At 48.2% G+C, this 142539-nt stretch overlaps 2 protein-coding genes and 1 pseudogene across 8 annotated transcripts in view; 1 reads left to right on the top strand and 2 right to left on the bottom strand.

Annotated features, from left to right (window-relative positions):
- Nucleotides 1-41503, top strand: part of ADNP (activity dependent neuroprotector homeobox) — a 41972-nt gene extending 469 nt beyond the window's left edge. Inside the window, exons 1-6 of one of the 3 annotated variants that reach the window (XM_074406655.1) lie at nt 1-173; nt 2201-2375; nt 12463-12505; nt 27623-27735; nt 29502-29594; nt 36088-41503. The exon at nt 1-173 is cut by the window's left edge and continues 469 nt beyond it. In XM_074406655.1, the coding sequence (XP_074262756.1) occupies nt 2208-2375; nt 12463-12505; nt 27623-27735; nt 29502-29594; nt 36088-39198 (3528 nt within the window). In that variant the 5' untranslated portion in view covers nt 1-173; nt 2201-2207 and the 3' untranslated portion in view covers nt 39199-41503. Of the gene's footprint in view, nt 174-2200; nt 2376-12462; nt 12506-27622; nt 27736-29501; nt 29595-36087 lie in introns of those variants that run through there. The other 2 variants (XM_039479265.2, XM_074406653.1) reach the window with 2 other exon arrangements.
- On the bottom strand, nt 16404-20386 carry LOC101035803 (tyrosine-protein kinase HTK16-like; annotated as a pseudogene).
- Nucleotides 41504-49525: 8022 nt separating the features above from the next.
- On the bottom strand, nt 49526-138077 carry BCAS4 (breast carcinoma amplified sequence 4). Of its 5 annotated transcripts, none has more exons than XM_003932574.3 (5): nt 137798-138077; nt 113402-113473; nt 101823-101924; nt 89999-90133; nt 49526-53805 (listed from the first exon to the last, which is right to left on the bottom strand). In XM_003932574.3, the coding sequence occupies exons 1-5, from the start codon at nt 137975-137977 to the stop codon at nt 53683-53685; spliced, it is 612 nt and encodes a 203-aa protein (XP_003932623.1). In that variant the 5' UTR covers nt 137978-138077; the 3' UTR covers nt 49526-53682. The 5 variants fall into 5 exon arrangements, with proteins under 5 accessions (XP_003932623.1, XP_010341423.1, XP_074262759.1 ...); XM_074406658.1 differs by lacking the exon at nt 49526-53805 and adding an exon at nt 83983-85233 and having other exon boundaries at nt 89988-90133; XM_010343121.3 differs by lacking the exon at nt 89999-90133.
- Nucleotides 138078-142539: the final 4462 nt, after the last annotated feature.

Raw genomic sequence — 142539 nt, 5'->3', positions numbered from 1 at the left:
CCCGGCAGCACCCGCGGCCGCGGCGCGAGCCGGAGCCCGCCGAGCCGGAGCGCGACGAGGCCCCGGGCGCGCCCTCCCCGCTGCCGCCACCGCCGTGCCGCCGCCATCCGCCCGCCGCCGCCGTCCGGCCCCCGAGCACGCCGGCCCCGCGCGCGCCTTGAGGCCGAGTCAAGGTAAGCCTGGCGCCGCCGCGCGCGGACCCGCGGCCCTGCCCTGCCTCCCGACCCCGGCCCGCGCGGCCGTCCGCCCAGCCCGGCCCCGGGCGCGGGCGCATTGTTGTTCGCATCGCCGCCCTCCAGCCGCACACACACTTCTTTGCACACCCCGGCGCCGACGGGCCGCCGGTCCCGGCACGGACCGCTACCCGGCTCTGCTCTGGAGGTCCAGGCGCCTCCTCCTGCAGCCCGACCCCCTTCTCCGCCCCGTGAGCCCACCGAGGCCAGCAGCCAGCCTGGCTGCCGGGAGCTTTTGCAGCTAATGGCATCTCCCCCACCCCGCCCCCAGCCAGAACCCAGCTTCTCCCATCCCTAGAACTAATCCCGTCCGCCCCCCACCCCCAAAAGGAGCCCCCCCCACGCACACTCCCATGCCTGGAACGAGCCTTCTGCCAGGTCTACCCACCCTTAGCTGGGGGAGGGAGGACGGGGTTGGGGGGCCGGGGAGCGTGCATGGCACGGAGTGAAAGTCTTTGCCTCCCCTGTGCAATCCTTCCTTCCCAACCTGCCAGCTTCCCTCCTATCCTGACCACAGTCTACCAACCATCCCTTTTCCCAATCTCAGCTGCCTGGTCAGCACCTCTTTCGAACATTCTGAGTCCTAACTTTGCAGTAAGATGGTAGAAAATGGAAATCCAGAAAGCTGCAAAAAGATTTTCTCGTAATGAATGGGGAGTAGTTTGGGGAGCACCCTCTTATTCACCTCTTCTTTCCTCTGGGCTGCTTGCCTGCCTTCCCCTCCCCCCCAACCTTGATCCCTGTCTGCTGGAAAAGGCGCGATTGCTTCTCTTCCTCTTCTGCCCAAGGCAAGACTCTAGGTCTGATATCATTTTAGCCACACACCCCCCCACACACGCACACGCGAAGACTTCTTAATGTTTTTGCATTCACCAGTTTCTCTGGACACTTCTTGCCATAACCCCATTTTACAGACAAAGGCTTAGGAGGGAAAAAGAACCAAACTGTTTCCTGTGTTTGCCATGTTAATACTGTCCATCCCACACACCCAGTTTCCATCCCTGATGCTTCTTGTGCCTGTGTCTTGAACCTTCAGAATGGAAAGAAAAAAAAAGAATCTCTTGGATAGCTTGATACAGTTTCTTTAGAAATCTGCATTGTTGCTTCTGGTTTATGGCCATGGAGAAAATACCAGCCCCCACCCAAAATGCACCGCAGCCAAGTCGGCTAAAGGCGATGAGTGTTGGAGTCAGTAGGGGGCGCATTCTCTGCACTGGGTAAGGCTGCAGAGGGGGGAAGGGCCCCCGAGCTAGAACAGGATGTGCTTCACAGCGCCTTCTACAGACCATGGGAAAATGGGCCCAGCAAGTCACACTCGCACTTAGTTGGTGAGCTGACAGCAACATGGCGAAGGATTAAGTGAGTCAAGAGCAGTGATTTTACTTCTTTTAAAGAGCCCACCCTGCATTTTAGAAGTTTGCTCCTTTTACTTTTTCAAAACTGTTGGCCCTCAGACAGTCCACACATGTTCTTGACGAATCACCTTGGCACATCCTTGGTTCGGATTCCCTTTCTCTAGAATAACATTTTGAATGTGTCACCATAGCATTCCTAAGTCTGGTGGTAAAGGAGAAGGCTTGAAACCTGAAAGTAACAGGTTTGGGGGCATTGCTGATTAACTCCCTTCATCGTAGCCCAAATCTTTCCAGTTCTTTGAGAGGTAAAAATCATTCTTGAAAGATGATGGATTTTTGTGGGGTAGTAATTTTTATAAGAGAGAAGATGGGTGTCATGATTTGCAAAGCCTTGTTGGTAAACATCAAGTCCATGTTGGATTCTTCATTGTCAAACTCAACAGTGTTGATTGTAAAAATGGTGTTGCCCTCCAAAATTGGACTTGTAATTGCCATTCATTATCTCAGCAGCCAACCGCCTTTACCAAAATGTTGAACCAGTCTTCTTTGAGCACGCACCGTCTTAGGGTGTGTTGATTTCTATAGATTTTACTCCTCTTGTTATTTCCATAGGTGTGAGATGCACAATGCGAAACCTAGGCCCCAGCTTTTACACCATGATGCGCAGGGTTGTACTTTTTGTACTGAACTGATAGGTGGCCTAGTGGTTATGCCCTGTACTACCATTTTGAGGATCTGGACTCCGTTTCCTGCCTTGCTCTTTGGACCACATTGTCAATTCACACCGGTGGGTATATTCATTTTGGAGGGTGGGAACTTCAGCAACAGGGAAGCCAGAGACTTCTTCCTCCTTGGTCACCACCAAAGCCAACACTTCCAAAATTTCAGCCTAGCCACATTCTTCAAGGAACCGGTTAGAGCTGTTTCAGTAGTGGGTTCTGAACACTTAAGAGAAATTTTTACAGATGCTGATATTGTTGTAATCATGTGCATTCTACACCCTTGTGTATAAAGTATGTTAAGTATTCAGTTACTATTACTTTGATGACCCAATTTCTAAGCTTCTAAAAGCCTTAAATATCTGATGAAAACATGCTTTTCCATGAACTTGTTCTTACTACCAACGGTTGACAGTGGTTGATGTTTGTGGGTACCTTTAAGACTTTGTTACAAGTATCTTAGGTAAATACACTAAGATAAGTTTATGGGGAACCGAATGGGTGTATTCTTTGATACCTAGTTAACCAGTTGGTGCCTAACAGGAGAATTTTTCATTGGAGAATTGCTACCAATTAACGTTTTGGTGAGTGAAAAGGAGGCCCTTTGGTACAGGTATTTGACTAGAGACTACATTGCTTTTACAATTTTTTAGTAATTGTAAAAATCAGATATTTATATGGGATTATTTTAATTTTTAAATAACATAGTATATGTAGACAGTTTTTATCTTTATTTGGTGTTTTATATACATTTACTTAAGTTTTAATAATGAGCATATAATTTGAACACAGCTTATTTGGGGGAATATTGGAGATGAATTTTGTGGAGGGGCTTTTGTTTTGTTTTGTAAATGAGATACAGTGTTGAATGATGTCCTAAGTGGTAACAGCCATTTTCCCTTAAAGAAAGAGTTGCTGTGAGCTCTTAGAAAGCACGTATTCTATGGTTTCAAAGGTTTCTTGGTTTTAACACTCAAAACATAAGGTGAGGTCAGGCGAGGTGGCTCATGCCTATAATCCCAAAACTTTGGGAGGCTGAGGCAGGAGGATCACTCGAGGCCAGGAGTTCAAGACTAGCTTGGGCAACATAATGAGCCCCCCATCTCTACCCAAAAAAAAAAGTGAAACAATTGGACTTGAAGACTGGAATTTATAGTAGGTAAACTTACTAAAGTATAGTAAAAGGCTCAACTAGAGTGTGGGAATGGGTAGTCTGTGCAACTGAACTTTAGGTAGAAATTGCTTTATCTTGTCCTTTGTTGAAAAATTTCCTGAGACTACCTTACCAGGAGCTGCTATATATTGAAATTAACCTCTTTGATTTTGGTTCTTTTTTTTTGGTGGGGGGGGGGGACTTTTCCCTCCCCCCGATTTTGGTTCTTATAGTTCCTGTATAGAAAATAACAAGAGATTGGGCTGAAACTCTTAATTCCCCTGGCACTGCCAACCTTGGAAGTCATTGATTTTAGACATTCCCACTGTTAATTTGCTTTGCTTTGCTTAAGTTTATCTTTTTCTCCTTATACCAGAGTGCAGGAAGAGTTTTAATACTATTTATATTAAAATAAGAACTTTACAATACTGAACAGGTTGTTTTGGTACCACTTGCAAGTAAGCAACAGGTAGGCTTTTATCAGGCTACAGTGGCTTATTATTTATATTTGAATATTGAAAACATAAGGCATACTATGTGTGAAGTTGTTGTTTTCCTTCTAACTACTTAAAAGTTTTTTGTTTTTTTAATTTTAAAGACGGGGTTTCACCATGTTGGTCAGGCTGGTCTTGAACTCCCTACCTCAGGTGATCCGCCCACCTTGGCCTCCAGAGTGCTTGGATTACAGGCGTGAGCCACCACGCCCGGCCCTAAAAGTTTGCCAAGGATTAAAAACGTTAGTATTTTGAGAGCTGGAATACTCAGCAGTATATTAGTTGAATGAGATGATGTTGGCTACAAGTTTTATTGTGAAATTTGCAACTTAAGGAAGATAGAGCCGTTTTGTTATACAGGAGAAAGTAGGGATTGATACTTCACAGGGTAGAAAAGAGAAAAAGAAAACTTCAGAAATTGTCTTTTTTGAGATTCGTGTATAAGTAACAAAACTGCAATAATTGTAATAGACCTCAGCCAATTGATTTCATAATTGGGGCGCGTGTGTGTGTGTACACACATACACGTAGAATACAGTTGGGTTTTCTAGAGCTGGAAATGGTTATATTATTAAATACAAATGAAAAGTTCAAGTATCAGAGGTGTAGTTTGGGGAAAATATATTTAGTTCGAGATGTCATTTGGGGACAATACATCTAAGTGTAGTAAAAAACATACCAGAGTTAAACTTTATATACTTTTTTCCAAGTAACCTATTTAAATCATAGTGAAATAAAGATTTTTTAAATGATATGAAAGATAAATAATTGAAATTTTTATTTTGTAAGGTTAGAAGCATTATTGTGGTTTACACCAAAATACCCATGACTGTTGTGTAAATAAGCTACTTGTTCAACCTGGACTCCAAAGGATTTTTACTTTAAAAGAGTATCATAAAGTCTGTTGTGTCTTACATAAGGTAAAATACTTTCAGTGGGAGTTTAACCTTCATTCTCTTGCCTGAGACACATGTCCATTAAGAGAAACATTGCTCCCCTATGTGTAAATAATTTAATTATAGTTAGATTCACAGAGCTTGACTTGTTACTAGCATTGCATAAACTTAAAAGTTTTTCTTCTCCTAGTTTATTGTTTTGTTTGTTTTTGAGACTGTCTTGCTCTGTCTCCCAGGCTGGAGTGCAATGGCACAATCTCAGCTCACTACAACCTCTGCTTTCTGGGTTCAAGTGATTCTCCTGCCTTAGCCTCCTGAGTAGCTGGAATTACAGGTGCTTGCCACAATGCTTGACTAGTTTTTGTATTTTTAGTAGAGACAGGGTTTCGCCGTGTTGGCCAGGCTGGTCTTGAATTCCTTATCTCAAGTAATCCGCCTGCCTTGGCCTCCCCAAGTGCTGGAATTGCAGACATGAGCCACCGTGCCTGGCCCCTCTCCTAGTTTTGTAAGAGCTTGTGATATTAACTGTGGAGCAAATGCCATGTTTTGCTGATGTACATCAGTGTCAGTTAACATCTTTTATATTGTTAGTTTGGAAACTTGATCTTCGAAACTGGTATAAACCAAAGCCCCATGCTAATTAATTGATATTTTGAATGTAAAAGCTGTTTCTTGTGTTTACATTGGCACTTTCCACCTTGATTGAGATACTTTATTAGGTAAACCATCCATGCTTTGTCCATCATGGGTGGCCATTGTGACTTCTTGTTTTTTTTGTTTGTCTGATCCTGTTAATTAGAAAGTGAGGAGAGGATGATATGTTCCTTCATTCTCTCTGTGTCTTAGTGCTCCTTACACTTGCGTTACGTTGTGACCTACCTTTGCCATCTGCCAGTTTTGGGGTCAGCTTAAGTGAGAATTCATATTCTGCTTCGCTGGAATGAGAAGGCTCTCCTCTCATATTATCCTGCTTCTCAAGCCAACTTGATTATGTAGAGTGTATGTGTGTAGGAAGTCACAGATAACATTTCAGCCAGCTATGGAAGGTGACAGTTTTGATTGCAGGGCACATTTTTTTTGTTTGTTTGTTTGTTTTTGAGACGCAGTTTTGCTCTTGTTACCCAGGCTGGAGTGCAATGGCACGATCTCGGCTCACCGCAACCTCCGCCTCCTGGGCTCAGGCAATTCTCCTGCCTCAGCCTCCTGAGTAGCTGGGATTACAGGCACACGCCACCATGCCCAGCTAATTTTTTGTATTTTTTTTAGGAGACGGGGTTTCACCACGTTGACCAGGATGGTCTCGATCTCTTGACCTCATGATCCACCCGCCTCGGCCTCCCAAAGTGCTGGGATTACAGGCTTGAGCCACCGCGCCCGGCCACATATTTTTATTCTAATCAATGAAAAATGCAAAATTCATATCACTGTTTTAGTCCTGGGTCCTCTCATCTCTGTGTATTAATTCAGTCCACTGCCTTTGGTGTTCCCGGAGCTTCACTCACAGACTTTGGCATTTTGCTCCTTACCTTGCTTCCAAGACAGCTACTAGAGAAATCCTGGAACCCCTCAAGAATTTCAGCAGTGTTCTAGAAATAAAGATGAAGAAAATAAGAGGAAAGCATGGACAACGTTGGATAGAGTTTACAAAGGGAAGGCTGCTCTAAATATATGCCCTAGTTTTAGATTTAAGTTAAAGATGATTTAAAAGCATACACATAATCTAAAAGAGTCATGCATTATTTGACCAGCTGTTAGAATTAAAGATGAATCTACATATCCTAATACCCTCTCCAGTAAGGGTATAGATTTGTAATTGAGTCACTTAGCTGTGGGTTGTGTTTATGTGTCACTTCTCTTGTGACTGGTAGCTTGAATGAGGATGCACTGTAAAGTGTAAAGGCCCCTCTCTGGCCTTTATGCTTTATAATTAATCGATGGCTTGCCCATTTCATTTTCCAAGCGCTTTATAAAATATTCTTGATTCTCTCAGGATTGTCCTTGTTTCACAAGTAGGGAAATCAAGGCACTATCACATACAATGATGAAGTGAGCCACCGAATATGTCTGTTCTGGTTCCTGGGCCTGTGCTTGGGACACAGGCCTTTATGGTGCTCCTGTAAGCTGTTTGGCTAATGGGGGCTCACATAAATGCTTTATCATTTCATAGTAAGGTTTTGTGCTTCCATGTGAGCTTACACCCAAGGATCCCAATGAGCCCTACATTTAAAGAAGCTGGCCACAGCCCCAGCAGGGAGAGTATGGGTGTAAATTGTGCAGGTGGCAGTTAATTGAAGTATATTTCTACCTTGAAGTTAACTGTGTAAGAATCTAAAAAGAAACTTTGTTTATGGTCCTTTTTCTTTTCCCAGTTTTTTAGTTTAAGGCAGTCTTGTTCATTCTCTCCTGAGCAGTTGTTTTTGTCTTTGATAATTGCTGGCTTTTACTCTTTCTTTTCTGAAGCCTTCATGCTCCATTTAAGAGCTTGTGGAAACCTGTGGTTCAGTCGGCAGTCTGTAAAGCTCTGCTCTTCTTGTAGAAGCTGGTGACTTCAGAACCTTTTGAGTGGTCTCTTTTGAAGAAACTCCTGTCTAGTGGAAATATGGTGGAATGTATTGAAATTTTAAATTGGAATTACAAATTTAGGTTGACAGAATCCTTGCTCTTGGGAGCTGAGACTGGGAGTATCTAAATGCAAAAAGTGCTCAGAATCCTGCTTCAAAATTAGTTACATTTAAAAACAGCAACAAGAGGCCAGTCTCAATGGCTCCCACCTGTAATCCCAGCACTTTCTTTGGGAGGCCAAGGTGGGCAGGTCAGGAGTTTGAGACCAGCCTGGCCAACATGGTGAAGCCCCAGCTCTACGAAAAATACAAAAATTATCCTGGTGTGGTGGCGCACAGCTGTACTCCCAGCTACCTGGGAGGCTGAGGCAGGAGAATCACTTCAACCCAGGAGGCAGAGGTTGCGTTGAGCCATGCCACTGCCCTCCAGCCTGGGTGACAGAGTGAGAGTTTGTCTCAAAAAAAAAAAACCAGCCACAAGAAAAATGCAAATAAAAACTGGGAAAAGGTATAAAAAATGGAACTATCAAGTGGCAAAACCTGGTACAAGAATGCTTTTGAAAAGATACCTTTGGTGAATCCTTGATCCTGGGAGATGGCTTAAAAACTGAGAACATGGTTTAAATAAATTATTCAGTTACTCAAGAATAGTGAAAGAAATATATTTCCTATTGTGGGAAATTATTTCTGAGTAGTTTTGATAAAGCATGAAGAATTTTACATCATTTAAATACACTTGGCATGCTTCTGAAATAATTTATAAATGGACGTATCTGCTTGTCCTTTTGTGGTGGTATGATACATACTGGTTTTCGTCCACAATGGTTCCTGGCTCATAACACCCATAACCCCTATTACCATGTTTTGTTAGAATATTGGGTGTGTTAGGCCTCAGAAAATAATCCCTCTGATCTTCTCTTGCTCTCCTTTCACCTGTCCCAAGGCAAGACTCTAATCTTTAGCTGGCTTTCTGATTGTGGGTCTTGAGACCCTCCCTAGAGAGGGCCCTACTCTATACCTGGGGGAAGGGAGGTAGGAAAGGATGCCAGCAGGATGAAGCTTTCATAAAAACCCAGGAGCACTGGGGTCAGAGAGCTTTTGGATAGCTGAAAACATGGAAGGTTCCTGGAGGGTGGTGCACCCAGGGTGAGCATGGAACCTCTGAGCCCCTATGCATCTCTTTATCTGTATTTTTTATAATAAACTGGCAAATGTAAGTGTTTCCCTGAGTTTTGTGAGATGTTCCAGCAAATTAATAGAACTGGAGTGGGGTGGTCTTGGGAACCCCAGCTTAAAGCATCAGAAGTTCTGGAGGCTCAGACTTCTAGTTGGTGTTTGAAGAAGGGGAGAGCAGTCTTGGGGACTGAGCCCCCCAACTTGTGGAATATGACACTATAACCAAGTTAGAGGATACCCAACTGGTGTCTGCTGCTTGGGAAAAAAAACCCACGTTTGGTCACAGAAGGTGACGTCACAGCTTCTGTGTGGTGTGATGGCAGAGGAAAAGCACAATTTTTGAGAGTCCTCCCCTAAAACACCCCTTAAGAGGGCTACTTGTGAGTTATTTCCCTTTTTACATTGCTCTTAGGCCAGGTTGTCCACTTACAGTGACAGCAAGTGGCTGTATGCCTGTGGAGTTCTTACGTAGGCAGCGGAGTGCTAGGATCACTCTTATGCTGTGCCCCTGCCTTGCTGCAGTACCTATTTAAAGTGATGTAAACTGGGAAGTGCTCCTCACCTTACACTCTTCCTTATCTAGATTGGTACATTGTAAAGTATCCTCAGTCTGTTTTTCTTGTTTAAGCACTGAGGCATGTTCCCCTACTTCCAAAATACAATTTTAGGTGAACTCTTAAATTGAAGAAGGGTCGGGGGCCAGACCCCTGGCTTCCTAGCTTTCACCTTGTCCCTCAGGCGTCATCTTTCCTCTATGTGTGTACAGATCGTAAACTCTTAGAGGAGTTCATCCTGAAAACAACTGGTTCTGCTGGTGTACTGGAAATTCCGGCGGTCACTGCTAGAATTCTTACCTGAAATATGAATACTCAAAGTGTCAGGATAAGCAGCAACACAATCACGGTTTTCCAGTTGTGGGCACCAATCTTCTAGTCTGAAAATCTTCCTAAAAGACCAGTGACTCCATGTGTTTTTTAGAACATAAGACAGGTGTCCCCAAACTACGGCCCGCGGGCCGCATGCGGCCCCTTGAGGCCATTTATCTGGCCCCCTGCCGCACTTCAGGAAGGGGCACCTCTTTCATTGGTGGTCAGTAAGAGGAGCACAGTATGTGGCGGCCCTCCAACGGTCTTGAGGGACAGTGAACCCCTGTGCAAAAAGTTTGGGGACGCCTGACATAAGATATGCAAAATCTAGATGACAGCTTTGTTTCTACATAACAGTTAAGTCACCTAGGTTTATTTAAGATAGTTGCAGATGTTCTGTTGCATAAAATTTTGAAGTGTCACTGAGCTTGTAAAGTTAAGAATGTGCTAACCTGAGTATGCATGGCTCACACAGATGTAAAATACTGTGTAAAAACACTGCTGTGCATGTAGCACATTGTAATGTGTACAAGGACAGATGTTGTTATGGCAACCACATCTGATTCTCAGGCATAATAATTTGAGCTTTTTGGAGAGGTTATGCCCTAGTGTGAACTCAGAATTTTCAAAGTGATTATTTTAGTATCTCATCTGGTTTAAGGTAATAATGATAACTGTCTTAAGCATTAACTTGCATCATGTCATTTAATCCTTCTGACATTAAAACAATGAGGTAGTGTCCTTCTGGTTACACTATAAGAAAATAGACCTCTAGAGGGTAAATAACATGTAGGATCACAAAGCTAGTCAGTGGCAGAGCAAGGATTTCAATACAGATCTCTCCAGCTGTAGGGTGGATCACTGTATCTTATCTTTATTTTCTAGCAAAGAAAAACTTCACTGTGCTAAGTCACCGTATCTCTTGGTCAGGAAGTTTGAAGTTACAAGATACAAATTTCTTACATATGGCTGATACGTAAATTTTTGTCCATGAAAACAGTATTATTAGCACAAATTTTTACTTAGGCTATAATCTTCACCTGTTAACCTTTTCTTCTCCCCTCCTTTTACAATCACCCCAGTATCTTCTTATCTCCTAAGGCAGTGATGGTTTCCCAGACCTCTCAGATTGAGAAGATGTGGCATGGGTGTAAACTCCCTCAGGTGATTCTGAGGGTTGGGTAGGTGTGGTATCTTTTACTTAGTTGACGTCCTCCAGGCCTTTCTTTTCTTATCTTTTTTTTCTTTTTTTCTTTGAGAGTTTCGCTCTTGTTACCCAGGCTGGAGTGCAATGGCGCGATCTCGGCTCACCGCAACCTCCGCCTCCTGGGTTCAGGCAGTTCTCCTGCCTCAGCCTCCCGAGTAGCTGGGATTACAGGCACGCACCACCATGCCCAGCTAATTTTTTTGTATTTTTAGTAGAGACGGGGTTTCACCATGTTGACCAGGATGGTCTCGATCTCTTGACCTCGTGATCCACCCACCTCGGCCTCCCAAAGTGCTGAGATTACAGGCATGAGCCACCGCACCCGACCTCTTTTCTTTTTTTAGCCAGAGTCTGTCTCTGTTGCCCAGGCTAGAGTTCAGTGGAGCAATCTTGGCTTACTGCAACCTCCACCTCCTCCTGGGTTCCAGTGATTCTCTGCTTCAGCCTCCTGAGTAGCTGGAATTACAGGTGCCTGCCATCATGCCTGGTTAATTTTTTGTATTTTTAGTAGGGCCAGGTTTTACTGTGTTGGTCAGGCTGCTCTCAAACTCCTGACCTCAAGTGATCCACTGCACCTGGCCCTCTGGACCTTTCTTAATGGGACCTGCTGAACACAACTAGATTAATCCTCTTAAAGTGGCATTAGAATCATATCCCTTCTCTACTTCAATATCTGCTGCATCTCCTTAGTGCCTACCAGTCATGGCAGCAGACTCCAGCTTCACATTCAAGGTTCCCCATCCTATCCTGACCCTGTCTTTCCAGTCGTTCATTCCTTGTTACTCAGAAGCTTGACATAGCAGCTCTTCTGACCCAGTGGAGTTGAGCAAGGCTTTCTAGAACGCCTTGCTTTCTGGCCTTTGGAACCGCACCAGTAGTTTTTTGCAGTAAATGCAAATTTTCCGCCTAAGTTAGTGGCCCCAACTCAGTAGCTGTTGCCACCGTCCTTGCTGAAAATGAACTAAATATCTTATGAAGCCTCGTAGGATTTAGTTTGTGACACATCTGATAACATTGCCACTTTTACTGCAAATATTTATTTGATGTCATATCTGTAAGTCTCTTCTAAGCACGGATTCATTCATTCAGTCTGCATTTATTGAGTGCCTACTTTGTTCTCACCTCTGACATAGATGTTAGAGAGCAGGGGAAAAAAACAAGCAAATTCCCAAAGTCTCCCTTTGTAACCCAGCCTAGAGCACCGTCATTGCTCACTGCAACTCAGGTCAGCGTCCCGAGTAGCTGGCATGCACCACCACACTTGGCTTTTTCTTTTCTTTTTCTTTTCTTTTTTAAGTAGAGGCTTCACTATGTTTACCCAAGCTAGTCTTGAACTGCTGAGCTCAAGGATCCTTCCACCTCAGCCTTCCAAAGTGCTGGGATTACAGCTGTGAGCCACACCTGTGAGATGGCACCCTGGTCCTGGTGCATATTTTAGGGTTCTGTTTTGTCCATGAGTTGAGATCAGGAAAATGAATGTGCTAAAAGATAATATGTAATGATTGTAATTTATAGACATAAATGCCATCTGTATCTGTTACAATTTTACTAAATCTCTGAGATCACCTGTGATGAGCTTTTAAAATAAAACTTAGAATTTTCTGTCCCAGTGTGATTATGATTTTTTTGTGTGTAATTGATAGGTAATGTGACGAACCAGGATGTTTATTTACCATTAGATTGTTGGTTTGCTATTAATGAACTACACCAGCATGAGAGAAGACAAATTTCCTTAAAGTGCTGAAATTAAATTTTTCGTCATTCTGTTACCTTTCAAAAGCTTCCCACTTTATTTTTCCCAGGACCTCTCCTCTGGCTCTTCTACTTTTGTAGTGGAAACTGAAGGTGATTTGAAAATTTAACATATGGAAATTCTCTGAAGATTTTTTTTCTCTACTGCCACATGCTCAAGTTTGCAAAACAAAGTAGTTGAATCCCTCACTGAAGAAACCCCAGCTGTATTAAATCTATTAGTTAAGGCGGAGTGAATCAGGGCCTTCATTGCCAAAAGTAGTACACTGTTCCTGGCCTCTTGGAGTGGAGCAGAATTGCCAAGAACGTGAACACCCTACCAGTGTTTTTCCTTAAGTACCTACGTTCCATTAATGTATTACCACTCATATTAAATGATTATAGTGTTCAAAATGGTCTGGAAATTCATAGAGACCTTCAAAATGCTGTGTTACATTCACGGTTTGTTCTAGAGGATCTGTCCTGTTCTGGGGAATATTAACGAATGCTTAATATTTACATTTTGGTGAACAGACCCATCAGTGATAAATGCTTCTGATTTTGAACCCAGACTACCCTGTTGTTAAAATTAAAAGCCCACTTTGTCGGCTTCCCTAATCAACACTGCTGCCTTACATTTTCCAGTAGCCAGTTTTTAAATAAATTTATTTTTAATTGTTGTCAAGTACACATAAACTTCATTTTAGCCATTTTTAAGTGTACAGTCTGTGGCATTAAGTACATTCACCTTGTGCAACCATCACCACTGTCTATCTCGAGACTTTTTTTAATCTTGCAGAACTGAAACTCTGTACCTGTTAAACAATAACTTCCATTTCTCCCACTACCCAGCCTGTGGCAACCACCATTTTGCTTTTCTATCCCTATGAATTTGCTTATTCTACAGTGTCATGAGTGGAATCATACAGTATTTGGCCTTTTGTGATTTTATTTACTTAGTATAATGTTTTCAGGGTTCATCCATGTTGAAACATGTGTCAGTACTTCCTTTTCATGGCTGAATCATGTCCCATTATGTGGATATAACCACATTTCATTTATCCATCAATTGATTTGAGTTGTTCCTATTTTGGGGTTGTTACTAATAATGCTGCTGAGAACATTGATATACAAGTTTCTTTGTGATCATATGTTCTGGTTTCTTAATTACTTACGTAACAATATTTGATAGGGAAGCTGGAGGTAGTTGAGAATAGACCAACCTCCTACCAACAAAAAAAAAAAAGGAAGCTTCCAGTTTCCCAAGGGACTTTCAGAATAACATGCTTAGAGTATTAACAATAAAGGGGAGACATCGGATACATCAGATTTTTGAAAAGCTGTCCTGTTTTTTAAGGGTACCAAGGTTGTAGTTTTCATTTTACAAGCTGTTATGATTTGGATAGAAAGAGATTGTTCAGATGTGACTAGTGACTCTTGGCATCCATGGTGATGGTAAAAGAGTGATTTAAGACAAGTGTCCTTAGAGCTGAATTCTTCTCTGGAGGTGACGGGATCATCTGACCGACCTGAGATGTGTACAGATTCTTAATCTCCGTATTACCGTTTCAGCTGGTTTGGCTCAGCTTTTTAATTTTTTAAGGCCGTTTGAACCTTGGGTATTAAAGTTCTGGCACTTTCAGATGTATGTAGGGAACATGTTTGTTTTTAGTGAATGTCAAAGAGGTAGAGTTCGAGCAGCATGGATAATGAGAGGAGTGCTGCATCTTAGGTCTGGAGGGTGGCCTTGAGACCCAGCTTGCTCCTGGGCAAGCGGTTGCTTCACCTCAGCTGCTAATTTCTAAGATGAGAAGAGTTTAGATTAGGCAAACCCTAGGTTCTTTCAGTGATTCAGAGTGCTGCTTTTTTTGTAAGAGATTTCAGTTGATGGTGTGATTTGGAAGATGAATCTCAGTCTTTTGACTTTCCTGAGGCCTGTACTGGACATTTGTTTCTTTAATTTTTGTTTTTTTGTTTTCCCCTGTCATTTCAGAAACAGAATGCTTGTGTTTCTGCAGTTGAGGAGACACTGAAGACTGGTGATTGTTACTTAGATTCAGTCCAAAATATCTCTTTCCTCCCCAGCTGAACAAGCTAATTCTGAAAAGCCACTGCTTGCTTTTTTTTTTTTTTTTTTTTTGAGACAAGAGTTTTGCTGTCACTGTCCAGGCTGGAGTGCAATGGCGCAATCTCCGCTCACCGCATCCTCTGCCTCCCGGGTGCAAGCGATTCTCCTGCCTCAGCCTCCCAGGTAGCTGGGATTACAAGCATGGACCGCCATACCTGGCTAATTTTGTATTTTTAGTAGAGATGTGATTTCTCCACATTGGTTTGGCTGGTCTTGAATGCCTGACCTCAAGTGATCCTCCTGCCTTGGCCTCCCAAAGTGCTGGGATTACAGACATGCGCCACTGTGCCCGGCCTGGCACTGCATATTTTTACAAATATTTTTCATGTCAGATGTATGAAGTGGATACCATTTACACAAATGCAGTTTTCAGGAGCATTAATTGAAAAAATAATGTCCAGAATTAGAGTAGGTTGTCTAACTTGACCGTCTCCTGAGTATGTCACATCCGAGTAACAGTTTATCCAGGGAACCAGGGAGACTGACAAGCTGGAGCTTACCCTTTGGAGAGCGGCCTGTGAGATCACAGAAGGAATGGTGAGAAGAACTGATCCTGGTTAATTGGGACAACAGGGGTTGTCTTAAAGTTTTGAAAGTCTGTCATGTGATTGGGAATTTATAGCTGAACTGAGAGCTATGGGCATGTTACACAGCATTGTGAAGTGTAAACCTGTGAACAGAAGCTGTTCAGTGTGGAATGAGCTGTCTGGTGGGATTTTGTGCCCCTATCCCTCTTACTTGAGGTGATCAGACCATCTTTTAGAGCAGAGTTTTTTGTAGAAGGGATTCACACATGTTGATGGAAAGTGACAAAACATATTACTTTGACTAAACATTTTTGTACAGGATGCTGTATTTAGATAAGGATTATTTTTCGCCTTGCGTAAATGTACGTTCCCAAGTAAAGAAATTGTTATAAAAACTTAATTATAAAAAATTTAATGATTGATACAGTTAAAAACTTGAAAATCAATATTTGTGGAGGCAGCATCAAACTGGGAGAATATAAAAGTCCGATGAAGTTAGTAAGAATAGAAGAATACAGAAATTGGTTATATTTGCAGCCTGCTGCTTACTTTTATTTAGGAGTGTTCTCATATGATCATCCTAAGCAGTATAATTGATGTTCATTATTCAGGTTTAGCTTTGAGTACATGTGTGTCATCATTTTCAAAGTAGTTTTCTTTCTGCTCTTCCTTGTTCTCTAACTCCCTCATCCCCCTTTTCGCCTCAGTACTACTGCACATTTTCCCGTAAGCTTAAGGAAAGAGGAGACTAAACTTTATTTTCTTACCCCTCTCTTGGCTGCAGTTTTATCTGCTAACCCAGAAGAACATTCTGCCACCAGAGAGTCAGAATTAACGTGTTTCGTAGACTTGAGATTGAGGAGGAGAGGAAAAGAAAGGGGCATTAGAGTTTCCAACATCTGGAAGCTCTTTTGCCCGAGCTTATAGGAGAATGGAAATCAGCTACCTCTGTTCAGGGCTGTGTATTTTAGGAAAAGATTGAGTGGGGTGATTGCTTCCAGACTGGCTGTGGGCTCTCAATCTTAAAGCAAAGCTGTATGAGATTAATTTTTTAAAATGCAAATATATAAACCTTTTTGCAACTGGTTTTATTTAAATATAGGACTAGTGGCACATGTAAAGCAAATTAAGTATGTTGACCACTTCGATGTAAATCCTAAAGTAACAATAAGGGCTTATTGGTTATAAGAAGAAATAGGGCAGTTTTTGACTCAATGAGTAAAATAGACAGGTATTAAATATGTTGCTGAGGGAAAGGTAGGAAGGAAAGAAAATGTATAAATATGAGAATGATTTTTTTTCTTTCAGCATTTTTTAGTTTCTGAAATACAAATCAGAATACATTTTGTTAATATCATTTTAACAAGCTTGACAGTTTTTCAGTATAAGGTGACTCAATAGAGTTACTTTAAAATTCCCCCTCCCCTTTTTAAAAAAAAAAAAAAAAAAACCATACATTTTACCTTAGGAAGTAGCTCATCAAAAAAATTTAAAAATACACATGTACACAGGCCTATTGTTTTTCATTATTTTAGGGCACACCCTCCAACTTAAAATTTAGTCCACTAAAATATGTAAATATTCCTCCTATCACAAAAATAAAATCTCATGCTTGGGAAAAAAACCCAAATTTTTGGCACAGGCCTGAGTGAACTTGAAAAACAAGTTAGGATGTTTTAACTATATGGAAGAACATTACAGGTCCACTTAGAACCATCTAGCAGAAGACTAGCCTGTTGCTATTGGAGCTGTTCCATTTCAGAGACAGATATAAGGTGTGCAGGAGGGTGCCGAAGATTCACAACAGCCACAGAATTACTTACTCAGAATTAACCGAAGTTTCAGTATACAAGGATATATGACAACAGTAGAACAATGGTAACAGTTACTCAGTGCCTGGAAAGCAAGCTGTAAGTTTAGAACAAGAACCTCGGCAGGAACAAGTCAACATGTTTGTAAGACTTTGAAGGTGAGAAGACATTCGTAGGTGATGTCTTGTGCACAAACACATTAGTTTCCAGGACACTGGTGGTGACAGTGCAGCGTATGAAGTAGGAATAAAGCCAAGCTGTTTAACCTTCTACCGTTCTGTTATTAAACCCGGGCCACCTTTGGCCAGTTGCTGGGTTTCTTCTTTATTCTCAATGTAAATATTTGCTCCTTGGGACACCAGCAGTTTTGCTTCTTCCACTCTTTCCTTATACAGTAAGTGTGGAGGGGTGTTACCCTCAGTGTCGTGGATGCTTGTGGATGCTTTGTAGTACAGAAAGACACGAATCATCTTCAAGTTTCCCTTGGCTAGGGCCTGGTACATTGCCGTAGGCTCATAATCATCCTTGCCATCTGGGTTAGCCCCACGTTCTAGTAACATAACAGCAGTCACGGCCGGGCGCGGTGGCTCAAGCCTGTAATCCCAGCACTTTGGGAGGCCGAGGCGGGTGGATCACAAGGTCGAGAGATCGAGACCAACCTGGTCAACATGGTGAAACCCCGTCTCTACTAAAAATACAAAAAATTAGCTGGGCATGGTGGCGCGTGCCTATAATCCCAGCTACTCAGGAGGCTGAGGCAGGAGAATTGCCTGAACCCAGGAGGCGGAGGTTGCGGTGAGCCGAGATCGCGCCATTGCACTCCAGCCTGGGTAACGAGCGAAACTCCGTCTAAAAAAAAAAAAAAAAAAAAAAAAAAAAAAAATAACAGCAGTCTCATGCCTGTTTTTGGAAGCTGCAGAATGTAGGGGAGTAGAGCCATTTTGATTGACAGCATTCACTTGAGCACCTTTTCCCAGAAGGGCTTTTACAGTCTCATCCTGGCCAGCAGAAGCAGCAATCTGAAGAAGAGCTCAATCTGCGTAGTCTTTATCATTTATTGGCACTCCAAGTTGAAACAAAAATTCAGTAATTTCTGTATGTCTGGCTGAGCATGCCCAATGCAATGCACTTCTGCTGTCCTGGCCATTTCTCATAGCCAGGGTTTATTGGCCAGAATTCTCTCCTTCACCTCCTCCAGCTTCCCGCTGTAGACCAGGTTGCAGACCCGTAGGTTAGGCACATACCCCTTCATTTTGTTTTCCCAGGATTGATGTTTTCTCTCTGATTAGTTTTTATCTTAACAAGTACTAAATGTTTCCGCAGAGACATGACAAAATCTGTTTTCTAAAAATAAAGTACTGTCACAGGTAGCAGTGACGTTAACTGATGGTTTGATTCCCTTAATGAGAAGCAGGCACTTGTCCCTCTTAAAAAATTGCCAGCATAACTTTGTTTAGTAGATCATTGGTTTAAAGAAACTTCAAAAATCTTACTCTTAAACCTCAGTGGGGGTTATAAGATCTGTACAAAAATTCCTGTATCAGCATCAGTTGGAGCAATTTAAGTATCAAGGGTCTGAAATTCTTACATATTGACTTGGGATGAGGTTATCAAAAAATAAAATTGTTTGTCATAGTAGCATGATTGTCTTCCTAATTTTTATTAACTTAGAAAATATAACTACCCTTTTTTCTTTTTTTGAGACAGACAACTCTATTGCCCAGGCTGGAGTGCAGTGGCATGATCTCAGCTCACTGCAGTCCCCGCCTGCCAGGTTGAAACAATTCTCAGGCCTCAGCCTCCCAAATAGCTGGTATTACAGGTATGTGCCACCATACCCAGCTAATTTATTTGTATTTTTAATAGAGATGGGATTTTGCCTTGTTGGCCAGGCTGGTCTCGAACTCCTAGCCTAAGTGATCACCCACCTTGGCCTCCCAAAGTGCTGGGATTACAGACTTGAGCCACTGTGCACCCATCCTGATAGCTGCCATTTTTCTTCACTAGTAGTAACCATTCCTAGCCATTGATTCCACACTTTTTCTCTTCTTCCACCCCTAGGTAAAAGATAATCCCAGAGACACTGTATTTTTCTTTACAACTTAAGTGTAGAAATGTTTAAAAATAAAAGTCACATTGTAAACTTTATTTTCTGATTCTTTAGGTTTATTGTGGATTCCCTATAACTTCATACTCTACTCTAATCAGACTAACATTATTTGGTGAAGATTATCAGTCAGCCATCGGAATTCTGCTGTAGCCATCAAACTTCAAGCTTTTGATTGCCCACTATGCCCAGATTCTACATTTCAGTAACCTGCCATTTTTGCATAAATTTACATCATGGGCTTAGTTTAGATTAGTGACTATTTCATGGAGGTACTTGGGTGCAGGGAACTTTTCTTTCTTTCAACCTGAGCACTTCTAGTTTTTTATCTTTTTTATATTTTACCTAATATTCCTTTAGAAACAAGGGTTTCACTGCTTTTAAAAAATAAAAAGTTTGAGGCTGGGCACAGTGGCTCATGCTTGTAATCCCAGCACTTTGGGAGGCCGAGGCAGGCAGATATACTTGAGGTTAGGAATTTGAGACCAGCCTGGCCAACATGCTGAAACCCCATCTCTACTAAAAATACAGAAAATTAGGCGGGCATAGTGACATGCATCTGTAATCCCAGCTACTTGAGAGGCTGAGGCAGGAGAATCGCTGGAACCTGGGAGGCAGAGGTTGCAGCGAGCTGAGATCACTCCACTGCACTCCAGCCTGGGCAATGGAGACTCTGTCTCAAAAGAAAATGAGTGAGGTTTGACGAAAATCATTTGTTGAGACTAAGTGCAGCTTATGTTTAGGTGTCAACAAGAAAGAAGTTAACAATCATTGTGTAGCTCTCATTGTAATATTAGAGATGTTTTTAGAATGGAGATTAAAGTTTTGCATTCACTAGTATAACTGATACATTAGTCATCACTCTGAGATATGTTGAGGTTTTGGTTCCCCAACATTATAAAGTAACAGTTACACCTGCAGTTGAAGGAAAGTAGGACACACTATGACATACTAGACCCTAACTTGGGATCTTTTAAAATGTACTCTGGACAAGTTGGATTTAGAGGCTAGTTTTTTCTTGTGCTTATCTGTGCCAGTTCAGAGTTGTTATGGCTGGTGTATCTTTTGGTTATCTGTTATCTTTTTGTTTTGTCTTTGTTTTGTTTTACTTTGAGATGGTACTGGTAAATGCTTTTCTGCTTTTTTTCAACCCCTGAAAATATAGACTCTGGTGCCATCCTGGATGTGGTAGCTCTGCAGAAGAACTGCCATACACAAGCTCCACCGATTGTTGGTGTGTCAGATCCTGCAGACCTTACCTTGAGTCTGCTAAACTAGGACTGTCATCTGCTGGGGGATTATCCATCTGCCTGACCCAGAAGAAGCAGAATACACCTTCTGATTAGATCCAGGGCTTTTGGCAGAGCAGTTGTTTCATAAATGATTGTAATTGTTGGTTACCTCTTTGCTTAAAATTCACAGTTATCAATATTGTATCATTGTCCTTCCCCTGTACAGTGAGCTTACACATATTTTTTTCTCATAAGCCAGGTTCTCTGTACCTCTTAGTACATGGAGTGTTTTTACTTTTGATAGTTGGAAGAGAGGATCAGATTTTTTCTTAATTAAAATTTTATTGGTATTAATTTAAAGGATGCAAGTACAGTTTTGTTACATGGATATATTGTGCAGTGGTGAAATCTGGGCTTTTAGGGCTGGGCACAGTGGCTCACGCCTGTCATCCCAGCACTTTGAGAGGCTGAGGTGGGTGGATCACCTGAGGTCAGGAGTTGGAGACCAGCCTAGCTGACATAGTGCAACTCCATCTCTACTTAAAATTAACTGGGCTTGGTGGCGCACAGCCGTAATCCCAGCTACTCTGAAGGCTGAGGCAGAATTGCTTGAACCCGGGAGGCGAGGTTGCAGTAAGCCAAGATGGGGCCTTTGTACTCCAGACTGGGTGACAAGAGTGAAACTCTGTCTCAAAAAAGAAAGAAAAAAATCTCAGCTATTAGTGTATACATCACCCAAATAATGTACAAGGACACCTTTTTCGGTCAATGGTGCTAGGAAAATTGGATTGCCATAATGCAGAAGAATGAAACTAGACCCCATCTCTCCCTGTATACAGAAATCAACTCAAGATCGAAAAAAGACTTAAAAGCAAGAACTGAAACTAAAAATACGAGAAGAAAATCTAGGGAAAACGCGTATGGATGTTGGTCTAGGCAAAGAATTCATGACTACGACTTAAAAGCACAAGCAACAAAACCAAAAATAGATGGGACCGAAACTGAAAAGTTTCTGCACAGATATATGGGTTTTTATTTTTTTTATTTATTTTTATTTATTTTTATTGCATTTTAGGTTTTGGGGTACATGTGAAGAACATGCAAGATTGTTGCATAGGTACACACATGGCAGTGTGGTTTGCTGCCTTCCGTCCCCTCACCTGTATCTGTCATTTCTCCCCATGCTGTCTCTTCCCACCTCCCCACCCCCCCCACCACCCCTGTTTGTATATGGTTTTAATTTATCTGTAGCCTAGGGCCTGGATGAATCTCAGATTTTCATTCTAGCTGTCTGACTCTTGCTTCGTAAGAAAGCACATGAATATTGGGCTTGGATTAGTAAAACTTTAATGTCTGGGCCCTAATCACTAGATGTGGGTATAATTTGCAAAAACTGAAAGGAATGAGTATGGCTAGTTCACTCAACAGTGTTATTCTCCAAAATTGGATGTTGGCTGGGCACAGTGGCCCATACCTGTAATCCCAGCACTTTGTGGGGCCAAGGTGGGAAGATCACTTGAGCTCAAGAGTTCAAGATCAGCCTGGGCAACATAGGGAAGACCACTTCTCCATTAAATTTAAAAAAAAAAAACAAGAAATTAGCTGAATGTGGTGGTGCCCACCTCTAGTCTCATCTGCTTGCGAGGCTGAGGCAGAAGGATTATTTCAGCTTAGAGAATTGAGGCTGCAGTGAGCTGTGATCATACCACTGCACTCCAGCCTGGGTACCACAGAGTGAGACCCTTTCTCAAAAAAAATAATAATAATAATAATTGAATGTTTACATGTAGTTCATCAGGTGGCATGTGCTTACCAAAAGGTTAGTTACACTCTTATTTATTAAGAGACAGGGCCTTACTCTATCACCCAGGCTGGAGTGCAGTAGCATGATCATTGTTCATTGCAGCCTTGAACTCCTGGGCTCAAGTGATCCTCCCACCTTAGCCCCCGTGGAGCTAGGACCACAGGTCCACACTCAGGCTTTTTTGTAGAAATGTAAGTCTTACTGTGTTGCTCACTCTGGTCTTGAACTCCTGGCCTCGAGTGATTCCTGCACTCGACCTCCTAACACGCTGGGATTGTGGGGGTGAGCCATTATACCTATACCTTGTTACTTTCAGTCATAAATAAAACACTTGCAAATCTGAAGTCTATTATTAATAGATAATTGAGCTTTCTCTTAATTCTTTTAGTATTTAGGGTGTTTAACTCTCCATATAATGTTTTTTGTTTTTTTACTTAATGAAATTGGGGGCCAAAGGATTTTTTTAGAATAACTTTCATCTTACAAATTCCTACTAGACCCAATTCACAGTTGTAATACTCTTATCTTCCTCTTAATTATCCACTTTCTGTTCTGTGTCCCACTGCCCAGTGGGTCTGTCAAAATTTTTGGTTGTGAGTAATATGAAGTTAGCTTAGGCAGAAACAATAATGTGTTTGTTTATGTATTGGAAAAGGCTGGCATAGGGAAGTGCTATTCTTCAGGCACAGCTGGGTTGAGGACCCTAAACGATATCAGTAGGAGTTGTTGCCTACCTCTGCTTCCTTCATGTGATGGCAGGTTCTAGCTCTCCTTTTCAGCATTACTGTCAGCCTTGTTTGGGGGACATGTCCAATTCCAGTGGTCATCATTTACAGAGATGAAATACTCTTACTAGTCAGCCTAAGTCAAGTATACTCTCCTCTGCTGACGGAGAGACTTCCTGTCTTTCATCAGTTGTGGCAGAGGCAGTTCCAAGAGGAGGCTGGGCAGCTAAAAACAAGTGTCTAAACTTTGACTGAGGGCTGGCTGTGTACTCCAGGCTGGAAGAAATGGACTGTTGAAGGGGAAGACCTGTGTCTTACTCATCTCTCTTTTCCTGGCACAGTTGAGTGGCTAAGTGCAGGTTCTCTGAAAGTGATTGTCTAACAGTTGAACAAAATATCGGTTTGTTAAATTGGATATTTTTCCTTCCCTCCCCCCCACCAGCCAATATTTTTCCTTTTTTAGGTCATGAACTGAAAGGTTTGGCTGAAGGGAGCCAGCTCTCCTTGGTATTGGAATAATGACGTTCATCTGAAACTTTTTTTTTAATGACCATCCTGATAACCAAGGAGGCAAAAAGAGAAAGGACTAGCTCCCACGGGACAAATCTGGGGAGACAGTACGCCCATTTCTCTGCATGTCAAAGCCCATCTCTTGGACCATTTTTGGCGTTAGTGTTAAGGTGTCTTTCTCCCTAACAGTAGTGATTATCCGTATTTTAATTTTTAGCTTTCTTTGCATTCAAAAGTGAGGAAAGGCCCCTTAATCTCAGGCAGAGACAATTTTTTATTTATTCTGTTCCCACCCCTCAGTTAACTTAAGTACGGATTCCTTGTCCAGATTGCTAAAGGCGAACCAAGTAGGTAACATTAATGAACCCTAGAGCCGGCTATTGATTTGAACTTGTTTCTTAACAGCAAGCAGTAGATGCAGAGAAACATAGGGCCCTTCTGTTCTTTTTTTTTTTTTTTTTGAGATGGAGTTTTGCTCGTTACCCAGGCTGGAGTGCAATGGCGCAATCTCGGCTCACCACAACCTCCACCTCCTGGGTTCAGGCAATTCTCCTGCCTCAGCCTCCTGAGTAGCTGGGATTACAGGCACGTGCCACCATGCCCAGCTAGTTTTTTTGTATTTTTAGTAGAGACGGGGTTTCACCATGTTGACCAGGATGATCTCGATCTCTTGACCTTGTGATCCACCCGCCTCGGCCTCCCAAAGTGCTGGGATTACAGGCTTGAGCCACCGCGCCCGGCTGTTGTTTTTCTTATTACCCGTAATGATTGACTGGTAGGGTTGAAACTTTTTTCCAAAGAATTGTTTGGCTTGTTGTAGTGCAAAAAGCTCACAAGAAAGGGTAACCGTGGCCCCTTCTGGGAAGGGGAGCTGTGTGGCTGGAGGGATAGGAGTGAGAAGGAAGCCTTCTTTGCTTATATTTCTGAATTGTGTGCTTGTTTTATCTACTGAGAAAAGTATTTAAAGCAAAAAAAGAAAAAAAGAAAAATCTTTGCAAATGATTTTGAAGATGCCAGTGCACACCACTGTGTCATTTGAGCTCCAAATGGAGAAATCTTAGAGAAATGACCTCCATGAACAAATGCATGGAGAGCATTTGTCCTGGAGAAAGGGGCATTATGGAATTTCCCAGATTATTAGGAATGTTAAAAATACACATATGAAAAGAGTTATAATCTTTACATTGAAATATGTAGGATGTTCTGAGTTAGCATTAACATAGATTCCTGGTCAGGCTTGATTCCGCACACCTGTTACTCCAGCACTTTGGGAGGCCAAGGCAAGCAAATCACTTGCTAAGGAGTTCAGGACTGGCTTGGGCAACATGGCAAAACCCCATCTCTACAAAAAATACCAAAAAGTTAGCCATGTGTGGTAGTGTGGACCTATGGTCCCAGCTGCTTGGTGGGGCTGAGGTGGGAAGACCAGTTCTGCCCAGGAGGTCGAGGCTGCAGTGAGCTATGATTGTACCACTACACTCCAGCCTGGATGAAAAGTGGAACCCTGGCCGGATGAGGTGGCTCACGCCTGTAATTCCAGCACTTTGGGAGGCCCAGGCGGGTAGATCACCTGAGGTCAGGAGTTCGAGACCAGCCTGGCCAACATGGTGCAACCCTGTCTCTAGTAAAAATACAAAAATCAGTGGGATGTGGTAGCACATGCCTGTAATCCCAGCTACTTGGGAGGCTGAGGAAAGAGAATTGCTAGAGGTTGCAGTGAGTTGAAATTGCGCCGTTGCTCTCTAGCCTGGGCAACAAGAGTGAAACACCGTCTTTAAAAAAAAAAAAAAGTGGAACCCTGTCTCAAGAAAAAATACAGATTATTCCTAGTTGTAAAAGCCTACAGCAAAATAACATTTTTTAATATAGCATATCCCGATAAACAGTGTCACTGTTTTATTTATAAACCTTTTAAATTCCACAGTTAAGTAAACCCAACACAACTCTGTGGCTGAAATACCGCTTTTAATAAATTACAAGTTTCTTACAACTGAGTTCCTTTATAGGCATACTCACTTTTTCAGAAAAGAATACCTACCAGGCAGTGAGATGTTTCATCTTAATGTCTTAAACTGACTTTTAAAGCTATGGGTAGGCACTTAGGAGAATGGGATTTTCTTTACCCCAAGCTGCAACTTGATTCTCATTTTATGTTTTCTATAGACTAATGACCTCACTGGTGGCTGCATTTCCAAATCTTTATGTCTTTGTTTTGCTGAGATTGTTGAGTCACCAGGAGGCAGGGAAACCAGTAGTGGCTGGCTTCTGGACACATCTCAAAGTGTGAGGCAGGGTTAACTGAGAAAGTTTCCCAGATAACTGAATTTTGGCACATAGTCTATGAAATGAATAGAGAAATAAGATGTCTCTTCCTAGTCTTAGGTGTCTTAGGTGGGCATCCATTTTAATACCCAGTTTCTTCAGAATTAACTTGTAACACTTTTCTGTATTTCTGAAATATTTTTCTAATATGTGCGTCTCTACAAAAGACCTGGTTTGTAGTAACTGTTTTAAAGGAAGCAACTGACGAAGAATTTTCTGTTTTTAAGCCACCACAAAATGATGGTTTCAAACCATCATTTTGTGGTGGCTTAAATCATTCAGTGATAAAATTTCGACCCAAAAAATTGATTTGGTCTTAATTTATATCAGAATAGACTTCTAAATCTGCATTTGGCTTCACAATATGTAAACTACTAGCATGGCAGAGGGCAGGGGACACTATAGTCATTGCTTCATAGCAAGCAGCAGTTCTGTCTTGAATATGTTAAGGCGAGAAGGTTTTTTCAAAATACTTTTCTCTTGGCCCCAATTAAACTTTGGTACTTGATAGAGAATATTTTGAGAATTCTAAGTTAGGGTAACATACCCAGTTTCAAATTTTCTAGGAGTTACAGTTTGATTTTGGTAGATTTCACTTTTTATTTTTGATTTTTTATAGTTGACATTAATTTAGGATTAAAATAAATGAGGCAACATATTTTATATTTGGATTAGTTGCAGTTTACATATGATATTGGTATTACAGAGTAACAGCCTTTATTAATTAGACCACTGGATTTGCATATATTAATTTTCCATTCTTGGTGCTTTGCCTTTTGTTTTTGCTGTTTTGGGTTTTAGAACTACTTTATATCCTGTAAAATTGTGTTAGATTTGGATTATTAAATTGACAACTTTTTACCACATTATAGGAAGCACATTAGAAACCATACATATTCTCAACTGCCCAAGTTTCATTGATTTTATTTTCTCATTAAAGATACACTTTTGTTTTTAAGGAACTTGGGAAAGTTGATCTAAATAGCTGATTTAATGTATTAAGTCATTCAAATAATTTTTCAGTTTCCTTACACACATACAGGCTTTTCATGATTTCAAAGGATCCTCCTTAAAGTCTAACAGTTGCCATTTGTGAGTGCCTTTGCCCAGGTATGTTGCAGACGGGTAAACTGGGCATGTTTTGGTCGAGTCACATATCTTTACTGTCTTTAATTTGGGCAGTATACAGAAACTGGTAAAGTTTTTGTTTTTGTTTTTTAAGAATACCATAGCAGTAGGCAGGACAGTTCCAATTCAACAAAATCCTCTACCCTGGCACTCAAAACTGTGTAATGATGATAAATGGTAAGCACTTTTCTGTTTTCAGAGGTTTAACATCAAAAGGAGAAAAGCACTAGCAATTGATTTAAAACTAATTGGTTGCTATTATTTCTCTAATTCTCAACTATAAGTTCATCACTGAACTGTTTTAAGTCTAATCAGAATTATGCCAGATTAGACTCATAGTCAAAATGGCCTGTCAGAAACTAGGAAGATCAGAGAGTACTTACTTTGCCTGCCTACTTTAAGTATTCAAAACATGGTAGATACGTGCCTGGCTCAGTAGCTCACGCCTATAATGCTAGCACTTTGGGAGGTCACGGGGAGAGGATGACTTGAGTCCAGGAGTTCGTGACCAGCCTGGGCAACTTAGTGAGATCTCGTCACTACAAAAAATTTTTGAAAATTAGTTGGGCATGGTGGCGCGCTCCTGGAGTCCCATCCTCTTGGGAAGCCAAGGTGAGAGGATCACTTGAGCCCAGAAGGTTGAGGCTATGGTGAACCATGAGTGCACTGCACTCCAGCCTAGGCAACAGAGCAAGACTCTGTCTTAAAAAAAAAAAAAAAAAAAAAAAAAAAAAAAAGATGGATGGGTGGAGCAAGCCATATGCACTTGCAAGCGTGTGTGTGTGTGTGTGTGTGTGTGTGTGTTCACACTAGATAAGGATACCTATGCACCTTTTTTGTCAGATGGGTAGGGTTTATGATCCTGTCATCAGTGGAATTAGTAAATATTATAAGTTGTACGTGTTTTGACTTTGACTTAAATTTTTTTTTCCAATAGAAACTATGTTCCAACTTCCTGTCAACAATCTTGGCAGTTTAAGAAAAGCCCGGAAAACTGTGAAAAAAATACTTAGTGACATTGGGTTGGAATACTGTAAAGAACATATAGAAGTAAGTAGCATGTCATTTTTAAATTTTAACATGACTCAGCTTCTGATCCATTACTTTGTGTCAGTGGCCAAGATGGCTAATTCTTAGATGTGATTCTGAATTTCAGCCACAGCAGTAGCTTCACGAACGTATTCTCAATAGCATAACTTGTGCCCTTCTCCCTAAAATGGGCTTTTTCATTTTTGCATCCTGAAGCAAAAGGCTACCATTGAGGACTTCAGCGTGTCAGGCAATTGTACTAGGTGCTGTCAAGTTGTCTATACCTTTATTTCTTAAAACAACCATGGAGGTGGGAGGCAGTGTAGGAATTCTTATATCCACTTTACAGATGAAGAACAAATAAATAGGCCCAGCCTTGCAGCTGAGAAAGTGGCAGTGTCTGTGGGACTCAAAGCCTGTTCTCATTCTGATAATGCCTGAATGTTCTGGTTGACCTTCTTCTAATTGTTGAGGCATGGTTGTGTGGGTGCTGCTTGTCTCTTTCCTTAGGATTTGAGCATTTGTTGCCCCTTTTGACCCATCATAGACTATTATTTTCCCCCTTGTGTAACAGTTTGGGCTTTATGAACTGTTTTTCAAGCTGTTTTATTCTGTGAGCTTTATCACAGCCCTGTGAGATAGCCATGCAGTGGTCTCCTCCTTTTCCATATCTCACTGTTCTAGGTCTTACGGTTTATTGGTCAAAGTCCTGGATTGAAAAGAAAAGTTTGAAGCTGTTTCCCCTACTAACCTTTAAGTTCTAGCTGGCTAGGGACCGTAGCTACCCTGTTTATCCATTTGTCCCCAGCACCTAGCACAGTGTTTTGCACATAATAGGTGGTCAGTAGATGTTTGAATGGAATTGGAGGTAAAAAAGCAAATTCATTCATGCAACAGATTTTCTTATTTTGAGTTCCACTAATGCTTGAAGAGTATATATCTTGGAAACAAGCTGCTCAAAAGTCGACTTCTCTAGTTATGTTCCAAGTGTGGAAGTAGCCTTTCTCCAAACCCAAAGTTCAGGTAGATCTGCCCAAATCAAACAATCCATTCACTTTGCACTCTGTGGGATCATCTTCATAGAAACAATTAATGCCAACATCACATTATATTTTCTGTCACGCATTTGATTTGTTCCTCCTGTGATTATTTACGTGTATACTTCGTTTTCCACCTTGAACTGTGAACCTTTCAGGAACAAGTGGGATTTTACCCTAAGACTTTTAATCTTCCTAGTCTGGAGGGAAGTGGGCCATTAAATTTTTACCTTAGAGCATAAATTTAACATCATATGGCTTAACTTTCTTTGAATAGCTTTCTTTCTGCCTTTTTGGGTTTGAAATTCTGTTTTCGTTCTGATCTGATGTCCTGCCCCCTTCCCTCAAAAAAAATTTTTTTTTTTTAATAGAACCAGAAATTATATCTGCAGGGCTGTAAGCAAACGTTACTATTTTAGACACCATTCCAGTACTGTAACCGATGAGTTATGGTACTCTAATGAAAAGTGCTTTGATATTAGTGTGTGGCTGAATTTTTTACTGAATTAGAACTTCAGCAGTTTCCTTGGAAACCTGACCGACCATCAGGAGAGTGGTTGGTTGATATAAAATGTAGACTGCAACTTCCATATGCCTTTTTATATTTAAGAGCCTTATCACTCCTAGTTTAAGTCCTTGATGGGGTTGGTTTTCCTGTCCTCTCTCCATCTTAGAAGTCGGATTTATATGTAAGGTTGGCTTAGCGTTTATACCGCTATGTTTTCGTAAACTTCTTTCACTGTTTTCTAGGATTTTAAACAATTTGAACCTAATGACTTTTATTTGAAAAACACTACATGGGAGGATGTAGGACTGTGGGACCCTTCACTTACGAAAAACCAGGTGAGTGGCACAGGAGACTTCCTCAAATGGCAGCATGGGATACTCTCTTTTCAGCTCTAGGCCTTTTATAGCGATGGAGTGATTCTAGGCAACAGCCTAATGTGGAAAGTGTCAAAATTGCATTTCGTATTTTCCTGAGCAGTGGGAAGACTAAGAAAAACTTTGTTTTTGTCAGTAGACTGAAACTTAATAGGTTTAAGAAGAAAGGGAAATTTTGTTACTTAAAAGCTCTGAAGCCTGCTGTATACCAGCATTTCCCCTAAAGCACGATGACTCTTCTATCTTTCTGCATCTTCTGTGTTTCTGTGTTTCTGTGTCTGTGTTGCCATTCTTGTTTTTTCTGCACAGAAAAAGACCAGACCCTTCCTTACATTAAGCTTTTCTTAGTTCTCTATGTTGATGGTATCCAACTGCTGTGGGATGCCTGGGGAGGACCTCCTCTGTAGGACGGCAGTCACAGAGGTGACTTAACTTTTTGCATATTGGCATTATAAATAATATTAGTCAGCAGTGCCAGCAAATATCAATACATGATGATGTCATGTATTGAGGGGGAGTGATTCTCATTCTACATTAATGATCTGTTCATCTATTGGAACATACTCTTCAGGGAATTAGTACTTCTAAACTTCACCTCAAAAATTTGACTACTTTTTTTTTTTTTTAAATACCCTAGGCAGAGGTACTAGCCAGCAGTCTTAGAATGTTTTCCAGTGGGACACATCATCTATTTAATTCAGTTTTATCAATCTGAAAGCCTCATAGCTGAATACTAAAGAATTGAGTTTTGGCCGGGCGCGGTGGCTCAAGCCTGTAATCCCAGCACTTTGGGAGGCTGAGGCGGGTGGATCACGAGGTCAAGAGATCGAGACCATCCTGGTCAACACGGTGAAACCCCCTCTCTACTAAAAATCCAGAAAAATTAGCTGGGCATGGTGGCACGTGCCTGTAATCCCAGCTACTCAGGAGGCTGAGGCAGGAGAATTGCCTGAACCCAGGAGGTGATCGTGACATTGCACTCCAGCCTGGGTAACAAGAGCAAAACTCCGTCCCAAAAAAAAAAAGGAGTTGAGCTTTGAGGCGAAGCAGAGTATTTCATCTTAGTTCAGACCAATATCTGAAACAAAGTTGGCTTCTAGGTAGAAAAGATCATCTCTTGGCCATGCATATGTCAGTTAACCTATCATCATCAAAGGACTGACTAGATAAGTGTTAACAATCCTAGTTCTGAAAGTTGCTCTTTGATATCAGTATATTCCATAATGCATTATTGGCTTTTAAATATCACACTGTCCACACAGTCTTTAGGACATTTTAACTTCTTGGTTTGAATCAAAGCAGCTGTTCCTTCATTAACTGTTTGAAGTGTTCTTGGTTGAGAAAGAGCAGCATAGCTTTTAGAAGAAAGCCAACTTTTGAAATCAGTCGTTTTTTTGATCAGCACTGAATCTGATACTACACTATACTTTAATCAGAGAAAAAAATGGAGATTTGCCTTTTTCTATGAAAATTTCTCCATAATGGAGAAAGGAATAAAAGGGTATAGCTTTATCTATTAAAATTGTCTAATTGTACTAAAATATTCTGGCCCTGCATTTTACTGCGGTCATGTACCACATAACGACATTTTGGTCAGTGACGGACTTCATCTACAACAGTGATCCCATAAGATTATAATTGAGCTGAAAAACCTCTATTACCTAATGACATCGTAGCACAACATACACATGTCTGTAGTGATGCTAGTGTAAACACACCTGTGTTGCCAGTCATATAGAAGTATAGCACATACAGTTATTTATAGCACATAATACCATGATGCATTGCTTAATGATGTGATGCATTCTGAGAAATTCCTTGTTAGGTGATTTCATGGTTGTATAAAGTTCATAAAGGGTACTTACACAGACCTAGGTGGTATAGCCTACTATATACCTAGGCTATATGGTATGGCCTGTTGCTCTTAGGCAACAAACCTGTATGGCGTGTTACTATACTGACTGCTGTAAGAGTGATTAATACAGTGGTAAGTATTTGTGTTTCTAAACATAGTGATGCATAGAAAAGGTACGGTAAAAATACGGTATAAAAGATAAAAATTGGTACATTTGTATAAGGCACTTGTGGGACTGGAAGTTGCTGAGTGGTGAGTGACTATGAAGGGACGTACTGGACATCACTGTAGATTTTATAAACACACTTAGGCTACATAAATTTATTTTACAAACTTTAAAATTTTTAACTTTTGAATCTTTTGTAATACTTAAAACACAAACACATTGTACAGCTGTACAAAAATATTTTGTCCTTATAGACTTAAAAGCTTTTTTCTAGTCTTAAATCTTTTTTTTTTTTTTTAACTTTTTAAACTCTTAAAAGCTAAGACACAGAGACAAAATGCGCCTAGGCCTACACAGGGTCCAGATCGGTGGTGTCACCATTGCCACCTTGTCCCACTGGAAGGTTTTCAGGAGTAGTAACACACATGGAGCCATCATCTCCTATGATGGAGTGCTTTCTGGATACTTCCTGAAGGGACCTGCCTGAGGCTGTTTTAGAGTTAACATTATTTTTGAAAAATAAGTGGTACACTCCAGTAATGATTAAAGCTCATTACCAAAATCCTTGCATCCTCAAGTCCCACAGTTGGCCCTGAGGAACCCGCATATACCAAAAGTTAGCCCTCTGTGTAGGAGGTTTTAGCATCCCAAGAATGTTGTATCTCTCATCTGAATTTGTTTGGAAAAAATCCACATATAAGCAGTTTAAACCCATGTTGACGGGTCAACTATACAGTAAATACTAGGTGACAGAAATTTTTCAGCCCCATTATAATCTTGGGGAACACAGTTGAATATGCAGTCTGTACTAGACAGAAACATCAGCACATGACTACTTCATATGATAATTAAAAACTGTATTACCAGTTTATTTGCTATATATACTTTTTATTAGAATGTACTCCTACTTAATAAAAAAGTTTACTTTAAAACAGCGTTTCGTGGTAAACTGGTAGCAGCCTCATATATCTCGTGTTTACTGTATCTTTCGATTGCATCATTTTCTCTTGGGCTGGTTTAATCTCATGGTATTTTGTTCATCATGGCTCCTTAGCATACAAAATCCATAATGTTGCCAGTAAGAGGCCATGTTGAGTGATTGACCTGGAAACAAATGATTAAGGACTGCAAAGGTGGACGGTGAGTGATGGTTAATTCTTGCCAGTCAGGCATGTTTTATTCCAACATAGCTACGATCTTGAAGAACAAGAACAAAGTGACAGAAGCTCTTAAAGCATCTATTTCATTGAAGGCAGTGAGACTAACAAAAATTCAAGAAGGACCTTTATCAGACACAGAGAAGCTTCTGATGACCCGGCTTAAAGACCAGACACAGGTACACATGGTGCTGTGTACCTCTCAGCACCATGATGATCACAGTCAAAGCAAAAAGTTTGTTTGCAGTGTTTAAAGAAAAGGCTGGACCTGGATGTTGGATTTACTGCTAGTTCTGGATGGTTTAAACAATTCAAGAATCATTGCTCATTACATACTGGAAAAGTGGTGAGTCTGTGAGTGCTGTTGTGAAGGCAGCTGAAGAATTTGGGGAAGCTCTAGATAAGCTGAGTCTGGAGGAAGATTACTTGCCAGAGCAAATTTTCAACATGGATGAATCCTTTGTATTCTGGAAACAGGCTTAAAAGGACTTTGATCCATAAGGAGGCCAAAGCAATGCAAGGTTTCGAGGCTGTTAAGGATGGATGACAGTCTTGCTTGGGGGCAATGTTGCAGGCTACAAATTGAAACCCTTTGTGATTTGGCATAGTGAGAACCCTAGGGGCTTCAGGCATATCAGTACACACACACACGCACACGCACACACACACTCACTTGGCCAGTGCACTGCAGGAGCCATATGAAGTCATAGGTGACTCTTCCAAGATGACCTGCTGAATTGATATGCCTGCAAAATGGAGAGGTAGTATTGAGAGAATAACATACCTTTTAAGCTTTTGCTTATTGTCAGTAATAAGCAAACGCCTCCTTTAATTGTTGTTTTCATCCCAATATCAGACACCACCTCTTTGATCCAGCTGATGGAGTTATAGCAGCTCTGAAGGCCTTCTGTCTGAGAAAGTCCGTTGCCTTGTCGCAGCTGAGGAAGGCACTGAGAAGATTCTGATGTAATTCTGGAAGGATTACAATATCTGTGACTGCATTAAGAATCTTGCTTGGGCTTGGGGTAATTTCAACAAGGAATGTATGCATGGCATGTAAAAGAATACATTCTAGAGGTTTGTCCATGACTTCAGAGGATTTGCATAAATCACAAGGTCTGTGGTTGAGATGGCAAACAACTTTAACCTGGGCGTGGATGAGGATGACCTTAGAGGATCTCCTAGAGGTAGTTCCTGAGGAATTAACCGGTGAGGAGCCTTAGAGGATCTCCTAGAGGTAGTTCCTGAGGAATTAACCGGTGAGGAGCTGTGGGAACTGGAACAAGGATGCACAGCTGAAGAGGAAAGAGAAAAGGAAACTGCAGGAAAAGCAAAAGAAGAACCCCGCCCCCGCCCCCCCCCCCAAGAAAATGTGCAGTGAAGGATTTAGCAGAAGCTTTTGCAGACCTCAGCAAGCTCCTTAAGAAGTTTGAAAACATGGATCTCAATGCCAAATTGTGTTCATTAATAGAGAAGAATGTTCATGGTTCATTATCTGCATACAAGCAAATCTGTGATGAAAAAAGGAAACAAAGCACCATGGACATATTCTGATCAGTGTACCACCTCCTCAAGAGAGCCTCAGGCAGGTCCTTCTGCAGTTATTCAGAAGAAGGCGTTGTTATCATGGGAGATGACAGCTCCCACGGTAACATGTGTGTTATTCCTGAAGACCCTCTAGTGGGACAAGATACGAAAGTGGAAGATAGTGATGTTGTTGATCTGTAGGCCTAGACTAAGGTATGCATTTGTGTCTTCGTTTTTAAGGGGGGAAAAAAAAGTTTTTAAAATTTTAATAGAAAAAGGATTATAGAATAGGTATTTAAAGATAGAAAATATTTTTGTACAGTCCTACAATGTGTTTGTGTTTTGGTTTTTGGTGTTTAACTCCGTTGCTCAAGCTAGAGGGCTATGGCACGATCTTGGCTCACTGCAACCTCTGCCTTCTGGGTTTAAGCGATTGTCCTGCCTCAGCCTCCTGAGTAGCTGGGATTATAGGTGCCTGCCACCATGCCCAGCTATTTTTTGCATTTTCAGTAGGGCCAGGGTTTCACCATGTTGGTCAGGCTGGTCTCAAACTCCTGACTTCAAGTGTTCCACCCACCTGGGCCTCCTAAAGTGCTGGAATTACAGGCATGAGCCCTTGCACCCTGCCAATTGTGTTTGTGTTTCAAGGTAAATATTACTACAAAAGAGTCAAAAAGCCAAAAATTTAAAAGCATAAATTTAGAGCAAGCTGAAGTTCATTTGTTATTGAAAAAATTTTAGGGCTGGACACTTTGGCTTACAATCCCAGCACTTCGGGAAGCCAAGGCAGGAGGACGGCTTGAGCCCAGGAGTTCAAGGCCAGCCTGGGCAACAGAGTGAGACCCTGTCTCAACAAAATACTCAAGTGTGGTGGCAGACTCCTGTAAGTCTCCAGGACTGAGCTGGAGGTAGGAGGATCCTGTGAGCTCAAGAGGTTGAGGCTGCAGTGAGCTGTGATTGTGCCACTGCACTCCAGCTTGAGCAACAGTGAGAAAAAAAACATGATTTTTTTTTTTAGTAAGTTTGTGTAGCTAAGTGTTCATAAAGTCTACAGTATTGTACAATAGTATCCCAGGCTTTCGTATTTATTGTCTCACCCAGAGCAACTTCCAGTCCTGTAAGCTTTGTTCATGGTGAGTACTCTATATAGTATAGTTTACTAGTCACGCTGTCTGTTGACTATACCTTTTCTGTGCTTAGCTATGTTTAAAAACGCAAATACTTACCATCGTGCTAATCATTGCCTAGGGTTTTCAGTACAGAAACATACTGTACAGGTTTGTAACCTAAGAGCAATAGGCTATGCCATGTAGCCTGGATATGTAGTAGGTTGTACTGTCTAGGTCTGTGCGAATACACTCTAGGATATCACACCATCATGTATTTTTTGGAATGTATTTCTGTGGTTTAGCAACACATGACTGTATGGTAAACCTGAAGTCTTTAGTGACTTCCTTCATTTAGGGTTTTCTTGTCATTTCTAGCTGCAAAACGTTTATCTTGAAGTCATTAGTCTTTGGTTTGGTGAAAATGTGACTTTTTCTAAACATTGAGAACTTAGCATTGACTTTTTAATTTACACTCAAAAATACGCTAGGTTTTTTTGAGTTTTTTCTGTTTTATAAAGTTACTATACAAAAAGAAAAAACAGACTAAACAGTGCATTATTAAGAATGGGGGGGCATCTGGAATCTGTTAACTGCTTATCTGAAGTGGCATTCTAATTCTAGTTGTGTTTGTTTACTTTAGGACTATCGGACAAAACCTTTCTGCTGCAGCGCTTGTCCATTTTCCTCAAAATTCTTCTCTGCCTACAAAAGTCATTTCCGAAATGTGCATAGTGAAGACTTTGAAAACAGGATTCTCCTTAATTGCCCCTACTGTACCTTCAATGCAGACAAAAAGACTTTGGAAACACACATTAAAATATTTCATGCTCCAAACGCCAGCGCACCAAGTAGCAGCCTCAGCACTTTCAAAGATAAAAACAAAAATGATGGCCTTAAACCTAAGCAGGCTGACAGTGTAGAGCAAGCTGTTTATTACTGTAAGAAGTGCACTTACCGAGATCCTCTTTACGAAATAGTTAGGAAGCACATTTACAGGGAACATTTTCAGCACGTGGCAGCACCTTACATAGCAAAGGCAGGAGAAAAATCACTCAATGGCGCAGTCCCCTTAGGCTCAAATGCCCGAGAAGAGAGTAGTATTCACTGCAAGCGATGCCTTTTCATGCCAAAGTCCTATGAAGCTTTGGTACAGCATGTCATCGAAGACCACGAACGTATTGGCTATCAGGTCACTGCCATGATTGGGCACACAAATGTAGTGGTTCCCCGATCCAAACCCTTGATGCTAATTGCTCCCAAACCTCAAGACAAGAAGAGTATGGGACTCCCACCAAGAATTGGTTCCCTTGCTTCTGGAAATGTCCGGTCTTTACCATCACAGCAGATGGTGAATCGACTCTCAATACCAAAGCCTAACTTAAATTCTGCAGGAGTCAACATGATGTCCAATGTTCACCTACAGCAGAACAACTATGGAGTCAAATCTGTAGGTCAGGGTTACAGTGTTGGTCAGTCAATGAGACTGGGTCTAGGGGGCAATGCACCAGTTTCCATTCCTCAACAATCTCAGTCTGTAAAGCAGTTACTTCCAAGTGGAAACGGAAGGTCTTACGGGCTTGGGTCAGAGCAGAGGTCCCAGGCACCAGCAAGATACTCCCTGCAGTCTGCCAATGCCTCTTCTCTCTCATCAGGCCAGTTAAAGTCTCCTTCCCTCTCCCAGTCGCAGGCTTCCAGAGTGTTAGGTCAGTCCAGTTCCAAACCTACTGCAGCTGCCACAGGCCCTCCCCCAGGTAACACTTCCTCAACTCAAAAGTGGAAAATATGTACAATCTGTAATGAGCTTTTTCCTGAAAATGTCTATAGTGTGCACTTCGAAAAAGAACATAAAGCTGAGAAAGTCCCAGCAGTAGCCAACTACATTATGAAAATACACAATTTTACTAGCAAATGCCTGTACTGTAATCGCTATTTGCCCACAGATACTCTGCTCAACCATATGTTAATTCATGGTCTGTCTTGTCCATATTGCCGTTCAACTTTCAATGATGTGGAAAAGATGGCCGCGCACATGCGGATGGTTCACATTGATGAAGAGATGGGACCCAAAACAGATTCTACTTTGAGTTTTGATTTGACATTGCAGCAGGGCAGTCACACTAACATCCATCTCCTGGTAACCACGTACAACCTGAGAGATGCCCCAGCTGAATCTGTTGCCTACCATGCCCAAAATAACCCTCCAGTTCCTCCAAAGCCACAGCCAAAAGTTCAGGAGAAGGCAGATATCCCTGTTAAAAGTTCACCTCAAGCTGCAGTGCCCTATAAAAAAGATGTTGGGAAAACCCTTTGTCCTCTCTGCTTTTCGATCCTAAAAGGACCCATATCAGATGCACTTGCACATCACCTACGAGAGAGGCACCAGGTGATTCAGACGGTTCATCCAGTTGAGAAAAAGCTCACCTACAAATGTATCCATTGCCTTGGTGTGTATACCAGCAACATGACCGCCTCGACTATCACTCTGCATCTAGTTCACTGCAGGGGAGTTGGAAAGACCCAGAACGGCCAGGATAAGACAAATGCACCCTCTCGGCTTAATCAGTCTCCCAGCCTGGCACCTGTGAAGCGCACTTACGAGCAAATGGAATTTCCCTTACTGAAAAAACGGAAGTTAGATGATGATAGTGATTCACCCAGCTGCTTTGAAGAGAAGCCTGAAGAGCCTGTCGTTTTAGCTTTAGACCCCAAGGGTCATGAAGATGATTCCTATGAAGCCAGGAAAAGCTTTCTAACAAAGTATTTTAACAAGCAACCCTATCCCACCAGGAGAGAAATTGAGAAGCTAGCAGCCAGTTTATGGTTATGGAAGAGTGACATTGCTTCCCATTTTAGTAACAAAAGGAAGAAGTGTGTCCGTGATTGTGAAAAGTACAAGCCCGGCGTGTTGCTGGGCTTTAACATGAAAGAATTAAATAAAGTCAAGCATGAGATGGACTTTGATGCTGAGTGGCTATTTGAAAATCATGATGAGAAGGATTCCAGAGTCAATGCTAGTAAGACTGCTGACAAAAAGCTCAACCTTGGGAAGGAAGATGACAGTTCCTCAGACAGTTTTGAAAATTTGGAAGAAGAATCCAATGAAAGCGGTAGCCCTTTTGAACCCGTTTTTGAAGTTGAGCCTAAAATCCCTAATGAGAACCCAGAGGAACATGTACTGAAGGTAATTCCCGAGGATGCTTTAGAACCTGAGGAGAAGCTAGACCAAAAAGAGGAGGATGGTTCAAAATACGAAACTCTGCGTTTGACTGAGGAACCAACCAAACTACTACACAACGCTTCCGATAGCGAGGTCGACCAAGACGACGTTGTCGAGTGGAAAGACGGTGCTTCTCCATCTGAGAGTGGGCCTGGGTCCCAGCAAGTGTCAGACTTTGAGGACAATACCTGCGAAATGAAACCAGGAACCTGGTCTGACGAGTCTTCCCAAAGCGAAGATGCAAGGAGCAGTAAGCCAGCTGCTAAAAAAAAGGCTACCATGCAAGGTGACAGAGAGCAGTTGAAATGGAAGAATAGTTCCTATGGAAAAGTTGAAGGGTTTTGGTCCAAGGACCAGTCACAGTGGAAGAATGCATCTGAGAATGATGAGCGCTTATCTAACCCCCAGATTGAGTGGCAGAATAGCACAATTGACAGTGAGGATGGGGAGCAGTTTGACAGCATGACTGACGGAGTAGCTGAGCCGATGCATGGCAGCTTAGCTGGAGTTAAACTGAGCAGCCAGCAGGCCTGAGCGCCAGGCTCCCTGGCGTCGGTGACATGCTGCGGCCGAGAACTCTCATCTCCATTCAGTGTGATTGCAAAGCTGTCTTCTAACTGGTACTGCCTTGTGAGTGCTGGTTGTACTGTGGGACATGTGGCCGCTGAGTTCCAGTGGTTCTTTCTAAGTCTCTGACACGATAGGCTGATCTTGCTTCAGAACCTTCTCTGACAGACACAGTAACTAAATGTGAAAACCAATAAGCTGGTGGCTCATGAATACACATGAGGAAAAGCAGAGGTTTATTTTATCTGCCTTTTCAACATTTCTTTCCCTCTGTAAAATGATTGGTCTGATGTCTTTGAGAAGCGTTAACCTAATTTACATGGTAGTGTAGGGCCAACATAAAAGCTACCAGTCTAATGTGTATAGTAGACTTTGGGAAAAGCGATTTTTTTTCATGTATTCATTCTGAATAGTTGAAATGTATATTTGTACAGTCTTTTAGACCTATTCAAGTGATGCTCATGATACTGTTACTGTGTGCCCATCATAGATTTCTTTTTTTAGTGTTGACCTTGCTGTGTAATAAACGCTGTATCTAGTTTACCTAGCAAAAGCTCAGAACTGCGCTAGTATGGACTTTTGGACAGACTTAGTTTTTGCACATAACCTTGTACAATCTTGCAACAGAGGCCAGCCACGTAAGATATATATCTGGACTCTCTTGTATTATAGGATTTTTCTTGTTCTGAATATCCTTGACATTTACAGCTGTCAAAAACAAAAACTGGTATTTCAGATGTTTTCTGAAATCTTTTAAGCTAAAAATCACATGCAAGAATTGACTTTGCAGCTACTAATTTTGACACCTTTTAGATCTGTATAAAAGTGTGTTGTGTTGAAGCAGCAAACCAATGAGAGCTGCATTTTGGATATTTAGTTTTATCTTTAGTTAAACACCATCCTGGTGTATTCATTTATACCATCTAATATATGACACACTGTTGTAGTATGTATAATTTTGTGATCTTTATTTCCCTTTGTATTCATTTTAAGCATCTAAATAAATTGCTGTATTGTGCTTAATGTAAATATTTGCTTTATTACACATGACAGTCCTGTGTGTCCATTATATCTTGTGCCATTCAATGCCGTAACTTTCATCACAGATGGCAGTCACAGTCACAGAGGAAACTTGTGGAAAACCAAGATCTGTCATCTGCATAAAGAATGCTTTCTCTCGAGGCACCTGGTACAAAATGCGTTTTGTGGGTTTTTTTTTTCGTTTTAACTGAAAAGTAAACATCCTTGAGTTTTTCAGTTCACCTTTTGTTAGGGAGCAGAGCGTGCATATATATGTAAATATCTCAATGACTAAAAAAAAAAAAAAAAAGATGTAAACAGGGATTGGCATTAATTGGAAAGCAAAATTTTAATAGCCTGGTGGGGTTTTTTTCTTCTAGATGAAGTAAGTGTTCATTTTCACCTTAACAATGGGAACAATTGTAGTGCAGGCCGCTCTGCCTCTGTTGCCACTCTTGGCCATCTTGCTATTAAAGGAAAGGCTTTGAAGAGTACACACTTAGAGGGCTGTCAAGGTAGAAGGAGCTGGTATTTTTACTGTGTGTAGATTCCCAAGAGCAACTTGTACTAAAAAGTGGAAAGTTACAGGGAAGCAGAATTAGGCCAACATTTCCAGCAGTTAGTTGATGGGATGCTCCAATCCACAACGAGGCTGGTCAGTTGTCTCTCAAGGATACTGGCCTAGAGAAGTCTGAAGCGGCTGATGTCCTTAACTTCTGAGTCCCTTTCCGAAAGACTTGCTAATGCTGTTACCAGAGAGTAGAGATCTGACCAGCCTCTCCCTAAAATGCACAAGTGCAATAGACTAGAACCTTTCAGGAATTTGGGGCTGGAACGGAGCTATGTTAAATCTGTTATACAGGTAGATTATATATTCTACATGCACCAGCCAAAATTTAGGACAGGATGTCCCCACAGATTACCAAATCAGAAATACCAGCTGAATTTAGGCCAGCTCACATTTGGAAATTACCCTCCCTGATTAACAAGTGGGAAAAACTTAGCTTGAGCTTCTGAGTTCTCCGTGGAGGACTAGTGAGACTTGTACAGGCAGCAAAAGGCTCAGGGTCCAGGTCCCAGATGGATATTGGAACAGAGACAGATAAGTGTGTTTTCTCATTAAGGTGGTGGGAGTATGCCTTTTGGCATTCAGAAAAGGGCTTAGCCACCCTAAGAGTTGAAAATAAAGATTCCCAACTGGAAATACTGCAGAATCCCTAAAAGTGTCTAAATAAAAGCCATTTTAAAAGACTATCGTTGCTGTTTGCTTTCCAAATAATCTGGAGATCATTTAACATTAGGCTATGGCAATGTTCCACCTCCCAGAGGATGCTTATAAATGTAGGCTGAACAATTCTAACATGAGAAAGCCAAAGTATTCTAGAGTGTGTGTGTGTGTGTGTTTTGTTTTTGTGGAGGAGTCCAGGGAGGGGTGGGTTTTGACCCTCTGGTTTTCTTGTGGGAATGAGTTCCACAGACCAGCTAGGGCTGTGGTCTCTCTCCCTGTTGATCACATGGAGCATTTTCTCATCCTAGCTTTGGTTCCTTCTCATTGTGCAGTATAGGGAGAGAAGAATATCAACAGCTTCATTCTCTTCTTGAGAGCCAAGCAGAAAGGGTATCTCCCTCTCATACTGCTCTAGAATTGTCTGTCAGTTTGATCCAAATGCCTGCCCCTTTGTAAAGACATCCATTTCTGACAGGAACAAAATGAGTGCCAGATTTGAATACTGGGTGTATTAAAGATGGGAGTTTCCCATCTGAAATGCTTCATGCTAGAAATGACTCAACCTGCTTACTGCCAAATAAGTATTAGTGTACAGAAGGGTAGTTCCTTTACCCTTGGACCTCAGACTACTAGTTCTGCGTCCTTGAGATGGGGCTCAAGGATCATCTCTAGGTTCTACACCACCATTCGAGAACCATTCAGCTTGAGTGATGGAAATTTTCTTTCCCTATTGAAGTAGAAGATGTTGAATACATGGATATAGCAAAGTATCAGGCAGTGGTTTCTATTTTGCTTCCCTCTGCCTGTTGTGACCCTTACTTCCAACCCCCTGCTGAGCAGTAACTTGGTACCAGTTGAGGCACGTTTCACCAAAGTGTCAGGCAGGAAAAGCTTCCAGAAGACTTAAAATGAAGAGGCTGCTCTCGCCGTTAGGAAATGGCATTTCAGCATACCAATTATCAGTGGGTCACCATGAGGTAATCTAGAAAAACACCATCTTAGCTGATAAAAACTCGACAGACAGGTTTGAAAATAAAAGGCATTTCTCCCAACTGCTGGAAAGTGGCTTGAAAACTTGAACCAAAGGAAGGTCCCCATTTGCTGTTTTTTTGCATCCTGCTTCCACTGACTTTGCACCACTAATAACAGACTACTCACTGTAATTTGAACGCAGTGGAGCTACAGTATAGGTGGGATTGTGTTTGAAAGTCAGCACGTAAGAGTTGCATATAGTCAAAACCACTCCCTGAAAATTCATAAGTCATGATTTCAAAGTGTTCCAACCAAAAGGAGGGGACATGGGAAGGAAGGGCCAGGAAGTCATTTCCAGGAAAAGTCTTCCACATTATTTAATGAGTTTGGTTGCTCGTGTGTGTTTTCTGCATACAGCATCAATGCATCTGTGATGCATACCCCTTCCCCGTCCAGGACACCATCTAGCCTTAAGGTGTAAGATCGTTTAAACCTGAACTGGCTTTTGCAATTAAAAATCCTTATTTTTGGCCGCATGCTGTGGCTCACGCTTGTAATCACAGCACTTTGGGAGGCTGAGGCAGGCAGATCACAAGTTCAGGAGTTCGAGACCAGCCTGGCCGATATGGTAAAACCCCATGTCTTCCAAAATACAAAAATTAGCTGGGTGTGGTGGCGCATGCCTGTAATCCCAGCTACTCTGGGGGCTGAGGCAGAAGAATCGCTTGAACCCAGGAGGTGGAGGTTGTGGTGAGCTGAGATCATGCCATTGCACACCACCAGCCTGGGCAACTAGAACAAACTACGTCTCAAAAAAACAAAACAAAACAAAAAAACTTATTTTGGCCCCAGCACTTTGGGAGGCTGAGACAGATGGATCATCTGAGGCCAGGAGTTCAAGACCAGCCTGGCCAACATGGCAAAACCCCATCTCTGCTAATAATACAAAAATAGGCGTGGTGACGGGTACTTGGGCAACAAGAGCGAAACTCCCATCTCAAATGGAAAAAAAATCCTTATTTTATGTACCTTTAATAATAGCTTATTACTATAAGTGAAGCAAAATAGATACTCTAATAAGCAGACCAGGCACCTTTTAGGAACCATAATGCCATGTTATAAAAGGGCTTTTCCAATATACTTGATGTGAGTGCTGTTCTGGCTGCCATCCTAGACTGCAGTGGGACATGACAGCTGTGTACATGAAGTAGCATCTGCAAGTCCAGGAATCAAGAGCAGAGATCCTGCCTTGGAGACAGAGGAGGAGACAGTGGCATGGCTTGCCCACTGCCACTCAGTCTGCCAGCAAAGCTGTATCAGCATCCCCTGGGGAAGCTCAACTAGAACTCTCTCCTCCAAGAAGGGGTTTCTGCACAAGGGGCTCCACTACACCCTTCCTACAAGGGCAGTGTTGTTCCTCAAAACACTTCAAGCATCGGGTGCGGTGGCTCACGCCTGTAATCCCAGCACTTTGGGAGGTGGAGGCGGGTGGATCACGAGGTCAAGAGATCGAGACCATCCTGGTTCAACATGGTGAAACCCCGTCTCTACTAAAAATACAAAAAAAATTAGCTGGGCATGGTGGCCCACACCTGTAATCCCAGCTACTCAGGAGGCTGAGGAGAATTGCCTGAACCCAGGAGGCGGAGGTTGCGGTGAGCCGAGATCACGCCATTGCACTCCAGCCTGGGTAACAAGAGCGAAACTCCGTCTCAAAAAAAGAAAAGAAAAACACTTCAAGCTCTGGCATCATGAACACACAGCTACCCCACAGGTATTTTCAGAACTGACGTGTAGTTCCTGGGACTAATTGCAGAGCACTAGAATCCAAGGAATCCAAGGTGTTAGAGTCCTCAGACAGTCCAACCCTAGTCCTCTCGTACTCCAAAACCCCCAAACCCTGGAAAGGGAGTCGGAGCCCCAGGTTTCAGGTGCTGACAGGAAGGTGCAGAGAAGCGAACTTGTCCTGACATCGCAGCTGGCAACGGGGAAGCTGCTGACGAGGACACGGGCTACCTGAGTCCACAACTGCTGGTATTTCCCGCCACACCACGCACCTTGGCCTGGAGTGGAGACCGGCCTCAGAAGAAAGGCGGCTGCTGCCGTGAGTGGGAAGACACGTGTGAGCCCCACGCACTGTTCGGTCCCCGGCTCGGCGTTCCCCAAACTGACAGCCCACCACCATTGACAGTGTTGCCACATCTGCCTCACAACCGCTTTATGTTCTTATTACAGCTCAACTCCTGTCACCCCTTTGTTGGGGGGGACAGAGTCTCCCTTTGTCACACAGACTGGAGTGTAATAGCGCGACCGCGGCTTGAGCAGCCTCAACCTGCTGGATTCAGGCAATTTCTCCCGCCTCAGCCTCCCAACTACTGGGACTACAGGCGTGAGCCACCATGCCTCCCCCTCCCTCTCCCTTTTAAAGGAAAACAATGTCACCAAAAAGCAAAATCACCCAAAAGCAAAAAATAATTTGCCACAAATTCAGATGACCATAACAGTGACTAGGAAAGTAAAATACAAGACAAACACTAAATTTTTGCGACCTGGTACATTGCATGCTGAGGCTGCAAGCCTGAGAGCCGGGCTATTAACAAGGAAAGTCAGCAGGGTCCCAGGTCCATGAGCACCAAAATGAGACCCAGCCTCGGCCCAGACCTGCCTTATCCCGGGGTGACTCTGCTACCTCTCACATGCTAGGCTCCAAAGCCAGCCTGGACTCCGGCTCCGAGAGCTTCTCAGAGAGCTTTGCTGCCCTTAGCAGTGATGACTCACTTTGCTTTACCCAACCTCCGACGCTTTCATATTAATTAGGACTCTCATTGGCAGGTAACGGGAAATCCAACTCAGACTGGGCTTAATAAAAGTGAGAAGGGGACAACTGGCTGTGTCGGGGGAGGGCAGGCTGCTCAGGAACATCAGCAAGCATTCAGGTTTTCTGTCTCCATCCTGCCAACCACGGGGTCGCTTCATCCTAGGCGGGCACCCTGGTATCCACAGGCGGCTCCCACTGACCTGACCTGAGTGGTTTCCCCTTCACTCAGTATGGAGCAAGAATTCCGAACTCTGAGCCGAATGGACCATTCCTCAGCATCCAACGGTGCGGATGGGCTTTAGTCCAAAGCAACCTGGTCAGTCACTGAGCTAGCATTACTCTGGTTGGCTTAGACTGGTTGGGAGCCATCTCTGGAGCTCAGGTGAAAGCAATTCAGACCCAAATCTGTGCTACACTCACAAGGTCCGGAGGGATGTTGAGGACCCAGCACTTCAAAGGAAGCCTTGTGCCGTACGAAAACCAGATAAAAGGTGCAGTTGCTCCAACTCAAAAGACACAGCAAATCCTGAAAAATCTCTTGACCTGTACTCTCCGGAAGCAGTGATTCCCAGCCCTGGCTGCATACTGAAATCACCTGGGGAGCTTTAACGACAGGCAATGCTAAGGTCCACCCCGCTTGGAGAGTCTCGTGTAATTGGTTTGAGGTGTGGCCCAGCTGACTGCCAGACAGAACTGATGATTTAAAGAGACGCGCAGTGAACTACAAGTGGGCTACAAGCTCAACCCTTCCCCTGATAGCGTTATCTGCTCCTGGCAGTTCCTGTGAGACCATTTATTCTCTTTCCCTGCCATTCAACAGACACCTGCCAGCAGCCTAAGAAGAAACTGTACAGTAAGAGATACAACCTGTGTGTAGAAAACCATTTCACGAGTGTAGACCCACCCCAACATCTTATTTATCATGGCCACAAGGAGACCATGGCCTAGGCTGGAATCCTTACCTTCTGGGTGGTCCTCACTGCAGCAGTGCTAGGCTTGGGGATGGCAACGGAAGACCCGCTCCGCTGGCTTCGCCTCGGCCTGGCTCCTCCAGCTGAAACTGTGCCCATTAAGTGCACAACAGAGCATCTCCGTGGAAAGTTCAGTAAGAAACCCCTCCTAGTTGAAGAGGCTGGCTTTGAACACTCAGGCTTCACTGGTTTGCTTTTTCAGGGGAACTGTGTGGTCATTCTGACCAAATATAATGCATGTGTCCCCTGCTGTCCCCCCTTTAGCCGCTTCTCCAAACCCAGCATCGTGAGCAGTCCTTAAAGCACACTCTGCCAGAAGGCCCGGCGAAGACTGCAGAGGCCAACCTCAGAGCTGCTGCCCTCCTTCACTCCCGCTGCTGCAAGCCTGAAATGCATCAAGCTGATGATTACCTGTAAGAATTTCCAGACTTTTGAAGCCACAGCGAGGCCAGAGAACTCAGAGAGGAGATTCTGAGACAGCTGCTGGAAATGAGAACTACTTTGAACTCCTCCCAAAGATGTTTGCACTCTTGACCATAATGCAAAGTGGGATTTAGTGGGATTTTGCTTTAAGATGGAGAGGAAGATTTCTGGACACCTGCAGTTGCCTGGTCAATTAAACATCTCCAGGGAGTTAGTAAAACCTGTAAGCAGACATTGTGGTCTATTTACAGAATCTATCTGCCTAGCTTCTAACCTTATCAAGAACTCCCCTTTTTACCCCAAGAAGGAGAGTTTTATCACGAGTAGGTATTTTGTCATGTATTTTTTTCTGCATCTAATGAGATGATTATGTGGTTTTTGTCCTTTTTTTTTTTTTTTTTTGAGATGGAGTCTTATTCTGTCACCCAGGGTGGAAGTCAGTGGTGTGATCTTGGCTCACTGCAACCCCTGCCTCCCGGGTTCAAGCAGTCCTCCTGCCTCAGCCTCCAAAGCAGCTGAGTCTACAGGCACGTGCCACCACACATGGCTACTTTTTGTATTTTTAGTAGAGACAGGGTTTCACCATGTTGGCTAGGCTGGTCTCAAACTCTCAACCTCAGGTGATTCACCTGCCTTGGCCTCCCAAAGTGCTAGGATTACAGGTGTGAGCCACCATGCCTGGCCTTGCCCTTTATTAATATGGTATGGTACACTGATTTTCAGACGTTAAACCAACCTTGCATTCCTGGAAGAAATCCTGCTTTGTCATGGCATATAATCCTTTTTTTATATATGTTGCTGGATTCTGTTTCCTGATATTTTCTCAGTTTTGCATTTTGTATTCATGAGGAATATTGGTGTAGTTTTCTTACAATGTCTGACCTCTTATCAGTGACCTCTCAAAGTAGAGTCCTGGACAGCATGCACTTCTCTAGTGTGCCCCATCCCCAGAGAGTTTGGAATTGGGGCTTGAACTGCAGTGATCATCCAGCTGCTATCCTCTATCACATGAAGCTGAAACCGAGATGCATTTCTTCACACACTCCATATCCTTGGAATAAATTTCCCATTGTCTGAGTCTCTGGTTCTAAGGCTCTCAAATGCAAATGCCCACAGGGGATAGGAGGTGAAATAAATTAGTAATTTGGGTATAAGAAAAGCCTGGAGAGCAGGACTCCCCCCAAAACAACTTGACTTTATTTAGCTCATTGTTTGTTTAAAATTAGAATATCTGGCATTAAAAACAGTGGGCTTAAATTCTTAAGGCAACAAACAAACAGGAAATCCAGTTCTTTATATGCATTCTCCTAACTTTTAATTGGTGGCAACTGATTTTAACCATTTTTTGAATAGGCAAACACCAAAAAGTCAGAACGTTTAAAGTACAATGAAAAGGATACCTGTCATTCCAGATATCCACCATTCTCAAATTTCTGTTTATCCTTCCAGAGAACTGTAATGTCTTTTTCACATAGATAATAGCATAACACATACATTTTTTCTGCATTTGGCTTTCACATCTTGGCAATATTTCCACACCAATTCATAAAGAACTCTTAACCCATTTTTACAACATTATAGTATTCCATCATATGGCTGGGCTATAAAGGAATATATCCCAGATCGATAAACACTTGAGTTCTTTCTTTCTTTTTTTTTTTTTTTTTTTTGAGACGGAGTTTCACTCTTGTTACCCAGGCTGGAGTGCAATGGCGCAATCTCGGCTCACCGCAACCTCCGCCTCCTGGGTTCAGGCAATTCTCCTGCCTCAGCCTCCTGAGTAGCTGGGATTACAGGCACGCACCACCATGCCCAGCTAATTTTTTTTTGTATTTTTAGTAGAGACAGGGTTTCACCATGTTGACCAGGATGGTCTCGAACTCTCGACCTCGTTATCCACCCGCCTTGGCCTCCCAAAGTGCTGGGATTACAGGCTTTAGCCACCACGCCCGGCCATGTTCTTTCTAATCTTTTGCTATCTCACTGTGGAGTGACTAACCTTGTATATTTCTTTTCTTCCTTGTGTGTGTAAGCTGGATTCCTAGTAGAATTACTGGGTCCGAGGACGTATCCCCCCGACTTTTTTTATTTAAAAGAGATGGGGTTTTGTCACCCAGGATGGAGTGCAGTGGCATGATCACAGCTCACTGCAGCCTCAACCTCCTGGGCTCAAGTGATCCTCCTGCCTCAGCCTACCGAGTAGCTAGGACTCTAATTTTGATTGGTATGCGAATTTCCCCCCATGAGAATGGTGTCTCACCGTCAATGCACTGGAGTATTTTTCTTCAAAATGTCACCCACAAGACCAGGCACAGTGGCTCATGCCTATAATCCCAGCACTTTAGGAGGCAGAAGCAGGCAGATCACTTGAGGCCACGAGTTTGAGACCAGCCTGGCCAACATGGCAAAACCCCATCTCTACTAAAAACACAAACATTAGCTGGGTGTGGTGGTGTGCACCTATAATCCCAGCTACTCAGATGCCTGAGGTGCGAGGATCGCTTGAGTCCAGGAGGCAGAGGTTGCAATGAGCCAAGATCACACCACTGCACTCCAGCCTGGGCAACAAAACAGACTGTCTCAAAAAAATAAAAAATAAAGTGTCATCAAAAACTTTAAACTTTGCCAGCCTGAAATGTGAAAAATCTCGGGGTAATGTCAATATTTTTCTATACTTACTGGCATACATTGAGGCTATCTTTTCATGTTTTGCGTTTTCTATGAAGCTTCTGTTCATACCCTTTGCCCATTTTGCTACTGCCACTTCTTAGGGAGATTATCCCTTTGTAGCATGAGATGCAAATATATTTTCCCAATTTGTCATCTATCTTTTCAATTTGCTTAGGATTTTGTTGTTTCGGCTTTTGTTTTGTTTTTTGATTTTCTGTTGGTTTTGCCATGCAGAGGTTTAAAATTTATATATATATATATATATATATATATATAATCAAATTGATTTCTCTTATGACCTCTTGATTTTGTACAATTCTCCAGTATTTTTACCTTTTCTTCAATAGATTTGTTTTATTTTACTTTTTTTTTTTTTTTTTTTCATTTTTTTGAGACAGAGTTTCCCTCTTGTGGCCCAGGCTGGAGTGCAATGGTGTGATCTCAGCTCACTGCAATCTCCACCTCCTGGGTTTGAGCAATTCTCCTTCCTCAGCCTCCCAAGCAGCTCAGGCATGTGCTACTATGCCCAGCTAATTTTGTATTTTTACTAGCGACGGGCTTTTTCCATGTTGGTCAGACTGGTCTTGAACTCCCAACCTCAGGTGTTCCACCTGCCTCAGTTTCCCAAAGTGTTGAGATTGTACACATGAGCCACCACATCGGGTCTATTTTACCTTTTTTTCTTTTTTTTAAATAAAGATGGGGTTTCACCATGTTGGCCAGGCTGGTCTCAAACTCCTGACCTCAGGTGACCCACCCGCCTTGGCCTCCCAAAGTGCTGGGATTACAGGCATGAGCCACCGTGCCAGGCCCTATTTTACTCTTTAAGACAGGGTATTACTTTGTCACCCAGGCTGGAGTGCAGTGGCACAATCTCAGCTCACTGTAGCCTCAACTTCCCTGGCTCAAGCAATCCTCCCACCTCCCCACAAGTACCTGGTACTACAGGCAAGCACCAACATGCCTGGCTAATGTTTGCATTTTTTGCAGAGAAGGGGTCTTGCCATGTTGCCCATGCTGGTCTTGAACTCCTGAGCTCAAGCGATCCACCTGCCTTGGCCTCCCAAAGTCGAAGGATTCAGGTATGAGCCATTGCACCTGGCCAATAGATTCATTTTATACATTAAACTCCTAATCGATGTGCAATTCTGGAATTGTTCCAGGTGTGCTGAATGAGGTATGGAGCTCTATTTTTTTCCAGAAGGTCACCCAATTGTCACAACATTAAAACCTCTTAAAACAATTCAGGGCAAACCACACATTTCTGCCAATCAGATACAACCCCATGGGCTGCTGTCTTGAAACCTCTTGCTTTGGTGAGCACGAAGTTCCTATCTGCTGGGTTTCACTGAAAAGTGATTCACTGAAGAGCCTTGCTCTTGGGAAAAAATCTGCAGTGACCTTTCTACTGGTGTAACTGTCCAATATCGGCCACAAAAGAAAAAGATGAGCAGGCCTCTGTGGCTCACCACTGTAATCCCAATACTTTGGGTGGCCAAGGTAGGAGGATCACTTGAGCCCAGGAGGTTGAGACCAGCCTGGACAACATAGCGAGACCCCATCTCTATTTTAAAAAAAAAAAGATCAGACCACCCTTTCCTAGGCTGCAGTTACCCTTACCAAGGGGTTAGAGGCCATCAATGCACAGCAATTGAAGCCATCATTGACTTGACAACGGAAGTGTCAGGCACTCGCTTTAATGAGGACATATCTGAAGTCACCTGGCACAAGGACAGTGGAGCCGCTCAGAGGACTGAGGTTGGGGGTTCGTGCCAGGGCTCAGTGTCCCAGCCTTCTTCCCCTCCAGGTGTCTCTAAGCATCCCTTAAAACTCATTGTTTGGCAGTGCAAATCCTAGGAAATTTGCAATAGCTACTACTAGTTCGCTTGTCACTATTTGCCCATAGATTTCCCTATGCAACCTCACCCCTCCTAACAGGACAGGGAAACCCAGAGAGAACAGCCCCCACTCTCCTGTGACTTCTAACTCTGACATGTAAGGACAGTCCCTGAGTCACTCACTCTTCAGGCCCTCGGATGCTGCTAGTCAGCTGAGAAATCCAGCAGTCAACCCTCTCCCCGTCACTGCCTGGTCCCTGCAACATCAGCCTCCCACTACTGAGAGCCCCTCACCAGGCCCTGTGTTCAGCACACACAAATCTCACTTCGTGTCACCCTCACCTCAACCCATCAGGCCAGAGACATCCTCATGACTTACTACAGGGGAGCCTGGGCTCAGAGAGGGCAAGGAAAAAGCCCAGCCCACACAGCCAAGAGGTGTGGGAGCAGACAGTGCCGCCAGGCGGGCTAACCTCAGGGCTGTGCTCCTAGCGCGGGGCCTGTGGGTCTCTGCTTTAGGACACTCATGTTGCTGTGGCTTAATCACATGGCATTTCCTTCCAACTCTCCCTGGCCTCTGCTTCAGGGGCTGGGAAGAGAAAAAAGTCTGGGAGTGCCCAACAGTCAGCAGACACTCGCCCTTCTGGAAATGCGTGTCCTTAACTGCTTGTCTAAAAAATTAACATGAGGGCATGGTGGCTCACGCCTGTAATCCCAGCCCTTTGGAGGCGGAGGTGGGCGTATCACCAGGTCAGGAGATCAAGACCATCCTGGCTAACATGGTGAAACCCCGCCTCTAAAAAAAAAAGAAAGAAAGAAAGAAAAAAAAGAATAAGAAAAAAAAAATAAAAAATTAACATGAACTTTCTCTTTTTTTTTTTTCTTGAGACAAGGTCTCGCTCTGTTGCCCAGGCTGGAGTGCAGTGGCTCGATCTTGGCTTGCCGCGACCTCCACTTCCTAGGTTCAAGCGATTCTCATGCTTCAGCCTCCTAAGTAGCTGGGATTACCGGTGTGCACCACAGAGCCTGGCTGATTTGTTTTGTTTTGTTTCGTTTTGTTTGAGATGGAGTTTCGCTCTTGTTACCCAGGCTGGAGTGCAATGGCGCGATCTCGGCTCACCTCTGCCTCCCGGGTTCAGGCAATTCTCCTGCCTCAGCCTCCTGAGTAGCTGGGATTACAGGTACACGCCACCATGTCCAGCTAATTTTTTGTATTTTTAGTAGAGACGGGGTTTCACCATGTTGACCAGGATGGTCTCGATCTCTTGACCTCGTGATCCACCCGCCTTGGCCTCCCAAAGTGCTGGGATTACAGGCTTGAGCCACCGCGCCCAGCCCGATTTTTGTATTTTTAGTAGAGATGAGGTTTCACTATGTTGGCCAGGCTGGTCTCGAGTTCCTGACCTCAAGTGATCTGCCCACCTTGGCCTCCCAAAGTGCTGGGATTATAGGCATGAACCACAGCGCCCGGCCAACTTTCCATCCGATGCCTGCTCTCCCTAAGCACACTGGGGGCATACACGGTGTCCAAGCTCCCTTCGTTAAAAACAGTCCCAGCCAATACAACACAGCCATGAGAATGAATGATCAACAGGGACACAGCAACCAGGACACCTCCCACAGGTAGCATCAAGCCAGTGAGGCCAGAGACAAGAGGTGACACACTGTAGGTACACATCCCATTCGTCCCGTCTTTACACAAAGCAAAGAAACCAGGAACTCCAGCCCACATGGTTAGATGTCAGGATGCTGTCAGCCTGGGCTGGCAGTGGTCACGGGCACAGGCATGGACCAGAAGGGGGCTGAGGGGGCTGCTCAGTGCTGATAATGTTGGTTGATTGGTTTCTCAGTCTGCTGAGGCTTAAATAGATGCATTCAGTTTGTGAAAAATTTAGAGAAACACTTAGGCGACCCATTCTGTAACGTAAATTATACTTCAGTTAAAGTTTGTGCCAACTTAACCTTTTAGGAGGCCAAAATAGGAGGATCCCCTGAGGCCAAAAGTTTAAGACCAGCCTGAACACCACATAGGGAGACCCGATCTCTACAAAAAATAAAATGAATTTGAAAAGCAGCCGGGCATGGTGGTAGGCTTCTGTGGTCCCAGCTGTTTGGGAGGCTGAGGCAGGAGGATCACTGGAGCCCACGAGTTTGAGGCTTCAGGGAGCTGTGATCACACCACTATACTCCAGCCTCGGTGACAGGTGTCTCATAAAAAACAAAATCGCAAGAGTTACCCCAACAGAAAAATGCTGGCCAGGCAATGTGGCTCATGCCTGTAATCCCAGCACTTTGGGAGGCCAAGGCAGGTGATCCCTTGAGCCCAAGAGTTTGAGCTCAGCCTGGACAACATAGTGAGACCCTATCTCTACATTGTTAAAAAAAATTTTTTTTTAATGTAAAATAAAACAGCAACACAAAAAAATAAAAAAAAAATAAAAAAAAACAAACCCAAGCTACTCCATGTACACGGTGCCACTTTCAGCGTTCCTGAGGGGAAGAGCGCGAAGCTCACAGAGGCGGAGGGCAGGTGCGGGGGCGGCGCTGGGCCTCCCCAGCGTCCACAGGAAAATAGTCCTCCGTCCTATACAGTGCAGGCAGCTCGTACGTCAAGGGCACCGGTGCAGGCGACTTCTGGAATGACAAGAAATGGTGCTCTATCAGCAATTTGGATGACCCAGGAGTTCCAGGTCTACAAGTTCATCCCACCGGAGTCACACATATGACCAAAGACTCTGGGCTCCTGTGACAGCACTGCCTGTGACAGACAAAGCTGGCCACCCGAAGGCACCAGGCCTTCTCCACAATGGAATACTCTGTGGGTGTCAAGAAGAGCCAGGCAGGCCAGGCGCAGTGGCTCATGCCTGTAATCCCAGCACTTTGGGAGGCCACAGTGGGCAGATCACTTGAGGTCAGGGTTCGAGGCCAGCCTGGCCAACATAGTCAAACCCTGTCTCTATTAAAAATACCAAAATCAGCTGGGCATGGTGGTGCGCACCTGTCATCCCAGCTACTTGGGAGGCTGAGGCAGGAGAATCACTTGAACCTGGGAGGCAGAGGTTGCAGTGAGCTGAGATTGCACCACTGCACTTCAGCCTGGGCAATAGAATGAGTCTGTGTCTTGGAAAAAACAAAAACAAAAACAAAACAAGAAGAGCCAGGTAGAGCAATACATTCTAGCAGAGGAAGACTAAGAAAGCAAGGTGAGAAGGGCAGACGTGTGACAAAGGGACCATATACCGACACTTGACGGCTCTGCAGGGCCGTCCCAGAGCCAGGGTACAGTGGCTGTTGTTAGTGACAGGATTTTTTTTTTTGAGACAGACTCTCTCTCTGGTGCCCAGGCTGGAGTACAGTGGCAGCATCCTGGCTCACTGCAACCTTCACCTCCTGGGTTCAAGCGATTCTCCTGCTTCAGCCTCCCGAGTAGCTGGGATGATAGGCGTGTGCCACTGGCTAATTTTTTTTTTTTTTTTTTTTTAAGTAGACATGGGGTTTCGCTATGTTGCCCAGACTAGTCTTGAACTTCTGACCTCCGATGACCCGCCCTCCTCAGGCTCCCAAACTGCTGAAATGACAGGCGTGAGCCGCTGCGCCTGGCCAGGACTGATTTTCCTTTCACTGTGTACCCATCTGTGCTGCCTGGAGTTCCTGCTATATGCATGTGCTACTCTTGCAAAAACAAAACAAACAAACAAACAAACATTTTAGGAAGTGCTTCCTCGTTTCTGGTGAGGATTTTTGTCGAGGGAGGCAGGGAAGGGGAGATTTCCCATTGCGCTGCTCGCTGCCCGTGCGCTGGCTGGCAGGCTCCCGCGGGCTGCCGAGCATCTCCAGGAAAAACCAGGTCACTGAGAACCACCTGGAATGATGGCTTGCAAACCTGGCCATGCACTGGAATCTCCTGGGAGTTTTATGAAATACTGATGCCCAGGCCCCACGCCAGGGAGTGGATGTCACTAGTCTAGGGCGTGGCCTGGGCGTGGGACATTTCACAGCTCCCAGATGAGTCTCATGCAGAGCCCAGGCTGCAGGGACCACGGCCTGCTCCACAGGAAGGAGGGGGCTGCTGCGCTGCTGTTCCTGGTTGGAGCCAGTGGAGACGAGCCAGGATGCAGGGTCAAGGGGGACCAAGGGAGGGGACCAAGGGAAGGGATCTCCTCACCACCTCCTGACCCTGCCCCCCAGCTCCCTGCAGTCTCCTATCCTGGTCACCTCTGCCCACTCTGGCTGAGACCCAATTCTGGCTACAGCTGAAAGCTGGGTGTAGGTGCTGGGATGTGGGCTCCAGACTGTGGCCCATGCCAAACCCCTCTGCAGGCCCCTCCCTGTGCTGCCTGCTCCCCTCCCCTCCCCCTGCACATGACGACATGATCCCAGTACAGAGGGGGAGACCAAGGCTCAGGAGATGCCCTGCCCCAGGTCACATCCCCCAAGCATCTGTCCACCAACCGCCAACCCAGTGGGCACCAGGCCAGCCCTGTCCTGTCCGCTGAGGACCCAGCTGTGAACAAGACAACCGTGCCAGCCTCCATGGAGCATGGCACTTAGTGGGGACACGATCGAACCAGGAGAAACAATACCACCCTGTGATGTGGGCTAATGGTAGGAGGGCACAAAAGCCTGGGGAGCCCAGATGGGGCCTCAGGTCGTCCTAGAGGTCGGGGGAGTTCCTGAGGGCTGAGCCGTCTAGGACCTTCACAGCCTCAGCGGCAGCTGGCCAGGAGTCAGGAGAAGGGGGTGTAGGTGCCAAGGGTGCCAAGGGCCAGTGTTCCAGGCCGAGGGAACAAACTCTGCCGAGTGGGTGGCGTGTGGGGGCTGTGGGGATCAGATCGTAGACAAGGAGGAAGCCAAACAGCGGGCCTGGGTCACTTGGGCTCTTGCAAGCCAAGCTATGAACTTGATCTACGAGCACGGGGGAGCGTTTGAAGCTCTTAGGCGGGAGGCTGCATGTGTGATGAGGTCCGTGTTTCAGGAAGAGAGGAGAATACGCTCTAGGGGCAAGAGTGGAGCCAGGAGGACGCTGTTGCATGTGTCCCCTGAAAATGAGAGTGGCCAAGGGCTCACGTCCAGGGCCTGACTTTCCATCACACCACACAAGCCTCTCTGTTGCAGAAGGGAACCATCAAAGGTTCTTAAATAAGCTAGAACATACTCTGGTGTCTAGGGACTTCATACCAACATGCGTCACTGCCTCCACATCTGGAAAACCAGGACAAGCCACGCGCCTTGGCCAAGGGTGAGCCTCACACATGGCGAATGCAACATTCTGCCCGTCCAACCTTCAGTCAGCCACTTTTGGCTTGGCCTGCTCAGGGGATGGCCTGGGAGACGAGATCTATTCCCACCTCCCCCTCTTCTCCCAGCACTTCCCCAACTGCCCCTGCCTCTGTAGGTCAGTGGACACACGGTCCCTTGATGGCGCCACGATCGGAACACAACCAGGAGCTAAGTCACAAGATACATATCCAGCCAGAGGGCTACAGCTGGTGAGTGACCCACAGGTGTGGAATCTTACCCTCCTTCTTCTGATGGCCTGAGGACTTGCTGCCATATTATCTAGAAAACGTAACATCCAAGTGAATCATGAGTTCAAAGCCCGCGCCTCTCATCCTGACACATGACTGGGGCCAGAGTGTTCTGTGATCTGAAAAGACATGGCCCTTCCTCTCCTGACCCTGAGGACCCAGGCAAGGGTCAGTGACCAGGCCAGGCCACAGCCAGTGTCCAGCCCAGCCAGGTGGCCTCTCCTAGGCCAGCTGGGCCTCATCCCAACTCTCCATTCCTTTTTGAAATGGTTCTATAAAGAGAGATGAGGTTTCTGTCTCCTCCCTCAAGGAGATGGATTTTTAAAATGGAGGAAAAAATCAATATCATTATAAAGAAGCCAAGGAGAAGGCTTGGTGAGAGGCCTCTGGCAGCTCTACATGTGACCATCTCTTTTTTTTTGAGATAGAGTTTCACTCTTGTTGCTCAGGCTGGAGTGCAATGGTGCAGTCTTGGCTCACTGCAACCTCCGCCTCCTGGGTTCAAGCGAGTCTCCTGTCTCAGTCTCCCAGCTAGCTGGGATTATAAGCACATGCCACCACACCCGGCTAACTGTGTATTTTTACAGGGAGACGGGGTTTCTCCATGTTGGTCTGGCTGGTCTCAAACTCTCGACCTCAGGTGATCCTCCCACGTCTGCCTCCCAAAGTGCAGGGATTACAGGCATGAGCCACCGCGCCTGGCCATGATGTGATCATCTCTTAGGCCTGGAGAGAACTAATGCAAGAAACTCCCAATCGTGGCATCCTTCCTGGTGACAGAGGGTAAAGGTCATCTCTGCATTTGGACAAGGGGGTGGCAGGGAGACAAGCTCTGTCGGTGTCTGGCCAAACGTCATGATGGATTATTGAACAGCTGCTTCCTGTGCACTTCGAAAGGCAGGCAATCACTAGGAGCCCCCAGGGCTCTGCAGAGAACAAGCATGCTTTGCTTTCTCAGGAGAGCCACTGCGCTGGACGAGCAGACAAAAGGCTGCAGAGGCTGATGCCGCTCCATGTTCACTCAGGCCCAAGCCGACACCTTGGACGACACGCGGGAGATACGTGGGTAAGTCACCCGCTGCTCTTTGGAGAACTGGGCTGAAGTCATCCCGGCAGTAGCAGAGCGGGAGGAGCCAGGAAGCTAGGTGTTTCCTCTTCTGACCAACACACAGTCTTGGAGGGCGGTGGGCATGGTTTCAGCCTGTCCGTCCACGTCCCCTTGGGGTGCTGGCATCTTGATTTTTCTTTTTTCTTGAGACAGAGTCTCGCTCTGTCACCTAGGCTGGAATGCAATGGTGCCATCTCGGCTCACTGCAACCTCCACCTCCCGGGTTCAAGCGATTCTCCTGCTTCCACCTCCCAAGTAGCTGGGATGACAGGTGCCTGCCATCACACCCAGTTAATCTTTTTGTATTTTTGTAGAGATGAGGTTTCACCACGTTGGCCAGGCTGGTCTTGAACTCCTGACCTCAGGTGAGCCACAGGCCTCGGCCTCCCAAAGTGTTGGGATTACAGGCTGCCTCTTGATTTTTCTAAGGGATCCCTTGTGCCCAGCTCCCCATCCGAGCAGCTCCCACCCCCTCCACAGCTCAGGTGGGACCAAGACCAGGCCAGGTCCATGTGAGCAGCTCCCCTCCACCCACACAGTTGAGTCCAGAAGTCGGCATGTGACAGGGCCACTGGGATTCTTGCTTCTGGGACAGGGATGCTCCCCCAGAGGTTCCTAGGAGCTCAGGCTGTGGGCCACTCCTGCCACTGCACCAGGGGCCCACCTGAGAATGAAGCCCACACAGAGGGGTGCAGAGTTGGAAGGTGGGGGGAAGACAAGAGTCCAGCCAATATTATTTTGAGCAGTGAGCCCTGTTTTGCTGAAGGTTGGAACTGCCCTGGGGCTTTTCCTGTTCATGAGCCTCAAAATTCTCTTCTTCCCTCAAGCCACGCCGACCAGGGCTGCTTCTGACTAAGAGTCCTGCTGAAATAAATAATAAACCCCGAGGGTGGCAGCAAGTGCTTCGAAACCAGCCATGTGAATCAGCAGGTGAGGGCCCGAGTGTGAGGCTGAAAACAACCAGATGCCCCCAGGACTGTCGGGCTGCAGACGCCCTGGTGGTAGACAGGACCACGCCCTGGGGGCAGACCCCTCCCCGCACACCCGCAAGCCACAGAAAACACTTTCACACCCGTTCTCTCTTGGATTTTCATGGCAGCCTGCCAGGGGGGAGTCGCTGTGTCTCAGAGGTCCCAGGATCGAGGGAGCCATGGAGCTGGGTCCACTTGGACTGTCCAGCTCCAAGACCAGTCCCTGCCCATCGCCCTACAGGGATCCTTGGGGACGGAGCAGCAAAGTCAAACCCTAGGGTTTTCACCCCTGAACATCTCAGGGGGGGGGCTTCTTCAGAGCTCTCCAGCTCCCACCTCTCACCCTCTGGCTGCGAGTGAGTCCCTGCTGGGGTCCAGGAGGTTTGTCCAACCCTTTGGAATCTGGCTTCCCACCCCCTCCACCCAGGCTGCAGGCAAGAATGTTCCCTGCTCTGGGACAGGATAGGTCAAGACACAGAAACCTGACACCGCTGTGAGGTCCTCCCCAGCCCAGGGCCCCGCCTCTGCCAGAGGGAGGGCTGAGGCGCCAGGCCTGGCAGTCTCCCCACACCCCCGGAGGTCCCCGCCTCCACCCTGGACACCTGAGTTCCCCAACCTGCCGCCCACAGGCCAAACACACACGTGCTGGGTCTGCTTCGTGATTCTGTAAAAACGGAATTAACTCCAAACATGCACTAATCAGATTTCCCGTGAAAAGCAGACTGCCCGTTTCTCTTGGAAAATCAGACCATCGGGCAGCTCCAGGCCCACAGTCCCTTGTGGCTGAAGGTGGCTGAGCTGAGAAGCCCTGTCCCCTGAGACCCCCACGGTTCCCGTGACCTGCTGCATCTGACCAAAGCCTCAGAGTTGGCCCGGGCAATCCACACCAAGCAGCTCCTACTCTCACAAAGACCCCCAAACGGCTGTCACAGCACGTGACAGGGTAAAGCCTCAGGCCCCGCTGGGTTCACAGCCTCTCTTCTGAAGCCCCCATCAGAACAAGCCCTGCTCTACAGCCAAGCCCACCGCCTCTGGGCCTCGTGTGCCCCGTGCCACCGTTTCCATAGCCCCTCCGCGGCCCCGTGCCAGTCCTGCCCACCCGGCATCTCCCTCTTAGAAAGCCCTAATCGCAAATCGCTGACCCTGTGTGGCTTTCAGGTCAGGGTCAACAAACATTTTCTGTAAAGAGCTAGACAGTAAATATTTTAGGCTTTGCAAACCATACAGTCTCTGTCACAACCACTCAACTCCGCCCTGGTAGTACAAATGCAGCTACAGACAGTGTCAGCAGAAGGCATGGCTGTGTGCCAGTGAAACTTCACAAAAGCAATGGCAGGCTGGGTGTGGTGGCTCATGCCTATAGTCCCAGCACTTAGGGAGGCTGAGGAGGGAGGATCTGCCTGAGGTCGAGTTCGAGACCAGCCTGGCCAACATGGTGAAATCCCGTCTCTACTAAAAATACGAAAATTAGCTGGCTGTGGTGGCCGGTGCCTGTAATCCTAAGCTACTCAGGAGGCTGAGGCAGGAGAATCACTTGAACCAGGAGGGGGAGGTTGCAGTGAGCCGAGACTGCACCGCTGTACCCCAGCCTGGGCGACACGGCGAGGCTCTATCTCAAAAACAAAAATGACAAAACACATGGCAGGCCAGGTTTGATCCCCAGACCACAGTTTGCCTCTGAATTAAATCTGTCCTCCAAATAGAACAGGAACGGCAAACCCTTCTCTGTGTATCTCCCATCCAAGCGGGCACTGAAGAGTAGGTCACCAGACACGGCTGCCAGGCACTGGGCCAGGCCCGCCTCGGTGACCACCCTCCGGCCTCACTTTTATGTGGCTGGCTGCTCTTGGGTGATCACTGAAGCCCCAGCCAGTCCTGGCTCACCCAGAACAGGCAAGAGGCACAGGTCATCGGGGCTGCTAGGCCCAGCATCCTCCACCCCAAAAAGAGAAGCGGCCACACTGCAGCCCGACTCGAAGGCTGGGAGCTGAGGTTGCCCAGCCACCCACAGCCCCACCAGAGCCTGGGCCAGCCCCTGGGAGGCTGAAGCCTCAAGCCAGCTAAGTGGAGGAGCTCAGGTACCTGCTGCCCGAGGCCCGCCCTCATCCCCCAGGGCACTCCAGTGCCAGGGAGCTTGAGAGAGGCCCCTCCTACTGTGGAAACAACCATGCCGACTACACGCCCGGTTACCCAATTTCTAACCTCACGGCACTCTTTAAGTCAGGGTTTCTCATCCTCCTCAGCCTCACTTTCTTTCTCTACAAAACGGGGATAACGCCGTCACCTTCACGGAGTCCTGCCTGGGGCACGGCGGCGAGGCTGGAGGTGCTGCAGCTACCTTGGGACCAGAGAGACAAAAGCCACATGCTAAGGATGGCAGAGCAGCAGCCAGGGGAAGCCTGGGGCCCTGACCACTTCCTTGAGATGCCCCATCAGCTCCACTGGCCACCTCAGGACTTCTCGTCCCAAGTAGGAAAAAACATCAACTGATTTGCTCAAAGCACCAGGTGCAGCCTGATCCACACACCCCCTTGTTCTCATGATCCCTCCTTAATAGTGAGTCACGCAGGTCACACTAAGAGTCAATGGGCTGAGCCAGGACTCAAGCCTGGGCTGTTTAGATAACGAAATGAAAAGATCAGGCTAAGTGTGGCAGCCTGTCATCCTGGCCTTTGGGAGGCCAAAGTGGGAGGATCGCTTGAGTCCAAGAGTTTAAGGCCAGCCTAGGCAACACAGTGAGACTCTCACCTCTAAAAAAAAAAGATCAGCTGGTCATGGCGGAGCACACCTGTAGTCCCAGATACTTGGGAGGCTGAGGTAAGAGGATCGCTTGAGCCTGGGGGTCAAGGCTGCAGTGAGCCGTGACTGCACCACTGCTCTCCAGGCTGAGCAATAGAGCAAGACCCTGGCAGAAATGAGAGAGAGGGAGAAAGTGAGAGAGAGAGAGAGAGAGAGAGAGAGAAAGAGAATGAATCATCCAAAGAAGTGACAACTACTAGATGCAAAAGCAAGCAGACAAGGAAGAGATGTGAATCTTAAAACTGTTCCAAAAGCATTCTAAATTGTTTGCGTGCCTCTCCTGGAGCTGGAGTGTACCTGTCCCTCCTCCCTTGAGTAGGGCTGTACTTAGTGACTTGCTTCCAAAGAGCAGGGTATGGAAAGGAGGGGAAGAAACTGCCCAGTGGCCGGGCGCCGTGGCTCACACCTGTAATCCCAGCACTTTGGGAGGCCGAGGTGGGGGCATCACCTGAGGGTGGGAGTTCAAGACCAGCCCGAGCAACATGGAGAAACCCCGTCTCTACTGAAAATACAAAATTAGCCAGGTGCGGTTGTGGGTGCCTGTAATCTCAGCTGCTCAAGGCTGGGGCAGGAGAATCACCTCGACACGGGAGGTGGAGGTTGCGGTGAGCCGAGATCGTGCCACTGCACTCCAGCCTGGGCAACAAGAGCAAAACTCCATCTCAAAAAAAAAAGAAAGAAAAGAAAGAAAAGAAACTGCACAGTGGAGAAACCTGGCAAATGCCACTTCGGCCAGGTGACCCACGTCCAGCACCATCAGTGCTGGGCCACGCTGAGGCATCCCTTGCTATGATGTGATGAGAAGGGCGGTTACCTCTGCGGTCTTCCTCCGCCTAAACCCACAACCCTGGTCTAAGGATGAGAAAAACATCAGATAGGCCCTAATTAAAGGATATTGTTCAAAACACCTACCTGATATTCTCAAAACTGTCAAGGTCATCAAAAACAAGGGAAGTCAGGCTGGGTGGCGGCTCATGCCTGTAATTCCAGCACTTTGTGTGGATTTTTTTTCTCTCTCTGAGATGGGGTGTCTTTCTGTCACCCAGGCTGGAATGCAGTGGTATGATCTTGGCTCACTGCAACCTCCGCCTCCCAGATTCAAGTGATTCTCATGCCTCAGTTTCCTGGTGAGCTGGGATAATAGGTGCATGCCACCACACCTGGCTAATTTTGTATTTTTAGTAGAGACAGGGTTTTGATACGTTGGCCAAGCTGGTCTCATACTCCTGACCTCAAGTGATCTGCCTGCCTTGGCCTCCCAAAGTGCTGAAATTACAGGAGTGAGCCATCATGCCTGGCCAATCCCAGCACTTTGGGAGGCCAAGGCAGGAGGATCCCTTGAGTGCAGAATTTCAAGGCCAGCCTGGGCCACACAGGGAAACGCCATCTCTACAAACAAAACTCAAAAAACACAAAAATTAGCTGGGCACGGTGGCATGCACCTGTGGTCCTAGGTACTTGAGAGGCTGAGGCGGAGGATCGTGTGAGCTCTGGAGGGCAAGGCTGCAGTGAGCCACGATCTTGCCACTGTACGCCAGCCTGGGCGACACAACAGCCTCTCTCAAAAACAAAAACACAAAACCAAACCCAAACAAAACAAAACAAAAAAGGGAAGTCTGAGAAACTGTCATAGACCAGAGGGGGCCAAGGAGACGAAGACTGAATGTAGTACGGGATCCCGGGACAGAAAAATGCAGGGAAACCGAAGCAGGTGTGGACTTGAGTTCATCAGCATGTGTCTGTGTTGGCTCCTTAGCTGTGACCAGGCACACAGTAAAATGTTAACAGAAGCAGCTGGGCAAGGGGTGCAGAGGGAGTCTCTGTACTATCACGGCAGCTTTGCTCTAATTCTATAATATACATTTTATTTTAAAGCCAACAGAAGAAACACATCAGTCTCACTCCATAAACCAAGCCCCAACCTCTCTTAATTCAACCTCAGTGACCAAGAACTGAGCATTTACAGAGTACCCAGGCTGCGACAGGGCCTGCAGGTCACAGAGATTCATGCTCGCAGAGGCTGAGAGAGGAGGGATCCTCCATCCTATTTTCCCCTCAGTTTCCCCGATCCCAGAAGGGGAAACTGAGGCTCAGGAGTCACTTGGCCATAGCACTCAGCTGGAAGTCGGTGGAGCTGGGGTTCAAGCCCAGGCCTGCCCAGCTGCAGCATCCCTGTTGTCCCAGCACACCGGCACCCTGGAGCTGAGCCGGGCTGGGGGTGAGCTCTCAGTCAGGAACCAGGATGTCCCTTCAGTATCTACCCTCCACCCTCGACCCTCAGGGGTCGCCTGATCTGGCCCACTCAGCACAAACGGGTCACCTTTGGTCAGCATCCGGCTTGCAGACAAATTTTAAAATGAGTTTGTTAGGCTGGGAGCGGTGGCTCACGCCTATAATCCCAGCACTTTGGGAGGCCGAGGCGGGTGGATCACGAGGTCAAGAGATCGAGACCATCCTGGTCAACATGGTGAAACCCCGTCTCTACTAAAAAAATACAAAACATTAGCTGGGCATGGTGGCGTGTGCCTGTAATCCCAGCTACTCAGGAGGTTGAGGCAGGAAAATTGCTTGAACCCAGGAGGCGGAGGTTGCGGTGAGCCGAGATCGCGCCATTGCACTCCAGCCTGGGTAACAAGAGCGAAACTCCGTCTCAAAAAAAAAAAAAAAAAAAAAAAATGAGTTTGTTGTCGACAGCGAAGAACTGCGACGTTCAAGTAAACACAGAGTGTCTGTTTCTCTAAAAAAACTGCGCTACCTGGTCTGCCACTGTCCCCACCTGGCCTGCAGGATCTGTGAGCCCTATGGGGATCCGAGCTGGCAGTGGCTCTGTAAGGCTGTGGAGGACGCCAGTGGAGAGCCCTCTGCTTACCCGGAGCCCTCCAGGTAAGGGACTGCTGACCTGGGCCCACTGCCACGGCCAGTGGCTGCTACCCCTTCTCCACTGTCTCCAGCTGTGCCTACAAGAGCCGTGAGTGAGGACCCGTGAGGACGCCCCACCACGCCGGCCCCCAGGGCCTGATCCCTTGGTCCTGGCCTCCCTGCTGGGTCCTGGCTCCAGGCTTTCTGTACCTCAGGCTCTCCTGCCTGCAATGTCTGTGTCTGCCCCAGGGCCCTGAGTCTTCCAGAACACTCTGACAGCTGTGAGCAGATCCCCTCCCATTTCTCTGTAGGCAGCCCCTGCGTGTCCAATCCTGCCCTCGGGGTTGGGCTGGCCAGCCCTGCAGAGCTCGTGCGACAGGCACAGGCCTCTTCCCATCTGAATCCTCCTGCCCAGCCCAGCCCTGGCCCCACCCTCTGCCGGTCCAGTGACCACAGCGGCTGGTGGACGTGGGAGGCTGCCGAGGCCCTAGTGACAGAAGCACAGGGGTGGGGCTGCTAGAGCTAAGCCGGTGCCCAGGGTGACCCAGCAGCAGGGACAAGCTGGCACAATCGAGTTAAGGTGATGCTGACCCTACGGGGCAGCTCTGGAAGGTTCCTGCATTCCCACGGATTCTGCTTTTAGCTGGAGGAAAAGCGTTAACATGGTAACAGCAGAGGAGGAGCCCCCAGAAGTTCTGCTGAGCTGCTGGTGACTAAACCCAGGCTCATATACAGGGACAGCAGGTGGGGAGAGGCCGGGTCATGGCACCCTCCAAAACTAGGTCTCGGTGGGGCACCGCTCCTGATCCGGTCTGGTCCCTCCAAACTTGGCCAACAGACTCTGCTATCCGTAGGGCAAGTCCCCTCTTTCATCCTGCGCCTCCCCATCCCTCTGTCCTAGAGTCCCGACTCCCTCCTTCAATTGATGGTTTGTGCTGGAGTCATCCCACTTGAGTACCAAGGCGCCTGGGCCTTGCTCCCCATCCCATGGCCACTAACTGTGTCTCCTCTCCATACACACGAGTAGATCTTTATTTTTATTTATTTGGAGATAAATAAATAAAACTGTCGCCCAGGCTGGAGTGCAGTGGCATGATCTCAGCTCACTGCAACCTCCGCCTCCAGTGTTCAAGTGATTCTCTGCCTCAGCCTCCAGAGTAGCTAGGAATACAGGCATGTGCTACCATGCCTGGCTAATTTTGTATTTTTAGTAGAGATAGGGTTTCACCATGTTGGTTAGGCTGGTCTTGAACTCCTGATCTCATGTGATTTGCCCACCTCAACCTCCCGAAGTGCTAGGATTACAGGTGTGAGCCACTGCACCTGGCCCCACCTCAATCTTCTGAGTAGCTGGGACCACAGGTGTGAGCCATCACACCCAGCTAATTTTTTTATTTTTTGTAGAGATAGAGTCTTGCTATGTTACCCAGAAGGCTCTTAAACTTCTGGCCCCACGTTCACTTATGGAATGAAATGCTATTTCCTTTTAAAATGTGCATGTCAAGTTTATCTTTCAAAATCAGGGCTAAACAGTGGTTCCTACCTGTAATCCCAGCATTTTGGGAGGCCAATACAGAAGGATTACTTTTTTTTTTTTTTTTTTTTGAGATGGAGTTTCGCTCTTGTTACCCAGGCTGGAGTGCAATGGCACGATCTCGGCTCACCGCAACCTCCGCCTCCTGGGTTCAGGCAATTCTCCTGCCTCAGCCTCCTGAGTAGCTGGGATTACAGGCATGTGCCACCATGCCCAGCTAATTTTTTGTATTTTTAGTAGAGACGGGGTTTCACCATGTTGACCAGGATGGTCTCGATCTCTCGACCTCGTGATCCACCCGCCTCGGCCTCCCAAAGTGCTGGGATTACAGGCTTGAGCCACCGCGCCCGGCCTCAGAAGGATTACTTAAAGCCAGGAGTTTGAGACCAGCCTGGGCAATGCAGCAAGACCCCATTGCTACAAAAAAATTTAACAAGTAGCCAGGTGTAGTGGTGCATGCCTGTAGTCCCATACTTGGGAGGCTGAAGTGGGAGCATCACCTGAGCCCAGGAGCTCAAGGCTATAGTGAGTTATGGTCACACCCCTGCACTCCAGCCTGGGACACAGAGCAAGATCCCATCTCTAAAAAATAAAAATAAATACATAAAATAGAAAGGTCATTTATTATTATTTTTTAGACAGATGCTCGCTCTGTCACCTAGGCTGGAGTGCAATGGTGCAATCTTGGCTCAATGCAACCTCCACTCGGGTTTGTACGATTCTCCTGCTTTAGACTCCCAAGTAGCTGGGATTACAGGCATGAGCCACCATGCCTGGCTAATTTTTGTTTTTTTTTAAAGACGGGGTTTCACCATGTTGGTCAGACTGGTCATGAATTCCCGACCTTAGGTGATCCGCCCACCTTGGCCTCCAAAGTGCTTGGATTACAGGCATGAGCCACCATGCCTGGCCAGTATTTTTTTTTTTTTCCCCGAGCCAAGATAGTCTCGAACTCCTGACCTCAAGTGATCCGCTTGCCTCGGCCTCCTGAAGTGCTGGGATTACAGGCATGAGCCACTGCGCCCAGCCAAAAGGTCATTTAAAAATAAATAAAGCACACAGAAAGTAGCAGACGCAAAGCGCTGGGAGAATAACACAGATAACAAGTGCGGTTAAATAATAATAACTGTGCTTTGAGAGGCCAAGGTGGGCAGATCACCTGAGGTCAGGAGTTAGAGATCAGCCTGGCCAACATGGTGAAACACATCTCTATTAAAAATACAAAAAAAAAAAAAAAAAATTAGCCAGTGTGGTGGCGTATACCTGTAGTCCCAGCTACCCAGGAGGCTGAGGCAGGAGAATCTCTCGAACCTGGGAGGTGAAGGTTGTGCAGTGAGCTGAAATCGCACCACTGCCTCCAGCCTGGGTGACAGAGCGAGACTCTGTCTTAAAAAAGATAATAATATCAAGACCAACCTGACCAACATTGTGAAACCCTGTATTAAAAGGGCCGGGTGCAGTGGCTCACGTCTGTAATCCCAGCACTTTGGGAGGCTGAGGCAGGTGGATCACGAGGTCAAGAAATCGAGACCATCCTGGTCAATTTGGTGAAATCCCGTCTCTACTAAAAATACAAAAAATCAGCTGGGCATGGTGGTGCGTGCCTGTAATCCCAGCTACTCAGGAGGCTGAGGCAGGAGAATTGCTTGAACCCAGGAGGCGGAGGTTGCGGTGAGCTGCGATGGCGCCATTGCACTCCAGCCTGGGTAACAAGAGCGAAACTCTGCCTCAAAACAAACAAACAAACAAACAAAACAAAAAAGAAAGAAAGAAAGATAATAATATCATTCATGATCCACAGTAAGGACAATAGCAGCTCCCCCTTCCCCTGTCTCAGCGACTTCAGACAACAGCCGTCTGCAGTGGATGTGAATAGTGATCCCATTTTACAGCTATGGAAACTAAGACTCAGTGGGGTTTAGGGAACTCACTCAAGCCATGATGCTTGTACCACAGACCCAGCCGGTCTCGGGAGCATCCAAACTCATGCAAGCTGGCTCTGCTATCCCTGTCTTGACGCTCTGAGTAAGTTTGACAGAGGGGCCCTGCCTTGGCACTTCAAATTGTCACCTGAGATCTGTGTGCCCCCAGGATGGTGTTCTTCATCCTGTGCTATCAGTCAAAAGGGTGAGTCGAGGAAGGTGCCATGGATGAGCCCTGGGCATGGAACAAGGGCCAGCATGATGCCGGTGCTCCTGGCTGAGAAAACACCATGGGGCAAAGGGCGGAGGTGGGGACGGTGGTAGAATTTGGTTGGGGAGAGACATGAGCAGATGGATGCAGCTGGAGCTGGGATTGACCCACTTGCAGGACTGCGCAGCAAATGGAAGAGTCCTTTGCAGCCCAGGGGAACAAACCAAGAGCCTTGCCCAGTGGCCTTGCTGGGTCCTCCGTCACACTGAGATCCCCCTCCCCAAGGGAGGCAGCTTTAGGCCCAGAGGCAGATGCCTGCAGTCAGTGTCCAACCTCTAGATGAGTGTCCCTTTACTCCATACTAACAGCTGTCTATGGTCTGGCCACCAACCGCTGTCACATCAGAGTCGTACATTTCTCACTCTGATGCTGAATTATCAATAGAATCACTGAAGGTTTTGTTGGCCGGCCTGGAAGGTGGGTAACTCCACAAAAAGATATTGAAAATAGCACCAGCTAGTCCGGGTGCAGCGACTCACTCTATAATCCCGGCCACTTTGGGAGGCCAAGACAGGCGGATTGCTTGAGGTCAGGAGTTCAAGACCAGCCTGGCCAACATGGCAAAAACCCATTTCTACTAAAAATACAAAAAATAGCCGGGCATAGTAGCATACGTCTGTAGTCCCAGCTACTAGGGAGGCTGAGGCAGCAGAATCACCTGAACCTGGGAGGCGGCAGTGCAGTGAGCCGAGATTGCACCACTGCACCCCAGCCTGGGGGACAGAGTGAGGCTCTGTCTCAAAAAAAGAAAAAAAAAAAAAAAAAAAAAAAGGAACAATTAGCTCTGGGAAGCAAACATAACCTACCACGCTGTCAGATTCCACAAATACTACTCAGGGGAGCCCAGTTCCTGATGCGGGCAGCTATTATCCATTCAAGAAACAAGCCCTGGCCAGCTGTGGCATCTCATGCCTGTCACCCCAGCACTTTGGGAGGCTGAGGCGGGCAGATCACTTGAGCTAAGGAGTTCCAGACCAAGCTGGTCAACATCACAAAACTCTGTCTCTACTAAAAACACAAAAATTAACCAGGCGTGGTGGCACACGCCTGTAATTCCAGTTACTCGGGAGGCTGAGGCACAAGAATCAATTGAACTCAGGAGGTAGAGGTTGCAGTGAGCAGAGATCATGCCACTGAACTCCAGTCTGGGTGAAAGAGTGAGACTATGTCTCAGGGGGGAAAAAAAAAAAAGGGCCGGGCGCGGTGGCTCAAGCCTGTAATCCCAGCACTTTGGGAGGCCGAGGCGGGTGGATCACAAGGTCAAGAGATCGAGACCATCCTGGTCAACACAGTGAAACCCCGTCTCTACTAAAAATACAAAAAACTAGCTGGGTGTGGTGGCGCTTGCCTGTAATCCCAGCTACTCAGGAGGCTGAGGCAGGAGAATTGCCTGAACCCAGGAGGCGGAGGTTGCGGTGAGCCGAGATCGCGCCATTGCACTCCAGCCTGGGTAACCAGAGCAAAACTCCGTCTCAAAAAAAAAAAAAAAAAAAAAAGAAGAAGAAAGCAGCAAGCCCTGAGGACAAAACCAGAGGCAGCCTGCGAGCAGCAGGTGTTCAGACGGCTCCTCCAGGTTCCTGCCCGGGCTAGAGAAATTCCTTCCTAGAGCTGTGTCCCGCCCCACAGAGAGGCACAGCCCAGGTGCAGCTGAAGGACCTGCTGCAGAGACAAGGCCTGGACTGTCCCCTGTGCCCCTTCGCTCCCCATTCCAGGCCTCCAGGGAGCCTCGGCAGCCACTTCTCAATCTCTCCTTTTCCACAGACATGGGGTGTCCTTGGTGGCCTGGCTGTGCCCAGGCATCTCAGCCCAGCCATCCTTCTCCCCGGCAGCACTGACAGCAGCCTGTACCCACACCTGGGCCTCCCTCTCCTGCCACGAAATTGCCTGATGAAGACATTTTATCCATCTGGGCCCCTAAGAGTGAAAAGTGATGGGTGGTTTTCAAGGTCTGGGGAATAATTTTTAAGAGGGAGAGAAAGGAAAAGAGGGAGAGACGGAGACAGCACAGCAGAAACGGGCGAACACCCTGAGAGACAGGAGGAGACGCCAGGGGCAACAAAAGGCTTGGGAAAAACGTCAGAGAGAGAGAGCGTGCCGAAAACGGGAGGTGGGGATCCAGAGAGAGGAAACAGACGGAAAGGAGGGGAAAATGGAGGGAAGTGGGGCAGAGAGGAGGAGGAAAGAATGCGGCAGAAAGAGAGAGAGAGAGACCGAGGTAGGAGGATCGCTTAAGCTCAGGAATTCAAGACTCCAGGCAGGGTATGGTGACTCACACCTGTAATCCCAGCACTTCGGGAGGCCAAGGTGGGGCAGATCACCTGAGGCCAGGAGATCGAGGAATTCAAGACCCTAGCCTGGGCAACAGAGCAAGACCCCCATCTATAGTAAAAATTAAGAAACGAATAAATTAGCCAAGCATGGTGGCATGTGCCTGTTGTCCCAGCTATTTGGGAGGCTGAGGCAGGAGGATCACTTGAGTCTGGGAGGTGGAGGCTGCCGTGAGCCATGATTATGTCACTGCACCCCAGCCTGGGTGACAGAGCAAGACCCTATATCAAAAAGCAAACAAACGCCGGGCGCGGTGGCTCAAGCCTGTAATCCCAGCACTTTGGGAGGCCGAGGCGGGTGGATCACAAGGTCGAGAGATCGAGACCAACCTGGTCAACATGGTGAAACCCCGTCTCTACTAAAAATACAAAACATTAGCTGGGCATGGTGGTACATGCCTGTAATCCCAGCTACTCAGGAGGCTGAGGCAGGAGAATTGCTTGAACCCAGGAGGCGGAGGTTGCGGTGAGCTGAGATCGCGCCATTGCACTCCAGCCTGGGTAACAAGAGTGAAACTCCGTCTCAAAAAAAAAAAAAAAAAAAAAAAAAAAGCAAACAAACAGAAGTAGAAAAGAGAAAAGAAAGTATGAAGGAATAACCCAGTGGCCCTGATGCAAGCATGAGGCAGCCAGCCAGGGCTGGGAAGCAGGGATGAGGGGCCAGGTGGGGAAAGGGGCTGCAGTGGGGGAGACGGGACAGGAAGCTGGCGGAGTTGCTGCAAGGATTCCAGACCTCTCCACACCCAAGCCAAGGGACAGGCAGGTGGCTGCAGCCCCTCACCTGCCAACCTCATCCCTCTGTCGAAGCTATAATATTCTAAATGTACAAAGGACATCTCAGAAGACAGACCCTTCTGTGTTGGACAGAGGCCACCTCGCCTTCAGCGCAACACTGCACTCTTCTCATTTCACTCAGGGCTCCTGGGAAGCTCTAGTCCAGCCCCTCCACCCCAGGGCCACACCACGGGCTCCACACGGCACAGGCCCTGGAGCCCTCCACCGCTGCAAAGCCAGAACTGATAAGGGAACGAGATCCTGAGCCTGCTCCCTCGTCCACACCCACACCGCCGCTGCAGCTGGTCAGCCCCTCGCCAAGCAGGGAGCTTGTCTGCCCTGTTCATTGCTGCACCCGCAGCCCAGGACAGCATCTGCTGCACAGGAAACACCAAATCCAAGTGGACTCAGACTCCGAACCTCTGGGCCTCCTGCGCCTGGGTGACTTCATTCGGCCTCATGGAGACACAACGCAGGATGCCTCCAGCCCTGAACTCCACGCTCAAATCTCCAACTGCTGCTTGACCACCCCAGCAGATCTTGTTGGCTCTGCCTGCAAATGAATCCAGACTTTTTTCTTTTGTAAGCGACCGGGCCTTGCTCTGTCACACAGGCTGAAGCGCAGTGGCATGATAACAGCCCACTGCAGCCTTCACCTCCCGGGCTCAAGTGACAGACTCTTGTTTTTTTTTTTTTTTTTTTTGAGATGGAGTCTCACTCTGTTATCCAGGCTGGAGTGTAGTGGTGCGATCTTGGCTCACTGTAGCCTCTGTCTCCCAGGTTCAAGGGATTCTCCTGCCTCAGCCTCACGAGTAGCTGTAATTACAGGCACATGCCACCACATCTAGCTAATTTTCGTATTTTTAGTAGAGACGGGGTTTCACCATGTTGGCCAGGCTGGTCTTGAACTCCTAACCTCTGGTGATTGACCCACCTCAGCCTCCCAAAGTGCTGGGATTACAGGTGTGAGCCACTGCATCTGGCCCAGACTCTTAGTTCATGTAGCAACTTGGACAAATCTCCAGGGAAGTGTGCTGAGTGAAAACAGCCAATCCCCAAGGGCTACAGACTGCACAGTTCCATTTATAGAACATTTTTGAAATGGCAAAATCTGAGAAACAGAGGGCAGATGAGTGGTAGCCAGGGGTTGGGAGGGAGTGAGGGGGCAGGAAGGGCGAGAGTGGTTATAAAGGACAGCACAGGGGACCTGGCGGGACCCTGCTCAGTGTCTTGGCTGACAGAGGCAAATTGCACGGAAGGAGTAGAAACCTACAGGATTTACGGCACCTACAAACGCGTCCAAGTCGGACTGGGGAGCTCCGCATCAGGTCAGCAGGTCAGATTCCTGTTGCTGTCCTGGTTGGGATATTGCGCTCTAGTTTTGAAAACTGTTACCACTGGGGACAACTGGGCACAGAAAAGGATCTCTCTTATTTGTTTTTTGAGGCAGGATCTCACTCTGTCACCCAGGCTACAGAGCAGTGGTGCAATCACAGCTCACTGCAGCCTCGACCTCCCAGGCCCAAGCAATCATCCCAGCTCAGCTTCCCAAATACCTGGAACCCCAGGCATATGTTATTATGTCCAACTAACTTTATTTTTTGTAGAGATGAGGTCTCCCTATGTGGCCCGGGTTGGTCTCGAATTCCTGGGCTCAAGTGATCCTCCTTCCTTGGCCTCCCAAAGTGCTGTAATTACAGGCATGAGCTGCTACACCCAGCCTCTTCATGTTATTTCTTTTTCTTTTCTTTTTTCTTTTTTTTTTTTTTTGAGACATTGTTTCACTCTTGTTGCCCAGGCTGGAGTACAGTGGCACGATCTCGGCTCACAACCTCTGCCTCCCAGGTTCAAGCGATTCTCCTGCCTCAGCCTCTGAAGTAGCTGGGACTACAGGCATGTGCCATGCCTGGTTAATTTTTGTATTTTTTTTTTTTTAGCAAAAACAGGGTTTCACCATGTTGGCCAGGCTGGTCTCGAACTCTTGAATTCCAGTGATCCACCCACCTAGGCCTCCCAAAGTACTGGGATTACAGGCGTAAGCCGCCGCACCCGACCCCATATTATTTAGCGTAACCGAACGTGAATTCAGTGGGCTGTGATCATGTTCTCAAAAGAAAAATCTCAACGCACACATAGATCCAGAGCTGGCTACACCTCCCCACCTCCGCCTGTCCCCCACCGGCTCCAGGCCACCAGCACCTCTCCTGGACTATCCCAGAGGTTCCACGCTGTCCACCTGGCATCTTCCCTCCACACACAGCACAGTGGTCCGGTAAGACAAGGGCTGAGCAGATCTCAGAGCCTCCAGGCTGAGCCTCCCACTGGCCCCAGAGCCTGCTCCCTCCACTGCCTGAACTCCTCTTTCCCAGGCTCCCTTCTGCCCTCCCCCAGGGCGCCAGTCACCTGGCTCTCAAATCACCTCCCCAGAGGCTCTCCCTGTCCCTCCCTCCTCCTCAGACACTTCTCCTTTCCCTTCCTTACAGCACTCTCCCTAGGGTGTCGATCACACACTGGACCATCACCAGGGCTGGCAGCAGGTGGCCTCTGCTCCCTCCACACCAAGGGTCTGAACAGTGCCTGACTCACACAGATGGTTCGAAGATATGTGCAGTTGGCCCTCCGCATCCATGGGTTCCATATCCATGCATTCAACCAACCAAGAATCAAAACTATTCAAAAAGGAGGCTAGGCATGGTGGCTCAAGGCTATAATCCCAGCCTTTTGGGAGGCCAAGGTGGGAGGATCACTTGAGCCCAGGACTGTGAGACCAGCCAAGGCAACACAGCAAGACACTGTCTCTACAATAATAATAAGTTAGCCGGGCTGGTGGCACATACCTGTAGAGTCTTAGCTACTTAGGGGGCTGAGGTGGGAGGATTGCCTGAGCTCAGGAGGTCGAGGCTGCAGTGAGTTGAGATCTCACCACTGCACTCCCAGCCTGAGTGACAGGACAAGACTCTATATCACATAATAATAGTAATAATAAATAATAAAAGCAAGACCCTGGCTCTACAAAAGTTAGCCAGGTCCATCAGTGCTGTATGGTAGTGGCACATGCCTGTGGTCCCAGCTATTCAGGAGGCTAAGCTGGGAGGACTGCTTGGGCCCAGAAGTTTGAGGCTGTAGTGAGCTGTGACTCCCGCCTCTGCACTCCAGCCTGGGTGAAAGAGCGACTGTCTCGCCAAAAAAAAAAAAAAAAAGTTTAACTGAAAAAAGCATGGTTGCATCTATACTGAACAGGTACAGATTTCCAGTCATTATTCCCCAAACAACACAGTATAACAGCTATTTATGTAGCATTTACTTGTTTTTTGTTGTTGTTGCTGTTTTTGAGACTGAGTCTCACTCTGTCACCCAGGCTGGAGTGCAATAGCGCAGTCTTGGCTCACTGCAACCTCCATTTCCCGGGTTCAAGTGATTCTCCTGCCTCAGCCTCCCAAGTAGATGAGATCACAGGTGCTCGCCACCACACCTGGCTAATTTTTGTATTTTTAATAGGGACAGGGTTTCACTATGTTGGCCAGGCTGGTCTCTAACTCCTGACCTCAAGTGATCCACCCACCTTGGCCTCCCAAAGTGCTGGGATTACACATGTGAGCCACCATCCCTGGCTAGCATTTACTTTGTATTAGGTATGATAAGTAATCTAGAGATGATTTAGAGTATATGGAAGGATCTATGTAAGTTATATGCAAACTCTCTCCCTCTATTCTCTATAGTAGAGACTCAAGTACCCATGGATTTTGATATCCGAGGGGGTTCCTGGAACCAAGGCCCATGGATACCAGGGATGACTGTATTAACTTGGATGAACGAATGAAGACAGGGGTGGAGCTTTGGCAATAGAGTTAAGCCTGGCCCAGGGGCTGCAGTCACCAGTTCTCGGCAGCTCCTGGAGCAGACAAGGCGGCCAAGAGGGGACTGTGTGGGGTGGGAGGGCTGCTGGAGGTGGATGGAAGGCAGTAACACTGTGGGTTGGTCCCTAGGCTCAAGAGCCCTAGGGACGGCAGGGTGCAGTGGCTCACGTCTGTAATCCCAGCACTTTTGGAGGCCTAGCTGGGCAGATCACCTGAGGTTGGGAGTTTGAGACCAACCTGACCAACATGGAGAAACCCCATCTCTCTTAAAAATACAAAATTAGCCGGGCATGGTGGCGTGTGCCTGTAATCCCAGCTACCTGGGAGGCTGAGGCAGGAGAATTGCTTGAACCTGGGAGGCTGAGGCAGTGGTGAGCAGAGATCACCCCACTGCACTCCAGCCTGGGCAACAAGAGCGAAACTGTCTAAAAAAAAAAAAAAAAAAAGAGCCCTAGGGACGAGGGAAAGAGGATGACACCCTGCAGAGTGAGCCGCCCGTCCTCATCCCCACCACGGACATTCTCAACAGAACCAGAAATGGGGACTCCTGGTGGGGAAAAACTCACTTCTCGGGGCCTCCTGGGGGCCCAGGCACAAAGCCTTAGGGGCTTCCCACCACCTGCCCATTCCCTGGTGAGGCTCATGCTGCTTATGGGAATAAGGGTGGGAATGGAGGCAGGGCTCACAGAGGGCCTCGAATTTGCACTTTGACATCCCCTCAAGGCCCCAGAGCTGCTAGCATTGAGAGCAGAGTCCTTCCATCCCGCGCAGTAAACTGTCTTATTTCCAAATCCCTGAGAGGGCAGCGGTCCCCGTTTCTAGCTGTGTGACCTTGGCCAAGTTACTAACTTCTCCGTGCCTCTGTTTTCTCATCTGGAAACTGGGGCTAATAATCGCTCCCACCTCACAGGGAATTATAACCATACGATGCAAAGTGCTGAGAAAATCGTGCTCTATGAGTGCTGGCTAATTTCATTCTTAATAGGGCTCCCTGAATTCATATGCTTTACAAATGCTATCATTAGCTTGTGAACAGCCCAAACGTACAATCTTATAATGCTGCATTTTTAGTTATTAAATGCATTCAGTTTCAAAACATGAACATTTAAAATAAATTGCAATTACGGAAGCCAGTTTAGATACTGCTTCGATGTTTAACTTAAAAGAAGACTTCAAAATTACAAGTGCCAGAACATCTGTCAGCCACTAAGTGATGTGACTCATCTGTCAATCAGAGGGCCTGGCACACAGTAGGTGCTCAATAAATGCCTGCTGGTCAGAGTGAGAGGTTATAGGAGGCCACACATCAGGCACAAAGATGCTGGCAGGCAGTCCTGCAGGCAAGCCCCACATGTCTCTCCATGCACTGAACTGCCGACACTCCAAGCACTGAGCCCCTCCTGCCTCGGACCAATGCACACACTTCCAGGGGCACTGCCCAAGGCCTCTGGAGCCAGGTTCAGGCCAGCAAAGAGCTGCCAGACACAGAAGGGACGAGGAGGCTGGAAGACGGTGATCACCAATCCTGGTCACAGTGGTACCTCGAAATTGGCACTCGGGATGTCCAGCCCTGAAACAGCCACCTCCCTGCTCCGGCTTCTCCCTGCATTTAAAAACCAGCATCTCCGTCTCCAGCCGAGGCCCCCAGGTTAATGATTAGGATTCCCTAAGTAACTGGAACTTTGGCCTTGACTTTGGGCCTGGCAGCATGACAAGGTCTGATGTTATCAGCCAGAACAGGCGTCGGGATGAACTCACTGCCTAATGAGACACGGTTTATTTTCCCAGCAGAAAGCTGACCAGGAACAGAGCCAAGTACTTCCCAGGCTCCGCGGGCGTCAAAGGGATTGCACCTTTTCCAGACCCAGTCCACAGCTGCAGGCAGCCAGCGGGAGTCCGCATTGACAAACGACCCACCTCTGCGTACTGCTTGATTTCAGAACCTGTGTTCAGATACTGACCATGCCTGCCATCCCCTGCCGGGTGCATCCTCCCTCAGGAACGCCTGCAACCCAGCAGCCTGTCACAAGCTGTCCTGCGAATGCCACGCCAGTGCCACATACGGCCCAGGCTCTTCCCACCCACAGGCCTTTCCCGGCCTATCCTCTGCAACTTCCCAGACCTCTTTCCTCTCCCTGTCAGGCATGGAAGCCAGATGCACGCGGCCCACCTTGTTATTATCCGCTAATAGTTTCTGCCTGTGAGTTTTCTTCTCCAGACAGACCCTAAGCCCAGGCAGAGACCCAGGTCCGTCATGCATTCATCCTCAGGTTCACAGCTGTGGTTACTACCAGCTCCCATGTACCAAGTGTTCTCTAGTGACACAGTAAAAGTGTCCCTGGGGGGCCCTCCTGTGGGCGCACTTATGTCCTGATGTGGACATCAGGGCTCAGAGAAGGGCAGCTGCCCAGCCCAGCTGGTAGACGGCAGACAGACTCAGACCTGCCCTACCCCGTCCCGGCCCATACTCTTCCCCTTCCAGTCTGAGGAGGGAGGGGTCCCGGGAAGGTCCCGTCGAGGAGCCAGAGATGCAGGTAGGGGTGGGGCATGAGGGGGATGAAAGCATTGTGGCCTGGGGGGCGGGGGGCACAGTGAAGGTTTGTGATTGTGTGGGTGACACACAGCGAGACATGGGACAGAGACACAGGCAGGAGAGACAAGGAGACAGAGTGGCACAGAGATGCAGAGACACACGGAGAGAGGCAGAGACAAGCAGGGTGAAGAGACATGGATCCAGCAGTGACACAAAGATAGAGACAGACCTGAATACCAACAGAGATGGAGACGGGAGGACGGACCGCAGGAAGCAGGACTGCTGGGGACGCACAGCCAGAGGCTGAAACCTCCACGAGGCAGGGGTGGGGGTCAGGGTGGGGCCTAGCCTGCACCCCTCTGAGAGTGGTCAAGATGGATGGATGAAGATGGGAGGAACTGGGAGAGGGGGGACCCAGAGGGGGACCCAGGACACCCCCGGTGGCTAGCCCAAATCCTCATGACCCACCATCACTTGAGACACATCATGAACCCGGCCACCCCTGAGCACCACCAACGTGCTCCTGGCATGAACAGTGTGGAGGGGCTGGCCCAGAGGGGCAGTGGCTCAGAGGGGAGTGAGCCACTTGATTCAGTTCCCGCAGGTGAGGTCCGTGGTGGCCCACATCAGCACATGGCAGGAAGCAAGTGACAGGTTATTCTGTAAACAGCAGCTTCAGGACTTGGCTCTGGCAGCCCTGAAGACGTCAGAGATGCACCTAGGGTGCCACATGGTAGGGGTTGGAATTATCAGCCCCTCCAGAGAGCGCTATCTACAAAAGCAATCCTCATAGCCCACCCTAACTGATACCTACTATGTGCTAGCATTGTGCCAAGTGCATAAGTGAATCCCTTCAGGCAGCGTGGAGCTTAGGACTGCAGGCTCTGGAACCAGGCAGCCTGGGGGCACCCCTTCTACCTCCTTCTGTTGATTGTGGCGAGAAGCTCCACCTCCTGCTGCCTCAGTTGCTCTTCTATAAAATGGGGCCAATGATGGCAACTTGCCTCACTACACAGCAGCTAAGCAACGGGGTCGGTGCAGAGCGTCCGGGTGCCTGCCTCGTGCCAGTACTCAACAAAGCTCGCCACTCTAACAGCCCTCGGCTGCTAGAACAGGGCTCACAGCAGAGTACTGCTCCCACAGAAGTTTGCCGGATGAAAAGCAAATCACGCACGTTCAAATCCTCAACCTGACGCCGTGAGGCTGGAGAACTGCCACCCATTTCACAGAGGGGGAAGCTGAGACTTCCCCAAGGCCATGGAGCCAGCCAGCACCACCACCGAGATACGAACCCAGGACTGTGTGGCTCCAGAATTCATGCTTTCATAGATTTTTAACCTTTTTATTCTTTTCCATATTTATAAGGAAACTTTTCCATATTTATAGGAAACATATAAAAGCAACGACGGGACTCTAATGAGTCCCCACGTACCATCACCCAGTTTTGACAGCTGTCATTCTTCTGGGCCAGTGGTCCTTAACTCAGGGTAACTTTTGGCAATTTAACTCAGGGGACATCTGGCAATTTATGGACTCCTTCTTGGTTGTTACACTGTGGAGAGGGTGCATCTAGTGAGTGAAGCCAGAGATGCAGCAAAACACCCGCCAGTGTGCAAAACATCCCCTAAAAATCCCCCAGTGTGAAAACACCCGCCAGTGTGAAAAACATCCCCCAGTGTGCAAAAACGGTCCCCACAGCAAAGAATGATCTGCCCCAAATGTCCACAGCGCTGAGGTTGAGAGGCCCTGGTCTGTGTCCACGCTCTTGATCATCCCCCTCCAAATGCTGCAGGAACTGGAGCCGCAGTCTTCGGGTGCAGATGGGGTTTGCATTTTGATATGGGGAGCTTCGAGGGGTGGAATTTCGCTATGATGAGTGACCTTGAAGGTGGCATTCTGATTAGAAACAGGGGTGTTGGCTGGGTGAGGTGGCTCACACCTGTAATCCCTTTGGGAGGCCAAGGTGGGCAGATCACTTGAGGTCGGGAGTTCAAGACCAGCCTGGCCAACATGGCAAAACTTTGTCTCTACTAAAAATACAAAAATTAGCCAGGTGTGGTGGCACGCGCCTGTAGTCTCAGCTACTGGGGAGGCTAAGGCAGGAGAACTGCTTGTGCCCAGGAGGCGGAGGTTGCAGCGAGCCAAGATCATGCCACTGTACTCCAGCCTGGGTGTCAGAGCAAGACTACCAAAAAAAAAAAAAAAAAAAAAAAAAGTACAGGGTCTGGCCACTCTGGTCTCTGTTCGAGGCTGCAGCTGAGGACCCTGCCTCCCCTGGTGGTCACAGCCCCAACCTGGCCTCTTTGCATCACTCAGGGCCTTGCCTGGTCTCAGTGAGTGTTTGAATTTCGACTCCTAGGGTGTGAAGAATGTGGGATGCTGGAATCAAATGGGATGGGCCCTTGCTTTGTGAAAATGTTCTAACTTCTCTGAGCCTCAGTTTCCTCACCTGAAGAGTGAAGATGGACAGTTACTCTGTCCCAGGTGGCCTGGGGATGAACCAGGCAGGGCAGGTAAGTGCTGCTTGTGGTGGCCCAAAGAGGAGCCTGGAACCCTCCAGCAGCATCAGAACTCTCAGCACCACAGCAAAGACACAGGCCCCGCCCTGGAGCAGTTCTCAGTCTAGGCAAACAAGACGTGAAAATGCAGACGACCGGCCAGGGCCTTGTGCCAGCCAGGGAATGAACCAGGGTTTGGGTTGGGGAGCTGGCTGGAGGAACCCAGGCGGCTTCCCAGGGTGGTGCTGTGTGACTGGGGCTTTGAACAAGAATTAACATTGGCAGGCGGGGAACAGGAAGGGTTTTCCAGGCAGGGAACCAGCATTTGCAAAGGCCACAGACGATGTCCAGCAAGCCCAGGATGGCAGGGCTGGGCCCAGGGCGCTGCTGCCACAGGGGATTGCCCCTGACGTGGTGCTGTGGTGAGAAGGGCACGTCGAGGGTCCCACCAACAGGGCAGTGGTGGGGTGCCCCCACACAGGGCCCAAAAAACAGCACCCCCAAAATGAAAACTTCGTATTGGAAGGAACTTCCCTCTCATCCTCAGGCTCTCAACAAGAATGAAATGCCTGAAAAACACGACTCCCAGACCAGCCTGCCAGGAGCCCTCCGTCCCCCGACAGCACGCCACCTTGAAGGGAACAAACCTGGGAAGTCCCTGGGAGCCGTGGGGAGGGGCTGGTGGTGGGGGCTGGGACCCAGCGCCCCAGGACCCTCCACAGTAGGCCCTGGTCCCCTATTTACCATCTGCTCCTGCTGCATTTTACCGCAAGGGCTGACAGGTTCAGCAGAAGAGCGGCTGGTTCAGGACCAGGAGAAGGCGCCTCACAACCTCCTCGTGTCTTTGTGTTTGTGTCTTGCTCAGCCTCCACCACCAGATAAAGCGGAGCCCATCGGCCTCCTCCCCAGGTCGCCTTCCACAGGAGGATTGTGCAGGGGAGAGGGGATGTCCAGAGAGACCGAGCCCCCCTCGCGGTGCTGGTCAGGGAGGGGAGAGGAGGCGAGGGGCAGGAGCCGGGGAGTCCTGGGGGAGGGAAGCACACTGAGCCTGGCACTGATGACTCCTACAGACCAGCCGGGCAGAGCAGCTCCACCCACGGCCTCATTACCTCCCTTTCAGCCTTGAAAATCCTCTCCAGCCCTCCAGTGCCTGGAGACCCCCCTAAGACATCTGGGAGGCAGGAAAGAAGCCTTCACAACATCCGCCGATGCCTATTAAACCCCTACTATGTGCCCGACCGGGGAGGAAACGCAAATGCACCAGCAGGCACTAAAAGTGGGCGTGGCGGGCCAGATGCTGGCCGGGCAGGGACGCGGCTCAGGGCCCACTTGGACCTCTGCTCCTTCACCAGAAGCCACAAGGGCAAAAAGGTGGGGTGCTTCCAGACAGGGCTCAACAAACAGTGCCCCGCCCCAAATAAAAACTACTTCTTGTCAGAAGGAACTTCCTCTCCTCTCATCCTCAAAATCTCATGTGAAATTTGCTTTTTGGCAACTAACTCAAGTTAAATAGACCCATATATCACGCTGGCCAAAGAGCAAGGGCGGCTGAGGCAGAACCGGCCCAAAGCTCTCAAGTCCGCAGCCTTGGCCGTGGACATTTCGGTACCTGCTCTTGGGAAGTTCACAGAGGGAGGTAGAGACACACGCTGACCGGCCGACCAAGGTCAAAGCTGGATCAAATCCCAGTTATGCTGTGTGATCCTGAGCAAGTGAACAGCCCTCTCTGAGCCTCAGGGCATTTATTGGTAAACTGGAATAACAGCATCTACCTCCGGCATTGTTACGGAAATTGAGATAAGGCACAGAAAGCCCTTCCTACGCAGTCGGGGCTCAATACAAGTATCGGCTGTTAGTCATGTTGCTGCTTAGAGCTGAAGAGCTCCCACTAAGGCTGGTGCAAAAGAGTAGAGAAGATGCCTCTCGACTCCTCCCTGGTCCCAAATCCTGCACAGTGGTGGGGCAGGAGGTCAGGTCATCAGCCTGAAGTCCAGAGCTTGGTGGGGGGTGGGGGTGGGGTGCCGCTCACAGTGCAACACAGTTTTATTATTTTTAATTTTTAAAAATAGAGACAGGATCTCACTATGTTGCCCAGGCTGGTCTCGAACTCCTGGGCTCAAGTGATCCTCCTGCCCTGGCCTCCCAAAATGCTGGGATTACAGGTGTGAGCCACTGCGTCCGGCCCCAACACATTTTTCCATACAGTATTCAACAGTAAGAAAAATTACTGACTTTTTGACATGGGAAGAGTCATTAACAACACCACACCTCCAGATGTCTAACTTTCTCCCCATATAGGAAACCCTGGTGACCGCTGGCTGCCATTTCTGCAAGACTGGGGCCAGGTGAGCTCCACTCCCGCACATGAGCCATGGGCTCTGCAATTCACCACAGTCCCCACCACTCCCTCCTGTCTCACGCCCAGAAGACTCACTCACTGCTGTTACCAGATCACCCTGGGACTGCTGCAATTGTGGGACCAGCATCTCACATCCTGCCCGTCCTGGCTCTGCTTGGCTCCAAAGCCACTCTGGCTCCCCTCCAGCCCCCCTGCCCATCTTTCTTTCTGGGCAGATCTCAGCAACCACAGTCTCCCCAGGCCCCTGCTGCCCTGGTCGGGGTAGGGGTGAACGGGTGGGCCAGGCAGCCCCAAGTCCCAGCCAAGCTTCCCTCTACTGGGCAGCAGCGCTCTGTGCGGGAGGCAGGAGCTGGCCGGGTCAGCTTCGCTGTCAGCCAAAGAGCTCCCCTGGGAAGCACGGCATTCTTCTCCATCAGAAAAATTAATCAAAATGACACCTCGTGTACAAGATGTTTTGGCGGCAGAAAACAAACAGTGGTTTACAACAAATTAGTGAGGCTGCTCTGCGCCTCTGGGCACGTGAGCCAGGAGGGCCGGCCTGGCACAGTCAGCAGGAAGCTGGCCCGGGCCAAGGGGACACCTGCTGCGGCCTCTGTGCACTTCTGAGGCCGGCGGCCCACACGGCTCCAGCCCCGGTTCACACTCACGTCCACACTATGCCTGAAACCATCTCCAGATGTGAGGGGCCCTCCCGTGCAGGCACGGGGCTGACGGCGGCCCCCTCCAGCAGGGTCTCAGGGACATTGATTTGGAAGACCTGGGCCCCTTTTCTGGAGCCTCTTTCCTTTCCTCTGATTGGACAAGGGCCCTGAGACATGGCGAGGCGAGGATTCCAGAGAGCTCAGGGCACAGCATGAGACGTTTCCAAGGGAGAAAACATTCCAAACCTGCAGCCTGGAGGGCACCCACGTGCCCTGCTCAGCTCTGGTGTCCCAGTCCCAAGACACCACAGACCCTGAATGCCAGCCTGAGCTCAGAGCAGAGAACGATCCCTGGTTTCTCACCAAGTGAAGCAAATTTGACCAAGTCACCACACCCCTGCTACAAATACTTCCATAGCTCCGATGATCACAGAACAGTGCTAAGCTCCTGTGTGGCCTTGAGACCCTGCACAGTCTGCTCTCTGCTACCTCCCAGACTCTCTCTCTCCACTCTGCCCTGGCTCACGCAGGCAGCCCATGCCAGACTAGCGATTCCTCAAGCACCAAGCTCAGGTGCGTTGCGGAGATTTGGCAATTGCAGTTCCCTTGACCGGGAGCACTCTTTCTTCTGACTCCAGACAGACACTCCTCGGCCAGGTCTCAGCTTCCACGGTCCCTCCTCAGAGGCCACTCCCGACCGGGGCTCCCTTTCATTTAATTTTTTTTTTTTTTTTTTTTTTTGAGACGGAGTTTCGCTCTTGTTACCCAGGCTGGAGTGCAATGGCGCGATCTCGGCTCACCGCAACCTCCGCCTCCTGGGTTCAGGCAATTCTCCTGCCTCAGCCTCCTGAGTAGCTGGGATTACAGGCACGCGCCACCATGCCCAGCTAATTTTTTGTATTTTTAGTAGAGAAGGGGTTTCACCATGTTGACCAGGATGGTCTCGATCTCTTGACCTCGTGATCCACCCGCCTCGGCCTCCCAAAGTGCTGGGATTACAGGCTTGAGCCACCGCGCCCGGCCTCATTTAATTTTTTTATACATTTTATTTTTTAGAGACAGGGTCTCACTCTGTCACTCAGGCTGGAGCGCAGTGGTGCAATCTCAGCTCACTGCAGCCCTGAACTCCCGGGCTCAAGTAATTCTACTACCCCAGCCTCCCAAGTAGCTGGGACCATAGGCACGCACTACCATGCCCAGGTAAAGGCCCCCCTTTAGAAACAGCTATCTAACTGATTTTTCTTTTTGTTTTTTTGAGACAGACTCTTACTCTGTCGCCGAGAATAGAGCGCAGTGATACAATCATGGCTCACTGCAGCCTTCATTTTCCTTGTTTGTTTGTTTAATAGAGATGGGGTTTCGCCATATTGCCCAGACTGGTCTGGAACTCCTGGGGTCCAGTGACCCACCCACCTAGGCCTCCCAAAGTGCTGGGATTATAGGCATTGAGTCACCATGTCCCACCTATAACTACATTTTCTTCCAATTTGGTCATTGTATTCTCGCACCAGACACAAGCTCCCTGAAGGAAGAGATCACAGCTCTCTACCAAGGCAATATGTGATGGAAAGAAAAATGTGGTTTCATATCCTCATGTGCAACTGTATGATCCTGGGTAAGTTACTTACCCTCTCTGTGCCTCAGTTTCCTCACCTGTAACATGGGATAGAAACAGCATCTCCCTTGTGGGATGTTATGAGGACTGACAAGATGAAAACGCTGCCTGGCACAGCAGGGCTGACTCGATGTCAGCCACCCCGTGATTCCCGCTCACCGCTGAGCAGTAAGCAGAGTCTGTCCTGGACCACTCCATTACTCACAAGCAAAGCTGGCTTTTCAGCCAGGCACAGTGGCTCACACCTGTGATCTCAGCACTTTGGGAGGCCGAGGCAGGTGGATCACTTGAGGTCAGGAGTTCGAGACCAACCCGGCCAATGTGGCAAAACTCCATCTCTACTAAAAATACAAAAATTAGCCAGGCGTGGTGGCACGTGCCTGTAATCCCAGCTACTCGGGAGGCTGAGGCAGGAGAATTGCTGGAACCCAGGAGGCGGAGGTTGCAGTGAGCTGAGATCGCTCCACTGGCTGGCTTTTCAGGCAGCTGACGCTCTTCCACTCCACGCCTGGAATCCCTCCTGAGAGTTCCGGAGCTTTTCTCCCCTGCTTTAGTCCAGGCCCTCATCATTTTCCATCAAATCCAAACTAATGTTCTAGCAAGCAAAGCCTCTCATGAACCTGCCTGAGCCAGCTCACTGACTCAGTCAGACTCTCTGAGGCTTAATTGTTTTTGAGTTTTAAAGGTATTATTTTAGGCTAGGCGTGGTGGCTCATGCCTGTAATCCCAGCACTTTGGGAGGCTGTGGTAGGCGGATCACCTGAAGTCAGGAATTCGTGACCAGCTGGACCAACAGGGTGAAACCCTGTCTCTACTAAAAATACAAAAATTAGCCAGGCGTGGTGTCAAGTGCCTGTAAGCCCAGCTGCTTGGGATGCTGAGGCAAGAGAATTGCTTGGACCCGGGAAGCACAGGTTGCAGTGAGCCGAGATAGCACCACTGAACTCCAGTTTGGGCGATGGAAAAAGATGGTCTCAAAACAAACAAACAAAGAAACAACAATGGAGACTGCACATGGCTGGAGCATGAGCCTCTTGCAGGTCATGATGAGGAGTTTGGGTTTTATTCTCAGGTCATTGAGAAACCATCTTGGAACAATTAGAAATAACTTTAAGATCTCAAAAAAAAGATATTATTTTAATAACATCTAATGGATTAGAGATGTGGTCTGCCTACATTGTCCAGGTTAGTTTCAAACTCCCAGACTCCAGTGGTCCTCCCACCTTGGCCTCCCAAAGTGCTGGGATTATGGGTGGAAGCCACTGTGTCTGGCTGTCTCTGGGCTTAGAGAGGCTAAGAGACTTGCCCGTGGTCACACAGCTAAGACATGTCACAGAAGGGGCTTGGCTACAATGAAAGAGAGGAGCAATTCTTAGTTAAAACCTCATGTTATAACGATCAATATAAAAACATAATGAAAACTTCCATTTATATAGGATGGCATGAAAATGTGACCTTTGGTACCATAAAAACACGTATGTCGTAGTGTGGGCATGTGTACATTTTGTGGCTGGGCGCTGAGGGCCTGGGGCACAGGCTGGTTCTGTCTGTGAAGCTAATGCTTCTTTCTCAGGCGGCTCAAAGGTAGGGCTGAGAGGCTGGGCTCCAGTCAGAAAGCTGGCCAAGGGGGAACACTAGTAACCCCAGGTCACTTCCTGCACGGGACCCCTCGGGCCAGCCCAGGCCGCAGCCACTGTCCACACTAGCGCTGAGTCTCATGGGCAGTGCGCAGCCTACCTCCTCTGGGGGCTGGACCCCATGCCAGCATTCCCGTGGGACCACCCAATAACCCTGTCCCAGCCCTCTCCACTCCATGGACCTTTGGAGGCAGAGCAGGGGGGTGAGGAGCAGACAGCCCTGGGGTGCCACATGGCCAGGTCCCCCTGGCTGGCTGCTGTGTCTAATGGTCACTGTTGAGGCCAGCCCAGCAGGGGGAGGCCTCAAACACCTGCTCTGGGGGAGCAGTGGGGTCCTAGGGGAGGGACCAGGAGAGAAACTGAAGCTCTCCAAGCCCTCGGCTGCCCGGGCCCCTCAGGCCTGCACACGGCATCGGAACCGGCCCCAGAAGAAGGGCTTGGTGGAGGTTGAAATGTCAGCCTCTGATGGTGACGGCCCTTCGGGTCACCGAAAGGAAGTGTCCACCCTGGGGCAGCACTGAGGGGAACTGACTAGAGACGGCACAAAATCCCAGCTTTGAAAGAATTGAGATGGAAGACCCTGAGAATACCTGGGCACCCTATGAGGACTTTCACCTCCCAAAAAGCAAGTCTGGGGGTCCGGCTGGGCACCGACTGGACCAGTGGGGTGCAGGGTACCAGCTCTGGGCCCAGACGTCACAAGTTCAAACCCAGCTCCACCACTTTCTGGGTGGGCAAGCAACTTAACCCCTCAGTGACTCAGTTTCCTCATCTGTAAAACAGGAACAATGACCAGACCCTCTCCACAGGCTGGGGCGTGACGCGACTACAGCGTCGGCCCCAACTCCAGCTGTGATGATCATCATTCTAGAAGGGCCCCTCCAGCTCACACTCTCATGCAACCACAGCCCTGGAAGGTCCGCACACGCATGTGCACACGCTCAGCTGCACGGCCTCCCCCAGACAAAGCCCTTGTGGGGCCAAGATCAACACACCGGGGTTGCTGAATGACTCACCCACCCCTGGCCGGGACACGCTTCCTGGAACAAGTCACCACAGGTAGGTCTAGGGGGCTCTCTAAGGCTTAGCAAGGCCCAGAGTGTGGCAGAGAGGAGAGGGTGCAGTCCTGACATGCCCCAGCCGCACCCCAGGGGAAATGCCACATCCCTGTGGCAGGAGTGGGGGTGGACCTCAGTTTCAGAGCCCCACAGGCCTAGATTCCAAACCCAGCAGTGACCCTGGATAGGTGATTCTCGTCTCCAAGCCTCAGTCTCTGCCTCTGTAAATGGAAACATGAGTGCCAACCTCATAGGGATGATTGTGCAGACTGCAAAAAGTCTGTCAAATGACAGGCAGGACCCACTGTTAGGATACTCGGGTCATGATCATGGCACAAGGTCCTGAGTCCTTTCTTCCCCTGATGCGACTGAAAATTTTTTAAAAAAACGTTCAGAGATAGGGTCTTGTTCTGTTGGCCAGGCTGGAGTGCAGTGACACGATCACGGTTCCTGGCAGCCTCAAACTCGTAGGCTCAAGTGATCTTCCTACCTCAGCCTCCTGCGCAGCCGGGACCACAGGTGCACGCTCTCACACTTGGATAACTTTTTGTAGAGATGAGGTCTGGCTTTGTTGCCCAGGCTGGTCTTGAACTCGAGCAATCCTCCCACCTTGCCCCCACAAAGTGGTGGGATTATGGCCATGAGCGACCACATCTGGCCCCTAATGTGCTTTTTTTTGTGTGACAGGATCTCACTCTGTCACCAGGCTGACTGCAGTTGTGCAATCTTGGCTCACCACAACCTACACCTCCCAGGCTAGGCTCAAGCGATCTGCCCTCCTGGGTAACTGAGACCACAGGCATGTGCCACCATGCCCAGCTAACTTTCCTATTTTTTGCAGAAATGGTGTTTCGCCATGTTGCCCAAGCTGGTTTTGACTGAACTCCTAGGCTCAAGTGATGCATCTGCTTTGGCCTCCCAAAGTGCTGGTATTACAGGCTTGAGCCACGGTGCCTGGCCCCAACGTGCTTTTAAAGTCATCAGTGGCAAAAGTCACTCAGAAATGGTCACCATAACTTGAGAGAGAGGTAGACAAAGGATGTAGCTCATGACTTCATTGTCTTTGGAAAGCAAAGAGATGGAGTTTGTCTGAAGAGGGGCAATCCCAGAGAGCTTCCCACAGGAGGTGGCATTAACTCGGGCTCTGAAGGATCAGTAAGAGTTCCTAGACCATGAGATCTGGGAGGCCACTGTGCAGCTGTTATAAGCTTGGGCAAACCACTCCCCTGCAAGCATGCCAGTGAGCAGCATGTGCCTCAGGCAGGTACAATGAGGCCAGGAACCTGTGACTGGAAAGCAGATGCCCATCAGGCATTTCGAATCACACCGTTTCGAAATGTAGTCCCAGCTACTTGGGAGGCTAAGGTAGGAGGATCACTTGAGCCTGGGAGTTCCAGGCTGAGGTGAGTTAGGATCACACCTGCATTCCAGCCTGGGTGACAGAGTGAGATCCTGCCTCGAAACAAAACAAAAAGCACTCACTAAATGGGCTGTGGTGACAAAGTGGAGATAAGGTGGGGACAGGCAGGAGGAACAGAACAGCAGACGGAACACCTGCAGGCAGAGTCCAAGAAGCCACAAGAGGCCCTGCTAGGTGATACTTTTCCTGTGAAGGGCATATCCCCAGGGACAGGCACACCCGGCCACGTGACCTCAGATAAGACCCTTTATCTCCTTTCCTGAGCCTCCTGTCTTCTCACCTATAAAATGAGGGTGACTGGCCAGGCACAGTGGCTCACACCTGTAATCCCAGCACTTTGGGAGGTCGAGGGCAGATCACTTGAAGTCAGGGCTTCGAGACCAGCTTTGCCAACATGGCGAAACTCTATTTCTCCTAAAAATACAAAAATTAGCTGGGCGTGGTGGCGTATACCTGCAATCCCAGCCATTCCGGAGGCTGAGGCAGGAGATCACTTGAACCCAGGAAGTGGAGTTTGCTGCGAGCTGAGATCAGGCCGCTGCACTCCAGTTTGGGTGACAGAGTGAGACCCCATCTCAAAACAAAACAAAATAGAACAAAATGGACACACGATCCTTCCTTCCTTTTGGGGCCATGGAGAGGATCCCAGGATGACAGAGGAGAGATGAGGAAGGGAAAGGCCTTTGCAGGCCTCAAAGAGCCACATGCCGGGGAGATGCCTGTCCCCCTGCCCCGGCTCCTCAGGTCAGCTGGAGGCTGACTCTTGTCTTGCCTCAGGAAGGGGAACCTGGCCGGAATTCTGGATGTCATCCTGGTCACTGTCCCTAAGTGTGCAAGGATGGGCAGGTGGGCAGGGGCTGTTTCTGCTCACTACAGTAACCCCAGATGGCACTCAGCAAACAGTAGGTACCAATAAATGGTGGTTGAGCACACCAACAGTCACAGCCCAGGGCTCGCGTGGGACAGGGAAAGGCTGAGGTGCCCGGACTCGCTTTCTGTCTGCAGAAGTGAAATATGCCCCCTGAACTCGGCTTCCTGAGTGCTCCTCCCCACGCTGGGATCTGCGGAGGGAGGGCGGAGGGGCCCTCCCCTCACTTCTCGGGGCAGGATACTCACGTTCCCGAAGGAGGGGAGCCCTGCGGATCCCAGCCACCTCCGCAGGGACTGTGGGAAGGCCCCATGGTCCCGCTCAGCCTGAAGCACGTCTGCTTCCAGGAAGGCGACGTGGCGTCCAACCATCTTGACGAAGGCCTGGGAGACAGGGAGGGGCTGGGATGCCACATCTGTGCAGCCTGGAGCCCATTCCTGGCCACACTCCCTAGGCTGGTGGAGACTCCAGGCCTCCCTCCAACGGGGCTTCCCGCAAGGCCAGCAGGGCCTGCTTAGCTGGAGGAGCACTGCAGTAACCCTGACGACGGTCACAGCTCCGCTGGTGACCTCTTGCCTTCTCCCCAGTGACCGTTCTTAGCCTCCATGTTACAGGGGAGGGAAATCAAGGCTTACAGAGGCTGCGCACCTGCTCGAAGTCACAAAGTCAGAAAGTGGCGAGGGGGCGGTCTCAGGGCACATTCATCAGATTTCCAAGCCTTCTGTGTTAAAAGGTGACTTTTACAGAAACAGCCCAAATGCTTATTTGTATTTTTCATCTATATTAAGGACACACAAACGCTCATTTGAATAGCGGATGTGCTGCATATGGGAACTCAGAAGCCACCAAGGGCCAGGCAGGAAACAAGCAGGTAAAGGGGCTTAATGGGAACCAGGGTCAGTCAGAAAGCTGAGTCCAGGCCGCCAGGGACCACTCAGCTCCAGGCCTCAAGAGCAGAGCTGCTAGTTTCAAGAATAAAAAAGGGCGGCGCAGTGGCTCATGCCTGTAACCCCAGCACTTTGGGAGGCCAAGGTGGGCAGATCACCTGAGGTCAGGAGTTCAAGACCAGCTGGGCCAACATGGTGAAACTTCATTCCCACAAAATACAAAAAGTAGACAGGCATACCGGTGGGCACCTGTAATTTCATCTACTCGGGAGGCTGAAGCAGGAGAATCGCTTCAACCAAGGAGGCAGAGGTTGCAGTGAGCTGAGATCGTACCATTGCACTCCAGCCTGGGTGACAGAGTGAGACCCCATCTCAAAATAATAATAATAATAATAATAATAATAAAGGCCGTACGCAGTGGCTCAGGCCTGTAATCCCAGCACTTTGGGAGACCAAGGTGGGCCAATCACCTGAGGTCAGGAGTTCAAGACCAGCCTGGCCAACGTGGTGAAATTCCGTGGCTACTAAAAATACAAAAATTCGGCCGGGCGCGGTGGCTCAAGCCTGTAATCCCAGCACTTTGGGAGGCCGAGGCGGGTGGATTACGAGGTCAAGAGATCGAGACCATCCTGGTCAACATGGTGAAACCCTATCTCTACTAAAAATACAAAAAATCAGCTGGGCATGGTGGCGCGTGCCTGTAATCCCAGCTACTCGGGAGGCTGAGGCAGGAGAATTGCCTGAACCCAGGAGGCGGAGGTTGCGATGAGCCGAGATCGCGCCATTGCACTCCAGCCTGGGTAACAAGAGCGAAACTCCGTCTGAAAAAACAAAAACAAAAACAAAAACAAAAACAAAAACAAAAACTGGCTGGGCGTGGTGGCAGGCACCTATAATCCCAGCTACTTGGGATGCTGAGACAGGAGAACCACTTGAACTTGGGAGGCGGAGGTTGCAGTGAGCTGAGATGGCACCACTGCACTCCAGCCTGGGCAACAAGAGTGAAACTCCGTCTCAAATATAAATAAATAAGTAAGATAAAAATAAATAAAAAAGAATTCTGACTGGGCATAGTAGCCCGTGCCTGTAATCTCAACACTTTGGGAGGCTGAAGCCAGGTAGGATCACTTGAGGCCAGGAATTTCAGGTTGGGCAACATAGTAAGACCCCATCTCTACCAAAAATTGAAAATTAGCCAGGCATGGTGGCATGTGCCTATAGCTCCGGCTCCTCAGGAGGCTGAAGCAGGAGGATCACTTGAGCCCAGGAGTTCAAGGCTGTAGTGAGCTCTGATCAGACTATCTGGATTAGAATCCGAATTCTACCTCTCAATAGTTGTGTGCCTTTCAGCAAGTTACTTAACTTCCATTAGCCTCAATTTCATTATCTGACAAATGGGGATTAAAAGCAGTAGGAACCTTGGCCAGGTGTAGTAGCTCTCATGCCTACAATCCCAGCACTTTGGGAGGCCAAGGCAGCTGATCACTTGAGGCCAGGAGTTTGAGACCAGCCTGGCTGTCATGGAGAAACCCAGTCTCTACTAAAAATACAAAAAAAAAAAAAAAAAAAAAAAAAATTAGCTGGGTGTGGTGGCGCATGCCTATAATCCCAGCTACTCGGGAAGCTGAGGCACAAGAATCACTTGAAGCCGGGAGGCAGAGTTTGCAGTGAGCTTAGATCGTGCCACTGCATTCTAGCCTGGGTGACAGAGCAAGACACGTCTCAAACAAACAAACAAAAAACCACTATCCTTATTCAACAAGTAGAATGCTTAGCACATATTAAGAGTTCATCAAATCTCAGACACTGTGATTTTTAAAAGGACATTCAGATTTTATGAAAAATCCCGTTTTATTCAATGTTAGCAATGAATCTATACTTTTAAAAAATGCTGTGCAGGCTTAGTAAAATTTAACTTACCCATTTGTGACCTCTGGTGTGTGTCTTTTCATACTTGTCTCTGTGCTCAGCACGTGTGGGCACGTGTCAGTGTGTGTGTGTGCGTGTGCAACGGCTAAAGGCAGCAGAGGGAGCACTACAGTTCCATCTCAGACAAGGCAGTGCCTCTGTGGCCTGCTTTGTTCCATTAGTAAAATAGAAAAGATTTTCTCATACCAGGAACAGGAATGAGGACACCTCAGTGTGGGCTGCTTCCAGGAGTGCCTCCCCTTCAATAATAGCATGAAATGCAGTCCTCTCAAGACCTGCCAGGCCTCCTGCCATCCAGCCCTGCCCTCCCTTCTCCCTCCACGCGCTTCCCTTTGGTTCCTTTAAAGTGCCCAGCCTCACTCCACAGGGCCTCTGCACCTGCACTCCCTGACTGCAGTGCCTGCTCGCCTTTCTTCATGGGGTTTGGCCCTGCTTGTGAGTGTGGTTTTTTTTTTGAGATGGAGTATCGCTCTGTCGCCCAGGCTGGAGTGCAATAGCATGATCTTGGCTCACTGCAACCTCTGCCTCCCATGGTCAAGCGATCCTCCTGCCTCAGCCTCCCAAGTAGCCAGGATTACAGGCATGTACCACCATGCCTAGCTAATTTTTTTTTTTTTTGAGACAGAGTTTTGCTCTTGTTGCCGTGCTGGAGTGCAACAGCTCACCACAACATCCACCTCCCAGGTTCAAGCGATTCTCCTGCCTCAGCCTCCCAAGTAGCTGGGATTATAGGCATGTGCCACCACGCCCAGCTAATTTTGCATTTTACAAAATGTTTCTCCATGTTGGTCAGGCTAGTCTTCAACTCCCGACCTCAGGTGATCCACCCGCCTCAGCCTCCCAAAGTGCTGGGACTAGAGGTGTGAGCCACCAACCCTGACCTGAAATGCTTATCTATTCACAATCCATGCCCTTTAGAAGGTGGAGCTGCTGAGTCAGCACTGCTCACAGGCCAAGACCAGAGCCTGGTCCAGGAGCCCAGGCCCATATGGATGGTGGATGCATGAATGAATGAGTGAATAAGGGAATTAGTGTATCCTTAGCAAAACGACATTGGGTGAACCCAGGACGGAGGCTTCTCTTGTGCTGGGGCCGCCCTGGGGTTCTGGCTACAGAGGGGCTGAAAGGCTGAATTAGCCACGTCGTGTGTGTGTGTGTGTGTGTGTGTGTGTGTGTGTCTGTGTGTGTGTAGAGGTGGGTGGGCGGGAAGTGGTCCAGGAAGCATCTGACAAGGGCTCCAGCCTCAGAGGCCTGGCTCAGCCAGCACATATGGTTGTAAAACTCAGACGAAAGTCCCGACTCCCCTTCCTCCAGCGGATTCCAATTTTATGCTCCCTGCGTTAATACCAATCTGGTGGAGAGTGTGAGGCGACGCTGAGGAATGCGTGCTCGCGATGTCTGAACCATCTCCAAGATGCCTGCCAGCGAGGCCAGCCCAACAGAGCCGCAGTCAGAGAGGCTGAAACCTGGGCCAGGGCAGCCCTGACTCCAGGGAGAGGAGACGCACATGTCCACCCGCACAGCCAGGCTGTGGCGGTGGCTGCTGGTGAGTGACAGGGCCCACCGTGCATCTCAGCCAGCATCTCAGCCACCCGGAGGGCTGGGTGTAGGCAGCATGATTGATTTCTGATATTTTCCTCTTCAATAAAAATGGACTACTTTATAATCAGCTGAGAGGGAGGGAAGGAGGAAAGCTTCATTGTTTAAAAATATATAGGCAAGTATTGAGGAGTCTGAACACTTCCCCTCCCACCCCCAACACAGGGGTCTTGCCATGTTGCCCGGGCTGATCTTGAACTCCTGGGCTCAAGTGATCCTCCCACCTTGGCCTCCCAAAGTGCTGGGATTATAGGCCAAACCACCATGCCTGAAGAATGTGAACACTTCCTGCTGGGCGCTGTGGCTCACACCTGCAATCCCAGCACTTTAGGAGGCCAAGGTGGCAGATCAACAAGGTCAGGAGATCGAGACCATACTGGCTAACACGGTGAAACCCTGTTTCCACTAAAAATACAAAAAAAATTAGCCAGGTGTGGTTGCACATGCCTGTAGTCCCAGCTACTTGGGAGGCTGAGGCAGGAGAATTGCTTGAACCCAGAAGGTAGAGGTTGTAATGAGCCAAGATTGTGCCACTGCACTCCAGCCTGGGTGACAAAGCAAGATTCCATCTCAAAAAAAAAAAAAAATTACCTGGGCATAGTGGTGGGCATGAAGTTGAGGCTAGGAAGTGTGATTGCACACTGCACTCCAGCCTGGATGACAGAGTGAAAACTTGTCTTAAAAAAAAAAAGGGTTTTTATTAATACAACTGATGAAGGTCAAGTTCTGGCCTGAGAGGTCACCTCGTGATTTCCAAGCTCTCACCTGGCAGGTCACACTGATTCTGAGGGCAGCACTCTGTGGAAACCACTGGTACCCTAGTCACCCCAGGACTCCCGGCTGGCAGGGCACAGCAGTGACTGTCCATCCTGGACAAACTATCCCTCTCTCAGCCTTGGGGACCACTACAACCACCATCATGATAGTCTGTCCTTGCTGAGCGCCTGCAGGATGCCAGGGGCTGGTCTCACTTAATCCTCACAATGACTCTGAGCAGCAGTTGGCATATTCTTTTCCTGGCAATGAGGGGGTCTTCCTGTGACATTGACTCCAAGGGGGTTCGTGAATTACCAGAGGGGCAGATCAGAGCCCCAGCTCTCTGGGTCTGGAGTCAACCTGCCCCATACAGTGTCAGGTTCTCAGCGGGTCCCTCAGTTTTACTGTTGATGTCACACGCTTGAGCTAACAGAAAATACATCGTCTCTCTCTTGATCTTCAAATCCATGCCCCTCTTGGAAGCTCACTCAGGATTCTCTCCTTTTAATCGAGCATCAGTTACAGAGAAATCTCTTGACTCTAAGGAAAGCAGCTAAGCAGGGGTGTTGACAAGAGGTGAGTACCACTTGGCCTCAATGTTGGTGAGACTCTAGGGCAGAGAGTGGCCTGTGACTGCCAGGAGATTCATACCCCACAGTGGTGGCAGTTGCTTCTCAGCTCCAGCTGTTCCTAGAAAGGAATGGGAAGAGCCTGGGCTTGGTCTTCTAACACCTGGTCCCTCAGCAGTCCTGGCTCCTGTTGGCATCTGAGTTTGCAATCTCTAGCTATCTAAACTTTTTTTTTCTTTATATAGAGATGGGGTTTCACCATGTTGGTCAGGCTGGTCTCGAACCCCTGACCTCGTGATCCACCCACCTCAGCCTCCCAAAGTGCTAGGATTACAGGCATGAGCCACCGGGCCTGGCCGCAATCTCACAATCTCTATCTAAAACTTAAAGTAGTTGCTGGTGGGAGTTCAAACTGGTGTAGTCACTTTGGAAAACTGTCTGAAACTTCCTAAAACGAGTTCCCATAGCTCTCCTAAAAAGACCTGCCAATAATTCCACTCCTAGGTATCTACCCAAAAGAATGAAAATACATGTCACACAAAAACTTGTATGCAAACATTCATAGCAGCATTATTCATGACAGCCATAAGGTGGTTACCACCCAAATGTCCACCAGCTAATGTATGGACAAATAAAATACGGCCTAGCCATATGCCAAAAGATTATTTAACCACAGGGCCGGGCATGGTGGCTCAAGCCTGTAATCCCAGCACTTTGGGAGGCTAAGGCAGGCAGATCACGAGGTCAGGAATTCGAGACCAGCCTGACCAACATGGCAAAACCCTGTCTCTACTAAAAAGAAAAAAATACCAAAAAAAAAAATTATTCAACCACAGAAGGAATGAAGTCCTGGCACATGCTACAACATAGATGAACCTTGAAACCATTATGGCAAGTGAAAGAGGCCAAACACAAAAGGCCATATATGGTATGACTCCATTAGCATGAAATGTCCTGCACAGGCAAATCCACAGAGACAGAAAGCAGATGAGAGGTTGCCAGAGGCGGAGCTGGGGAATGTTGCTAATAGGCATGCAGTATCTTTTTTTGTTCCTTTTTCTTTTTTGTTTTAAGGCATGCAGTATCTTTTGGGAAAATCTTCTGAAATGAGATAGTGCTGATTGTTGTATCACTTGGTAAATATACACCACACCTCCAAATGGTATACTTTAAGAGTAATTGGCTGGGCATGGTGGCTCACGCCTGCAATCCCAGTGCTTTGGGAAGCTGAGGTGGGTGGATCGCTTGAGGTCAGGAGTTTGAGACTAGCCTGGCCAATATGGTGAAACTCCATCTCTACTAAAAATACAAAAATTAGCCAGGTATAGTGGGCATGCCTGTCACCCCAGCTACTTGGGAGGCTGAGGCAGGAGAATCGCTTAAACCCAGGAGATGGATGTTGCAGTAAGCTGAGATCCCACCACTGTACTCCGGCCTGGGTGACAGAGAAAGACTCCATCTCCAAAAAAAAGTTTGAGACCAGACTGGGTAGCAACTTAGTGAACCCAGGTCTCCAGTGAGTGAGTGAGTGAATGAATGAATGAATGGATGGATGGATGAAAAAATAATCATCAACGTCAACTTTCTTGTTGGTGGGAGTGGGGGTTCCAGCAGCTGCAATCCCTCTGATGGGTCCCGTCATTCTTGGAACAGGGTCTAAACTGCAGGCGTTGGCCCTACACTATCTGCCATGCCCCTCACTCCAGCCTCATCCCCGACCTTGAGCTCCTCCCGGCCCCAAGGTGCCTGAGAGGCTGCCTTTTCCCACCCCTGGACCTTCCTTTACACAAGCTGCTCCCTCCGCAGGTTTCCTGCGCCAGATCTCAGACCTCAGGGTCAAGGTCACATACTTGGGAAGCCCTCTCTGTTCTAGCTCTGGCCAGGAGCTCTTGGTGTGTACTCTTGTGGCCGGCCTGCCCCGCCTGGACTGATTCCCTGTCCAGTGCTCCTCCAGGATCACCAGCAGGGAACCAGACATCTCCCCTCGGCTGTACACCCGGCACCCATCTCAGAGCAGCCCACCGTGTAGCAGACATGTTGAATACAACAAGGATTTGGATACAAGAATCTCACCACTGTAACTCCCATTTTATAGGGAAAGGAGGCTCGGAATTTTCTGGGGGTCACACACGAGGAGGCAGTAGCACTAGGACTTGAACTCAGGCTTTGCGGCTCTAGATTAGCACTTCGCAACAGGAGTGATCTGGGCCCCCAGGGGACATTTGGCAACATGTTTGGTTGTCACGCTGCGGAGTAGGGCTGGAGGAATGCTATTAGTATCTTGTGAATGGAGGCCAGGGAGGCTGCTAAGCAACTTACAAAGCCCAAAACTGCCCCACAGCAGAAAACTTTCCAAGTCAGCAGCACTGAGGCTGAGAAGCCCTGCCCTGGGGTGTGTGCGTCTGATCACTAGGCTGTCCTGACTCTTCGGTGGCTTCCTCTTCCTCAGGATAAAGGCCAAAGTTCTGACCTTGGATGGTAAGGCTTGGGCAACCTGGCTGCTGCTGCCCATTTCTCCAGCCCCACTGGGGTCAGATTCCCCTTTGCCTCCATGACCTGGCCTCCCAGGATCCTTCCAACAGCCCAGTCTTCGCCCTGCTCAGAGCCCAGATCCCACCGGAGCCCCTGCCTGCGCTGCGCCCACCTGACCCGGTTCCCACAGGTCCCACACCCAGCTGACGCGGTTCCTTCCACTCGCTCTCCAGGGGCCTGCAGACCCCAGGCCTCAGTCGCTACTGCCCTTCACAGTGCTTGCCTAATGAAAGCAACTCCTGCCTTAGCGTGGGCGGCAGACCAGTGGCTCCCAAAGATGCTCACGTCCTGGTCCCAGAACCTGTGAATATGTCATCTTCCTTGGCAAAAGGGCCCCTGCAGGTGTGATTAAGTGAAGCATCTTAGAATGGGAGATCACTGTGGATCATCCGGGTGATCTCAAGGGTCCTTACAAGAAGGAGGCAGGAGGGCCAGCAACAGAAAGACAGGAAGATGCCACTCTGTGGGCTTCGAAGGGGGAGGAAGGGGCCACGAGCCGAGGAGTGCAGGCAGTGCTAAAATCTGGAAAAGGCAAGAAAAAAGGCAAGGAAAGGCAAGGATTCTCCCCAGAACCTCTGGAAGGGGCCAACCTGCCATCACCTTGACTTTAGCCCCATAAGGCACATTCTGAGGTTCTGACTTCCAGAACTGCAAGATAATAAACGTGTGCTGTAGCCGAGCCAGTGGTCCACGCCTGTAAGCCCAGCACTTTGGGAGGTTGAGGTGGGCAGATCACTTGAGGTTGGAAGTTTGAGACCAGCTTGGCCAACATGGCAAAACCCTGTCTCTACTAAAAATACAAAAACGAGCCAGACATGGTGGCAGGTGCCTGTAATCCCAGCTACTTGGGAGGCTGAGGTAGGAGAATCACTTGAACCCAGGAGGCAGACGTGGCAATGAGCCAAGATCATGCCACTGTACTCCAGCCTGGGCAACAGAATGAAACTCCATCTAAAAGAAAAAAAAGCCGGGCGCGGTGGCTCACGCCTGTAATCCCAGCACTTTGGGAGGCTGAGGCGGGTGGATCATGAGGTCAAGAGATCGAGACCATCCTGGTCAACATGGTGAAACCCCGTCGCTACTAAAAATACAAAAAATTAGCTGGGCATGGTGGCACGTGCCTGTAATCCCAGCTACTCAGGAGGCTGAGGCAGGAGAATTGCTTGAACCCAGGAGGTGGAGGTTGTGGTGAGCCAAGATCGGGCCATTGTACTCCAGCCTGGGTAACAAGACCAAAACTCCGTCTCAAAAAAAAAAAAAAGAAAAAAAAAGTGTGTATGTTGTTGTTTTTAATCGGGGAGCCTCCTGAGCCAGGGTAGGTGCAGGGAGGCGCCTGTGTGTGTGTGTGTTTTTTTTTTTTTTTTTTTTTTTTTTTTTTTTTTTGAGACAGAGTTTCCCTCTTGTTACCCAGGTTGGAGTGCAATGGCGCGATCTCGGCTCACCGCAACCTCCGCCTCCTGGGTTCAGGCAGTTTTCCTGCCTCAGCCTCCTGAGTGGGTGGGATTACAGGCACGCGCCACCATGCCCAGCTAATTTTTTTTTTTAGTATTTTTAGTAGAGACGGGGTTTCACTATGTTGACCAGGACGGTCTCGATCTCTCGACCTCGTGATCCACCCGCCTCGGCCTCCCAAAGTGCTGGGATTATAGGCTTGAGCCACCGCGCCCGGCCCTGCGTGTTGTTTTAAGCCACTAAGTTCACGGTAATTTCTCCCAGCAGCGATCAGAGGCCGATACGGTAATAACTTGCTGAGGGTCTCTCCCGGCCCTCGGTCAATGTCCGCGGGCAGAATGCTCAGAAAGAAACGGGCAAGACAGCTGGGCTGGCCCAGGCTAGGCAAGAACCAGGCTGCAAATCTTCACATTTTCTTTCCTCTTTCAAACGTGTGGAATAAAATTCAAATGAATCAGCTATTCCAAGGGCAAAGTTTTAATTATATTCCTGCTTCATTCTCTGCTGACAAGAATGTTAATTCTCTACTAACTTGGTGCTGAAGGCTGCTTTGCAGCGTGGGAGAGGCCCCACACTCCCTCTGGCCAGGTGACCAGGACTCAACCGCAAACTCCTCCCAGCCTCCCAGTCCTCTTCTGTGCAAGGAGCTGGGGTCCCAATTCCAGGGCCCAGGTGGACGAAGAGCGTCCGCTCCAGTACATATGAGCTGGAGTCCTGGCTTGATGTAACTAGCAGTATAACTGCGGAGAAGTGGCTTACCTTGCAGAGCTTATGCTCCTCCTCCAGGAGACGGGGGGCAGTGAGGGGACTGATTCTGCAGTGCAGCAGGGAGGAAATGAGACGGCATGCATCTCAGCCAGGTGAGTAAGTGATGAGTGAGCCACGACAGCAGTCAGGCAACAGGGCACAGTGGGGATTGCGGAAAACTGGAGAGCCGGTACCCTTCTGGGAAGCAGCTGCCACCAGCTCTTTCCATTTTTTTTTTTTTTTTTTTTTGAGACAGAGTCTTGTTCTGTTGCCCAGATTGGAGTACAGTGGCACAATCTCGGCTCACTGCAACCTCTGCCTCCTGGGTTCAAGTGATTCTTGTGCCTCAGCCTCCCGAGTAGCTGGCATGACAGGTGTGCGCCATCACGCCTGGTTGATTTTTGTATTTTTAGTAGAAACAGGGTTTTACCATGTTAGCCAGGCTGGTTTCGACCTCCTGGCCTCGACTGATTCACCCACCTTGGCTTACCAAAGTGCTGGGATTGTAATCCAGCGGGAGGCACCACACTCAGCCTTCATCCCTTCTTGCAAGAATGCTGCAAGAACACAACCCAGGGGCTGGAAATACTCTCTCAATTTGAGTCATCACTACATCATGTTGATATATGTAAAAATTCACTCAACTACATACATAGATGTATATACATTATATATTTATACCTTGAAACGTAAACAGATTAAAGCATTTAAGGTAATGTGGGCCCAAGGTTATCAAAGCTTCTGAATTTTCAAAAGCTTACAGTGCGGATTTTTATATAAAGTACGATGATTTTTTTTTTTTTGAGATGGAGTTTTTGCTCTGTCGCCCAGGCTGGAGTATAATGATGAGATCTCGGATCATTGCAACCTCCACCTCCCAGATTCAAGCGATTCTCCTGCCTCAGCCTCCTGAGTAGCTGGGACTACAGACACACACCACCACACCCAGCTAATGTTCTGTAGTTTTAGTAGAGACAGAGTTTCACCATGTTAGCCATGAGTGTCTCGATCTCCTGACCTTGTGATCCTCCTGCCTTGGCCTCCAGGAGTGCTGGGATTACAGGTGTGAGCCACCGTGCCTGGCCTAAAGTACCCTGATTTTTAAATGCTGCAAACTTTTTTTTTCCTTTTTGAGACAGGATCTTGCTCCATTGCCCAGGCTGGAGAGCAGTGGTACAATTGAGGCTCACCACAGCTATGACCTCCTGAACTCAAGCCGTCCTCCCACCTCAGTCTCCCACGTAGCTGGAACCCTAGGCATGCACCACCACACCTGACTAAGTTTTGTATTTTTTAGAGAGATAGGGTTTTGCCATGTTGCCCAGGCTGGTTTCAAACTCCTGGGCTCAAGCAATCCTCCCACCTTGGCTTCTAAAAATGCTGGGATTACAGGCATGAGCCACCATACCTGACCTGGAAAACAGATTCTTACTTGTGATTTTTTCGAAATATCACTTGAGTGCAGACCCCCAACCCCCACCACCAACCCCCTCTATCGGGCTTAATGCTTGACATGCTCAAGGCCGGAGCAGCATCTTCGAGGAAAAGGCAAAAGCCAGATTAAGTCCACAGCCTCAGAACCTTCATTTCCCCAGACACACCTCTAGCCGGTCCACTTTGGTGTAGATCCCACGCATTTCTGTCAATTTGGCCTTAAGGACTGGGAGGTGTTCCTCCAGGATCTGTGAAGTATCACTTCTGATCTGCAAGGAACAAAACAGCTCATCAGGCCTTCTGCTCCATCACTGTGTCCTCCTGCCTGCCTCAGAGGTTGGCCAGGGTCTGTGCAGACCTCACTGACGGCTGAGGTGCCAGGTGGCATCCTGCCCAAGACAGGCCCTAGAACAACCCAGAGCACCGGGGAGGCCCAACCTCGTTGCCTCTGCGGATCCAGACCTACCCAGGTATTAGTTAATGAACCACAAATTAATCACTTAACACCAAACCCCCAGCAACACCAGTCCCAAATTAAATATCTTCATTTTCTAAACGATTGCACTGGAGCAAATGGAAAGAATTAGAATCGCTTCTGTAAACCAAAGCCAAAGTCAGTCAGGTTTTCATTGCATTGCAATTAATATTAACAAGTGGATCATTTTGATTAATATTCATTAATCATGTTAATGAAATCCACAAGTCTCATGTATTAGATGCTTCCGACACTCAGGCACTGTGCTAAGTACTTTCTTGCACCGTTTCATTTTGTCTTCATTTTCTTCTGCTTGCAAGGGCCCCCAAAGTGAACTGTATGAAGCCATCTATCTTTCCCTTGATCACTGAAATCAGATACTGATGGTTCCATTTTCCTTCAGAGCCCAACAACCAAGCCTAACTCTTCTGTGTGTGTTTGTGTAAGAGAGAACGAGAGATTCCATTTTCATGCCATCACATCTTTGTTGTGCAAAAAAGACAATATACTCATGGTTCTCAAATTCTGAGGAGCGGCTAGATGTGGTGGTTCACACCTGTAATTCCACACTTTGGAAGGCCCAGGTGGGTGGATCACCTAAGGTCAGGAGTTTGAGACCAGTCTGGCCAACATGGTGAAACCCCATCTCTACTAAAAATACAAAAATTAGCCGGGCATGATGGCGCACGCCTCTGAATCCCAGCTACTCAGGAGGCTGAGGCAGGAGAATTTCTTGAACCCAGGAGACGGAGGTTGCAGTGAGCCAAGATGGTGCCACCGTACTCCAGCCTGGGTGACAGTACAAGACCCTGTCTCTAAAAACAAACAAAAATTCAAGTGGGGCTCCCATGAGAAATGGCTGGTTCTAGGACTGAGCCGAGCCTGGAGCATCTTGTAGCACCAGAAAGCAAGGAAGTGTTCCACTAAATAAAGGATGGGGCTTACCCAAGGGACACAGAGCCAACCTGCGAGAGTGGCATGGCCAAAGCTGGGACAATCTGAGCAACAAAAAACTAACATAGTATTAGATCATAACTCGAAGTACAAAGTAAATGTGCACAAGCTTAATACATGGAAAGAACCGAACGGGTCTGGAAAGAGGGAACTGGTAAATTCCATCGGAGAAAGCCGGCAGGCACCACCATACGCAGGTTGGCATCTGTGATGCCAAATGTGGGCATGTGGGCACAGGGTGCCCTCTGATGGGATGCGATAAGAAGCCCCCCTCTGTGGTGATTGTTCCATAAATTCCTGTCTCCAGTCTAACCACAAGAAAAACATCAAACCAAAATCGAGGGACCTTCTAGGAAGCACCCAACTGGCATGCCTCAAAACTGTGCAAGTGACAAAAAGCAGGGTATGATTGAAACTGTCACAGACCGGAAAAGACTAAGGAGATGTGACAACCTCGTGCCATGTGGCACCTTAGACTGGATCCTGGAACAGAAAGAGGACCCTCATGGAAAACTGGCGACATCAAAACAGGGCGTGGAGTTCAGGGAAGAGCAACATGCTGATGCTGGTTTCTTAGGGTTTTTTTTGGAGGGGGGATAGGGTCTTGCTTTGTCACCCAGGCTGAAGTGCAGGGGTGCGATTATGGCTCATTGCAGCCTCAACTTCCTGGTCTCAAACAATTCTTCAGCCTCAGTGTCTTGAATAGCTGGGACCACAGCTGTGCACCACCATGCCCAGCTACTTTTCTATCTTTTGTAGAGACAGGGTTTTACTGTGTTGCCCTGGCTGGTCTTGAATTCCTGATCTCAAGCTATCCTCCTGCCTCAATCCAAAGTGCTGGGATTATAGGCGTGAGCCATCATGCCTGGCCCCTTAGTACTGACAAATGTACCATGGTGATGTGAGATGTTAACAAAGGGAGCCAGGAGCTCAAGACCAGCCTGGGTAACATAATGAGGTGCCATCTCTATTAAAAAACTAAAAATGGTGGCCAGGCGCAGTGACTCACCTCGAGAGGCCAAGGTGAGTGGGATCATAAGGTCAGAAGATCGAGACCATCCTGGCCAATATGGTAAAACCCTGTCTCTACTAAAAATACAAAAATTAGCTGGGCGTGGTGGTGTGTGCCTGTAATCCCAGCTACTCGGGAGGCTGAGGCAGGAGAATCTCTTGAACCTGGGAGGCGGAGGTTGCAGTGATCCCAGATCGTGCCACTGTACTCCAGCCTGGCAACGGAGTGAGACTCTGTCTCAAACAAACAAACAAAAAAATTAAAAGTGTATTAAAAAACTTTAGGGTTAATATGGCAACTCTTTGAACAATCTTTGTAACTTTTCTGTAAATCTAATCTATTCCCAAATAAAATATACAAATGTGGTTTTTAAAACTCAAGGAATTAGGTCTAAATCTACAGCTTCTCTCAAGTCAACAGCTTTGGCAATGATAGGCCTGAATCTCCCCAGGCAGCAGAGGCTGGGGCTGCTCCCTCCAGATGGGCCTGAGCGCTGGGGTTTCCACAGTCTTTCCTCTCCCCAGTCTCCCACTCCAGCTCTATTCTCTGTCTGACTCCAGCATTTGTTATCAGTGACAGGGAAAACGTCCTCAATCTCCTCCCTTTCTTCCCGAAGGCCGGATTTCTAGAGAGAAGCTCATCCCTCGACAAGGCTAAACTTGGAGAAAATCATCCTGATGTAGCAAAGAGCAGATAATTGACTCGAGGGCAAGGTCAGAACATGGGGGAACAAACTGGAATCTTATCTTTCTGTTAATTTCTAGAGAAACAAATCGGTGGAGAAGTGAGAATGGGCTTCAGGGTATGGGCTGGGATTGGCAACATACAGGAGACAGAGAAAGTGGTAGAGAGGAGATTCCAGACCATCCCTAGCTCCCTAAATCCCAAAGAATTGGGAACAAAGAAGGCTCTTCTCTATCTTTTTTCCTTATTTTTATTTATTTAGTTTTCCTTGTTGTTGTTGTTTTGAGGCGAATCTCACTCTCTCTCCCAGGCTGGAGTGCAGTGGCGCCATCTCTGCTCAATGCAACCCTATCTCCCAGGTTCAAGCGATTCTCCAGCCTCAGTCTCTGGAATAGTTGGGATTACAGGCACATACCACCATGCCCAGCTAATTTTTGTATTTTTAGTAGAGACGGATTTTACCCTGTTGGTCAGGCTGGTCTTGAACTCCTGACCTCAAGTGATCTGCCCATCTTGGCCTCCCAAAGTGCTGGAATTACAGGTGTGAGCCACCACGCGCAGCCTGTTTCTTATTTTTACAGAAGTCCCTTCTCTGAGGCAGCTTCTCCAATGGCTGAAACCGAAGGCAACAGGGAACTGTTTATACCTGCCCAGAGGTTTCCAGCAGTTACTCAAAATGGGGGGCCAGGGAGTGCCATCCCAGGGGCTGAAAGACCCCAGCCTTACCCTTAGTTCCACCCTGGGCTGGGAACCATAAAGGAAACTTTAAGGCCAGGTGCAGTGGCTCACGCCTATAATCCCAATTCTTCGGGAGACTGAAGCAAGAGGATCACTCGAGGCCAGGAGTTCAAGACCAGTCTAGGCAACATAGTGAGGCATCCTATTTAAAAAAGTAAAAAAAAATTTTTTTTTTTTTTTTTTTGAGACGGAGTTTCACTCTCGTTACCCAGGCTGGAGTGCAATGGCGCGATCTCGGCTCACCGCAACCTCCGCCTCCTGGGTTCAGGCAATTCTCCTGCCTCAGCCTCCTGAGTAGCTGGGATTACAGGCACGCGCCACCATGCCCAGCTAATTTTTAGTATTTTTAGTAGAGACGGGGTTTCACCATGTTGACCAGGATAGTCTCGATCTCTTGACCTCATGATCCACCCGCCTCAGCCTCCCAAAGTGCTGGGATTACAGGCTTGAGCCACCACGCCCGGCTAAGTAAAAAATTTTTAAAGGAAAAAAAGGAACTGTAGGGTTAATGTAGGACCAGTCTGGAGGGGCATGATACCGACAGAGCATACTCCATGAACTCTCACCGTGTGCTGGGGATGGGTCGCGTGATGCAAGACCCATTTCCTCTTCAACCTTATTTTAAGGGAGACAAAACTGAGACTCAGAGAAACTAAGTGAGCTGCCCAAGGTCACAAAGCTAGAAAGTGGGAGAGGGAGAATTCCAACCCAGATGGGCCTGAGGCCACCCTCCCTAACAGGAGATCTACAGACACCGTTCCATCAGGCCGAGGCAATGTCAGCCCAACCATACCTAAAAAAACAAGAACAGTACAACCAAACCAGATGCCAGATGTCAAAGTCAGGATCTTTCCCTTAGAAACCAAGAACTCTGCCTTCTTGTGAAAAATCAGAAGACCTGGGCCGGGCGCAGTGGCTCAAGCTTGTAATCCCAGCCCTTTGGGAGGCCGAGGCGGGTGGATCACGAGGTCGAGAGATCGAGACCATCCTGGTCAACATAGTGAAACCCCGTCTCTACTAAAAATACAAAAAATTAGCTGGGCATGGTGGCGCGTGCCTGTAATCCCAGCTACTCAGGAGGCTGAGGCAGGAGAATTGCCTGAACCCAGGAGGTGGAGGTTGCGGTGAGCCAAGATCGCGCCATTGCACTCCAGCCTGGGTAACAAGAGTGAAACTCCGTCTCAAAAAAAAAAAAAAAAAAAAAAAAAAAAAAAAAAATCAGAAGACCTGGGCACACTGAGCCCACGTTTCACATGGCAACAATCAGCTGGAGCTGAGCGACAGCTGACACTTTTGTTAACCCCAGTCCCCAACACTCCCTACAGTCTCCCCAACATGGAATCCGTGGCTACCCAGAGGAGTACTTTCTTCTTATAGAGGCGTCAAAAGGAAAATGACACACGTTTCATCTCCAACCCCCTTCTCGTTACATTACAGGCATTTGCATTTGCACGCTTGGGGCCAGGCTCTGAGAAGAGCAAAGAGATGTCAGTGAAGAAGGCTCCATGCTCCAGAGCCTCTGCCGGGACAACCAACCAACCAGGTATGCTAGCCTAAGGGCCACAGACCCTTCCCCCAGCTATCCTCCCACCTCCCCAGAGCTGGTCTCCAGAGCCCAGAAGTCTGGGCATCAGGTGCTGAGGTCATCACAGAGCAAAGACATCTGTCCAGGATGATTCAGGGCCCCTAGGAAGGAGAGCCAAACGCACTTGACCCAAGAACATGCACCCACGCCAAATGCAACTGCTGGGCCAAGGCCAACAGGAAATGTTCTCCATTTATGTGTGTGAAGTAAGAGTCTGGCAGAAGGTGGGCCCAAGGCCACCAGAGTTTCAGAGGGCTTGGACAAGCTACCGGAACCCCAGAGTGCACCAAGCTGGAAGGCTTTCCAAATCTAGCCGTACTGTGGACAACTTCATCCATGCCATGACCCTCTGGTGCTTAGGTAATGATGATGATTACATTAGTAGCTACCATTTATTAGTCATTTAATAAATAGCAGGCACTGGGCCGGTTGCAATGGCTCATGTCTGTAATCCCAGCCCTCTGGGAGGCCGAGGCAAGCGAATCACCTGAGGTCAGGAGTTCAAGACCAGCCTGGCAAACGTGGTGAAACCCAGTCTCTACTAAAAACACAAAAATTAGCCAGGTGTGGTGGTGGGCACCTATAATCCCAGCTACTTGGGAGGCTGAGGCAGGAGAATGGCTTGAACCCGGGAGGCGGAGGTTGCAGCGAGCCAAGATCGCACCACTGCACTCCATCCTGGGCAACAGAAGCAAAACTCCATTTCAAAAATAAAGAAATAAAGAAATAGCAGGCACTGTGCCCAGCAGTGAGCTTTAACTGAGTGAGTGTAGGTGACACAAAGTGCACAGCTCATAAGTGGGCAGCTTGATGAATCCACACATACGTTCGCATCTGTGTAACCTCCACCGGAGTTTCATCACCCCGTAAGTCCTCCGGCCCGCCACGACTGCCCTCTCCAAACCAACTACTACCTGACTTACACCACCCATAGACTAGGTCTGCCCATTCCCGAACTTCAGACTAACGGAATCACACAGAATGTATTCTTGTGTCAAGCTTTTCAAATTTATTATTATTATTATTTAAAAATAAAGATGGGGTCTCCCTATGTGGCCCGGGCTGGTCTTAAACTCCTGAGCTCAAGCAGCTCTCCCACTTTGTCCTCCCAGAGTGCTAAGATTACAGGTGTGAGCCATCATGCCTGGCCATGATTTCTTTCACTCAATATCACATGTGTGAGATCATCTATGTTGCTGTGTAGAGTAGTCAGTTCTTTTGCATTGCTGTGCAGTATTCCAATATATGCATAAACAACAGTTGCTTCATTCATTCTACTGGTGATGGAGATTTGGGTTGTTTCCAGTTTGGGGTATCACGAATAAGGCTTCTATGAGCATTTGTGTGCAAATCTTTGTGTGGCGAGCACCTGTTCTCATTCCTCATTAGTAATGACAAGAATTAGAATTTCTGGGATGTAGGTTAAACAATGTTCCACTTTCTAAGAAGCTGGGCGTGGTGGCTCATGCCTGTAATCCCAGCACTTTGGGAGGCCGAGGCGGATGGAACACTTGAGGTCAGGAGTTGGAGATTAGCCTGGCCAACATGGTGAAACATCTTTTCTAAAAATACAAAAATTAGCTGGGCGTGGTGGTGGGCACCTGTAATCCCAGCTACTTGGGCATGACAATTGCTTGAACCCAGGAGGAAGAGGCTGCAATGAGCAGACACAGTGCCACTGTGCTCCAGCCTGGGCAACAGAGTGAGACCGTGTCCAAAAAAAAAAAAAAAAAGAAAAAAAAAAACACTTCATAAAAAACTGTCAAGCTGTTTTCCTAAGTGGCTGTAGTTTTTCTGCATTTCTACCAGCAATGTGTGAGAGTTTCATTGCTCTACATCCTTGCCAACACTCGGTATTTGGGTGGTTTATAAGATCTAGCCATTCTAGAGGTGTGAAGCACACATCTCCGCCTCATCTATTCCTTACAGTAACTCTTTGGAAACATAAATTATTTGTAGTGGATTAAGAATGGCCACAAGCTCCTTAATTCCTTCCGTGAAGGGGTAAAATCTGTATTCTCTCCCCTTGATTCTCACTGGGCTGTGTGACTGCTTTGACCAATAAACTACAACAGAAGTGACACTGTGTTAATTTCCATACTCAGGCCTCAAGACATGAGGCAGCTTCCCCTCCAGCCCATTGGATCGCTTGCTCTGGGGAGGCCAGACAGCCATGCTGTGAGGAAGCCCACGCCAGCTACATAGAGAGCATGCATGGGGGCAATTTATGCCAACCAGTCCCAGCCATCCCAGCCCAGGTACCAGACAAGTGATGAAGAAGTCAGCTTCGACTCCGATGAGCTGAGTCCTCTGTGACGTGCTCTAGCCCACAGAATAAATGGGTGGTTGTTTTACATCACTAAATTTTCGGGTAGTGTGACACAGCAATAGATAATCAGAACCATTATCTTCATTTTACAGAGGAAAAAATAAAGGTTCAGAGAGGTAACGTGACGCGCCCCTGGCCCCACAGTGGGAGAAATCAGAACGTGAAGTGCCAACAATTGGCATTATATCAGATGTCAAATAAGGTCCCAGAACAGAGGGGTGAGTTTCAGTGACAGAGACCGGTTAGGTCAGGCTAGTGGAAGAACTAATAAGACAGTCAGGAAGCTGGACTTTGATTTCTAATAGCCCAATTTTATCAGAAGGGAAGTGGCCTGGCTTCTCTTGGACCTGTAAATTGATCAATCTGTGTTTCTGACGGCTGAGGCAGGGACCTGGGGGAACAGTGGCCCATGGTGTGACATCACCTGCCCCTAGAGGATCCTAATCATCCCTAGCGTAGACTTCAAAGCAGCTCTTAAAGAGAAAAAGCGGCCTCAAGCTCGGGCTGATCACCAGACATCTCTCTCTGCACTCATGCAGCCCCACAGCACACAGCAGACATACCAGATAAACCAAGTGTGAGCCTCTAGGAGCTGAGAGGGTTTCTAGAATATAAATGGCATCGGCACAGAATGCCCTTGTAAGGGCTGCGAACTCAAACACCCCCAGGGTTCCCAAAAGCATCACATACCTGCAGAGCTGGCTGGGCACATTCTGTCAACACAGACACATGGGAAGAGCCTTGGCTTCCAAAAGGATGCATGTTCTCTTCCATTTCTTGACCATGGGATCCTCTTGGTCTGGCTTTATTTTCCCACTTTCAGTAGGGTCAAAAGGACAGAGAAACAAGGCCGGGTGTGGTGGCTCACGCCTATAATCCCAGCACTTTGGGAGGCCAAAGTGGGCAGATCACGAGGTCAGGAGTTCAAGACCAGCCAGACCAACACGGTGAAACGCCATCTCTACTAAAAATACAAAACAATTAGCTGGGTGTGCTGGCACGTGCCTGTAAGCTACACAGGAGGCTGAGGCAGGAGAATTGCTTGAACACGGGCGGCAGTGGTTGCAGTGAGCTGAGATTGTGCCCCTGCACTACTCCAGCCTAGGAGACAGAGTGAGACTCCATGCCAAAAAAAAAAAAAAAAAAGAACAGAGAAACATCATCTATGAGAAATACACGAGCATGTGGTGGCTGTGGAGTCAGGGAGGGTCCCCGGGAGCAGCCGGCACTGTAACACGCTGGAAAGCACACTCGCTGCCCACAGCGGTCGGTCGCCCGCTTGCCACGTGACACAGTGGCCAATGCTTGGCTAGGAAGGAACGAGCACCCCAGGAGGGCCAGATCTTTGCTTTTCTGAGAGAAGCCAGAACTCTAGATTTTTCACATGAAATTCTAAAAATATCACAAGCTAGTGCTCATTTTTTCCTCCAAGAAACATCAAATTATCTGCAGGCAGGATTAGACCTGTGGGTCATCTGTGTGTGGCCTCAGGATTAAATCTTTCCAAGAAGCATCTCCAGGCTTCGAGTTAGGAGGATCTGCCCGATGCTGCCTGCCATCGTGAGTCTCCTGGCAACACACACACACACGTCCCACCACAGGAAGCTGCAACGGTTTTTCAGGGCTGGGCCACGTGGGTCTCTCTCCACCTGTCCACGCGGACTCCTGTCCCCAGCCCTCTTCAGGCTGCTGCTGGGTCTCATTTCACAGAATGCCCATGTGGATGGTAGACTGGGATTTGAGAACAAAGGTGTCTCTGGAGCATCCATCCACACCACCCTCCCAACCTGCCTTCCCTGCCTGCAGCCACGATGCTCCACGCGGTTCCCACCACACCACATCCCTGGCCTCCCCGCCTTCGCCCAGGCTGGTCCCTCAGCCAAAATGCCCTCCTTCCCTATCTGTTGAATTCTCTGTTTCTCCTTCCAGCCCCAGATTCGTCACCACCTGTTCTGTGAAGCCTTCCCAATTTCCTAGGCAGGACTTACACCCCCGGCTCCAAAAGCCCTTCACACCTTGACCTGACTTTCGCAACAGCACTGTAGCATGGGATGGCAGCAACGGGTACCCAAATCAGTCTCCCCACATAGACTGGGGCTTGGTGGGGATGGAGATGGACTGAACTCTCTTTGCAAACTCCAGCTCATCACGGGGCCCATTCATGAGAAAGTGCCCAATGCGGCCGGGCATGGTAGCTCATGCCTGTAATCCCAGCACTTTGGGAGGCTGAGGCGAGAGGATTGCTTGAGACCAGGAGTTCGAGACCAGCCTGGCCAACATGATGAAACCCCATCTCTACTAAGAAAAAAAAAAAAAAAAATTAGCCAGGTGTGGTGGCACCTGCTTGTAATCCCAGCTACCTGGGAGACTGAGGCAGGAGAATCACTTGAACACTCCAGCTTGGGGGACAGAGAGAGACTCTGTCGAAAGAAAGAAAGAAAAAGAAAAGAAAGGAAAGAACTCAATGCTTGGTGGTAAAGAAAGGACAACCCAGGCTGTTAAAAGCCTGTCTTGTTACCCAGCTCCCACCTGGACCCACATCTGAACTTAAAAATTGACTCAAGAGAAGAAACAACATAGGTTTTCTTGAGACCACTGCTATGACCCCAGAGGCGGGGCCAAGGTCCGCTGAATACGGAGGGATAACTTGGTACCTGCTCTCTTGGGTGGCTTTGAGTAGTGCCAGGCACAAAGGAAGGTGATCAATGAATGTCTGGGGCCGTGGTTACTATTACTCCCTTGGGTTCTCACAAACGCTCTCAGGGTCCAGACACGGTGCTTCTCAGGGACACAACGGACGCCACTGGGCGCAGGTGGGCAGGCTTCCTCCACTCTGGGGAGACTCAGGGCCTGATCACAATATGGAGCTCTACCCTTTGGGCTTCCAGGCAGACACCTCAAGCCCAGGTTGCTGGCTTGCCTCTAATAAGCTTGGGAGCTTCTAGAAAATTCTATCAATGCTCATGGGGGCTCCACACTTGGCTGGCAACAATCCTGGGGGGGTACTGGGACCTAGAAGCAATTTCTTTCTTTCTTTCTTTTGAGACATAGTCTCGCTCTATCACCCAGGCTGGAGTGCAGTGGTGTGATCTCGGCTCACTGCAACCTCTGCCTTCCGGGTTCACGCAATTCTCCTGCCTCAGTCTCCTCAGTAGCTGGGACTACAGGCACCCGTCATCACACCTGGCTAATTTTTGTATTGTTGGTAGAGATGGGGTTTCACCATGTTGGTCAGGCTGGTCTTGAACTCCTGACTTCAGGTGATCCACCCGCCTCAGACTCCCAGAGTGCTGGGAATATGGGTGTGAGCCGCCACGCCCGCCTCTAGACGTGATCTGTAGAGACTCTGGCATGGGAGGCCTTGGTCTTCCGGGCCATTGTCTTCCATCTTCCTCCCCAGTCAGGTGAGGGGATTTGGGCCAAGCAGACAGAGCAGGAGGGAGAAGCAGAGAGAGCGGCAGGATTCAGGAAGGCACTCAATGCCCAGCGCCACGACGGTCTGCGGCCTGAGCAAGTGCCTCCTCCTAGGCCTCGCAGGCCTGAAGCCATTTCCTGGCTGTCTCCACCTTTGCACAGCGGACAGCGCGGAGCTGAGGAAAGTTAAATATAGTCCAGCGTCCCCGCTGAACGGCTCCCTGCATCGGTGCCCGAGAGTGCCACCTTGTGGTCCACTCCTGGCTCCTCTGCGGAATAAAAACCATCTCGGGGGAAGGGCGAGATCAAGATGGCCGCCTCAGGAAGCACTTGGGGTTGAGTGAGAGAGAGAGAGAGAGAAAAAGAGAGAGAGAGAGAGAGAGAGAGAGAGAGGAGGGAGTGTGTGCACGTGGCTTTCCTCTCACCGCTGGCCGCTGCCCCATTCCTTCTGGTTGCTAACTCACCACCAAAATGGCTTCCCCAGAAAACTCCAGCAAGGGCCTGAAGCCTGGCCTGGGCCTAAATCCAGCCCTCCCAGGCCAGGCAGCCACTTACCAGGTGGGTCAGGCTGCAGAACTCCTCCAGCCTGAGGAGCATGCCCTCGATGGTCTCCTCCACCTCCTTCGCCTGAAAAAGAGACGATATCCTGGAGATTAGCAAGTGGTTTCCAGGGAGACAAACACCCTTCATATTTTTTTAAAGCAAGCTAAGTCTTAGGATTATGTGCCCAGCTCCTGCTCGACCCCCTTCCACTGCCTCATTTGAAAGAGCAATAAACGGGCAGCAGTCCTGGTGCCCATCGCAGAGGACTGGTTAAAGCCACCACGGCCTCTCCACTCTCCACAGCTTCCAAAAGGGACAAGATCAACAAATACAGGAAATAACAAAGCTACCCTTGTCCTCCACATTGTCCAGATGAGGACATGGAGGCTCAGAGAGGTAACCTGCTCAAGGTCACACAGTTAACAAACGCAGGGCCAGGATCCGAATCCAGATGGAGTCCACAGCCTCACAGCCTGCTCTGATAAACACAGTGTCCCCAGTGACACCCTGGAGAGGAAAAGCAAGCTGCAGACAGTATCGGATACAAACCATGCCAAAAAATGTCCTAGGCGGGCGATCAGCTGAGGTCAGGAGTTCGAGACCAGCCTGGCCAACATGGCAAAACCCTGTCTATACTAAAAATACAAAAATTAGCCAGGCATGGTGGCAAGTCCCCATAGTCACAGCTACTCTGAGGCTGACGCAGGAGGACTGCTTGAACCTGGGAGGTGGAGGCTGCAGTGAGCCGAGATCGGGCCACTGCACTCCAGCCCAGGCAACAGAGAAAGACTCCATAAAAAAATAAATAAATAAATTCCAGTTTCAGTTTTCCGCAATTAAAAAAAAAAACGTACCTGGCTCCACAGAGAAAGGCCTGGAATGATATGTGCCAAACTGCTGATAGTTAAGGGATGTGCTTATACTAAAAAAATTATTTGTTGTTTATCTGAAATTCAAATCCAACCAGGTGTCCTAGAGTTTCTTTAGAAACCTATTAATAGGGTTTACTAAGCCCTGGGGAGTCGGAATTAGGAAAGGGACTCAGACAAGGGAAACTTGAATTGTTTATGTTATGTAAAGGGTCCATGGCCAGGCACAGTGGCTTATGCCTATAATCCCAACATTTTGGGAGGCCGAGGCAGGAGGATCACTTGAGACCAGGAATTCGAGACCAGTCTGGGCAACATGGGGAGACTCCATCCCTTTAACAACAACAAAAAAAATTAGGCTGGGCTCAGTGGCTCACACCTGTAATCCCAGCACTTTGGGAGGCTGAGGCAGGTGGATCATAAGGTCAGTAGTTCGAGACCAGCCTGGACATTATGGTGAAACCCTGTCTCTACTAAAAGTACAAAAATTAGCTGGGCGTGGTGGTGTGTGCCTGTAGTCCTGCCTACTCAGGAGGCTGAGGCAGGACAATCGCTTGAACCTGGGAGACAGAGGTTGCAGTGAGTAAAGATCAGACCACTGTACTCCAGCCTGGGTGACAGAGTGAGACTCAGAAAAAAAAAAAATTAGCCAGGCTTGGTGGTGTGTGTCTGCAGTCCAGCTACTCAGGAGGCTGAGGCTGCAGTGGGCTGTGATCACACCACTAGGCTGGGTGCACTCTAGGCTGGGTGACAGAGTGAGAACTTGTCTTTAAAAAAAAGAAAAGAAAAAAAATAAACCCAGTTATCAGGCTGGACAAGAACATAAATGAACGAAGCAGGCCATCGGTCTTGTCGTGATCTGAGAGGTGCCCATCCAGTCCTCCAGCTGCTGGCCACTAGCCGCCATGAGGAAACACAGGCCTGGGGCTGCCAGATCTTTCCATCTTCCAAGAGAAGTCAGAAATTCTAATTTAATAGGCAATGTCCCAATGTTTAAACACTGGAACACATTTTTTAAAAAACAAACCTTTAATGCTTCACAAATGAAGCCAATCACGAACATGCAAAGGGCCTGCCAGTATACAACTGTTTTATGCACTTATGTAAAAATTAGGGGCTTGGCTGGGTGCAGTGGCTCATGCCTAGAATCCCAGCATGTTGGAGGTCGAGGCAGGTAGATCACCTGAGGTCAGGAGTTTGAGACTAGCCTGACCAACATGGCAAAACCCCGTCTCTACTGAAAATACAAAAATTAGCCGGACATAGTGGCACACATCTGTAGTCTCACCTGCTCAGAAGGCTGAAGCAGGAGGACTGCTTGAACCCGGAAGACGGAGGTTGTGGTGAGCAGAGATCAAGCCACTGCACTCTAGCCTGGGAGACAGAGCAAGACTCCATCTCAAAAAAAAAAAAAAAAAAAAAAAAATTAGGTCTTTCTTTTCCCGCAAGTATGTACTACTTTTACGACTTCTAAAATACCAGTTTCTGTAGTTATTTTTGTAATGGCCAGGCATTCAGGCAGAAAGTTCACCAGTACGTGATCCGCTTTCCCTGCCTACCAGGCCACACCGTCCTGCGCCAGCGAGGCATGCTTAGGATTTCTGGGCAGGCCTAGTCCCCGCCCCCTGCACCTGAAGGCTCCCTCGCCACCCACTTGTCCCCAGAGAACTGTTTATACAGCACCAGTTCCTGCTGCCTCCAGCATGAGCCATCTCCACCACAACAAAATAAACGACTGCGCAAAAAAACATCTTTCAGGCTGGAGTATAAATAGTACCAAGTTGCAATTTTAAACCCTGCAACCTTCATCTCACAGCTGGGACTATTTCTGTGCCTCAATGAGGGAGACGGGCGGGAAGACTGGGAAAAAGAGAGATCATCCCCCCACCCAAGTTAAATTACAATGAGAAAATATCATTATCACCCCAAGGGAGAAAGGATGAAGCCAAGAGGTCACCGTGGTGGGAGAAGGGGAAGTTTGGTTGTTCTTTCTGACCCAGGGGAAAGAGAAAGAGAGGAGAGGAGCGGGGTGCAGCAGGTGACAGAGATCCTGGGAGCGCAGGTGCATGCAACACAGACCCGGGTCCAGACACGCTTAGCAACACACAAACTGCGTGGGAGGCCGTGGGAGCCCACGCCCCAGCTGGGTGGGATGCCTCCTTCCCAAGATGTCTCTGCAGCGCTGTGCTTATGGGAAGCGCATTGCAACCCATCCTGGCCCGCTCAGGAAGAGCATGGCATGGTCACGGCACTGCTGGGTTCACCTTCCCCTCTGCCAGCTGTGCGGCTGGAACCCAATGGCTTCACTTCTGCATTTCACTGCTGCTGGCTGTCCTGTGACAGGAACCATCATGCCCTTTCGGCAGAATGGTCAGGAGGTTAACCTGACGTCCTAAATGTGGCTAACTCATTTAATGAATGCTGACACATGGCAGGTGCATCATGAGGGGTTGCTTTCCATAGCTAGCTCTTTTTTGTATTTTAATTTTTGTAGAGACAGGGGTCTCACTATGTTGCCCAGGCTGGTCTCGAACTCCTGGCCTCATGCAATCCTCCTGCCTCAGCCTCCCGAAGTGCTGAGATTATAAGCATGAGCCACTGCACCCACCCAATCTCTCTTACCATAGAATAAAAACAAGGGCTAATCACTGTATCAGAATTACCTCATTTATTTCTCACAAGAGCTCTATGCGGCAGGTACTACTATTTCCCTCATTTTATGGATTGAGAAACAGAGGATCAGAGAGGTTAAGTCTCTTATTCAAGGTCACACAGCTAATAAATACCAAAGCCAGAATTTGACCCTGAGCACTCTAACTCCAGAACTAGAATGTATAACCAGATGTTCACTGGGGCCGGATACAGTGGCTCATGCCTATAATCCCAACACCGGGAGGCTAAGACTGGAGGGTCGCTTGAGCCCAGGAATTACAGTCCAGCTTTGGCAACAGGGGGAGAGTTTGTCTCTAAAAAACAAAACAAAACAAAACAAAAAACTATCTGGGCATAATGGTGTCTGCCTATGTGGTCTTAGCTACTTGAGAGGCTGAGGCAGGAGGGTCACTTGGGCCCAGGAGGTCGAGGCTACAGTGAGCTGTGATGGGCCACTGCACTCCTGGGTGACAGAACAAGACTGTCTCAAAACGAAGACAAGATGGCTTTGGGGAGGTTGGAAACGCATCCCCTCAGCCGGGCGCGGTGGCTCACGCCTGTAATCCCAGCACTTTGGGAGGCTGAGGTGGGTGGATCACGGGGTCAGGAGATTGAGACCATCCTGGCTAACACAGTGAAACCCTGTCTCTACTAAAAATACAAAAAAATTAGCCGGGTGTGGCAGGGCAGGCGCCTGTAATCTCAGCTACACGGGAGGCTGAGGCAGGAGAACCGCTTGAACCTGGGAGGCGGAGGTTGCAGTGAGCTGCGATCGCGCCACTGTACTCCAGCCTGGACGACAGAGCAGGACTTCTCTCAAAAAAAAACAAAGAAAAAGAAATATGTCCCCTTCGTTGCTGCTCGTCAGTTATGGTCAGTCCCCCACCTCACCCCGGGTACCTAAGGAGGTTCCCAAAAGCAGGAGGGACCTAGAGAGCCTTTGCTGACTGTGGTTCACCCAACTAACAGGAAGGCGCTCAGGATCAGCCAGCCCACCATGCCCACAAATCACTCACGGGACACTTTTCTCACAGGATCATCCCCTAAGTGGCCTCAGAAACGAGAGTCCCCAAGCTACAGCCCACGTGCCTTTGTGACAGCCTGTGAGCAAATGAATGTCCTTGCTGTTCTCTGCGGCTCCCTGGGCAGAAACGGCTTCACTCAGAGGGGAGGAGGTGAGAGGCTGACTTTAAGTGACATTCAGAAACAGCCCGGTGGAGATGGCGAGTGGGTTTTTTTTTTTTTAAACACCTGGGAATCACGGTTTTCACTTTCTTTTCCCACATCCCCCCGTCTCACAATGGCAATACTAGCTTCCCAGCTGGGAATGCCCGGAAAACGGAGAGGGGCTGGCCCCGCTCACCAAGAGACTAGCACAAAAAAAAAAACACACACACACAAAAAGATCCTCCACCCATGATCCTCTCTAACTCCACAAAGGGAAACTCCATCATCCCCTTGCTCCGGCCAAATACTTCCGAGCACCCTGGACTCTTCTCTCCCACCTCCCACCGCATCCAATCTGCCAGCAAATCTTCTCACTTCAGCCTTCAAAATGTCTCTCCCCAAATCCAACTACTTCACTCTCTCTACCGTGCAACGAACCACCCCGGCACAAGGCACCATCGTCTCTTGCCAGGACTACTGCCGGAGCCTGGTCACTGGTCCCGGCTTCCTGTTCTTACTGCCCTTCGATCTACTCTGTGCGGTCCTGCTGAAACCAAAGCCCTAGGCCAGGCGCGGTGGCTCACGCCTGTAATCCCAGCACTTTAGAAGTCTGAGGTGAGTGGATCACTTGAGGTCGGGAGTTCAAGACCAGCCTGGCCAACATGGAGAAACCCCGTCTCTGCTAAATATACAAAATTAGCCAGGCGTGGTGGCCCATGCCTGTGATCCCGGCTACTCAGGGAGGCTGAGGCGGGAGAATCGCCAGAACCTGGGAGGTGGAGGTTGCAGTGAGTCGAGATCATGCCATTGCACTCCAGCCTGGGCAATAAGAGCAAAACTCCATTTCAAAAACAAACAATCCAACCAAGAGCTCTCCCCAACCCAAATCCTCCACTGTACCACTTTGCACTCACAGGGATGGCTGCGATCACAAAAATGGAAACTGATGAGGGCTGCGAGGATGCGGAGGAACTGGAAGCTCACGCGCTGCTGGTAGGAAAGGTACAGCGGCGCAGCTGCTCTGAAAACCAGCCCAGCATCTCCTCAAAAGGAACACAGAGTCACCTTATGACCAGTGTACCCAAAGGAAATGAAAACAGGCCAGGCACAGTGGCTGATACATGTAGTCCCAGCACTTTGGGAGGCGGAGGCAGGCAGATCACTTAAGCCCAGGAGTTCAAGTCCATCCTGGGCAACATAGTGAGACACCATCTCTACAAAAAAAAAAAAAACAAAAACAAAAACAAAAAAAAAAACAACAAAAAAAAAAACCACTACAAAAATTAGCCGGGAATGGTGGCATGTGCCTACAGACCCAGCTACTTCGGATGCTGGGGTGGGAGAAGGGCTTGAACCCAGATGATCAAGGCGCCATGATGGCGCCACTGCTCTTCAGCCTGAGCAAAGCAAGACCCTGTCTCAGAAAAAGAAAAATAAACAAAAAAGAAATGAAAACATACGCTCTCACAAACACTTGCACAATATTCATTACAGTTAAAAAGTAGAAAAGGCTGGGTGCAGTGGCTCATGCCTGCAATTCCAGCACTTTGGGAGGCCGAGGCAGGCAGGTCACTTGAGGTTAGGAGTTCGAGACCAGCCTAGCTAACATGGCGAAATCCTGTTTCTACTAAAACTACAAACATGAGCTGGGCATAGTGGCACAAGCCTGTAGTCCCAGCTACTTGGGAGGCTGAGGCACGAGAATTCCTTGAATCTGGGAGGCGGAGTTTGCAGTGAGCTAACACCACGTCACTGCACACCAGCCTGGGACATAGAGCAAGACTGTACCTCAATTAAAAAAAAAAAAATAGCCGGGCACAGTGGCTCGTGCCTATGGTCCCAGGTACTCGGGAGGCTGAGGTGGTAGGATTGCTTGAACCCTGGAGGCAGAGGTTGCACTGAGCCAAGACTGTGTCACTGCATTCCAGCCTGGGCGATAGAGTGAGACCCCATCTCAGGAAAAAAAAAAAAAAAGAAAGAAATGTCCAGAGAGAAAGGCAAATCCACAGTGACAGAAAGAAAGTAGATTTGTGGTTGCCCCTCTGGATGGACGAGCAGGGAAAGGAAGGAATCACTGCTAATGGTGATGGGATTTTTTTCTTTTTTTTTGAGACAGACTCTCTCTGGTGCCCAGGCTGGAGTGCAGTGGCATGATCTTGGCTCACTGCAACCTCCGCCTCCCGGGTTCAAGCGATTCTCCGGCCTCAGCCTCCTGGGTAGCTGGGATTACAAGCACATGTCACCACCATGCCCGCCTAATTTTTTGAATTTTTAGTAGACATGGGGTTTCACCATCTTGGCCAGGTTGGTCTTGAACACCTGATCTCGTGATCCACCCGCCTTAGCCTCCCAAAGTGCTGGGATTACAGGTGTGAGCCACCATGCCCAGTCCAGTGATGGGGTTTCTTTTTGGGTCATGGAAATATTCTGGAATTAGCTCATGGTGATGTCTACACAACACAATAAATATGCTAAAAGCCAACAAAGCATACACTTTAAGATCAGAAATGTATAAGTGAATCATATATCGACTTTTTTTCTGAGAGACATGATCTCTGGCATTCAGGCTAGAGTGCAGTGGTGGGATCATAGCTCACTGCAGCCTCCAACTCCTAGGCCCCAGGGATCCTCCACCTCAGCCTCCTGGGAAGCTGGGACTACAGATGGGCACCACCATGCCTGGTTTCAATTTTTTAAGAGTCCTCCCTCATCTTCCACCCTCTCAGAAAACACCTAAGGGGGGCCTCCCCAGCCCTACCCCATCTGGAGACTCCACCTCCTCCCGATCTCCATGCCCGCTGCCCAGCCCCCACCCACAACACTAGCCACAGCCTCACCACAGGGCCTTTGCACCTGCTGCTCCCTTTACTGGTGAAAATTGTCTCTCACTTCCTTCCAGCTTTTGCTGAAATATTTCTTCTCGGTGAGGCTTTCTCTGGCCCTGTAGCTCTCCACTCCTGGTCCCCCTTCCCCAATTTACTTTTCTTGTTAGCGTTTAGCACCACCTAACATACTACCTGTTTCTCTCAACTTGTTTCCCGTCATCTCCTCACCACGAGAAACCTCTGGAGGGCACAGGTTTTTGTCTCTTTCATTCACCTTTCAATTCCCACAGCCTAGAATGAAGTCAGGCAAATGATAGGTACTTACGTTTCAAAGATGGCCCTCCAACGCCCTCCCATCCCACACTGCTTTTGCAAAAGGTCCTTGCAGCTCCTCTGGTGAAGACGCAGGACCCACTCTTCCCTACCGCCGAATCTAGGCTGGCCTGCGACTTGCTGGGGCCAATAGGCTATGATGGGAGCAAGGCTCTGTGACTTCCAGTTCTAGGCCCCGAGACACCTCACAGCTTCTGATTCACCCTCCGGAAAACTAGAAACCACATAAGAAAGTCCAGGCAGCACCATGGAACAACAAGAATCAACAATAACTTAATTGCACATTTTAAAATAATTTAAAGGTCCTAGCCAGAGCAATCAGACAAGAGAAGGAAAGAATGGGTATCCAAATCGGTAAAAAGAAAGTCGAACTGTCACTGTTCGCCGATGACATAATCGTATACCTAGAAAACCCTAAAGACTCCTTCAGAAAGCTCCTACAACTGGTAAATGAATTCAGCCAAGTCTCAGGATGCAAAAATCAATGTACACAAATTAGTAGGCTGCTATACACCAACAGCAACCAAGCTGAGAATCAAATCAAGAGCTCCTTTTACAAAAGCTGCAAAAAATAAAAAAATACTTAGGAATATACCTAACCAAGGAGGTGAAAGACTTCTAAGAAAACTACAAAACACTGCTGAAAGAAATCATTGATGGCACAAACCAATGGAAACACATCCCATGCTCATGGATGGGTAGAATCAATATTGTGAAAATGACTGCACTGCCAAAAGTCACCTACAAATGCAATGCAATTCCCCTCAAAATACCACCGTCGTCCTTCCCGGAACTAGAAATAAACAATCCTAAGACCCGCAGAGCCAAAGCAAAATTAAGCAATAAGAACAAATCTGGAGGCGTCACGTTACCTGATTTCAAAATATACTATAAGGATTGGGTGCAGTGGCTCACGCCTGTAATCCCAGCACATTGGTAGGCTGAGGTGGGTGAATGACTTGAGGTCAGGAGTTCAAGACCAGCCTAGCCAATATGGTGAAACCACGATTCTACTAAAATATAAAAATCAGCCAGGCGTGGTAGTGCATGCCTGTAATCCCAGCTACTGCGGAGGCTGAGGCAGGAGAATCGCTTGAACCCAGGGGGCAAAGGTTGCAGTGAGCTAAGATGGCGCCACTGCACTCTAGCCTGGGCAATAGGGCGAGACTCCATCTCAAGAAATATATATGATATATATATAATATATATTTCATTCATATATATTTCATATATATACTTCACATATATATGCTTCATATATATTTCATATATATATATAAATATGTATATATGGCCATCATCATCAAAACAGCATTTTATTGGTATGAAAATAGGCACAGGCCGGGGATGGTGGCTCACGCCTGTAATCTCAGCACTTTGGGAAGCCTACGCGGCAGATCATAAGGTCAGGAGTTCAAGACCAGCCTGACCAACATGGTGAAACCCTGTCTCTACTAAAAATACAAAAATTAGCTGGGTGTGATGGTATGCACCTGTAATCCCAGCTACTCAGAAGACCCAGGAGGCGGAGGCTGCAGTGAGCCGAGATGGCGCCACTGTGCTCTAGCCTGGGCAACTGAGAGACTCTAAAATAAATAAATAAATAAATAAATAAATAAATAAAGGCACGCAGCCAGGCACTGTGGCTCATGCTTGTAATCCCATCATTTTGGGAGGCCAAGGCGGTTGAATCACCTGAGGTCAGGAGTTCAAGACCAGCCTAGCCAACATAATACAACCCCGTCTCTACTAAAAATACAAAAAAATTAGCCAGGAATGGCGGCGGGCGCCTGTAATCCTACCTACTCAGGAGGCTGAGGCAGGAGTATCGCTTGAACCTGGGAGGCAGAGGTGGCAGTGAACCAAGATTGCATCATTGCACTCCAGCCTGGGCAACAAGAGTGAAACTCCATCTCAGCAACAACAACAACGAATAGGCACATAGACCAGTGGAACGGAACAGAGAGCCCAGAAACAAACCCAAATACTTACAGCCAACTGACCTTTGACAAAGCAAACAAAAACACGAAGTGGGGAGAGGACACCCGAGTCAACAAATGTCGCTGGGATAACTGGCTAGCCACATGGAGAAGAAGGAAGCTGGATCCTTCTCTCTCACCTTATACAAAAACAACTCCAGATGGAGCAAACACTTAAATCTAAGACCTGAAACCATGCAAATTCTAGAAGGTAACATTGGAAAACCCCTTCTAGACACTGGCTTAGGCAAAGACTTCGTGACCAAGAACCCAAAAGCGAATGCAACAAAACAAAGATAAATAGATGAGACTTAATTAAACTAAGAAGCTTCTGTGCCGAAAGAGAAAATAACCAGCCAAGTAAACAGACAACCCACAGAGTGGGAGAAAATCTTCACCATCTACACATCCGACGAAGGACTAATATTCACAATCTATGAGGAACTCAAATCAACACGAAAAAAACAATTCCATCAAAAAGTGGCTAAGGACATGAAGAGATAATTCTCATACACAAATGGCCAAAAAAACATATGAAAAAATGCTCAGTATCACTAATGATTAGGGAAATGCAAATCAAAACCATGTGATACCACCTTACTCCTGCAAGAACGGCTGTAATGAAAAAATCAAAAAATAATAGATGTCTCTACTAAAAATATAAAATTAGTGGATGTGGTGAAAAGGGAACACTTTTACACAGTTATCGGGCATCTCAACTAGTCCAACCACTATAGAAAGCAGTATGGAGATTCCTTAAAGAACTAAAAGTAGATCTACCACTTGAGCCAGCAATCCCAGCCCTGGGCATCTTGAAGTCATTATACGAAAGAGATCCTGGCACATGCATGTTTATAGCAATTGCAAAAATACAGAACCAAGCGTCCATCAATCAACAAGTTGATAAAGAATATATGGTATGTATACATACATATACCATGGAATACAACTCAGCCCTAAAAAGAAATAAAATAATGACATTTGCAGCAACCTGGATGTAATTGGACACCATTATTCTAAGTGAAGTAACTCAGAAATGGAAAACCAAACCTCACACGTTCTCACTCGTGAAACTGGGAGCTAAGCTATGAGGATGCAAAGGCATACGAATGATACACTGGACTTTATGGACTTAGGGAAAAGGGTGGGGCGGTGAGGGATAAAAGGCTACACACTGGGTACCGTGTACACTGCTTAGGTGACATGTGCACCAAAATCTCAGAAATCACCACTAAAGAACTTATTCATATAACCAAACACCACCTGCTCCCCAAAAACCTACTGAAATTAAAAAATAAAAAATAAAACAACTTAAAGGCCAGGCTCAGTGGCCTATGCCTGTAATTCCAGTACTTTGGAAGACTGAGGCAGGCAAATCACTTGAGGTCAGGAGTTTGAGACCAGCCTGAGCAACATGCTGAAACCCCATCTCTACAAAAAAAAAAAAAAAATTAGCTGGGCGTAGTGGCACATAACTGCAGTCCCAGCTACTTGGGAGGCTAAGGTGCGAGGACAGCTTGAGCTCTGGAGGTAGAGGTTTCAGTGAGCCAAGATTCCACTACAGCACTCCAATCTGGGTGACAGAGTAAGGTCCTGTCTCAAAACATAATAATAAAATAAAATAAAGAGTGTAACTGGGCTATGCGTGGTGGCTCACACGTGTAATCCCAGCGCTTTGGGAGGCCCAGGCGGGAACATCACCTGAGGTCAGCAGTCTGATCACCTGAGGTCACCAGTCTGGCCAACATGGTGAAACCCCATCTCTACTAAAAATAGAAAAATTAGCCGTGTGTGGTGGCATCCGCCTGTAATCCCAGCTATTTGGGAGACTGAGACATGAGAATCATTTGACCCCAGGAGGCAGAGGTTGCAGTGAGCCAACAGATGGGCAATAGCTCAAGACTCAGTCACACACACACACACACACACACACACACACACACACACACACACACAAGTGTAATGGGACTGTTTGTAACTCAAAGGATAAATGCTTGAGGGGATGGATACCCCATTCTTCATGATGTGCTTATTTCACACCACATGCCTATATCAACACATCTATGTACCCCCTGAATATACGTACCTCCACACCCACAAAAATTAAAAATTAAGCAATAAAACTTAAGAAAAAAAGAAGTCCAAGCAACTCTTCTGTAGGGGCCACACAGTGAGAGAGGCCCCAGAGGTTGAAAGGCCACATGGAGGAGAAATGAGATGCCCGAGCCAGCAGCCAGCACCAACACTAGGCACATGGGCAAGGCCATGCTAGACCTGCCAGGGTGGCCAGTCCTCCCGCTGAATGCAGCCCGTGCGTGAACCCATGAAACGGCAGTTGCTTGAAGCTGCTAAGGTTTGGGGTAGATTGCCACCCAGTGATTGGTAATCAATACAGTAGTCATGAATATTCATTGCAGAAAAGAAAGGAAGATGAAAGGGAGGAGAGAGAGAAGGGAAGGGGTGGAGGAGGACGTGCACTGCCTGGAAAAGCTGCGGCCGAAGAACAGCAGCCGGGGCTGCTCCTTAGTCCCAGCCTTGTATGTTACGCTGTGGTGTCTCAACTGCACCTCTGACCATCTCTGTGCTTCTGATTCCCCATTTGAAAATTGTGAGAAGGCCAGGCATAGTGGCTCATGCCTATAATCCCAGCACTTCTGGAGGCCAAGGCAGGTGGATCACCAGATCAGGAGTTCGAGACCAGCCTGGCCAAGATGGTGAAATCCCGTCTCTACTAAAACTATGAAAATTAGCCAGGCATGGTGGTGGGTACCTGTAATCCTGGCTAGTCGGGAGGCTGAGGCAGAAGAATCTCTTGAACCTGGGAGGCGGACGTTGCAGTGAGCTGAAATCACACCACTGCACTCTAGCCAGGGTGACAGAGCAAGACTCCGTCTAAGAAAAAGAAAATTGTGAGAAAAACAATCCGCAGACTCTGTCTCATGACAGAAGCTAAAGAAGTCTACTAAGTCCCTCTGGGTCACTCCCAGTGAGATGCCGCCTCCATATAAGAGGACCCTATTAGGGTCTTCAAACTCAAATGACACAGAAGCCATGCGGGTAATAAATATAAGAGAAGTGGGTTGTGCTGAAGATGGTTTTCTGCAAACTGTTCATTTTCCATTTCCCACTTTTTTTTTTTTTTGAGACAGTCTTTTTCTGTTGCCCAGGCTGGAGTGGGATGGCGCAATCTCGACTTACTGCAACTGCCATCTCCTGGGTTCAAGTGATTTTCCTACCTTAGAGCCTCCTAAGTAGCTGGGACTACAGGTGTGCACCACCATACCTGGCTAATTTTTGTATTTTTAATAGAGATGGGGTTTCACCATGTTGGCCAGACTGGTGTTGAACTACTGAACTCAGGTGATCCACACACCTCAGCCTCCCAAAGTGCTGGGATTACAGGTGCCAGCCACCGCGCCCAGCCAGTTTTCCACTTTTGACAGAGATTTCACTTATCTCTAGAAAAAATAGCAGTGTAAGTGGGGTCATAAAGAGCAGGTGACATTTGGCCTCCAGGTCAGGGAGACAACAGGGAGTGGTGGAGGCTGCAGCAAACAGGAAACCCCAGGCCCTATGCAAATGGGTGGCTGCTACTGGGCCCCAGCTTGTGCAGGCAGGGAGGTGCCAACCCTAATTTGTTCAAGACAAAGAGTGATCCAGATGTTTATGCAAATTGTCTTGATTTCAAAATGTTCAAAACTAGCCTGGTAAATTAAAAAACACTATGATGGCCAAATGTAACTGTCTGTAGGTTGAATGCGGCCTTCGAGCCTCTGGCCGATCTGTGTTTTTAAAACACAAACACATATGAAATGACCAGAACAGGCAAATTTATAGACAGAAAGGAGAGTCGTGGTGGTGGGGGAGGGGCAGTTGGGGAATGAGAGAGAACGGGGGCAGTGCTTCCTTTTGGGGTCAGAAAAATGTTCTAAAATTGGTTGTGGTTGATGGTTGTACAATTATGTGAATATCCCAAAAGCCATTCAATTATACACTTTAAACATGTGAATTGTATGTATGCAAATCGCATCTCAATAATGCTGCGTGCACAAGCGTGCACATACACAGACACACACACACCACTGAAGAATATTCTTAGAATAGCAAGGTCCATTCAGCCCAGGCAGAAAAAGCATCCCCATCTCTACGCACAGGACAAGGGACGAAATGAAGGTTGAAAGATCTTGGAAGCCAGGGAGCAAATGAAGTGATTCTCTGAGTAGCATTAGGTATGAATTGCAAACAGGAAGGAGCTGGCAGGTTAAACAATGACCCATTGCCCAGAAGAAACACGGGAACTCTTTCCTCTCAGGTCCTCAAGGCAGGACAGAGTTCCCGTCCTGGTCCCAAAAGGATCCTTGACCTTAAGGTCGGAATGTCCAGAAAGGACTGACTAGTCTGCTCTAAAATCACACAGACCCTGACTTCCAGGAAGGATAATTTGGCAACAGTAACCAACATTAAAAATGCATGTGCCAGGAAAAAAAAAAAAAAAAAAAAACCAGATTAAAAAAGAAAACACACACACATGAAAAACCACACATACACAGAGACACACAAAAGAACAAAAAAATAAAAATAAAACGCATGTGCTATGGCCACACTGCCCTAAACATACCTGATCTTGTCTAAAATGCAGGTGCCCCCAGATGCAGTAATACACCTCCTGGCTATTTATCCTACATATTTGTATAAATGCAAAATGATGTATGTGCAGAGATATTTATTGCAGGTACTTTGTGACAGCAAAAGATTCCACATGACTTAACTGTCTGTCAACAGAGGAATGTTTACCTAAAGTGTCATTCAGACAATAAATTTTTGTCTAACCACTGAAAATAATCAGGTAGCTCCTGTGTGTTCACACAGAAAGATCTCCAAGACATGAGTGAAAAAGGCATGAGGCCGGTGCAGTGGCTCACACCTGTAATCCCAGCACTTTGGGAGGCTGAGGCGGGCAGATCACTTGAGGTCAGGAGTTTGAGACCAGCCTGGCTAACACGGTGAAACCCTGCCTCTACTAAAAATACAAAAATTAGCTGGATGTGGTGGTGTGTACCTGTAATCTCTGCCACTCGGGAGGCTGAAGCATGAGAATCACTTGAACCTGCGAGGCGGAGGTTGCTGTGAGCCGAGATCTCGCCACTACACTCCAGCCTGGGAAACAGAGTGAAACTCCATTTCAAAAAAAAAAGGGAGTGGGGCCAGGCACACTGGCCTGACTCACTCCTGTAATCCCAGCATTCTGGGAGACTGAGGCAGGTGGATCACCTGAGGTCAGGAGTTTGAGACCAGCCTGGCCAATATGGTGAAAGCCCGTCTCTACTAAAAAAAATACCAATAAATAAATAAATAAATAAATAAATAGCCGGTCGTGGTGGCACATGCCTGTAATCCCAGATACTCAGGAGTCTGAGGCAGGAGGATCACTTGAACCATGGAGGCGAAGGTTGCAGTAAGCCGAGATTACGCCATTGCACTCCAGCCTGGGCAACAAAAATCGAAACTCTGTCTCAAAAAAAAAAGCGTGATGCAGAGACTGGAGGTGGCAGGAGGTAGGGACTTCCTTGTCCTACCTGCCCAGAAGAGGGACATGGGAAAAGAACAGCAGGGGGATCTGGGGAGGAGCACAGGGCTGAGGACTCGGGAGGCAGTGCTCCCGCATCCCTCCACGGCCACAGGGTCTTTTGGATTTGTAATATGTGCACACATTTTTAAATTTTTAGACAAAATTAAAAAAAAATAAAACCAGGTAAGCGTGGTGACTAAAACCTGTCATTCCAGCACTTTGGGAGACCGAGGTGGGAGGACTGCTTAACCAAGAGTTCGAGACCAGCTTGAGCAATACAGTGAAACCCTGTCTCTTGAATATATATACAGATAGATAGATACCAACTCCAATTTACTTTATTTTTTACTTTTTTTTTTTTTTGAGATGGGAGTCTCACTGTGTCGCCCAGGCTGGAGTGCAGTGGTGCCATCTTGGCTCACTGCAACCTCCACATTTCGGGTTCAAGCAATTCTCATGCCCCAGCCTCCCAAGTAGCTGGGACTATAGGCGCGCACTGCCACACCTGGCTTTTTTGAATTTCTTATAGAGACTGCCATGTTAGTCAGGCTGGTTTCAAACTCCTGGTCTCAAGTGATTGCCCACCTCAACCTCCCAAAGTGCTGGATTACAGGTGTGAGCCACCATGCCCAGCCAACGTGTCTTGTTTGTTTTTTGAGACGGAGTCTCGCTCTCTCTTACCCAGGCTGGAGTGTGGTGGTGCGCTCTCGGCTCAGGGCAACCTCTGCCTCCCAAGTTCGAACAATTCTCCTGCCTCAGCCTCCCAAGTAGCTGGGATTACAGGTGTCCACTGGCATGCCCAGCTAATTTTTGTTGTTTTTTTTTTTAAATAGAGATGGCATTTCGCCATGTTGGACAGGCTGATCTCGAACTACTGACCTCAAGTGATCTGCTCACTTCGGCCTCCCAGAATGCTGGGATTACAGGCATGAGGCAACATGCCTGGCCTAATATGTTTGTTTTAAGGCTTCTGTGTGATGCTGAGGATCAGCCAGATGGGGAACCTTCATCCAAGGCTCTAGGCAGACCTTCACCTAAAGCAAGGACATATGCTATAATAAGAGGTTGCCAGAGCCCTGAGGCAGGCTCCCTCCGCTGCTGGGAGGTCTTGTGGGTAGAAAGTCAGACACATGTAAGAGAGGCTGCCTCTCCCAGCACCTGCCTTGGCCCTGGCTCTTCATGCCCTGGAAGGTTCTGGTGCAGGGAGGCAGCCAGCTCAGTCCTTGTCCACCTGGATCGCATGGCAGCCGCCTCCGGTCTGCCTGCTGCCACTGTGGTCCCCCCAATACATTCTAGCACCGCAGCCACCAGTCTGTGAATCTTTTCATTTGTTATTATCGTTGAGACAGGGTCTTGCTCTGTCACCCAGGCTAGAGTGCAGGGGCGCTCAGAGCTCACTGCAGCCTCAAACTTTGGGGTTGAAGCGATCCTCTTATCTCAGCCTCCCAAAGTGCTGGGACTACAGGTGTGAGCTACTATGCCTAGCACAAGTCGATAAATCAGATCCTGTCCTTTATGCATGACCCTAGAACAGAATCCAGACTTCTCCCCTGGGGACCCGGGCCCTAGTGTGGCCCTGTCTACCTCCCCCGATGCTCGCTGTGGTCACTGAGGTCCCTCCACTCAGGCACCTTCCACTTCCTCTTCTTTCCCCTGTGGCCAGCCATCTGCTGGCAGCTCTTTTTTTTTTTTTTTTTTTTTTTTGAGACGGAGTTTCGCTCTTGTTACCCAGGCTGGAGTGCAATGGTGCGATCTCGGCTCACCGCAACCTCCGCCTCCTGGGTTCAGGCAATTCTCCTGCCTCAGCCTCCTGAGTAGCTGGGATTACAGGCACGCGCCACCATGCCCAGCTAATTTTTTGTGTTTTTAGTAGAGACGGGGTTTCACCATGTTGACCGGGATGGTCTCGATTTCTTGACCTCATGATCCACCCGCCTCGGCCTCCCAAAGTGCTGGGATTACAGGCTTGAGCCACCGCGCCCGGCCTGCTGCAGCTCTTCGATCTCTGGCCCTTTCCATCCTCCTTCCCCTCAGCCTGCATCACCCCTCAGGTGTCTCCTGCATGGTATTTATCACCACTTAGTCACTCTGTTGGTCACTAGTCTGCTCCTCGTCCTCCCTACCTGTCTTGCTGGTCTTACCCAGTGCCTGATGCAGTGTCTGGCACAATGCAGCTTTGCCATACAATTTAAGAAACTGGCCAGGTGCGGTGGCTCATGCCTGTGATCCCGGCACTTTGGGAGGCCGAGGTGGGCAGATTGCTTGAGCCCAGGAGTTCAAGACCAGCCTGGGCAACAGAGCAAGACCCCATCTCAAAAAACGTTTTAAGGAATAAATCTTGGAACTACATATTTGAGACGGTAGACCATGCCCTGGAGTACCACCCAAGAGACTTGTTTTTTTTTTTTTGGATGCAGTTTTACCCTCATTGCCCAGGCTGGAGTGCAATGGCGCGATCTCAGCACACGGCAACCTCCACCTCCCAGGTTTAAGCGATTCTCCTGCCTCAGCCTCCCAAGCAGCTGGGATTACAGGCACCTGCCAGCACACTCAACTAATTTTGTATTTTTAGTGGAGATGGGGGTTTCACCATGTTGGCCAGCCTGGTCTCAAACTCCTGACCTCAAGTGATCTACCTGCCTCAGCCTCCCAAAGTACGGAAATTACGGGCATGAGCCACCTTGCCCAGACCCCCACTGCAGACTTCTAATCCAGCACCCCAAATCTGAATGACCAAAGGGGACCAGCAGGTGACACAAGAATAGGACGCAAGCTAGGAATGTTCCCATAGGCACACTATGTTTGCGACTTGGACGTAATATTTTTAGCTTCTACAAAGAAAATGCCTCTCCCACATTTTTCTCGAAACTCAAGGCCACCTTTGGCTAACTTACATTTTTCTACTTTTTCCAGGTAGAGCTTGGAGAAATAGTTCCCTTTTCTCTCATCCTGACTAGAAAAATCAAAAGTTTACCAGGCACGGTGGCTCAAGCCTGTAATCCTAGCACTTTGGGAGGCCAAGGAAGGCAGATCACCTGAGGTCAGGGGTTCGAGACCAGCCTGGCCAACATGGCAAAACCCTGTCTCTACTGAAACAAAAATCAGTTAGGCATGGTGGCATGCGCGTGTAATCCCAGCTACTAGGGAGGCTGAAGCGGAAGAAGTGCCCGCACCTGGGAGGCGGAAGTTGCAGTGAGCAGAGATCGCACCACTGCACTCTGGTCTGGGCAACAGAGCGAGACTCTGTCTCAAAAAAACAAAACAAAACAAAAAGTGAGGGGGAAGTTCAGACCAGAAAGAGGGGTGGCAGGGGACCTGTTTGAACAGAAAACCCCAGGGGCCCTGGAAACAGTAACTCACCTGCCAACCCAGCTCAAGGCACCGCCCTTTCACAGCTCCTCCGTCTGGGGAAAGCAGCGTGAAGTCCAGGCAGAGCTTGTGCCCTCACTTGCCGCTTCTCCTGCTGCTTCACCCCCGACCCCCTCTTCTCTTTATCCCCCAAGAAGCCCCAGCTTCATGCCCAGAGCTTTTGTAAGAACTGTTCTCTCTGCCTGGGGTATTCTTCTCCTCAGCCAGCCAACTCCTATTCAGGCTCAGGGCTCATCCTAAGACAGTGCTGCTTCAGGGAAGACCTCCATGATTGCACCCACCCAGACAGTAACCTTCTGTTCACCCTCCTGAATCTGTGCAAACACAGGCGCCCTATCTCACATCTGCCCACGTTGCGTGCTTCACAGCATTCATTACAATTTAGAGGTCTTATTTGTTACGGTTTTCTTTTTTGAGATGGGTCTCACTCTGTCGCCCAGGCTGAAGAGCAGGGATGTGATCTCAGCTTACTGCAACCTCTACCTCCCAGAGCCCAGGCGATCTTCCCTCAGCCTCCCTAGTAGCTGGGACCACAGGCACACACCATCACCATGCTCAGCTAATTTTTGTAGACACAGGATTTTGCCATGTTGCCCAGGCTGGTCTCCAACTCCTGGGCACAAAGCATCTGCCCACCTCACCCCCCAAAAATGCTAGGATTATAGGTGTGAGCCACTGCATCTGGCCTTGTTACGTGTTTATTGTCTGGCCGTGCCATGGGGCAAGGGCCTTTCATGTCTCACTGCCTGTGGTGTCTCCAGCTCCAGGAGGGACTTGGAACATAGACAGGCGGAATGAAGCAGGCCCCACTTCATGGGAGGCCCAGGACTCCCCAGGGCTGGGGCTGACCGGACTGAGATTCCTACTGCTCTGTGGAAGAGGCCAAAGTGTCCCTGGGAGACAGGCTGGTAGGGTGGAAGCTGCTGTCCAAGCCTGTTCGCAAACCAGGTTCCCCTTTTCCTGCTCATCTGCCCCCCTGGAAACTGTTCCAGCTTGAGGATCTGCTAATGAATTAAGCTTTAAAAGAGGAGGCTGCACGCGGCTCTGCCCTGGCGCGGTTTCTGTCTCTTTTGGTAAATAAACTTCAGCAAGCGCGTTAAGTGGGTTATTGCTGCACGGAGCTACAGGGAGTTGGGGCTCTTTATTACACGTCCCTTACAAATGAGCATTAGCAAATCCGTGACTGAGCTAAAGAGAGCCCTGAGTGAGAAAATGAAATTAATACACGCAGTTTCTCCTAAAGACTATTCCTAATAGAGACAAAATGAAGCTGGGACTTAGCCACCGGGCACAATGACATCTTGCTGCCGAGAGTAAGGGAGAGAAGAAACAAAAAACGCACTCAGGATGCTAAAGACAGTGAAAAGTCACAGACAACCTGTCTGTCCCTGAGTCCTTGGGATGCCAGACCAAAGTGTGCCTGGGGAGCGCTGAGCCTTCCCCAGGACCCTGCCTGGCAAAACGCAGCAGCCCTGAACCATTGATGAAGGATTCGTCAGTTACACTACATCCACAGGACCTCCTTTAGCCTGTGAGAGCCTCCATATGCTGAGCCATAAAATTGACATAACACCTATCCCAGTCAGTGGGTCACTGCCATGACAATGACATAAGCCATGAACAGAGTTTGGCAAACTGGTGCCACACAGTATGTGCTCAGGAATGGGTACAATTACCATTTCATCGTGGACACTAGGAAGTCAGAGAGTCACGGAGACCCAGGCTCTAGGACGTGGAAGCCACACATCTCATGGGACTACTGAACACTTCGAATGTGGCCAGTCCAAGTTGAGATAGACTGAAAGGTCAGTGTCAAAAGCCTGATTTGGAAAACGCAGGACAAAGAACAGAATATGAAATTTCATTAACTTTTTTCTATTGATCACATGTTGAAATATTTTGGATATACTTTTTATTTTTATTTTTTATTAACTAGAGACGGGCCTCACTATGTTGCCCAGGTTGGTCTGGAACTCCTTGAGCTCAAGCAATCCTCCAGCTTTGGCCTCCTAAAGCACTGGGACTACAGGTGTGAGTCACTGCACCTGGCCCAGATATACTTTTTTTTTTTTTTTTTTTGAGACGGAGTTTCGCTCTTGTTACCCAGGCTGGAGTGCAATGGCGTGATCTCGGCCCACCGCAACCTCCGCCTCCTGGGCTCAGGCAATTCTCCTGCCTCAGCCTCCCGAGAAGCTGGGATTACAGGCACGTGCCACCATGCCCAGCTAATTTTTTGTATTTTTAGTAGAGACGGGGTTTCACCATGTTGACCAGGATGGTCTCGATCTCTTGATCTCGTGATCCACCCGCCTCGGCCTCCCAAAGTGCTGAGATTACAGGCGTGAGCCACCGCGCCCAGCTCAGATATACTATTATCTTAAATATATTGAAATTAATTTACTGTTTCTTTTTTTCCTCTCTCTTCTGGGTTTTCTTTGTTGTTTGGTTTGGTTTTTTGAGACAGAGTCTCACTCTATCCCCCAGGCTGGAATGCAATGGCGTGATATCAGCTCACTGCAGCCTCTGCCACCTAGGTTCAAGCGGTTCTCGTGCCTCAGCCTCCTGAGTAGCTGGGGTTACAGGCATGCATCACCACGCCTGGTTAATTGTTTTTTTCAGCAGAGACGGGGTTCCACCATGTTGGCCAGGTTGATCTCAACCTCCTGGCCTCAAGTGATCTGCCCGTGTTGGCCTCCCAAAGTGCTGGGATTATAGGCGTGAGCCGTGGTGCCTGGCCACCGGTTTTTCATGTAGTTCCTAGAACACTAAAAATTACATAGGTGGCTCACATTTGTAGCTCCAATTATATTTCTATCAGACAGTGTTTATGGAAACATATTCACATTATTTTTAATGTTTAAATTGTTTTTAATTTTTATCTTTGAACATTTTTTGTAGAGACACGGGTTTCCCTGCATTGCCCAGAACGGTCTTGAACTCCCGGTCTCAAGTGATCCTGCCACCTTAGCTTCCCAAGTCGCTGGAATTACAGGCATAAGCCACTGTGCCCTGCCTCCATGTTGCTTTTTAAATTGAGATAAAATTCACAAACCACAAAACTCATCCCTTTAAAGTGTACGATTCAGCAATTTTCAGTATATTCAAAAATTTGTGCAACCATCACAACTATCTAACATCCAGAACATGTTCATCACACCAAAACGAAGCCCCATACCTTCCCACTGCTGTCCCCACCCGTCTATCTGCCCATGCGATTGAGTAAAGAAAAAAAAGCAAGTTGCAGGACAGTATTACAGCAGCAAGGTTTTCTTTAAAACTCATATAGGCCGTTAGCTCAGTGACTTCCAGATAAAAGAAAAAAAAAAAAAAAACTAATATAGGCCAGGAGAGGTGGCTCACCTCTGCAATCCCAGCACCGTGGGAGGCTGAGGTGGGCAGATCACCTGAGGTCAGGAGTTCTAGACCAGCCTGATCAACATGGAGAAACCCCACCTCTACTAAAAATACAAAAATTAGCCAGGTGTGGTGGTGCATGCCTGTAATCCCAGCTACCCGGGAGGCTGAGGCAGGGGAATCACTTGAACCCGGGAGGCAGAGGTTGCAACGAGGTGAGACTGCACCATTGCACTCCAGCCTGAGCAACAACAGTGAAACCTCCATCTCAAAAAAAAAAAAAAGATAATAATAAAACTAGCATAAATCAGCTAGCCACAATGGTACAAGCCTGTAAGCCCAGCACTTTGGGAGGCTGAGGCTGGAGGATCGCTTGGTCCCAGTAGTTCAAGACCAGCCTGGGCAACATAAAGACCTTGTCTCTACAAAAGAACTTTGTTTAAAAAGTTAACCTGACGTGGTGGTGTGCCTGTGGTCCTGGTAATGTGGGAGGCTGAGGTGGGAGGATCGTGTGAGCCCAGGAAGTTGAGGCTGCACTGAGGTTTGATTGTGTCACTGCACTCCAGCCTGGGTGACAAAGTGAAACCCTGTCTCAAAAAAAAAAAAAAAAAAAAACGCTAAAAACCTAAAAACTGTTCTGTCCAAAATTGGTTAAAAAAAAAAAAAAGAAAAAAACAAATATATATATGTAATAAATATATATATGGAAAGATAGATTTTACGCATTTTTTTGAGAGAGTTTCATTCGTTGCCCAGGCTGGAGTGCAATGGTAGTCTCAGCTCAAGCAACCTCTGCCTCCTGGTTCAAGCAATTCTCCTGATTCAGCCTCCCAAGTAGCTGGGACTACATGCCCAGCTAATTTTTAAAAATATTTATTAGAGACAGGGTTTCACCATGTTGATTAGACTGATCTCGAACTCTTGATCTCGTGATCCGCCAGTCTCGGCCTCCCAATAGTGCTGGGATTACAGGCGTGAGCTACCACACCTGGCGAGACAGATTTTTAAAAAAGAGTCTCACTCTGTCGCCCAGGCTGGAGTGCAGTGGCATGATCAAGGCTCACTACTGCCTCAACCTTCCCCTGTCCACTATCCCCATCCCCATTCCCACCTCAAGCATCCTCCCGCCTCAGCCTCCCAGAATGCTGAGACCACTGGCATGAGCCAATACTTTGCCTAGACATATACAGATATACACAAATCTACATCTGTAGTGCCGTTTTTGTTGTTGTTGTTGTTTTGTTTTGTTTTTTTAAACGAAGTCTCTCTCTGTCACCCAGGCTGGAGTGCAGTGGCACGATCTCGGCTCATTGCAACCTCTGCCTTCTGAGTTCAAGAGATTCTCCTGCCTCAGCCTCCCGAGTAGCTGGGACTGTAAGCGCCTGCCACCACGCCCGGCTAATTTTTTTTTTTTTTTTTTGTAGTTTTAGTAGGGATGGAGTTTCACCGTGTTAGCCAAGATGCTCTTGATCTCCGGACCTCGTGATCCGCCCGCCTCGGCCTCCCAAAGTGCTAGGGTTACAGGCGTGAGCCACCTCGCCTGGCCCTGTAAATGCACTTTAAATGTCCAGAATGATTTACACCAAACCGCTAATGCCGGTTTTCTAAGAAAACCAGAATTAGGATGCGAGAGAAAAGAGAGAGGGGTGCACAGCCTCTATTTTAAATACTCGAACTGCTTTTGTGGTTTAAAAAGAAAATGGGTTGAATTTCTGGTCGTAAATACAACTCCTAGTGAACTCGGGTAAATAACTTTCTCACAGCACCGCGACAGATGCCTTCAGCCGGAAGGTGGAGGGTCTCGTTTTGGATCTGCTTTTCATTTGGTGCTTTTAAAATAGAAAGCGCAGACAGGCGTGGTGTTTTCGCTCCGAGCTGCAGCAGCGCAGCACGGCCTCGGGGCTCCCGCACAGCCGCAGGCTGCGGCGCCGCTCGACCTGGGCACCGCTCGGGGACAGCCAGGGCAGGGGCGGTCCCGGGGTCCCCCTCCCCCAGGGCTGGCCTGGAGAAGGGCGGCGTCTCGGGACCCAGCGGATGCTGGGGGACCTGGGTGGGGAGGGAAGGCGAGCCTGGGCCTCCGGGGCCCGGTGTCGCCCGGAGGAGGGAGCAGGGACGACCCGCTGCGCATCTCTGGGTGGCGCCCCGCAGCCACCCTCCAGGAAAGGGGAATCCCCGGGACCCCCAACTCCGAGAGCGAAAGGATGCTCCGGCGAAGCCGAGGGTCCCCATTCGGAGCCCGGACCCCCCACCGCGAGACCCCTCTCCTGCAACTCCACAGCCCCGTCCCCTACCTCGGCCCCAGGCTCGGGGGTCAGGAAGAGCGCGAGCTCGCGCGCTCCGCTGCGCATGGGCTCCGGCCGGTCGCCGTCCACGAGGAGCATCAGGAGGGCGGCGGGGTCCAGCTGGCGGAGGCTGCCTGGGAGCCCGTAGTTGCGCCCGGGCCTCAGAGCCCCGCCCCCGGCCCGCTGCATGCCCCGCGGCCCGCCTGGCGGAGGAGGGGCAGGTGCGCTCACCGCGGCGGCGGCTCGCGGCTCCAGGAGCGCCGGGCCGAGCGGGCAGCGCCACCCAGTGGCGAGAGCCGCGCGCTGCGCCCGCCCCCGCAGCACCTGGGCATCAGGGCTTTGCAAACTCGCTTGCAGATGGCAGTCACCTGGAGCTCCTTCAGAATTTCCCAAGCCCGGACCACACAGTCACTGGGTTGGGACTTGGGCATCAGGATCTTTTGATGTTTGCTAGGTGGTTCCAACCAAATTGTTGAACCAAAGCTAAATTTGAGAACTACTGGGGTAAGCCACCCCTCCCCATCGGAATCCCGGTAGAGCACGAGCTCCCGGCCCCCGCCGACAATAGAATCCCCGGGGAGCTTTTAAAAGCCCGGGAGCCACGCCTCGAGCCACGCCGAATAAGTCAGAATCCTTCGGGGTGGGGCTTGGGCATCAGTAGTTTCTAAAGCTCCCCAGGTGATTCCAACGGGCGTCGGGGTTAGAGAGGCGCTATCTTAGAGGAAGCCCAAAGCTGCTCCCCGCCTCCCCCGCGGCCGGTTCCCATCCTACTAGAGCATGTGGTTTGCAGCGCGCGGAGGGTCCTAGAAGGTAGGGCAGCCCGAGTGTAGTGATCCTCGTCTTCCTCCTAGGGGCAGCTTTTAAAATAAGCTTCACCAGGAAACGATTGAGCACACTAAATTTGACAACTGCCCCCCACGCCCTCCACGCCCTCGGAGGCTGGCCTAGACCCTTTACAGGCCCTAGGGCTGAAGAGAGAGAGGCGCACCCCTTCTCCCACCCCAGCAGTGCTAATGAGGAAAGTACTAAAAGGCAAACAGGCATAAGAAAAATCTAGAGTTTTGATTTTTGTTTGATAATATTTATTTATTTATTTATTTGGAGACAGTCTCACTCTGTCGCCCAGACTAGAGTGCAGTGGTGCGATTTCAGCTCACTGCAACCTCCACCTCCCGAGTTCAAGCAATTATCTCCCTGCTCAGCCTCCCGAGTAGCTGCGATTACAGGTGCCAGTCACCACACGTGGCTAACTTTTGTATTTTTTTAGTAGAGATGGGTTTTCGCCATGTTGGCCAGGCTGGTCTCGAACTCCTAACTTCAAGTGATCCACCCGCCTCAGCCTCCCAAAGTGCTGAGATTACAGGCGTGAGCCGCTTCACCCGGCCTGATGACTTTTCTTTAAATGTTAAATTGGCTTTAAAAAAAAATGATTGCCTGGCAAGGTGGCTCACGCCTGTAATCCCAGCACTTTGGGAGGCCGATGTGGGTGGATCACGAGGTCAGGAGTTTGAGACCAGCCTGACAAACATGGTGAAACCCTGTCTCTACTTACAAAAAAATAAAAAAACTTAGCCTGGCGTGGTGACATGCGCCTGTAAATCCCAACTGTTCAGGAGGGTGGAGCAGGAGAATCACTTGAACCTGGGAGGCAGAGGGAGGCAGAGGTTGCAGTGAGTGCAGATTTTGCCACTGCACTCCAGCTTGGGCGACAGAGCGAGACTCCGTCTCAAAAAAAAAGGGGGGGGGGGTTGAAGCTGAGCTGCCTGGGCAACGTAAGGAGACTCCATCTCTCAAATAATAATAATAAAAGAAAAAAAATAAAATTGCAGAGTGTGGTGGTGCACAACTGTAGTCCTAGCTACTAGGGAGGCAGATGCAGGAGGATTGTTTGAGGCCAGGAGTTGAGGCTGCAGTGCGCTATGATCGCACCACTGCACTCCAGCCTACCTGACACAGTGAACAAGAACACACCCTGTCTCTCTCTTTTTTTTTTTTTTTTTTTAATTGAGATGGAGTCTCACTCTTGTTGCCCAGGCAGAAGTGCAGTGGCGCAATCTCGGCTCACCACAACCACCTCCGCCTCCCAGGTTCAAGTGATTCTCCTGCCTCAGCCTCCCCAGTAGCTTGGATTAAGGCATGCACCACCACACCAGGCTAATTTTGTATTTTTTGAAGAGATGGGGTTTCTCCATGTTGGTCAGGCTGGTCTTGAACTCCTGACCTCAGGCGATCCGCCCATCTCAGCCTCCCAAAGTGCTGGGATTACAGGTGTGAGCCACCATGCTCGACCGGTTTTTTTTTTTAAAGGGGGGCTGGTATCAAGGGTGCAAATAAACAAACAGGCCATCTCACACCTTCCTCTCCGTTAAATCTGAAATGATATTGTAGTTGGCAACCCTAGGTGGGGCCTAAACAACACACATTTGATCTGTCTTTTGTGTCCATCACTGCACAATTCCCACTTCCAACTCTGCCCACTGTTAATTTCTCCCTATCCAAATGCCCAGGCCTTCAGACCAAAGTCATTTTCTGGAAAATTCTTGGCAGAGACTTGGGCCTCAAGTATTTGTGCTTAAGGGTTTTATAGGAACTCACTGAGCCCACACTTGACCATTCGTCACTGCGGTGATTTCCCTGATGCTCCAAGCCCTCCTCGACATCCCCTAGGAGCCAGTTTCAGACCTGTGCCCATGCCCGCTGCTGGGTGGCATCCCCCACAAAGAGCCCCGGACTGGCCTCATATTGGCCAATTGACCTGAGCACAGCAAACTTCTCCTGGCAGTTAAATCTCAGAAACATAAAGCTAAGGGGAAAAAAAGCAGAAGACTCTGCAGGGCACTGTGCCATTAGCACAGTTTTGAAACCATGCAGAACCACACTGTATATTGTTTATGGACACCGACAGATGGAGCAAAGTACAAAGCTGTGCATGCGAACGAGGCACCCGTGTTCCCACAGTGGCTCCTTTAGGGTGGGGGAGAAGAAACTGGGGAGGGGTATGAGAGGGATTTCTTTTTCTTTTTCTTTTTTGAGACAGAGTCTTGTGGTGTTGCCCAGGCTGGAGTGCAGTGGCACAATCTTAATTCACTGCAACCTCCGCCTCCCGGGTTCAAGCAATTCTCCTGCCTCAGCCTCCTGAGTAGCCAGGACTACAGAAGCAAGCACCACCAAGCCCGGCTAAGTTTCGTATTTTTAGTAGAGACGGGTTTCGAGCTAGTCTCGAACTCCTGGTTTCCAGTGACCCACCAGCCTTGGCATCCCAGAGTGCTGGGATTACAGGTGTGAGCCACCACACCTGGCCCAAGAGGGATTTAATTTTTCTTTTTTTTTTTGAGACCAAGTCTCTATCACCCAGGCTGGTGTGCAGTGATACCGTCTTAGCTCACTGCAACCTCTACCTTTCAGGCTCAAGTGATCCTCCTGCCTCAGCCTCCCAAGTAGCTGGGATTATAGGCGCGTGTTACCACTCCTAATTTTTGTAATTTTAGGAGAGATGGGGTTTTGCCATGTTGGCCAGGTTGGTCTTGAACTCCTGACCTCGTGTTTGGCTGAGAGGGATTTCAATATTTGGAATGTTTTACTTCTTTGGCTGATGTTTGTAACAATATCAAAACTGTGTGAATGTCTAAAATGACTCATTAAAAAAAAAAAAAAAAAAAAAAAAGCCAGTTTAGCATTGTGGCTCACGCCTGTATCCCAGCACTTTGGGAGTGGGAGGCTGAGGCGGGCAGATCACTTGAGGCCAGGAGTTTGATACCAGCCTCGCCAACGTGGTGAAACCCCTGTATCTACAAAAAATACGAAGCTTAGCCAGGAGTGGTGGTACATGCCTGTGGTCCCGGCTACTTGGGAGGCTAAGGTGGGAGGACTGCTTGAGCCCAGAGGTCGAGGCTGCAGTGAGCCAGGAGCAATCCTTCACTGTAGCCTGGGTGACAGAGCCAGACCCTGTCTCAAAAAAAAAAAAAAAAAAAAAAGAAGGCCGGGCGCGGTGGCTCACGCCTGTAATCCCAGCACTTTGGGAGGCGGAGGCGGGTGGATCACGAGGTCGAGAGATCGAGACCATCCTGGTCAACATGGTGAAACCCTGTCTCTACTAAAAATACAAAAAATTAGCTGGGCATGGTGGCACGTGCCTGTAATCCCAGCTACTCAGGAAGCTGAGGCAGGAGAATTGCCTGAACCCCGGAGGCGGAGGTTGCGGTGAGCCGAGATCGCGCCATTGCACTCCAGCCTGGGTAACCAGAGCAAAACTCCGCCTCAAAAAAAAAAAAAAGAAAGAAAGAAAAAAGAGAAAGAAAAGAAAAAGGAAAAACAAAATTGCATATATATATATATATACATATATATATACACACACATAAAACCCGGGATATTAGCTAAAAGCGTTAATTGCCCGAATCCTCTTCCCTGGGGACAGGAGGTCTGGGGAAGGGGTCTCTGTGACCCTCACCAATGTCCAGGTTGGCGGGTTGACAATCATTTTCTTTCTAGCCTTTTTTCCTCAATGTGTGATTGTACCTTAAAAATATTTTGCTAAACATACGGATGCCCAGAAGCCCACCCCGGGCGTTCTGAATCAGGCCGTGTGGTGACGGGGGCGCTGGGCCCCCCGCGCTTCCCAAGCTGGGCATCGATTCCACTGCGCGCTGAGGTCTGAGAGTCACCCCCACCCGGGGGCTCCGCCGCGCTGCCCGCGTTAGTCGGGGACCCCGTGGGAGGCCAAGTAATGACTTCACACAAAGCGCGTGGAG

Source organism: Saimiri boliviensis, chromosome 9 (assembly GCF_048565385.1).
Source record: "Saimiri boliviensis isolate mSaiBol1 chromosome 9, mSaiBol1.pri, whole genome shotgun sequence".
NCBI classification, from domain to species: Eukaryota; Metazoa; Chordata; class Mammalia; order Primates; family Cebidae; genus Saimiri; species Saimiri boliviensis.
Note: the sequence above shows the minus strand (reverse complement) of the source record. Positions and strands in the feature narration are given on the sequence as shown.

Excerpts from the sequence above, each read along its gene's own strand:
- BCAS4 (XM_074406658.1), bottom strand. The coding sequence starts at position 137,977 with ATGCAGCGGGCCGGGGGCGGGGCTCTGAGGCCCGGGCGCAACTACGGG. Across the intron at positions 113,474-137,797 it reads CCCCCGAGCCTGGGGCCGAG|GCGAAGGAGGTGGAGGAGAC; the intron begins GTAGGGGACGGG and ends TCTCTTTTTCAG. Across the intron at positions 101,925-113,401 it reads TCTGCAGCCTGACCCACCTG|ATCAGAAGTGATACTTCACA; the intron begins GTAAGTGGCTGC and ends TGTTCCTTGCAG.